Source organism: Phoca vitulina, unplaced genomic scaffold (assembly GCF_004348235.1).
Source record: "Phoca vitulina isolate PV1807 unplaced genomic scaffold, GSC_HSeal_1.0 scaffold50, whole genome shotgun sequence".
NCBI classification, from domain to species: domain Eukaryota; kingdom Metazoa; phylum Chordata; class Mammalia; order Carnivora; family Phocidae; genus Phoca; species Phoca vitulina.
In genome coordinates this window covers 4378034-4519965 of record NW_022589753.1, presented here as the reverse complement: position 1 = coordinate 4519965, position 141932 = coordinate 4378034, and the positions used below count along the sequence as shown (strand labels likewise).

General features: G+C 51.6%; 2 protein-coding genes across 7 annotated transcripts; both read left to right on the top strand.

Annotated features, from left to right (window-relative positions):
- Positions 1–48966: 48966 nt before the first annotated feature.
- STX16 (syntaxin 16) lies at positions 48967–74896 on the top strand. Of its 6 annotated transcripts, none has more exons than XM_032387584.1 (9): positions 48967–49810; positions 57666–57677; positions 64512–64619; positions 64992–65132; positions 66048–66213; positions 67285–67376; positions 67934–68077; positions 69305–69385; positions 71857–74896. In XM_032387584.1, exons 1-9 carry the CDS (start codon positions 49730–49732, stop codon positions 71959–71961), a joined length of 930 nt encoding a protein of 309 aa, XP_032243475.1. In that variant the 5' UTR covers positions 48967–49729; the 3' UTR covers positions 71962–74896. The 6 variants fall into 6 exon arrangements, with proteins under 6 accessions (XP_032243475.1, XP_032243473.1, XP_032243476.1 ...); XM_032387582.1 differs by having other exon boundaries at positions 48967–49861; XM_032387587.1 differs by lacking the exon at positions 48967–49810 and adding an exon at positions 64270–64385.
- A 10729-nt stretch (positions 74897–85625) lies between these two features.
- On the top strand, positions 85626–108726 carry NPEPL1 (aminopeptidase like 1). Its single transcript, XM_032387617.1, has 12 exons — positions 85626–85818; positions 86299–86484; positions 86924–87094; positions 90936–91025; positions 91483–91564; positions 93234–93376; positions 99280–99357; positions 105384–105484; positions 106377–106500; positions 106777–106953; positions 107467–107577; positions 108090–108726. Exons 1-12 carry the CDS (start codon positions 85669–85671, stop codon positions 108246–108248), a joined length of 1572 nt encoding a protein of 523 aa, XP_032243508.1. The 5' UTR covers positions 85626–85668; the 3' UTR covers positions 108249–108726.
- The last annotated feature ends 33206 nt before the right edge of the window (positions 108727–141932 follow it).

The window sequence follows — 141932 nt, the reverse complement described above, 5'->3', positions numbered from 1 at the left end:
CTGGTCATTAGTACTTGGATGTGATTCTTGAGAGGTCCCCAAAATGCCAAAGAGCAACTTTTGAGACTTCCAAGGGGAGGTGGGTAAAGAGCTACTAAAAAAATCACTAGGCAGACAGGGTAGGTTCCTACTCTCTCTCTCTTTTATAGCTGCATAATATTTTATTGGATTGTTTCCAATTTTATGCTATTAAAAAATAATTCAGCAAATAATTACGTACATACACCAGTTTTCAGACACGTTAAGTACTTCTGTAGAATAAGCTTTTAAGATTGGAATTGCTAATTCCCAAACTATATCACAGATTTGTTGTAGGTGTTGTCCCATTCCATTCCATTAGGGGTTGTGCCAAGTTATAGGCCCACCAGCAATGTATAAGAGTGCCGGTTTTCCCCAAGTTTAACCAACATAGTGAATTATCAAACTTTTGGCTTTTTATCCATCTGCCAGGTAAAAATGAGCAGTTCAATGTAGTTTTAATCTGTATTCCTTATGTTATGAATGAGATTATACCTCTTTTTCGTATATTAAGACCAATTTATATTTCCTTTTGGTGAATTACCCATTCATATCCTTTATTTATTTTTATTATTTTTTTATTTGTTGAAATGTGCTTTATATTTTAGGGATATTAGGTCCTTGTGTGCAATGTAAATTTTCAATATCTTTACCAATTTGTCACTTGCCTTTTGATGTTGCTTACAGGCATTTTGGGTTTGATTCTCTGGTTGGTTTTGTTGTATCACACAGCAATTTTGATCATGTGGTTGAACTTAGTCTTTCTTTTATGACTACTGGATGTTGGAATCATCATCGGAGAGATTTTTCTTTGCTTGCTTCTTGGGGGATCTCTTTTAAGGTCAAGTTTATTGAGGTACAATTTACTTAAAGTTCACCCTTTCTGTGCAGAGTTCCATGAATTTTGACAAAGACATACAACCAAGTAACCACGGCCACAAACAAGGTCTAGAACAGCTTTGTAGCCCCGCAAAGTTGCCTTCTGCCTCTTTATATAGTCAAGCTCTCTCCCTAACCCCCAGCCCTGGAAACCACCAAACTGTTTCCTGTCCATATAATTCTACCATAGCCTTTTGAGTCTGGCTTCTCTCACTGAGTAGAATGCATCTGATATTCATCCATGCTATGTGTATATCAATGGTTTGTTCCTCTTTCTGGACAAGTAGTGTTCCACTATAGGGATAGACCACAACTTTGAAGGGGACATTTGGATTGTTTCCAGATTTGGCAATTACAAACAAAGCTGCTATAAACATTCATGTCCACGTGTTTTGTTTTGTTTTGGTTTGGTTTGGTTTTTTGTGAGCATGAGTTTTCATTTTTCTTGGGTAAGCACCTGTGAGCGGGATTGTTGGGTCATCTGATTAATATGTGTTTAACTTCATAAGAAACTGCCCCACTATTTTCCAAAGTGGCTGTACCATTTTGCATTCCCACCTGCCAAAGTGAGAGTTCTGGTTATTCTATATTCTTGTCATCATGTGGTATTGTCAGATTTTAAAATGTTTTCTATTCTAATAGGTGTGTAGATGTATCTCGGTGTGATTTTAATTTGGATTTCTCAAATGACTAACGTTGTTAAGCATCTTTTCATGTGTTTATTGGCTATCCATATATCCTTTGTGAAATACCAGTTCAAATCTTTTGCTCATTTTCTTGAGTTGTTTGTTTTTTTGATTATTGTGTTGTGAGAGTTCATATATTCTGGGTATGTGCTATCAGATATGTGCCTGGCAAGCACATATTCTCCCAGTTGTGGTTTGTTGTATGTATTGCCACATAACAAATTAACCCCAAACTTAGTGATTAAAATGATAAACATTTTTTATCTCACTTAGTCTCTATAGGTCATGGATTCAAAAGCAGCTCAGCTGGGTGGTTCTGGCTTGGGATCTCTCGCGAGGTTTCAGTTAAGATGTGAGCCACGGTGACGTTGTCTGAAGGCTCGACTGGGGCTGGAGATCTGCCTTCAAGATGGAGCACTCACGTGGTGTTGGTGGTCCTAGGGGCCTCTCCAGAGCACTGCCTGAGTGTCCTCACAATGCAGCTCCTGGTGTCCACCTGAGGAACAACCTAAGAGAAGGCAAGATGGAAGGCAGAATGTCTTCTGTGATAGCCTCAGAAGTCACATGTGGTCATTTCCATGAAATTCTATGGAGGTTTACACAGGTCCGCCCTACTCAGTATAGGAGTAGATTATATCAGGGCATGAATGAATAGCAAGAGGCAGGATTCCTGGGAACCATGGTGACCTGCAACCACGTGTGTATTTCCATTCTCTTAGTCGCCTGGGGGATTTGATCCTCCCTTCTGACCTGCAGTTTTCTTACCTGAAAATGGGGATGACAATCCTACTTTGAAAACACTTTTGAAAGCACTTTGTGGACCTGTGCAGACCTTCATCCCGCCTCAGTCCATTCTCCTTGAAGGTTGTCATTCAGCTCCTTGAAGCTAAACGGCAGCTCAGCCCAGGCCCTAGGGCATTCATTCTCCCGTGCATTTTATTTTTCTAAGAGCTACTATGAGCCCAAAGCTGTTCCAGAAGCTAGGTGCTCATGATCCAGCAGTAGACAAAATAAAGGTCCCATCCTCATGGAGCTTCTTAGGTGGGGGGGAAACAAAAACCAACAGGGAATGAAAACTGATCGGCATAGCATCTACGACTCATAGGGTACGGATGCTGTGATGGGCCTGTGTTTCATGTCTTCCTACAACAATCCTAGAACAAAAGAAGGATCAGCTCCACTTTACAGATTTTATGAAGGTTCAGAAAGAGAAAATGACTTGCTCAAGGCCATACATTTAGTCAAGAGGCTTCGAACCCAGTGCTTTCTGGCTCCGAGGACCTGGGGAAGAGATTTAACTCCTAAAACACCTGAAGCAGCTGTGAGAATGTTTGGGAGGGGTTGGGGTGGCTGCTGGACCAAAGGGAAGAGGGCTGGCCCATGAGTTCCAGCAGCGTCCAAGAGAAGCCCCTTGGCAGAGCCCCCCCCCCCCCCATCTCAGCAGAGCCACTGACCCCCAGCACCTGGTCAGTGATGAGCCAAGTTTCATGAGCAATTCCATTCCATGCAAGATAAGACTGCACAGGAGATGCTTAATTAGATTCTTTCTAAACCTCAGGTTTCTTTGAAATGAAGCAGCCAGAGGGCTCTGGGGTGTTGTGCATGTGCATGCTTTCCCCTTTCCCAGAAACAGGGCCCATCTCCAAGGCTCAAATAAAACCACTTGCCCTGTAAAGGCATCTGGGCTGGCTCCCGTGCGCGATCCCCTGGCCCCTCCCCGGCCCTCAGCAGCCTCCCTGCTCTGCGGGGCCATCTGGCCGATGCGGGCAGGAAGCCATCCCGGGGTGGGCAGGGTGGGCCGTTTCCCGCTCGGGAGATGCCAGGTGTCTGAGTCTGAGCCCAGATGGCCCCTGACTACCGGGAAGGCCTGCCTGGGGCCTGAGCTCCGCCCTGGGCTCTGGCCGGCCTCTGGGCCTCCTTGACTCACCCCCCTCGTAGGCACCTCCACGAGCATGCCCTCTCTGAGCCTCAGTGCAAGCTAGTTGTGACCCTGGAGTGTGAGTGTTCTGAGAGCAGGGACCGCACCCACGTTCCTCAGGCTGGAGCCACGAGCATGTACCAGGGACGGTGCACAGCGGTGGATTCCCATTTGGACCCCCCCCCCCCCGTCTGGTTCCCTAAAGCATGAGTCATTTTGAGAGTTAGTATTACTCAGGCACCTGTGTCACCTGGGGAAAGTGTTGCGAGGATGAATGCAGGATGCCCAGTTAAATCTGAGTTTCAGATAAACAACAAGAATCTCTTCACATAAGTATAGCCCATGAACTATTAGGGACATACTTATGCTAAAAAGTTATTCGATGCTCATCGAAGTTCATGTTTAACTGAATGTCCTGCATTTCCTTTGCTAAATCCCCACCTAGGGAAGGTATCAGCCCCTCGGAGACCCAGAGTCAGATTCAGGGTGTGGGGCTGGGCCTAGGAATCTGCACTTGGCTCCCATTTTCTGGACCTCCCCCAGCCGAGAATGAACATGGGAGCAGGCCTTCCCCTCACCTCCTGTGTTAACACAGTGTGCCCCCTGCCCCCCAACACCGCAGGGCTGGCGTGGGACACTCGGGGTGGGCAGCACCGAGGGTCAGCTCCATGTCCCGGCTTAAAGGTCTGGAATGTGGTCAGGGGGGTCCTGGCTTCAAATCCTGGCTTCTCGACTCACTGTGAGGCTTCACACAAGTCAACCTCTCTGGGCTCCAGGTTTTTATGGAGAGATGTCAGGTTCTCAGAAGAACGGAGGTCACACGTGGGAAGTGCTGAGCCCAGCACTGCAACATAACGATGATTGATAATGGAAGCCCAGTAATAATAACAGTCCTCACGAATACATACTGAGCACGCCCCTATGCCTGGCATCGTTACAGGGTCTCTGTTTACATTAGCTCAGAGAATCCTCATCCCAACCCGGTTTGCTGCAAGGCACAGTGTGTGGGGTTGTGCAGTGCACGGCCTGAACATCTGTATAGAGCAGCCTAGAGCTCTGTGCCAATCCCATTTAACAAGTGGAGATCCCAAGGCCCGGAGAGGAGCAATATGCTTGCTCAAGGCTACCGCCCTGGTGAGAGCCACACTGGCTGGCGTGGGAACGGCTCAAAGGCCCCACGGTTCACCGTGGCACTAAATGCCCAGGACCCTGTGGCTGTTAGAATCAGTTGTGCTGCTTCCAAGTCCAGATGTAAGTGAGGACACAGGAGACCACAAGGTATGGAATAAATCCAGGAAAATGACAGTGAGAGTCAGAGGTGGGTCCCATGGACCCAACTGACTGGTCTGACAGCTCTGGCCTGTGGCTGGTGGGGGAGAAAGAGACACCAGCCCAGGAGGGTTCCTCTTATAAGAGAAAGGGAGGCCTGTGTGGCCCCACCGGTAGGTCACCACTAGCCCTGGGTGTGGGGTTTGTGAAGAGAGTGGGCCAGCCAGCCCCCACCACCTGTGTGCTATGAAAGGCTTGAGATGTGTGCACCCCAAACATTCTGTGGCTGGGTGTGATCTGGAAAAATGGCCCGTGGGGGCCCAGAAAGCCCTCATCCGCTCTGTGGACCCATGGAGAGGGGAGATAGGGATGCCATCATCAGTCTGTCCTGGGTTAGAGGGCTGGCTTCTACCCAAAGCAGCTCTGAGACCCTCTCTGATCCTCACTTTACTCCTGTGATGAGTGGAGGTTTAAAACCCACCTCCCAGGGCCGTTGTGGCTCTGGGAATGAAAACAGAATCTGGTAGAGAACTTGGTCTGCTGCAAAGGGCTGGCTGAAGGAGGGATGGTGTTGACATCATCCTTCCTCTGAGATCCCCATGTTTTCCATCTGGCCTTCTCTGGTCCATTCTCCACAATGACCTGGGGATGATTCAAAACCAAGTCACGGCCCCCTAGTACCAGCCTCTTTCGCTTCCTGCTGCCTCAGGGCCTTTGCACGTGCTGTTGCCTCTGCTTACAAGGCGCTCTCTTCCCTGAGCCCACTGACTATGCTTGTCCCCTCTATTTTAATTGCCAATGGCACCCCACTCCTCTCCTTCGTGGAACTTGGAACTGTGGCTCGATGCCCACACCGGAGCAATTACTTAATTCCCTCCCCCCTGGTCCACGAGCTCTGCGAGGACAGGGGTCGTGTTTCCTTTTGCTCATCATGATCTCCAGCACCTCACACCACATGGGTCCCTGGGTAGAAGGTGGCAGAAGGATGAAGGCCCAAGAATCTGGTGCTGAGCCCTACATTTCACCTCTGCTCTCTGGGTCCCTTCCATAACCAACCAAGAGATTTGACGTCTGAGGGAGGAAGCAGAGAAGGCCATTTGCTGCACGGGTCTTGCTAGTTTGTGGTGAAATGTTCTCTGTGGCTTTTCAGAGGCTGGCTGGTGCCAAAATAGACACGGTCCCCATCTCCTGCCTCTCCCTTCCCTGGCTGCCGCAGAGCCCTCTGCCCTGTGGACATGCTGGGGCCCGGCTCTGGTTTCCCTTGGCCCCTGGCTCGGGATGTTCAGGCCACACAGCAATCAGCCTGTTCCCGCCGAGCAAGAGCTGCTGGCTTGCCAGGACGGGCCACCCGTGTGTGCTGGATGCACGGGGACCCGGGGCAGACTCTGCTCGGTGGTGGGAAGGAAAGGGGACTCCCCAGGCCACCACCTGCGTCCCACCACATCCTGCTCTGGACTCCCTTCCCAGGCCCAGAGGACACCAGCACGTACCGCCACTGGGAGGCAGAAGGGGAAGCTACAGGGAAAAAAGCCCCAGATGCTCCCCTCCCCATCTCCCACACTTCCCAGTCCAGCCCCTGCCCCACACTGGTTCAAACAAGGGTTCCCAAGAACAAAAGGTTTAAAGGAAAATCCACAGCTTTGTCATGGCTTTGGTGTGCTCATTTCACATTAAAGCGAAGACCTAAGAGGGCAGATGGGGGCTGGAGGGCAGGAGGAGGGGCATGGGACATGGTGAGCACCAGGCCTGCGTTCCAGCCCAAACCCTAAATTTTGCTCCTGCCTACCTTCATTCTGGGAGTAGCACAATAAAAACGTTTGACCCCACACCAGTTACAATCCTCTCCCACCAGTGGGTTACGGAGCTCCAGTGCCACAACGAGAGGGTGAGGGAAGGGCTCAGGGGGGACCTAGGAGAAAAGGAGGGGCTCAGAGGACAGGGGCTTGTGACCCTTCAGCCAACACATCAAGGGAGAGTTGCTAAGTCTTGGGCCATGCTTTCTGGTGCATTCTGTCATGAATCAAATTGTTCATCCAACTCCTCTGGAGCCCATGGATTGTCCTGTGGGTGTTTCCATCTCCTGGATGGAGTTCTCTGACTCCTGTGCTGACTTCAGCCTTTTGAAGGCCCATTTGACTCTCCAGAGTCCTTCACGACCACAAGCAAACCCAAGGATCCCAATCTGGCCAAGAGTCACATTTGCGCCTTCAAATGAAGAAGCGAACGGGGCGGGGGGGGGGGGGGGGTTAATACCTCAGTCTCCTATACATTTGGTTGCTGTGAGTCCATCCCAAAAGACCAGTAATATTTGGGGCACCCGTGCGAGCTTAATATCTGTGCCTGAAAAGGTAAGGTCCTCCTTTGGGGGCTCTTTTTGGACAGCCAAACCCCCATCCCTATGACTTCAGGGACCAAGCCCTGGGCTTGATTTCAAAGTGAAGTCCATATTTATGTTTGTAACCAACAATAGCTAGCCTTCCCCGAGCTCTGACCACAGAGACAGGATCTCCCAATGGTATCACATAGCACAATTGTTATCCCCATCCCTTGCGAGTTTCAGAGAGGGTAAGTGTCTCACTGGAGGTCGCACAGCTGCAGCTCCAAGAATCAGCCCTCAAGCTCAGGCGGCCCTAAGGAGGCCTCAGGTAGTCCTTAGGCATGCCATTGCCATCCGTCGGCATCCTAAGGCCTGCTGTTCCCCTGGCCGGGCCACCTTCATCTCTTGCCTGCTGTGTCTCAGCGGCTTCCCAGCTGGTCTTGGTCCTTCTGGTTGCATGTCCCCCCAGCAAGCTTACGAGATCCTATCTCCTCGCCCGATGCTCCCTGCACTCGAGCCACGCTGCATTCTCCCTGGTTCCTCTTTGGTGGTGTGAGCTTGCTCATCTTGAAAATGGGATGGGGTAACAACCACACAAACCAAACTGATCCACTGATTCGTTCATCCAACAAATGCCAACTGAGCACCTCTGTGTGCAGACGCTGGGATACAAGGAGCACGTAGCAAAGCCCCGTCCTCTCAGAGCTGACGTCTCTGTGCGAGAGGCAGAAATTAGCCAGTAAACAAACACCCCCGTGATCCATCAACAATGGTGCACCACAGAAAATGTGAGGGGAGGGGACAGAGAGAGACGCACTGGTCAGGGAAGCGTCTCTGCAGCGATGACATTGGAATAGAACGTAAACATAGCTGGGAGAAGAGCATTCCAGGGGCTGGAACAGCAAGTGCAAAGGCCCTGGGGTGCCCAGTGCATTCAAGGAATGGCAAGGGGTTAGGGCAGCTGGAGTAAGAGTAGAGAACCAGAAGGAAGAGAACCGAAATGACATGGTGCGTGACCCACGCAAGATGCAGTCTTGGGCACAGAGCAGACTCTTGCCAACTCTTGGCCTTTAGAATCGGGCACTGTCCCCCTCACCACAGAAGAGCTTTCTGGGGGGACACACCAGCCAGCATCCAGTGAGGGTTTGGCATGACTCCCTCTCTCTCTGTCTGTCCATGCCTTCGCTCACGTGATCGTCCTCCGCGCTTCTGCCCCCGGCCGTGCGTGGCGGGGGGAGGGGGCCATCTGGCGCTTCCTGCCCTCCCTCCCCTCGCCCTGCTCCAGCTGGTGGAAGCCAGGCCACACCTGGCATTTGGGTCACACGTGTGGGCCCAGGGCAGCGGGGTCACTGTCGGATGGCTCTGCAGGACCCGGCTTCCTGTCTGGGAGGCCCCGGGCTGCACAATGCCCCATTGTTCCTCGGCCACTCCAAGGAGCTTCCTCAGGACGTGGAGGCCCAGGCCGGAGGTGCCAGCTATTTTGGGTGCCGGGTGAAGGCCTGGATTTGCTTGCTGGGAGCATTTTTCTCAGGAGAAAGGTCAGTGGGCCCAGCCCGGGAGGTAAATCAGCCCCGTTTGGCTCGGTTTCCCACGGCGTCCCCGACTTCCTCTCTGGAGAAGGGAGGGGGCCTGGCGTCCGCACAGCCAGCCTGGGGCCCAGCGGGTAGCGGCCTTTTCCTCCCTTAGGGGCCACCCTGGGGTCTCGCTCGGGGTCAGGGACTCCTGAGGGTAACTCCCTTCTTGGAAAGGCGCGTGCAAACCACGTCGGCATTGGGTCTCAGGGAGGTGGCGGGGCCCCGGGCGAGCGATCCTGGTGTGTGCTTGTCATCTCTGGGCCACCGCCCCGTGTCTGTGCAGGAATGCGGGTCGCGGGACTGACTGCAGCCTTGTCACCAGCATAGGACAGCTCGGCCGGCCCCTGGCTCCAGCCTACGACCCAGGAGCGGGACTCGCACCTCCGCGAGCCTCAGGCTCCCCGCGAATCGAGCGCGGGGGTCACACTGGCCGCAGAGTGGTCGTGGGACCCGCGGCAGCTCCCCCGGGGCCGGATCTGGCTCCTGGAGGCAGGGCAAAGCCTCTGCTATCTGTGGACAAAGCACAGACTCCTGGAGATACAGTTTATCGGTGGCACTGAAACCTCGTGGGAGGGCAGTTGGGAAACATCATCGAAAGATGCTCCTTAGGGGGATGATAATGGAAGCTTGTAAAATGCCGGATGGGGAGAGGGCAGGGCCCCCCGGCGTGTAGTACGTGCTCAGGAAACGCCAGCTGCTTTATGAAGACTGTTGTTGGCAGCAGCGTGCTAGAAGAACCCTTAGGAGCTTGGGTTTAGGGGCTCTGGTGCTGCCAGGGGGGCGAATCCTGCCTCTGTCACTTCCCAGCTGTGTGACCTTAGGCAAGTTGCTTGACTTTTCTGGGCCTCAGTCTTTGGAGCGCTCTCACATGGTTATTGTTTAGAGTCGATCTGTGTAGCGTATGCAGCTCAGCGTGTGGCGCGTTGTAAGCGCTCGATAAATGTGAGCCGCTGCTATTACTTATTATTGACATTGTTATTATTATAGGCTTAGAGACTTGGGCCAATTGTCCCAAGTGGGGGGCAACCTTAAGAGATGGTGAGTTTCCAGGGGAGCCCTCCAAGGACTCGTTTCTGCTGGGCGTCTGATCTGGTTCTAGGCTCAACCACCAGGGCCCGTCCTTGGCACTGGGCGAGGGAGCGCCTGGAAGCATTAACCCAGCAGCCCACTCTGATGTGAAATAAGGGGAAGCCTTTGCACACTGGTGCACGTCCCTGGTGACCACAGCGATCCGGGAAGCGGCTCTGTTTGAATGCTGGCCTCAGAGCAAGGTGTCCGTGGTGTATGACCAGCGATCACATGCAGGAGCTGGGGTCCCTGTCCCCAGCCTTCTGGCCACACTACCCGTCTGTCCCCCTTTCCCTCTGCACTCTGGCTTGGCTAAGGCAGGGAGGGAGGGGTTTGTACCATTCACGTGACTTCCCAGGCAGAAGGTAAGCCCCTCACCCTCCTGATCTGGACCCTCCAAGTTTGGTGAAGACTTGCTGTCTTAGGACAGAAAGGTCTCCCTAGTCCCCATGTGGTCCAGCCCTGCTGCCTTCCTCTTCCACCTCTCCCACCATCCTGCTCCCTGAGTGGGCTCCAGCACACCCGCCACCTGCCCTTCCTGAATATGCCAAGCCTGTCCTGCCTCAGGGCCTTTGCATATGCTATTCTACTGCCTGGAACCCTCTTCCCATGATGTCTCCCTTCCTAGACCACCAGATCTGAAGTGGGCTCCCCATGCTGCACATTCCTGCTTGACTTCACTTTTTTTTTTTTTATTGCTTTAATTGTGGATAAAAATTCTGGTTTTTTATTTGTATGCCTGTTTCTCATCCTTCTCCCTGTGTGACATGATAAGCTCCCCAGGGGCAGGGGCTTTAGTGTGCCCCTAGCTCCTGGTCCAGGGCCGGGCCCAGGAGATCCTCAGCACCTGCTTGTGGTGGGCAGGAGGCCAAGGTCTCTCACTGCCCTGGTTATTTACTGCAGCTGTCACCCCCACTTGACAGGTGTGGACCCTGAGAGTGTGGACTCCTCATAGATGCCATAGCTCAGGGAAGCTCCCAGGATCCCCACCCAGGACCCAGGGGAAGGGTGGGCTGGAAGGGAGGCCTCAGAGCTGCAAGAATGGGATCCAGGTCCCTGCTTTCCCATTTCTCTTAAAGGAGCATTTTCCTAAAATCTCCCTGTTGCCTTTCCGTAAGTAAGCAGGGCTGTGGAGGGACCCAGAATTCAATTAGGCAGAAAGATCCGGACAAACAGGACAGGTGGCACTCATCAAAGCTGACAATCAGACAAGGCCTAGGAGGGCCCCCGGGCTTTGTCAGCTTACAGCACCTCCGTGGAGACTTCCTTCCTCCTGGGCCCCAAACAGATGGGCTTCTTGGAAGGATGGCCGCCAGCCAGCACTCTCCCCTGCCCGGGAGCCATGGGGGGACACGCATGGGCCACAGAGGTGGCCGTGGGTGCTCCTGCTCATAGGCTTCCAGGTGGGGGTGCCAAGAAGGAAAGTGGGGTCACACCCGTGTTTTCTGGCTGTCTCTGGCCAGCATGGGAATGATGAGCTTGAATTGGGCAGTGACTTAAACATCTCTGGGCCTCAGTTTCCCTATCTTTAAAGGCCAAGGAAGGGCCCAGGGGCCATGCTCCGGCCCAGCTGTGTCTTACCCCCGAGCCTGGGTGGGGTGCTCTCCCAAAGCGTGGAAGCGAGCACGCATCTGGGGCCTCCTGACAACCTTCTCAAACCTTGGGGCGTCCCCGACCCCACCCGTGAGTGCGGCCTGGGTGCCCTCTGGCCTCCCGCCCCCGCGGCAGCTCAGCCGCCGTGCCGACCTTGGGCCATGGCTCCCTTCGGCTTTGCAAGAGCCCCCTAAGCCAAGCACTGTCGTTGGCTCTCATCTCTCAGATGTGGAGACAGAGGCCCAGCCAGTGCAGGAGATGCCCACAGGCTGTCACGGGTAGAAAAGGCAGGAGGCGGATTTGGACCCACGGTGGACCTCGTACTCCCTTGCTTGGACTACCCAGGGGGCTGGAGAGGACCCCTCCCAGCTCTCTCTCCCCTTGCTTTTCCTCCACACTCCAGCCATGCGTGCATCTGTGCTCCCACGAGTCCCCCTCCCCTCCCTTCCCCCTCTCTCCCCTCTAGTAACTAGATAGCTAGACAAATAACACTTTTTGGGGAGCAGCCCCAAGGCTCCCCGAGGGACAGAGGATGCGGGCAGAAGGCGCGCCCTGTGCAGTTCCTGCGCCTGTGGCCCAGACAATGGACAAAGGACAGCACCCTGCAGACGAGCACGGGGTGGGGAGGGGCTGCCACGGAGCTGCACCCCTGCAGGAGGGCCCGGGGTGGGGAGGGGCTGCCACGGAGCCGCACCCCTGCAGGAGGGCCCGGGGCCTGGGGCTCGTTTGCTCTGGCAGCTCGTGGATAGTCCTGCAGAGACACCACGTTCTCCACTTCCTTGGGGAGGGCATCTTGTCTTTTTTAAGTCATTCCGTTGTGTCGATAATGCCTATTCTTTCCATGGGGCCATCTGCCAAGGTAAATGTTTGTGTTGTTCTAAAAACTTACATTATATCACTGTGGGAACCTGCATGGACAGAAACCCTTTCTTCCCCCCTTTTAAGGAGGGCGCTGGGTGGGAGGTGGAGGGGAAAATGCTTTTTTCCACTTTTCTTCTGGTGCTTTCACGTGAGACGCCGTTTGCACGCCGCTGGCTTCCCAAAGCTCCAAATATATTAAGTTGTATTAATTATATTCAGGGCTTCCTTTCTCCTTCCAACCCTCCGAGGATAAGACGGTTGCTGGCCATTTCCTAGAAAAAAAAAAATACAAATACAAAGGAAAAAGGAAAAGAGACAAAGGGAAGGGTAGGTGGGGGTTTCCTGGAGTAGAGACCCCACTGTTCTCAGGAGGAAAGTGAAATATGCAATCAGGAAAGAGAAGGGGGAAAAAAAAGTCTTGGAATGAAATCTGCTGTGTGTTTGTCTGAGCCGTCAGCCTGCAGAAGGGCGAGGGGGTGATTTTAATTGAAGAGGACAAAATTGAATAAGGCCTGGGCCTCAGGACCTGTCCTGTCGTGCAGTGTCCCTCCCCCCGCCCCCCCACTGCCACCTCCCTCCAATCATGCAGCCCGCCACTGACGTCTGGGGCCCCAAATTCGATGCCGTGTTCCTGGGCCCGCTTCAGTGTGGGGTGAGCCAGACGCATGGCCCCAGAGTGCAGGAAATGTGTCCTTGCACGGGTGCCCGGTGCGGTGGGTGTGGGGGGCGCCGCGGCCAGCCCAGCTGTCCTGGGACTCGGGAGCCAGAGCCTGCAATGCCACGGCCACTGGGTTCATTTGGGTTCGTTGAGCAAGAGCAGCAGAGAATGGGCCCTGGGGCTCTGCTCCAGACCACCCAGGCCTCCAGGGAGAACTCCATGCCTTGGCCAAAAGGAACCCTTGCTCCTCCCCTCTCGTCCTTCCGCCATTACCCCCTGTGTGCTGGATGTTGGGAGTCCAGCGGAGACGGGGACGCACAGCTCTTTGTCCTGGAGCTCACAGTCTAGAGGGCACAAGGCCCTCCCAGCTACAGGAAAGTAGGCTGTGCCCTGGGGGACAGAGAACAGGGACACCCACCATCGTCTGGGGGGACGGGGAAGGCCTCCCTGCTGCTCAAGGAGGGACAAGCAGTGGGAGCGGCAGGAGGGGGCTGTGCTTTAGGAGCAGAGCACAAGGAGGCCATGGACCTGCCTGGGAGGGGAGCGAGGAGCCAGAGCTCCTCTGATGGCCAGGCTGACCTGGGAGGGGCCTCGGGGGATCCATCTCTGGTCCCGAAAACCCGCACACGCACTCACACGCACACACGCGCTGGAACATCTGAGCCCATGGGGAGAGGGGCACGACCCTCGCAGCCCCGGCCCGGCAGCCTGCGCACGGAGGCCCCCCCAGGGGCCCCAGGGTCACCGGTGAGGTTGCCCTTCCTTCAAAGGGGCTGGCCCGCCGGCCCCCTCTGCCCCTGTGGCCGCCAGGCAGTCACATTCTGCTCACGCACTCGCCAGTCTGCGCACACTCCTGGGGCTGGCCCCGGCCTCCTCTGGGTGATGTCGTCATGGGCTGCTCACCTCCCACCTGTCTGACCCTGAGAGAAGCAAGGTCACTCCCCAAGTGCTAGGGCAGCCTGTCGTGTGTGCCCCTGTGGCCCTTGGGCACCCTCCACCTGGAGACTCAATGAGAAGTGGACAGGCTCACCTCCTCCTCGAGGCCAAGGGTCACCCTCAAAGCCACCAGGCTCACAAACAGCAGGGGCTTGCTTTTTGTTGGAGGGCAGTTTCCACAACTTGCTGCCATTTCCCAGCTATGCATCTTTGGGCAAATGACTTAACCTTTCTGGGCCTCCGCTTGCTCCCCTGTCAACATGGGGCTAACGGCAGTCCCTGCCTTGTGGGGTCACAGTGGGGGTGTGGAGATTAATATGTGGAAAGTGCCTCCAGCAGTGGCCAGTGGTGTGGGGAAGATCCTTACTCGTCTTTGCAACCCCCTCTGGCCCTGGGTCCCTGTCGTTCAGTGTCCAGATACATGTTGCCCAGCGCCCGGCCCACGTGTGAGCGTGTATGTGTGTTGAAATGGGAGGCAGACACGCCCACCCAAGGTGAGTGTGCACGCCTCAGCTATCACTGTGCCCTCTGGGCGCTGGGTGCACACCTTTTCTCACGGGGACCTCACGACCATCTCCGTATTACGGATGAGGAAACGGAGTGCCTCAGGGCAGGTGCACCGTCCCGGAGCGACCCCCTCCCACCACTGCCACCCCCACCCCGTGGCGTGCTTTCCTGGTCATCACAGACACTGCATACGCGTCCACTGGACTCCAAGAAAGCAGCAGACATGAATCCCTCCCTAGGATGCCCCTGTCTGCAGGATGCAGGCGGTTCCTACACCCCACGGGCCAAAGATACCACCAGGGCTGGGTTCGAGGGCAGTGTTTGCTGGCAGTGCAGGAAATGGTAATCAGGAGCAGTCTGCACGCTCTTCCTCCTCGTAATGCATTTCCTCTGACGAAGAACAGCAAGGCAAGGTGGGCAGAGGGCTCATGGTGGCGCCAAGGCCCAGCTGCGACCCATTTTTAGAGGGGCTGGCATGAAATGATTTCCGTGACCAGTGGGATGAGGGAAGGGGGTGGGCAGAGCGAAACACCCTGCTCAGAGCTGGGGATGCAGTTGGAACCCCCCTCCGTGTGCGCGCGCGCGCACACACACACACACACACACACGTGGCTGGTGCCACTGGGGCCCATGGGCCAGGGCAGGGGGCCCAGGGAATGCTGGTCTTAGAGGCACCAGACTATTTTCCAAAGCAGCTGTACTGTTCTGCATTCCCACCAGCAACATACCGGGACATATCAGGGTTCCAGTTTCTCCACATCCTCACCAACACTGGTTATTGCCTGTCTTTTTGATTCTAGCTGTCCTGGAGGGTTCGATGTGGTACCTCGCTGTGGTTTTGATTTGCATTTATCCACCACTTTTCACTTACTGCCTTTCCTCCTCTACCGAATGAACACAGTGGCCCTCCTCCCCCTGTTCCTTTGGTCTCCTTTCCCTGCCTGAGCTTCACAGAGCCCCTACTGCATGGGACTCCACAGGGTTGAACGGAATGTCCGAGCATAGAAGACCATGGTCTCCTCTTTCCTTGCTCACAGTCAATGGACAGGTCTTGCCTGAGCACCTGCCATGAGCCTGGCCCTGCCTTGGGAGGTCGGGGTGAAGGGGACGGCCAGTGTCCAGGTCTGGGATGGTGCAGCAAGTACTGGGAGAGGCACCATGCTTCCAGGGAGTCCTGTCCTTGAGGAGGCCCTGAAGGGTGAGAAAGGTTTTGTAGAAAGAGAGGGAGGGCTAAGAGACTCCATTTTCCTTCCCTCCTTTGACAACTATTTACTGATCGCCGATCATGTGCTGGGCATTGTGAATGTCAGAGGTGGGGCTGTGACTGCTCTCCAGGCCCCCAGGTAGGTGGGACCTGGTGAAGGCAAGCTTATTTTCACCTTTGCTGGTGAGCAGTCCCTCAATTGCCGGCCAGCTTGTGTCTAGAGCGATTTCATGCAAATCACGGAGATGAGAACAGCTGACATTTGTGACGGAGTGGACACACATAAGCAGCCGCAAGCACCTTTGTAACCATTAAACACAATGGCCCATGCGGTGGGCTTCTAACTGCTCCTGCACGCATGTGGAACGTCCCCTTTCAGGGCCAGCCAGGTCTGTCCAAGCAGCACCAAGCTCTGCGGGATGTTAAGATCTCGAGGCTTTCCATCTTGATAATGTCGGCTTCCCGGACACGGAGAGAGCAGTTCCATTTAGAGAAGCCCCTCCCTTGGTGTTAGGTTTTTATTTGACGGGGCTTCCAGATTCCTTACAACAAATGCTTTTATATGTGTGATTATTGCGTTCTGGGTCTCAATTCTTCAGTGCAGTTTAGGGCCAGAGCATAGAGCTTTGGGGGACAATTCCCTTCCCTGGGAGGCTCGGGGATTGGGGCAAAGCACATCTTCCATCCGAGGTCACCCTCTGGCTTCCTGCCAAGTGCCAGAGCTTTACATAAAGTCTCACTGTAATAACTGCGCAAACATCTCCAGCCATCTGCTTACTGTCTTTCGGGCTTTCACTCGTGATTTATGTGCTCTGGATATTCAGCATACCCTGCTCTGTGAAGACTTTTCCATGAAAAGCAAGTCTGCTTGTTTTGTGTTGGGATATGAGGGGCTCTTTCCTTTTCCTGTTTCCCTGAAACTATAACGGGCGTGTTTCAGAGAATTGTGCCTCAACTGAGTCGGCCAAGAAAACAGTGCTGCCTGTTGGGGTCTGTGAAAACGAGGGCCGCCGTTGGGGTCTTCAGCCACGCATGCGGCTCAGAAGGCCTCGAGAGGAGAAAAGCCCTGGGTTCGGCCCGCTAATTATATTTCAAGATCTGTCCCAGCTTCGGCTGCTTCCACCCTTGGTGGCTGGGGTTTTGCCTGAGCTATTCCTTCCCACGGGCCCTAGTTGGGGTGTCCACCTTGGACTTCAGACAAGCTGCTCCAAATTCAGGCCCCCACAAGGGCCGGAGCCAATGGCCAGGGCAGCCACAGGGCTCACGGGCCCAGGCAGGTGGCCAGGGGCTGTCCCTGTGCAGGGAGGCTGAGCCAGCTTGGCATCCTGCCCCCTCACTTCCTAAACCGGATCGGCCGTTCGATCATGTAAAATACTATTTGTTGTTCAATATTTATTATTGATGCGTGCACTCACTGAGGCTGCGCCAGGCCCCCGCCATGCAGTGGGGAGCAAAGCCCAGCCCGTCCCCTCCACTTCCCCAGTCTGGTGGAGGAAACATGAAAAATAAGAGAACCAGGCTCGTCAACATATAATTACAAATGTGCGACGTGCCATGAAGGAGAAGAAAAGAACGTGATGAGGGATAATAGCGAACGCCTGCCTATTTCAGGCAAGGTGCCTGAGACCGCCAATCTCACCGCGCCCCGAAGGGTGAGGAACAACAAGGACAAAAACAACAAGAATAGTGATAATCAGTAATTTCTTGAGTGCTTAATAGGTAGTGTGGTAAGCGCTGGATCTGTACGGATTTTGTGTGTACTGACTTGTCTGACGTACGGAGCAGTGGCTGAGTGAGTACTATCGTGATCTCACTTCCCTGTGTCTTACGGTGGTGGGTGCATTGGACCAGGAGAGCACTGGGAGCAGGATTAGCGGTTTCTCAGGCAGAGGCCATGCCCTGAGCCGATGCTTGTCAGATGGGTAAAGGAAGCACAATGATGCCAAATCTTCCCCGAGGGCAGAGACCCAGCTTTGGGCCCCTCCTGGCCTATGGGACCCTCCAAAGGAGCCTCAGCTCCAATCCCGTTCATGCCCACACTGCTACCCGGGATGAGGTTAGGGCAGGAGAAGGCTAGCTCGGGGCCAGTCATGGTAGGGCCCCACGCACTCCTGACTTGGTGGTGGAGGCAAGATTCTCAGCTCAGGCCTGGCCCCTCTTCCATCCGGCAGCAGGCAGAGCGGGCCACTCCCAGCATCCCTCAGGCTCCACATTGAAGCTGACACATTTGCAGGGACACCAAGACAGCCGTGCTCCCAAACCACCTGGGATGACAGTGGACAATAGGTGGCCTCCTGCACCTTTCCCTCTGGTCGAGGACAGCGAAGCATGCTGCCCGCAAGCAAATGCGAATGTCTCAAATCCTGGAGCCTAGGCCAGAGGCCCCAGGCCCATCAACCCCGCCCCACAGAGGAATCTTGCCCCAGAGCGGGTGCTCACGGCTCCCTGCCCTGCAGGGCGGGTCGCGTGTGGGCCAGGAGGCGGCCCAGGGGAGGGATGGTTGGGCCGGCAGGTACCATCATGTGCTTGGCTGCCAAGATTAGATAAACGCCGTGGGCCTGGAGGCAGTGAGGATGGGCAGCTGCTGCCTGCATCTGGAACCCCCGTCTGCCTCTCTCAGCGGGAAGGATGCTAGTTTGGGTGTCTGCTTTTTGGATGCTTTCCTCTCCCCCCGGCTCCCCACTCAGTGGATTAAGCAGATTGGAGGAAGCAGGATAATAGCATCTTGGTGACAGCCCGATTTTCTTTCCTTTTGGAAGGGCTCTCACGTCTACTCTCACTGCTAGTTCCCTCTTTCCCCAAGCTCCTCCTCTGCACCTCTCTGCGCCTCCCTTCCCAGCTTCCTTAAGCTTGTCTAAAATGTGAAGGCAGGCCCAAGGTCGTCCATTTCCCTCGGCCAGCCTGGTGATGTGCTGTTCAAACAGTCCTGGCCAGGAAGTCTCTGCAAGGCAGTAAGCACAGAGCTGGGTCCAACGGGCCATCCAGGCGAAACACAGGCACTCCAGGTCCCTGCCCAGGGTGGACTCCCACACCCAGCCCTGTCCACGAAGTCCTGGCTATGGCTCCAGCATTGGTCCCAGGGGCCAGAACTTCAGTCCTGGTGCTCCTGGGGCTCACTACCTCTTTTTTCATTTCACCTCCTGGGACAATGGGGCCAACAGCGCTTATGTGCTTCACCTCAATGCATAGGTGAGCATTCATCTCAATGCTTTCTGAGAAGGCACCAATGGAAAACTTCTTAGAGTTAGAATTATGTTGGCTTTGAGTTGTGGTCAGGGTTGGAGTGCAGTTAGATTTAGGGTCAGGAGTAGAGTTTGGATTAGAATTGGATTGGGTTGGGTTGAGATGAGGTTAAATTTGTGCTGGGTTTAAGACGGACTAAGAGATAGTAGTAAAGTTGAGCTGGGTTAGATTGGATTGGACTGGGCCTAGATTCTGGGGTTGAGGTTGAGTTGGGTTGCATTTAAGGCTGGGGCTAGAGTCGGGGTTGAGGTTGAGTTGGGTTTGAGCTAGGGTTAGATTTGGGGTTGAGATTGAATTGGGTTGGATTGGGTTGGGTTTAGGACTAGGGCTAGATTTGGCATTGAGGTTGTGTTGGTTGGGTTTACAGCTGGGGCTAGAGGTGGGGTTGAGGTTGGTTGGTTGGGTTAGGTGAGTTGGGCTGGGGCTAGAGTTGTGGTTGAGGTTGAGTTGGGTTAGGTTGGGTTGGGTTTAGGGCTAGGGCTAGCTTTGGGGTTGAGGTTGAGTTGGGTTGGGTTGGGTTTAGGGTTGGGGTTAGAGTTGGGATTGCAAGTTGAGTTGGGTTGAATTGTGGTTGGAGTTGGAGTTAGGTTTCCAGTAGGGTTGGGATCAAGGTTAATGTTAGTTCAGGGTTCAGACTGAGTTAGGGTCAGTTTGGGGAAGAAAATACCTATTTTCCCCTTTCCCATCCTCTCTCACTCCTTCCTAGGAATGGAATGGGTTTCCATTCTGGGCATGACTGGGACACTGAGTGACATTCAGAGCCGACCAGAGGACTTCTTCACCTAGCCAAACACTAATTCAAGTGAGTTTGAAGACTGTCGTTATGGGGTGTATTTCCATGGTGTGCAGCCTGGACAGCTACGTGAAGAGGTCACCCAAGGAAGGGGGAACAGGTTACCCAGGCCTAGTTCTTAGGCCAGAGGACCAAGTCAAGCAGAGTGGTACCTCATTGACTCATAAAAGGGAGAAGCATTCAATCTATCCCAAAATCAGTTCTTATTTGGGCAGCCTCAGCCTAGGTCCTTGACCTCCCTCTCCCAGACCATCCTCTCACTCAATTAATCACCAAGACTTGTCAGTTCTCCCCCTCTCCCCGACAGCTCTTAAAAGCATTCTTCTATCTCCCCCTCCACCACTACCAGCCGCCAGAAGCTGCCATCACCTCTTAACCACCCCGAAGCCTCCCAGGAGGGACCCTCATTTCTAGTCTTGCCCTTTCCAAGCACCGCCTTAGCAAGGCTTCTGGAATAAAACACGGGCCCCTCGTGGTCCAGCCTCTACTGACCTCGCCAGCCCTACCCTCCCTCCTCTTAACAAACTGCAGGCACTGCATCCTACTCTCTGACCACAATGACCTCCCTGCGCTCCCCAAATGCCCTCTGCCTCCCACACAGCACACTTGCTCTCCTCTTTGCCAGTCTCATCGCCTACACCTTGCCTCACACCCCCAGGGCCCTGTTGGGAGGGTTCCAGTGGCACAGTGTGACCTGTTCACGCCAACTCCACCTGGATTTCAGGCAGAGAAGCCTAGAGCTAGAGCGGGGCTCTGTCAGCAGCTTCCTGGAGGCCCTGGCTGATTGGGGAGCAGCTCAGGGCACTGTATAGAATCCCGAGCAGACTCCGGCCCTCCAAGGTGCCCACGTACTAATCCCTGGAACCTGTGGAAAGGAGATTTGCAGATGTGATTAGATTATGGACCTTGGGATGGGGAGATTCCTCTGGATTAAAAGGTTGGGTCCAATCTAACGGACCCTTAAAATCAGAGACCATTTCCAGGCTGGAGTCAAACAGAAATGTGACAGCAGAAACAGAGTCAGAGATGCACGTTTGTAGCTTTGAAGGTAGGGAAAGGGGGCCACGAACCAAGGAATGTGGGAAGCTGCTAGAATCTGGAGGAGGCAAGGAAATGGATTGTGCCCCAGAGTCTCCAGAGGAACCTGGCCTGGCAACAGCTGGCTTTCCCCGGTGGGACCCACGTTGGACTTCTGACCTCCAGGACTGTAAGATATTAGATGCGTGTTGTTTTAAGCCGCTAAGTTGGTGGGAGTTTGTTACAGCAGCAACAAGGAACTCCTACGACTGGCTTCAGATTTAACGGAACTGGGTCTGCATCTTGGCTCCGGCACTTAATACTGGTGTGACCCTGGGCGAGTATCTCACACACGGCAGCGTCCTCCTATATAAACGCTGACTACCTTGTAAGGTGGTTCATTCATTCTCGTCCTATTTCTGGGGGTGCTGACGAGGTGCAGGCCCCTTGATGTCCCGTGTCTGACATGAGGAGGAACTCAGTGTATGGTTATGACCGGCATGACCGGCCCCTGGTCTCTGCCATGGTGGGGCCTGCTGGGAAGTCTGCTCCTTTGGTTTTGCTATGGAGGTGGTGGTGGTAGGTGGGGTCTGTGTCCTCGGAGGCTCGGGGAGAAAGACAGAAGTGTCCCCGGGCCATGTGGATGCTCCATTTGCTTGGGCATGGATACACACATGCCAAGAGTCACCTCTCTCCAGGACTGGAAGGCAGCCTTCCCCTGATCAGGAGATGGAGAGGGGTCAGGGGACCCAGATCAGCATGTGGGAATCCAAGATCTGCAAGGACCCCACTCACAGGGGTGGGTTCTTTGCGATCTCAAGGGTTTGTCAACTTGTCTCCCTTCCTCCTCCTCTCCCCTCCTTTCTTCTTCCTTCCCTCTCTCCTCCCCTTCCTTCTCTCTCCTTTCACTGTCTTTCTTCTGTGAGTAGGAATTGTCTAGTGAATGTGTGTGTGAGAGTGTGTGTGTGCTTATGTATGAGTATGAGAGCCTATTTGTGTGTGAGTGAGTGTGTGTGTGTGTGTGTGTGTGTGGTTCTAGTCAGTAAATCTGGCATCTAAACCTGGCCCACTCCTGGGTGGTCCCAGAGATGATCCCCCCAAACTCCTTAGTATCCACGAGGAAGAACAATCCCAATAAACAGGGAGCCCGCTTTGACAAGCCACCTCACGGAACCCAAGCCACCTCCCCGCTGAAGGCCTCTCGTCCTCGTCGGGGTCCTCTTCCTCCCTCCCTCCCTCCCCAGTCCTGGGGAGGCCAGACGGGTAGTGCTCGGGGCAGCGACCCAGGGCTTCCCAGAACCCTGTGGGAAGCCTTGGTCACGCCTTCTGGTTTCACAAGGTGGTCTTGGACTGCTGACGAGACCCACCAGGTTGGAGCCCAAGAAAATGAAGACTGGGTCCCCACGAGGGTCTGACCTCAGTGTAGAGTTTCGTTCTGTTGGCCAGGGCGTGCCATGGTAAACACTCTAAAACTCCGGGGGCTCCCGCCTTGGGCTAGAACTATAAGCCCAGCACTTAAAGCTGCTATGAGAATCACAGCCCTGGACCCCAGCCTCCACACCCCACCCATGGCTCTCACTCCACCTCCTCCAGAAGCCTCCCATGACTGTCTGAGTATGGGGTCTGCATCAGAGACCTTCAGCCCACCTGCTGAGGGACTCATGGTCTCCTTCAATCCTGCTTGCACCTCCTGTTCTCAGGGAACACCACCCCCAACCCACCGCGGTCCAGCAAGTTCAATCCATTCCCGCACGCTTTCTCCCTCGCTCCACAGCTGACTCTAGCCACATCACCTCCTCCAGGAACTTTGCTGACCTCACCGAGGAGGTGCGCATGTGCCTGGAATGGGCTCCTTTGCAGTGCCCACACTCCCCGGCTAGAGGGTGAGTGCCAGCAAGGTGGGTAGGATGTCACCTCGTCCGCTGCCACACCCATCATGGAGCCTCAACACATGTGCACTTGGTTGATGCTCAGTGACATTTGGATAGCTCAGCAAAGAAACGAATGTGCTCATCTGACTTCATAACAGCACTCTTAGTCTCTTAGTAACATACAATTTCATAAATTCCTTCTCAAAAATCAAACCCCCCCGGAGTGGGTTTCATTATGCCCCCCAAAGATATATCCACTCAGATCCTTAGAATGTGACCTTATCTGGCCTAAGAATTTTTGCAGATGTGACTAAGGTGAGGGTCTGGAGATGCGATCCTCCTGGGTGAGGGAGGACCCCGAATCTAATGACATGAGTCCCCATAAGAGACACAGAGGAAGGGACACACAGAGCGGGAGGGCAGCCCTGTGATGATGGTGGCAGGGAGTGGTGCAATGCACCTTACACGGAGGGTCACCCAGGATTGCTGGCAGCTGGGAGAGAGGCCTGGAACAGACCCTTCCCCACAGACCTCAGAGGAACACTGCCCTGCTGACAACACCTTGACTTTGGACTTCTGACCTCTAGAACTGTGGGAGAATTCATTTCCATTGTTTAAAGCCTTCCAGTTGGAGGTCATTTGGCAGCCCTCGGAATCCAATCCTCTTTATGGGATCTAATACCCCACCCCAAGGAACTCCATCAGCTCACTACAGCCCCCCGCCCTCATCCACCTTGCAATCCAGTCCGTCACTGGGGATGCAGCCTGCCCCCGTCTCCCCAGGGCCCCCTCCCTTACCACCCCCTTGCTAGCACCCACCCTCTGTCTGCTTTCCGTGGCCCCTTAGAGAGCAGGCTGTGTGGCCCTGCCGCTAGAGAAGAAGGACACTGTTGCTTCTGATGGTCCAACATCTTTTCCCCTTCTTCTGGTTGTGGCACCTTGGTTTTCCTTTGGGGGGACCTACCCTTCCCCAATTTCCAACCCATGAGGTCTGCATGGAACCCATGACGCATGACCCAGGGCTGGTCAGTCAGAGCATTCCATCCTCTGGCCACAATAGCTCACTTAGAGATGGGCACATGACCCAGTGGGTCAAGGAGATGCAATCATGGGGCTCTGAGTAGAGCTGTAATGAAGGAAGTCTTTCCCTTGGGTTGGCCAATGTGAGAGGCTATAAAACAGGACCCACCAAGAGCCACCATGCAGGTGGTGCATGCCTAGAGCCTTCTAGGAATGACACCAATGTGGAGGAAACCAGAACTCAGAATGGAGCAAGATGCTGATGGCAGCTTTAATGTCCCTGGATTTTGCCATGCCTGAAATCCACCCTATCACTCTAAATATGCACTTTCGTGAGTCAGTGAAGTCCCACCTTTTTCCGTGAGCCACATTGAACTGGGTTTCTTCTCTTGTCAACCAAAAAGAGCATTGTTGATAAAAGATATCCTGCACCTCCTCCTAGAGATGAACAAAAATTAACAAAAATTAGGGGCACAGGAGCGTGTGTTCTTTCCACCCAGCCTCAGTGATCTTAGGGTTCCTCTGGCTACAGGCCACTTCCCCTGTTTTTGAGTCCCTACCGACTCTTCTCCCCCCACTATTTGTAGGAGTAACCAAACCGAGCAGCACTGATGTGGGGGTCATCCCCCTGCCTTCAGTCCTGCCTGCAGAACGAGGCTGTGGTTTTGTTCCTGAGAACCTAAGCCTGCTGTGCCCCACCCCCACCCCACTTAACCAGGAAGCTCTGTAATTGACTTGCTGCCTTGCATGTAATTCACTTGTTTACCAGCCAGCTCTGCTCCCGATCTGGGGCCTGGGGAGGATGGTGGGCATAGACCGGGCACCCAGTAGGTGCTTGCTGGATGCAGGGCTCCATGAATGATCCTTAGCTGCAGGGGCCCAGCCCAGCCCAGCCCAGAGCACCCGCACGTGTCCGGCCTCACTCCAAGTACTTTGCATGGAGCTTAATTAGGGAGGTGGCATTAATAGCATGTCTTATGGACGAGGGCACGAGGGACCGGGCCCTGGAGTAATGCGTCCGCGGTCACAGACAGCAGGGCTGTGCTGGGCTGGGGGCTGATGTCCCTGGTTCCAAAGCCTGCATTCTTAACAGGAAGGAAGTGGGGGGGGAGGGAGAACTGTGGGAAGAAAAAAGGAAAGGAGGAGGGGCGGAGGCTGTGTGCATGTGTGCATGTGTGTGTGTTAGTGTTGCGTGAGTGAGTGTGTATGAGTGTGGGGGGGTGGATACGTTTGTCGTGACTGTGCACAGGTGGATTTGAGTGTGTGCGTGTGCACACTTGGTGTGCGTGGTGGGGGGGGGGCTGCGTCCAGGGCTATCCGCTGGCTCGCCTATTATCAATGTGCGTTTTTAATGCCGGGCTCATCAGTGTGTGGCCGAGCTGACTCACACCACTTGCAGGGTGAGTCACTCGCTGTCTGAGTGCAGACGTGGGGGCCGCACTGTACGAGTCCCGCTGGCCTCCCTTCTCAGTGCCCCCCCCCACCGCCCACACCCACGCCTGCGCTTGCTGATGTGTTGGAAGTGGTACTTCGTGAGGTAGGATGAGAGAGTGACAGGCTCGGAGACGGCGGATGTGCTCCCTGGCCGAGGACAAGCAGATGCGCTGGCCACACGGGCTGCCCAGAGGTCCCGTGGGAGTGTCGTGCCCCGAGCGGCAGTGGGGGAAGCGAGCACACGGCAGCCCTGGGCCAGTGGGAGGGACAGGCAGCAGACAGACAGACACGTAACAAAAGACAGACAGATGGTGAGAGGCGCTGCTCCGCGTTCCTTCCTAGCTGCTGGGACCACTGGAAAGACCGTGCAGCTGTGTTTGGGTCCCGGGCCGCAAACCCCTCCGGTCCGGCCTGGCCTGCCTCACTCTCGTGGCCCCGATGGGGAGGGTGGGGGATGGAGGCCGCTCCGACAGCCCCCGCCCGGCCCTCGGCCCTACCCCCCCCCCCCCCCGGAGGTGTGTACCTGGAGACCGCAGAGGTGAGCGCCGGCTGTCACCCGTGTCCAGACACCCGGGCCGGCAGGGAGAAAGACAGTCAGCCGTCTCCCCAGTGAGCTGGACTTCGGGGGATGGAGGAGTTATTTGTAGCCTTTTAAAACCTTTTATAGATCCATGTGTTACCACTGATGACAGAGGAAGAAATCATGCTATTAGCGGCAAAAGCTTTAAAAAGGTTTGGGTGTTGGATATTTCTGATCGGGACGCTGTGCTGGGGATAAACGCCCGTACCTGTCCTCCTGGGGCTGTGAGCTAGAGCCACAGCGTGGCCGTGGGCCTTCCTGCCCCACACCCTTCCCTTGGCCCGGCGCTGCACCTGGCTGAGGACCTCGGCGATTTTCCCCTCTGCGGCTGGGCCCTGGCCTGCTGAGTGCCCCGCTCAGGGATGGCCCAAGTTCGGGATTAGATACAGGTTTCTTGGGTGAACCTGCAAGATGGTGGAGCTCAAATCCCCGAAGGTTGTTCTGTGTCTCTTGATTGTCTCAAACATCTCCCTTCCACCATCTTGTCCTGGCTCCCCTCCCTCTGGTGTCTTTGCTCTCTCTGTCCCCCCCTTCTTCTCTCTCTTATATTCTTCTCTTCCCCCTTCTACCTCTGCTCTTTTCCTTCCTCTCTCTGCGTTGAATCCAAGGAACTCTATGGACATGACAAGAGTGGACTCTGTGGGTCCCTTGCCTTGATTGCCCTCAGACAGAATTGTGTTCCTTCAGAAGACCTGTTGCATCTGCTGAAGCTGCTTTTCTAGAAGGGTCTGGGGGATACACGTGGACGACTGCATGGTGGTGCCCACCCAAGGTCACGAGACTAATGTGATGCCCAGTTCCACTTACCACACCTAGGTTGGGTGCCAGCTACCTGCCGGGGGCTCACTTTCCTGGGAGGAAGCCAGACTCAGTCCCAGGCGGCCTGGGTATGAGGCAGAGGGTGTCACGGCCAGTGGAAGAGCCCAGGAGAGAAGCCCAGAGCCAGATGGGGAACCAAGATGGCGCTGGTGGAAGTGGCATTGGAATAGGCCAGGACAGGAGAGAGGTGAGGTGCCCAGGGGTGTGGCAGGGCTGTGGGGGAAGAGAGAGGTGATCAGAGGAGACAAAAATGCGAGGTGGGCAAAGACATTTAGACCTGGACTCCCTCTTGGCTCCACAGCTTTCTAGCTATGTGGCCTTGGGCAAGCCCCTTACCTTCTTGGATCCTGTTTTCCAACTACTGAAAGGGGGACTTGGTGCCTCCCTTGCAAGGGAACAACAGGAGACACTTACTGAGTGCCCAGCACATGGGACATGTTGTACTGCTCAGTCCTCGGGGCTAGATGGAAGCCTTCTCCACCATGGTTCCCACGCAGGAGAAGAAGCGCACAGAGGGGCAGTGACTCTGAGCATGGCCGTGGAGCTCGCGTCCCGCTGGGCCTCTGGGCTCCAGAGCCATGCTCTCCACCATGTTTTCCACCTGCCACGTGAAGGGCTGCAGAACAAGGCCACGGGTGTGGACTTTCCCTGGCAGGACAGCGGGAGGGATGGCAGCCCCTAAAAGTTTCTGTACCGGGCAAGGCACCGTCTCATCGCCGCTGCCCAGTGGGGTGAAGGACCTCAGGGCTATAGAGTGGTGGCTATTGTTCCTGGTTCTGGGAACTTGTCTCTCACCAGCCTTGTCTCTGGGGAACATCCGGTCGAGGGTCTCTGGAAGGCTCCCCTCCGTTCACTTCCTTCCAGCATAATGTCCTGACAGCTTTGTGCGCCAGGGGGGCTCACGGAATATTGTTTTCCTGCAGTGGCTCAACCAGCTGACGACATATTTGGTGACAAGCTCTCCACAAGACCTGTCCCTCGGAAAGCCTGTCTCCGAGTGACTGCCAGGGCCTTCAGTGGCGAGGCCGCCTTCCTTGGGGACCATCGGCGTATGGAACTTATTTTTAATTTAATAGAACGACAGGCTCTGCCCTTCCTCCCCCTCCCCCTGCCTCCTGCCACCGCCCCTGGCTGTCCCGTAAACCCGGGGCTGTTGCCACCTCTGGGGCTTTGTTGCGGTGTCCAGCCTGGAAAATCTTGGCCAAACTTTCCCATGCCTCGGGGGCCGCGCCAAGGCCTTGGCTGGACTAGGACAGCCCCACAGACACGCTGACCCTTACCATCTCCCCCTTCTTCACGCCTCTGGCTTCTGGGCAAACAAACCCCAGCCCTCCTCCCCAAGCATGTCAGCTCTCCCCACCCTTGCCAGCGTTCTGAGAAGACAAGCGGTAGCCTGGGCCTTTGGAGGGTTTGGGGGAAAAGCCCGAGGGGACTTGCTCCCTCGGGGACAGGACCTCCCTGGCGGGGCCTCGTGCTGCCCGCATCACCCCCCCTCCGGACTGGCGCTCCGCTGGGATGTCCTCCCCACCGCAAGCCCGAGTTCCAGGCAAGGACGCGGAGGCACGGAGGCTGAGAGGCCGGGCCCAAGCGGAGTGGCACCGTGCGGCCTCGACCCCGGTCCTGGCCCTGCAGCCTCCACGGGGCCGCCTCGTGAGACACGGCTGGGGGACGGGGCGCGCCCACGGCTTCACACCCACAACACAGAGGCGCCTTTGCAGATACGAGCTCTTTCAGGAGGGGCTCAAGTCAGTTAGGTTCGAGGGGTGAGAGAAAAAGAGAGAAGGAGGGAGAGAGAGAGAGAGGCGGGGCATTGTGGCTCATTCAGTGCCCGGCACATTTCTCTCGGGGTCTCTCCCGGCTCCAGAAGCCCCCTCCCCAGCTGTGACGTCTCCAGCCGGCCCCTGCAGATGACAGTCTGTGATTCATGGCCAGCCATCTGCCTTCTCACTGCTGGGGACAGCCCGTGCCCAGAGCGGGGGCCCAGCGGGCCGAGGGGCAGCCGCACCCTGACCCCACGCAGCCCGGGGAGGGCGGCAGGCCTTTCTGGATTGTTCGCAGGTCTGGAAACGCTGCCTGTCTCACCCGAGTCTGCGGATAGCAGCGCCTCCCCATTCCGGGTGGGAGTTTCTAAACGGGCAGATAACCTTGCTCCCAGGGAAACAGCCTGAATGCCATTTATAGATAGCGACACGATTTAATGATATAGAGCCTTGGGCATCCACGAACCAATTTACGGTACTAGCCGTGATGAAATGGCTGTTTCCTTAATAGATACCCAAACTGAACACAATCCAGAGCTCTGAAAGCTTCAAAGAAACTTCTCGGCTCTCGCCTCTTGAAATTTCGGGCAAAATCCAAACACTTGTCAGTCTTATCACAACCATGAAAACGATGTGTTTTTGTAATATTATGTGGGACCCGTTTGCCAGGGGAGAGATGCCCCAGCTGCTTTCGGGGCTCAAAACCGTGTCTTCACCCTCGTTTCCCACAATGCAAGCACCGAATTCCAATGCCTCCTCCAGAGGGGAGATTTCAGATGGGTGGCTCGTCCTGGAGAAGCTTGAACAGCTGGGTGGGGAATAAATATCAAGCTTTCACGGCCTCCCCATTTCCTTGAACTTGCTGGTTTTCTGAAGCCCCCAGTGTGGACAGGCTGTAGCAAGTGGGCAACCGAATGTCAGACCCACTCCTTAAAAATAAGACTCTCCCCCAAACTCCCACCATCATGAGTCCCCCAGACAATGGCCCCACCAGCCCCCTTTGAAAGGGCACAATCATCCCCATGGTGTCTGCTCTGCCCAGCTTGAAAAAAAAAAATGGCTCCCTCCCCTGAGTTCCTAAAACATTTATCATCCCTACGATTCTCCGGGCAATTAATCATGTAATGTCTTGAATATCTTTTCTATTATTGTATTGACCGGCTGTTTAACCCTTATCAGCGGTGAGGTTTTCAATATCTTGTCTTTCTAACTAGATGTGAGCTTCCAGAGGGCTGGGCGGGTGTGCCCCCCTCTCTCGCCCCTGCCCCTAGCCCTAAAGGTGCCTGGTCTTGCCACCATCTGGCTTAGGGGTGTGTCTCCTTGGGAAGAATAAAGTGCTCCGCACAGAGATTCCTTCCTCGAGCCACCGGTATTACCGTTATTATCCATGTTTTTGCCGTTTGGCTTCTCGTGTGTGTATCAAGCGCCTTTCTTGTGTCGCCAGATGCATCAGAAGCCACCTGACAGGGGGGCCCCATGGACTTGCTTGGAGTGTTCTGGAATCCAGGTGGACACTCCAGGCACTCTTCCCTACTGAGGGATGCATTTATCCCCTGGCGAGAACTTGTCTTTCCGCAAAGGCCCTCGCCGTGTCAAGGGCCCTTCAAACCTGGGCAAAGCTGGGTTGTTTTGGTCTCAAGAGCTGTGCGTGACTTTCGAAGAATAGAGGGTCTGTTGGCAGAGATGTGCGTCAACCTCTCCCCCCCCCCCGCCCCCCTGAGACGTCAGGAAGCGCCAGCAGGGGGGAGGTGCCGCAGTGGGGGTCCGCTGGTCTGGGGTCGCTCAGAGAGGCCCTGCGTGCTGGGCACTGGAAGGGACCCCACTGCTCACGGCCAGGTGGGGGGAAGATCTGCATTCCCGGCGCGTGCCAGCACGTCCCCCTGGCCAAGGCAAGAGGGAGATCCAGATAGATTCCAAGGGTTCTATCTATAGAATATAGAAATGTATCTTTATATAGCATATATTATATATGAAATCTATAAATATATTTTAAAAGGTACAACATCCTTGTCATTTTCTGTAAGACAGTTATTACTGGGCCATCTGATTCTGGTACACCCTCACCCAGGTTTTACACTCTTCCTCTGGTTCTTGGGTAGAGAATGTTTGGGGGTGCAGGGGGGACCCCGGGAGCTCAGTGAAGGGGGGCCAAGGTGGAAGAGACGGAGAGAAGCAGGCATATTGCAAAGCCTTTCGTCCAAACTCCCCCTCCCCCGCCCCCGGGGCTCTCTGCCCCCTTCCCCATTCCCTCCACACCCCTTACCCCCAACACCTGTATGGGACTTGCCGTTTGCCTGCTGGTCTCCCCTGCGGGTGAGGGGCTCCATGAAGGCTGAGACCCTGGCTGACTTGTCTCTAACACTGGAAGGCAGGCAGGCAGGCAGGTCATTATGCTTCTTTCCTGGTTCAGTTCTTTGCAGTAATCCCAGCTGTGGGCTTTGTTACAGCAATCCAGGCCTGGAATAAGAAGAGGCTTATCTCCCAGGCTGTATATTATTCCATTCAAATCCTCACATTTTAAACCATGCTTCATTCCTGCCTGGGGTTTATGACTCTCCCGGGGTCCATTCTGCAGCCCACTTCCCAGCAAATCCGGATTCGGGGACAGCTGAGACCAGCCCCAGGCCCCAGAAGGAGAGAGCCCTACATCTCCCCAGAGGGCCCCTGGCCCTGCGGACAATGGATCCTCTGTCAGCTGGTGGTGAACATTACAAGGACCTAAAGACTCTTTCCTGGCCCCGGTGTGCCTTTTAAGAAACAAAACAAGTTAAACACACACACACAGTGAAAACAAAGTACACATTGGTGATGATGATGATGAAATCCAAGGTGACCTTACCTCCATCGGGCCCCTGAAGAAGGCAACGTGGGCTCATTCTGAAGCCATCCCGGAGAACGGGGTACGAGCGACCCCACTGAGAGAGAGCTCCCCTCTGAAAGGTGTGATACCCGGGGGGATGATGAGCACGGGGAGCCCTGGCTGCTGATGCTGCCCTCTCTTCAGGGGCATCTGGATCTACAGGCAGCCCTGGATACTCAGGGATCTCTGCCTATCGCCAGCCGCTGCCTGAATGGCCCCTGGGGTGGACTGAGTGGTGCCCCCCACGCCCCAATTCCACATCCATCCAGAACCTCAGTGGCCTTATTTGAGAATAGCGTCTTTGCGGACATACTTAGTTAAGGATCTTGAGATGAAATTATGCTGGTTTCGGGTGGGTCCTAAATGCAGTGACTGGTGTCCTATAGGAAGAGGAGAGGATGCAGACCCACAGAGGAAGGAGGCCCTTGTGAAGATGGGGCCACAAGCTAAGGAGAGCAGGAGCCCCCAGAGTCTGGAGGAGACCAGGAAGGATCATCCCCTGGCGCCCGCAGAGGGCACGTGGCCCTGTCTGCGCCTCGATTTCAGACGTCTGGCCTCCTGCGCTGGGAGAGAGTAAGCCCCCGTCATCTGACGTGCCCCGTGTACAGCGTGCTGTTACAGCAGCCCCCCGAAACTAGCACAGCCCAAAGGAGTTCGAACTGGGGCCTCGTTGCGAGAAGTGGCAGAAATCTGAGGCCCTGGAGTCTGGCGCTGGGCCCCGCTAGGAGGTGGTAAACGGGAGGGTGGACGGGGCTGTGGAGGGGACTGTTCCAGGCTGCGTGGGGCTGGGAAAAATGGATGGCCTAGAGAACATCCAAATGGCAGGTGAGGGCCCCCAGAACCTTGTCGCGATGTGGGCTGGGCTCCTAGCGTGTTCGCCGTTGCTTCCTACTGGGGACCAGAGGCCAGAGAATGGTGGTGGCCAGCAGCCGACCTTCCTGGGTGGCTCTGGGTGACCCTTCTGACCTCAGCTCCGAGCCCACGAGTGGGACAGTCACCTCGACTCAGGCCAGCTCTCTCCTCCTCCCCCTCTGAGACCCTCTGCTAGAGGGACCGAATGAAGAGTGCCAGGCCCTAAGAGGGTCGTGCAGTCTGGGTTTGAGTCCTGGCTCTCTTGCTTAGCAGCTCTGTAGCCTAGAACAAGTGACTTCACTTCTCTGAGCTTCCTTTCCCCCTCTGTGCAATGATGGCTGAGCTCTCTGAGCCTCAGTTTCCCCCCTGTAAACTGGAGGTGATAGAGTGCACCCCAGTGGGCTGGTGTGAGGTGCCCTCGGACAGCCTGGGCAGGTGCCGGGACACGACCCCGCGCTCGGGGTGCTGGCTGTCCCCGCTGCTACCGCCGCCATGGGTTGGCCACACCCGTGCTTGCTTCCAAAGCTCACCTGGGGAGGGCGGAGCCGCCCACTCCATCCAGGTGGGAGGATACGTGCAGACGCCACCCTCACAGAGGACCGGAGACTTACTGCAGGGGGACATGGGTGCAGCGCGACAGCTCTGGCAGCTTCGGAGTAGCGACCGGGCTCCGTGAAACGTGTCATGTAATTAGCGGCTCCACGGAGAGGCTTTGCCGAAGCCCGTTGTCCCCAGTGCCTTTCGCAAAACCCTCTGCGCTTTACTTCTTCTGCAGTCTTTGGACAAATATCTGTTGAGGATCTACGACATGCCTGCCCCTCAGTGGGGGGCCACAGTGCTGGGCAGGTGGGGCCAGCTGGCATCCAGTGGAAGCAGCAGGGGGCCGAGAGAGAGGCTTATGAGCACACCTGCTGGTAGAGGGCAGCCGGAGGACTTCTCTGAGGAGGAGCCATCCAAGCCGGGATCTGAAGGACGGGAAGGAGCCAGCCATGGGATGAGCTAGGGCAAGAGCATTTCAGGCAGAGGGAACAACAGACACAAGGGCCCTTGAAGAGGAATGTGTCAAGGCCACGGTGGCTGGATAGCTGTGGGCCCCAGTGAGGAGCAGGGATGTGGGCCTGCCATTTCATCAAAGACAAATGCCCTAGGAGAGGTGAGACAGCTAATGCACTGGCACGTCACCTCCTCCGGGAAGTCTTCCAGGGTGGCCTTGGTGGAGGTGAGTGGCCACGCCACAGAAAGCCTAGGCCTCTCGCCATGGCCTCATCTAGCCATCCTTCCCTGTTGCTTTGCCTCTTTGGTTCTTTGTATTATGAGGGGTGGGTTTCTAATCCTCCCAAGATACGCAGACTAGGGCAGCATGATGTCTGCTATCCCAGTGATCCCCAGGATGGATGTGACTCCTCTGGCTGATCAGGCAGGTGACCCCTTACCTCCCAGACCTATGTACTAATAGACCTTCCCGAGGAGGAGCCGCCCGGGGCCCTATGTCAAACAGAATCCTGGAGCTACACGCCCGGTGATTGAGTAGCAATGTCTGCTCGGAGCGTGGGAGGGGAGAGTGGGCGCAGGCATGCCATGTTTTTGCCATCATTCATAACTGAGAACCTCATTCCCCCTCCCCAAAGCCCCATACATTTTCTAGGTCTTAACCCAGTGGCATATACATGATAGATGTTAAAAATATTTGTTATTTGATCGATAGTTATTCAGCAGTCATTTTATAGCCTAGTGACTATGGGCTGGATGAAGGGAAGGGACAAGAGAGTGAAGTGGTAGAAGGATCTGGCTGCCAGAGAGGAGATGGGCAACATGCCGAAGGCAAAGGTCAACCGTCTTGCCAATCTGGGCACAAGGAGTCATTCTTCCAATGCCAACCGAGTGCCTACAAACGGCCGGTGCTGTCCTAGATGCTGGAGTCCCACGGCCCCTGCCCAGGAAGGCACCTTTGCTCTCTCTAATTTCATGAACTTTGTGCAAAGAAACCTGGCTTGCCTCCCCCAGAGGTGCTGGTGTGCACGGCTCCCCCCCCCCCCCCCGCCCCAGTGCAGGGGAAAAGGGGATTCGGGTTCTGTTTGATAAATACTCTTAGAAAAGCAGCCCGCAGCAGGCGGGAGAAAGGCCCTATTTAATGGGCCTTGTCAGGGAGTCCAGAGCTCAAATTCTCTTCTTGAGAAAGGAAAAATACCATATAGTCCCGTACCCGCAGATGCAGAAATGTGGGCGTGATTTATTAGCCTACATGTCAACCTGTGTTTTCGCTCGGTGACTGTGAAATCTTTCCTCTTCTCTGACCAAGACATCAACAGTATGGTCACTGTATACGTTTTTCCACTTTGTCCAGAGCCAAGAACCAGGGAAAAAAATGAAAAATGCAAGTGTATGAAAAGTAAAGGTCAGGCCGTACCTACCAGTTTGGGGAGCGAGGTAGGGCGGCTCTATCAGGCCCCAAGCAGGGCTCTGCGCTTGCAACACGCCAGCTCCTCCCTGTCCCTGCAGCTCGGGCACGCACCCACACTCATGATGCTCTTGGAGGACACGCGGCGTCGGCGGCCTTCTCTGCACCCCGGTCGCCTTTCTGAGCATTCAGAGGAGGTGACACCGGTTCCGAACACCAAGGGAGAGGCGTCCTGGTTGATGGCGCACTCGGGTGGAGGTGAGGGGCCGCCTCCCGCCAGCCTCAGGCCACAGTCTCCCCCAGGTCCCTCACGGGGTCAGCGTGTGTGCTCCAGCCCCAGAGTACCAAGAGTCTCTCTGAGGAGCGTCAAGTCTAGATAGTTACCAGCCACGGGGCCTCCATCCAGAAGCCGGCCGTGAAGAGCAGTGGGTCTGGACCTGGATCGGTGGGGTGTTTGCCCCCCAGGGGACATCTGGCGGTGTCTGGAGACATTTTGGTTGTCCCGGTCCCAGGGGGATTGCCACTGGTATCTCATGGGTGCTGCTAAACTCCCACAAGTGGGCTACCCAGCCCCACGGCGCCGAGGTCGGGAACTGGTCCGGAGAGTCCTCTCCCTTCTCCCTTTGCTGCAGCCGCTCTCCTCTGTCTCTCAGGGCTGCGCCATGGGTCAAGGATGGCCGCACCCCCTCGAGGCAGGAGCAAACAGAGGTTTCGGGTGGGCAGGAAGACTCACCTGAGGGCGTCACCCCCTCCCCATTCTCTTCCCTACTCCGGTCTTGGATGGGTGGCCCGGGACACCTTTACAAATAAGAACGATGAGAGAGAGTGCCAGAAATATTCCTGCGACCTTCTCCACCAGAGAAAAGGGAGTCCAGCCAACTGGAGAGCTGAGGTGGTTGAGAGGCCCAGAAATCAGAAAGAAGGAAATGTTCTTGGTGGTGACTTTCCCCGGCACGGAGAGGCGAAAGCGCCGGCCAGCCCTGTATGGGTGGTCATGTAGCGGGTTCACAGGAATTTTGGGAGAAGGGCCTCAGAATCCTTCCATCCAGGGGGTAGCAAGGGCAGGCGACCGCAGCGATGGGGCACTGAGACCACCCTGACCCTGCTCAGAACCTTCTCTGCGGGTACAGCCCTCTCCACCCTGAAGGGGTCTGAGCCTCCCACCTCGAGAGGGCCCCACACGGAAAGACCCCAGGAGTCCGACGGCCTGATTAGATTCAGCCAAATCCAAGGCCCTGCCCACAGCCTCTTAGGCTCTGCCTCCTCTGGTCCTTTCTGTGTCCCTTCTTGTCCCATTGGCCCCCTCCCTCCCAGCCAAGCTCCTACCCTCCTGCTGGTCCCTCTCCCCATGGCGCTCTTCCAAGACAGTCTCTCTGCTCCCAGGTTACCTCCTCCTGGAGGCCTTCCCTGATCACCCTTCATGGGAGCCTCCCGTCTGCCCTGAGGCCGGGCTCCTGTGCCGAGCTGGCCGTGGCATCCCGGGCAGCCGGCTCTGTGCCTGGCACGTGGTGGTTGCTGTGTCAGCATCTGTTGATGACTGGGTCCCGCTCCTGTTGCTGGGGACCCTGCGAGGTTAGTCCTCGGAGGACTTTCTCACACGGTGCTCTCAGCTGAGCGGGCTTAACTCATATCATCATGCGTGACCTGAGTTGGTCCCCCCCCCAGTTAACACTATGATTGAGGGGCTGTGCGTGGGCTCTGGAGCCAGTCGGACCTGAGTCCCAGCCTGGCTCTGCCCCCCGGTGACCTCAGGTCAGCCACACACGTACCTGCTTCTTCGTCTGTAAGATGGGAGGCGGCAGCCCTGGCTTCCCGGGTGTGGGAGGCGATCCGTTCTGGGTGCTGAGCTTAGCTGTAGCTGCAGCAGCCCCCCGCAGCACACGCACACGCACGCGTGTTCACACGCAGATGCACGTGCACACACGTGCACACACAGACACGCACACACACGTGTGTTCACACACAGACGCACGCGCACACACGCGTGCACACACAGACGCGCGCACACAGACACACGCACGCGTGTTCACACGCAGACGCACGCACACACGTGCACACACAGACACGCACACACACGCGTGTTCACACGCAGATGCACGCGCACACATGCATGCACACACGCACACGCACATGTGTGCACACAGACACGCAGACGCACGCGTGCACACACAGGAAGGAACACGGTTACACAGTTTCTTGACAACTGGCATGTTTTTTCTTCATGAGCCGAGAGGCTGGGAAGCTCCTTTCTCAGCAGGCCCTGTGGGGCCTCCGGATTGTTCCGCCCTCCATGTCCCTCTCATTTTAAAAGATCAAGGAGCTGTGAAAAAGCCTCTCCCTCCACATGGGACACTCAGGCATGGGATTTGCATGAAAAGCATCCCAAAGCGGCCTGTTTAGCCTTCAGACACGGACGGCCCCTCCCTTCCCTTCCCCCTTTCCAAATGTTAAATGTTAAAGATTGTCCATCGGAGCTTCCTTTCCTGGAAACCGAAGAATGACAGGTTCAGTCACTGTTACATCTGCCCAGCATTGCTGTCAGGGGCCCAGAGAGCCCCACAGCAGCCAGGCCCGCCCTCGGGGAGGCCACGCTGCCCCATCATCTCCCCGGGAGGTGGTGCAGGCCTCCAGCAGCCCATCCCCCAACTCAAGAAAAATACCTATCAATGATTCCCCATTCTGGGCTGGCAACGGCTCAGCTTTCAAGGAGCAAGGAAATTATCACGCCCGGGGGCTCTCTCATATCACTCCAGATCCATCTGTTGCCTTGAAAGTTCCTCCAGGACCAGGGCCACTGGCCAAGGCGGATGCATTTGAGAAGAGAGCCCCTCATTTCACACCACGCTGCACCCTAAGCCCACAGACCTGCCACCACTTGCCAGCTCGTGCGGCCTCCCGCCGAACTTCAGGCCCAAGCGCCTTCGGCAGGGATGCGATCCAGCCGCTGAGCCCTGCACGCTGTCCACACAGCCCAGGGCTGCCGGATTGTCTCCCGGGCGGGCCCGCGAGCGTGGGGCCTGGGCCATTCCCTGCGCCTCTGCTGGGGGCCCTGCTTTATTCCCACCTGTGAGGATCGCTTTCGCTCTCAGGAGGTTCATTCATTCATTTGCTATTCATTTATTCTTTCATTCACTCCACAAATATTTACAAAGCCCTCACTCTGCTTGAGCATAATATAGAAATGAATTGGGTATACATAGTCCCCCGGCTCTTTGTGGCTCTGAGAGGGAGATAAGGAAATGCTTGTGTTCAGTCCACGGGGCGCGCTGCTCCTCGCCTGCCCAGCAGCTGCTTGTCCTTCCTCAGGTAGCTGACTGTGATTTTCCTTGGGAAAGCATCCCCCACGTGCCCCAGTCTGCGTGGCTGGGGGAGCTGGCCCACCTCTGGCTCTCTCAGGAGTAGGTGAACGAGGCTGGGCCAAAGGGAGCCTCACTCCCTGGGTGAGAGCAAATAATTGGGTTGTGTGACCAATTCAGGCCAATGAGACTCAGCTTTGGGACCTTTGCTGGGATGGCCAGTGAGTCTGGAAACACTAGTCAAGACCAAAGAATCCATTCATTCTTCCATTAATCCAGGAAGGCTTCCTGAAGGTGGAGCTTTAGGTCTTTAAATGATGGGAGACAAGTGATGCATCCAGCACTCCCACGAGGAGGTCCACCACGTACTGACCCACCCGCCCAATGTTGGAGAGATTGTGAAGGACATTCTACGTACCAGGCGGTTCCAAGAAAAGCTGGATGTGTTCTAAGTGTGTGTGGCTTGGCTAGAGGGTCTGAGTCCTTTTACCAGCATGTAAAGGGCTCCCTGCTTCTGCTTCCTCCTACCTGCGCACCTGCCCCCAGGCCCTGCTCCTGAACTGGATCACGGTCTAATTGAGAAATGGCACCCATCGTCCCAGAGACCCACACGCAGGAGATGTTGGTCTTCATAGAGGACTCGGGGAAGGCACTCATTCTTCTTGGAGGGAATCGAACTGGGTTCAAGGCCAACACCAGCACGGGGCAGCTCTGTGGCCTTGGACAAATGGCCTTGCTTCTCTGGCCTACGTGGGCTCTAGGCATCCATCCAATAATCGTTATTTCTAAGTCAATTAGAGAATCGCTACGGCCAGGAGGCTTGGAACAGGAGCCAGAGGCTGTGGGGCTGACCAGTGACCCCTCGGGACGATGGCTGCCATCTGTCCTGTTGTGAGGGGCTCTCCCTCTGCTGGACCCCCGCCGTCCTGAAAGGGCCGCTCCGCCGCTCCCAAGTCAACTTCCCAACACCATGTCTTCCCTTCAGTTTTTTCCTCCGTTCCAGGCAGAACAGGGTAGGAAATTCTGTCGAATGAAGACAGAAGTGCCTGATGTTGCTAATGACATCCTAGGGAAATGAAGCGTAAAAGCACACGAGTAATTCAGCTTCCACATGATGCTTTTATCAGGGGCCCTGGAAAGAACTCCTTAGCAGGAGGAAGTCTGATTTCATTGGAAAGACGGAATTCTGGTGAGACCCGCAGAGAGTCGGGTCCTCCACGCACCGATCCAGGATGGAGAGGACTGTGGGTCGACCGCAGGCAAAGACCAAGACATGAAGTTCTCCCCCACCCCCGACACACACACACACACACACACACACACACACACCGAGACCCTGTTTCGTCCCCACTTTTCAGAGGAAAAGCTACGTGGGGGCTTTCACGCAGCCAACTTTGAAAGATGCCTTGACTCCAGGATGCTCTTAGAATAAAATCCAAACTCCTGACTTTGGCTTCCAACGCCAACAAGACCTTTGGTTCTGTCTCCCTCCTTTGCTACGTCACTTGTTCTGAGAGGCCCCCCTGTAATATCCCCTGTCTAGAGCGGCCCCTGCCCCCCCTTTTCGTTTTCGCCTGGCACTTCTCAATCTCTGAGCTTGTATTATTTATTTTTGCTTATTTTCTGCTTCCTCGTCCTAGAAAGTGAATGGTGGGAAGGCAAAGCATCACATTGGTGTGTTTATCGTTGTACCCCACATTGGGGACAGCACCTTCCGAATCTTGCAGGAATCTCCTTGTAGCCCGTCCTCACTGTCAACACACAAAGAAGGAAATTCTAGGAAGTGCAATTCAGCATGGCCATGCAGGTGGTCTGAACATCTGCGTGCCCCCCAAATTTGTTTGTTGGAACCCAAACCCCCCAAGGTGATGGTGTTCAGAGGTGGGGCCTTTGGGGGGAGATTAGGTCATGAGGGTGGAGTCCTCACAAATGGGATCCATGCCCTTCCTTAGGAAAGAGACCCCACAGAGCTCCCTGGCTCCATCCCCCAGAACATGAGTGTGCTGGTACCTTGATCTTGGACTTCCAGCCTCCAGAGCTGTGAGAAACAGATTTTTGTCGCTGATAAGCCCCCCAGTCTGTGTATTGTTTTTTAAAAGATTTTATTTATTTATTTGACAGAGAGAGGCACAGCGAGAGAGGGAACACAAGCAGGGGGGGTGGGAGAGGGAGAAGCAGGCTTCCCGCCGAGCAGGGAGCCTGATGCGGGGCTCGATCCCAGGACCCTGAGATCATGACCTGAGCCGAAGGCAGACGCCTAACGACTGAGCCACCCAGGCGCCCCATGTGTATTCTGTTCCAGCAGCACAGCCAGAATGAGACCGCAAGTCCACACATTCGAAAGCCATCCTACAAGGTCCACCTAACCCTGACCGACAGGGTGAGTGAGTGGTTTCCGACCCAAGTGTGAACTCAGCCCAGCACCTCATTCTCTTTGTGGTCCAGCCTTTGCTGACCAGCAGCCTGTTTTGCAAGAGAGCCTTCCTCCCAACCCTCCCCAGGGGTCATCTGGGCTGTCCCCTCTGCCCAGAATGCTGCTCCTTGCCCATCCACCTGGGTGGCCTTCAGCACCCTTTAAGAGTCAAGCTTCAAGCACTGTCTCCTGATGGAGTCATGTCACGCCAAGCCTGAGTGACGCCTTCCGCCGTGTTCTCTTTCCCTTTCCCCTCCCTGGGAATGACCAAAATTCCACATTTATTGTGTCTCTTTCTGGAGGTAATCTAGTCGTTTGCCAACAAAATTTATATATATATGTTTCTCACGTGAAAGATGGCAAACAGTATATTATTTTCTGGATCTTGCAATCTTTTTCTCTTAGCACTCTATCTCAGAGACCTTTCCCAATCACTATAGACTGAACTGCTTTATTCTTTTTAACTGCTCCATGGGATTCCTATGGATGGACCATAATTTATCTAACTGGTCACTTCTTGTTGGAAACTCAGATTGTTTCCACTTTTTTGCTCAGATAAACAACATTGCAGAGAACATCTTTGTTCCTGCCCAGATCCTGCCTCTGCCCCTTCAACAGCCTGCCAGTTCCTACTGCTCTATGAGACCCCCTCCACAAAGCCTGCTTAAATCTTTGCTCAGTTAGGCTGGCTGCCCCTCTTTGCCTTCCAGGCTCCTGGTGCATTCCTCCACGGTAGCACCTGCTAGAAGATATTACGGTCCTTTGAGGCGCGGGTCTGCTTGGTGAAGGAGGCTTCCACTGAGATGATCAATCTCTCCCTTCTCTGAACTGCTGCTGCCTTTAGAGTCACTTTGGCATATTTTTTCAAGCTCCATTGCTCACTAATTGTTTCCCGTCTGTTGGCTTTGTGTCCCCAGCTAGGCTATGAGTTCTTTGAGAGCAGAGTGTCTTACACAGCTCTAACATCTCCCGCAATGCTGGGCTCATTGTGGCTGTTCAATTCTTCCGTATTGGTAAAGCAATTGGTCCCTTCATTGATTGACTCAGGTCTTAATACCAATTGCTGGAAATGGTCCTCAGGGCAACGAGGAGGCGCTGAACATCATGATCACGGTAACCTTTGTAGCAGGAGACACCACTCACGCAGAGGAGTCCGTGGGTGCTTGGCTTCTCTCTAGACCCACCCTACCCTTCCCCAACCCACTTGCATGGGCCTTCTGCACGAGTGACCCCCCGGTTACATCAAGGTGTACCACTCTACGGTCCCCGTGGGCCCGAAAACATCTCTCCTTCGGGAGGTGCGCAGAACACACATCCTGCTTCCCTGGCTCCTCATGAGAAATGGAGCACCCAGAGAGAATCGAATGAGCTTCACCCAGACCCCACGTCCAGTCATATTTCCAGAGATAATTTGACACAAGTCCGACTCAATCAGCCTTTATTTCCATCAAAAAGACATGAAGCAGGCTGCGGATCCCATCAGGGGAGAATAGTGAAGTCACATCTAATAGAGCCAAAGAAAACATTTAACTAGGTCTGCTACTGAACTTTGGAAGGAAAAAAAGAGAAAGAGGGTACCAGGGACATGTGTTTATCACAGACAATCCAACCTTGAGACTCAAATTGATTTAGACTGCCAGCTGAGGATGAGCTGGCCTTTCAAAAGGAGGAGGAGATGTGCCAATTGGAGACACAAAGTTTAGCTGGATTTTTTCCCTCTGTCCTCTTCATCACAACCTTCTCATTAGCCCAAATACTCCTGGAGGCCTTTGGGCTTATGGATGGCTCCCGATTACAGGTAGCAGGCCCTGACGACATCTACCAGCTTGGCCCGGCCTCACCAACCTCACTTCCTGACCCCAGGGCTGTGGTTGTAAAGCAGGATCCATCCATCTTCCTACCACGGTAACTGTGATGCCTCCCGGCCCCCTCTGATCCTGGGGGGCCCACCTCTCTCCCCATGCCCCGTGAGGGATGCTCACATGTCCTTCATTAGGTTAAGCAGGATGATCGAGAGCTTCCCCGGGCAGGCACTGGAGACTCAGAGGTGGATAGCCGAATTCCCCGGCTCATAGAGGCAACAGACGCAAAAACCCAAGACGAGGTGGCGGCATATGCTGCAGGCCATGAACGAACATAGTGCTTTGTGCTCCAGAAGCAAAAGTGACTGATTTCCCTGGGGGGATGGGAAGGCCTCAGCACTGACATCATCATCATGATCTTGAAAGGTGAGTGAGGATTTTCCAGGAGCAGAGGGTGGGAGCGGAGGAACCTATTCAAGGCAGAGGAGAGCACGTGTCAGAGGGCACAAGAAGCACGAGCATGGAGTGGGTGGAGAATGTTCCAGAAGGCATAGGATTTGCAGCAGCTGTGGCTCGAGAGACCACGGGCACTCCAGGCTTTTAGAGGCAAAGTTAAGGAGCTCATTTTCTCCTGTAGGCAGCAGGATGACAAAGCAAGTGTCGGATCAGGAGAGGAACATGAACAGATTGATCTTTTCAAAAGGTGATGGTTTATCCTGCAGCAGCGACCAGCACTGGAAGCATGGAGACCAGGTAGACTGGCTGTTGTTGTGATTTTCCAGGCGGAAGAGACAAGACCAGTGGGGCGGCCCTGGGGATGGGAAGGAGGAAGGGCTGCGGACATCCCCCTACTGTGGTCGGGAACAATATATTGGCTCAGGCAAAGAGGAGCTGGAAAGGCAGATGATGCCAAAGGCTCTGTTTCTGGGGACCGAATGCCAGGTGGTGCCATTGGTACAGTTCTGGAATACAGGAGGAGGAGGAGCACCCCTAGACGGGAAGCTGAGGTTTTTTGTGGGACATCCAGGCAGCTTGGTGCAGCTGCGGCGGAGAGCTCAGAGTGAGAGGTGAGAACAGAGGATGGTATTCGTGGAGCTAGCCCCAGGGCAGGTAGGACCTGAAACCACAGGCAGATGAAGGGGGTAGGACAAGACAAGCAAGGACGAAAGACTGGGGGCAGATCAGCACTTGGGGGCTGGGCGATGGAGAGATTGTGAAGGACAACCAGTCCCGACCGAAGCTCCAGAAGCCAGAGGAGTGAGTTTCAGGATGGGCAGATGGCAGTGTGTAAAGGGCCCAGAGAAAGGATTGAAAACTGGCCCGAGGCAGAAATCTGTTGCATTGGAGCACCCAACATCCCTCTTCTTGGGTCCAACCCACTGATTTCCAAAGAGGCAAACTTGTCGTGCGTTCTGTTTGGGTGGCTCTGAGACTGCCACCCTCACCTTCCTGAGTCCAGAGGCCGTCACATGACCCAAGCCTGACCGATCAGATGATCGCTACTTTCTAGCCTCAGTGTAGGGTTTAGGGTCTAGAGATAAAGGATGTGACTCAAGACAGGTCAACGAGAGTTAATTCTGGAACTTCTGTTGGACTCATTAGGGAAGAGAAGTGTCCTTCCTCTGGGGTTGCTCTGCTGTGAGATGCGAGGGCAGAGCTTCCAGACAGCAATTTGCTACCTCCTGGGGTGAGCTAGCCTGAGCATGAACCAACACAGAGGAAGGAAAGGCTGAGAGAGGGACAGACTGTTGTTGATATCGTGTACCCTCCGGATCTAGCTTTGCTGAGTTGTGGTTTTTTGTTTTTTAGGTTGTTTTTCTTTTCTTTTCTTCTTCTTTTTTTTTTTTTTATGTTATCTGGGCCAATACATTTGCTTTTAAGCTTAAGCCAATCTGATTTGGGTTCTGTCACTTACAACCAAAGGACTCCTGACCCATACGAAGCTACATGGCTAATGAGAGAATGCTGGTTACAAGGGTGGCATTGGGCGAGGACTAGAGTCCAGCTCTGTACTCACACATCACACAGAAAACCACACACAGGTCAGCGGCTACAGCCATGGGAAGAAACGAGATGGATGAGCTCGCTGTGTCTCGCTACCTGTTTCTGTGAAAACACAATGATTTCCTTTATATCTTTCGAGGGTGGAATCATACAGGTCAGCCCTGGCTTGGCACATCTACTTATTGTTCCTGCCAAGGGAGATGCTTAAGATGGGAAGGTTGATTTATTTGACTACACATGTGTCAACATCATCCTGGAAGGAAAAAAAAAAAAAAAAGAGTGCAGAAGATATGCTTTGCTGGCCTGAGCTATTACCAAAGAGGTCTCTTTCTTGGCCTCAAAGACCAAAAGCCATGAGGTTAGATGTTGATTGAGTCTTGGAGTTGACTGAGCATGGGCCCATGGTGGGATGGGCTTAGGGCCCTGGGAGAAGACTGTCCTTTCCCAATGGCATGGGCAAGGTCGGGGGGCTACTTTATATGGGGTGGTCTGAAGCCTGAATCATGAGAAGGAGCCAGTCACATGAAGAGCCTAGTGAGCCGGGACAGCAAGTGCTAAGGTTTGAGGAATAGTAAGAAGGTCAGTGGGGCTGAAGCGCAGCAAGGGATGGGGGAGACAGGGCCACCCACTTAGGGTACTGACCCTTTGGTGTTCTCGGGCACTTCATATATTTAATCTCATCTTTCTATATTCATCCATGTGCCACAAACATTTATTACACGAGATGACAGGTGGCACTAAGTCTTGAAGGAAGCGTTAACCAAGCAGATGTGGGTAAGACTTGAAATCTAGGCACTTAAAAGCTCACCACTTAGGTGGGCCGGTTGGGAAGGGCCTTGAATGCCGAGCCTCCATCCCAGTGGACACTCCATGTGTTGAGAAAGCAGAACAGCTACAAGCAGAACACCAGGAAATGTTGATACGTGAAAAAAAGAAAAATTAATGAAATTCATGGTTCTGGGACAAATCAGATATAGTCTCATAGTATAATCTGATATGGCCAAGTGGTAGCAGGGACCAAAGGCTTAAGAAAAGTGAGGGGAGAAACACTTAAAATGGAGACTATTCCATCAATTAACTTAATTTTTTTTCTGCCAACCATGAAAAGACCATCATTAGTTACTATTAGTGAGGGCCCGGCTTAGAGAGCACCTGTTTTCTGCTGAGTGTCGCTGGTTGGGCCAGAGGGAGCTGTTCCAGGGCCTCAGTCAGGCGGTGACATGATGAAGTTTGCGCTTTGGAAAGGTCACTCCGGCCGCAGCATGGAGGCTGGATAGAAGGGAAGAGAGGATAAGAACCAGTGTGCGGGCGGAGCCGGTGGAGATCGCAAATTCCTTGAAGGCAAGGGTTTTGCTCTGTTTCATCCCTTTCAGCAGCGCCCAGCAAGAGGTGGATACAGCCACCGCCAGGTTGGTAGAAATGCCCATTGAACTGAAGTGTCTGCTATTACAACCTGGTATAATGGAGTCTGCTCCCTCTGCCCGGAGTCATTCCGGCGTCATTCTGCTTGGGAGAGGCGTCGTGGCTGAAGACAGAGCTAGGGAGCTCTCTGAGGCTGGAGACACTCAAGGTCTCTAGGAGCTATTTGGGGAGACAGAACATAAAGCTCCTGTTTCCTAAATCTGGCCAGAATCTGCCTGTGACAGAATCTGTCAGATCTGTACAAATGAGATATTTATCAGGTTTTTGCTGCTCATCTTGATAAAAGAATGACCATCTGTCTTTCAAGAGGCACTAAAAAGGTCAAAGTTAAAAGGTGTCCATTTGACACTGTTTAAACCCCTCTTCCACGTGAGAGTACCATCGTAGACACATCTGGATTCCCAGACCACAGAACAGGAATCTTGAAAATGTGCTTGGGGAGTACCCAGTCCCCGCCATGATGCCCTACTCTTTGGAGCCGCTCCCTTCCAGGGAGAGCAGAGCCTTTGTGTGTCAGCAAGACCCTGCTGTTAACAAACCACGTGCCCATTTGTCCAGCACTTACTGTATGCTGGGCGCGAATAAGGGCTTCGCCGGCCCTGTCTCATCTCAACTTCTTCAGCAGAGGGTGTGAGTCTAGCAACGCTGACCCATATTGTCTAACCACTAACTTGTCAGCACTCGAAAACCTTCTCTTGTCCCTGCCGTCGTCTGGCTTCAGTCGGGAAATTCCATGTTTATGGTTCTCTTCCGCGCTGATTAAGATGACAGGAAGACAATGAAACACTTGTCTCCAAAAGTGACTTCTTGGATCCACTGGCAAAATGTTAGAAAGTGGGTACGAACGAGGCCCAAGAAACAGGACACCCAGGCTCTTTGAGCTTGGGGAGTATTACAGAATCCTATCCCAGGCCAAGAATGAGTCACAATGAAAGCTTTTAAAATATAAAACCATCAACCCAGATTTCAATTCCAAGGAAACACATACTTGGCCATGAGGGAATGCTTTAAAAAAAAAAAATCAGGCTTAAGCCACTTGACAGGAAAATAAAACAGCCAAGGAACATTCAAATATAATGATTTACATCCCCCCCTCCCCCCAGTATGGGCCAGGGCGTACACAGACACCATCTCTGCCAGCGTGCCTGTCCAATCCCGGGCTCTCTGCTTTTCACTTAACACTATTGCACACACACAATGCCATACCTGGGTGCGGCTGGCTTGGAGCTGCTATGCCAATCCCATGGATTCTTCATGATTTCCCTGCTCTTGGGCCCTTGCGTAGCTTAGGGTGGCTGTTTTGGGAATACGAGGATTTTCGTTCCATTATTTATGTGTGCAAGCACTGTTCATTTCTCTCAAAGAAATGGAAGCCTGATTGATTTCCTAAATGTAAGAACGAGATTGTCCCCCCGCAATAAATATTTAAGACTGACCAGGAAGGGCCACCACCATCTGCTGAAAAACAAGCCCAGGAATTACTTTGTTAAAAGCTTTCCTAGCGAAGGGAATGAATGAATAAGCATCCTATATACTATTTGCTCAGCATCTGATGGTTTACAAAGGTTTTTCACCTATCCCACTTGATCTTCACGATAGCCCCAGAGAGGTAGACAGGGCACAGATTACAAGGATTATTAAAACCCTACGTTTTTTATTTAATTATTTATTTTTCTTAACAGATGAGGGCTCTAAAGGCTTAAAGTCACTCGAGGGAGGTCACAGAGTTTGGGGACTAAACCGCGGGTCTCTCATTCATTCATAGGCATATTTAAAAAAACATGTAACCGGAGCCTCTTCCAAGCCAGGTGAGAAGGCAGTGGGTACAAAGATGAATAAAACACGGTCCCTGCTAGGAGGACGATCGCGTTCTACCCCGGGGAGAGGCCCAGTTGAAGTAAACAAGTCCCTGCTTGGCGAGGTGATGAGTGCTCAAGAGAAAGGAACAGAGTGCGGACCACGTTTCTAATCTGATGTTCCTACCGAAAGACCAGACCGGCTCGGTTGTTATTCACAATACGTGTTCTCCGAGGGGGGGTTGGGGGCTTGGCCGAGTGCCTGGCCTGGGGTCACATCACCGGGGGAATGCGGGGACAGCACTCTCCCGCGTTCGGCAAACGTGCGAATATTTCCCGGAGTGAGGCGCGAAGCCCGGGGGTGCACACCCCGGCTCCCCGAATCTCCCCGCACGAGACGAGTCGGGGTCGGTGCCTCCGGAGCGGCCGTCTTCCTCCGGCCGAGGCCGCGGGGTCGGGAAGGGCGGGCTGCGAGGCTGGGTGTCGCCGGAGCGGGAGCCCCTCGCCCGCGCCCCCCGCCGCCCGGCTCTGCAAGCCGCAGCCCCTTCCTCGTCCGAGCGCGCCAGCCCGGCTCTCCGGCGCTCTCGTTCCCTTCGCTTGTATGCATTTTTATATTCCCCCACGGTGTTTTTAACGTTCATTTTTAGCTTCATGACCGCCGCACAGGCACATTCTCCTGTAGAAGAGGATGGAAACGTGTGGGTTGCCGCGGCCCGGGACCCCGCGGGCTCCCCGGCGGGCGGACCGGCGGTCTGGGCCGCGCTGGCTCGGCGCCGCCGCCTGGGGAGCCGGCCCCGGCCGCCGGTTCTCGCTGCCCGCGCCGCGCTCGGCCCGCGGGAACGCTCGGAAGACACACGCGTGTGCAAAGTTTGGTCAACGCAGGAGCACATGCAGGCGTGAGGGCCCGCTCCCGCTCTCGGGGCGACCTCCCGCCGCGGGGACCCCACGCTGAGCCCCGCCGGCACTCCCGCGGGGGCTCCCGGCTCGCTCGGCCCTGCCCGAGATCCCCCCTCCGACCCCGGGGCCCCGAGGAGGCGCGGCCACCCGGCTCCGCGACCCCGGCCCGCTTGGGCCCAGACCGCGCCCGGCTCCGGCCTCGGCCTCGGCCTCGGGGCGCCTGTGGGGCGGCCCCGGGTCAGACGCTCGGCGGGGCTCGGGCCTCGGTCGCCCGGCTGGCCCCTGCTCGCCGCGCTCCGGCTCGGGAGGCTCGAGCCCCGCACGGCCTGGCGGAGCCCCTGCCGGCAGCCTCCCGCCCCGGGGCCTCGGGCGGCGCGTCGGGGTCGCGGACCCCAGCGCGGCCCGGCTTGACCGCGGGAAAGCGGGGCGCGGGGGCCTCGTCGGGGGGTGTCCGTGGGGCGCGGGGCCAGGCCCAGCACGCGGCGCCCGGGCCCACTCGGCAGGAAAAAGTTGTTCGGGAGCAGAGTGGGGGGCTGTGCAAGTTTCGGGGAACTTTTCCACTTGAAATTCTACGACCCTGCAGTGCCCCCTACAGAAAGCGGCAGCCGGGGAGGGCAGGCGCCCCCCACGACCCCGGACTGCCAGCGGCGGCGCGGCCCAGGCGGCCTGCAGCTCGGGCTGGTGCCTTTTCTTTTTTTTTTCCTCGTTGTTTTTCGGATACATCTTTTTTCAGAATTGAAAAAAAAAAAAAAAAAAGCGAGCGCGAGCCGCCGCCTGCAGTGAAGCGTGCTCGGCCTCCAGAGGCAGTCGTCTCCAACTTTTCCTCTCCCGCCCCAACTCCGCGCGCGCCTCAAACTTCGCCTCTGCCGGGGCCCAAATTTGCCTGCCGCTCAACTCCACTCTAATGTGCGCGCCAAGGCCCCTGGCGGCGGTTTGCAGCCGGGGGGCCACGCTTCCGAGGCTCAGGCCTACCCGCTCGTGCGCTTCCCCGCGGCTGGGCCCAGTTTGGGAAGGGGAAAGCGGGCGCCCCGGGAGCACCCCGGGAGAGGGCGGAGCGCTCCCGCGCCCTGGGGCAGGGGGGCAGGGAGCTCCCGCGCCCGGAACGTTGCGAGCAAGCCTTGCGAACGTCGCAGGGGGGCACTCGCGAGGGACGGACAGGAAGAGGGCCAGGGGGGACGCCAGAACCCGGGACCACAGCACGGAAACGGCCCGGGGCTGAGCTGCAGTCAGATCCGGGGATGGAGGGAGCCGGAGAAGAGGAGTGAGGAGGCCGGGGAGGCAGGCCCTGCTGCCCTCCTGGAGGCCGGCAGGCCGCTGTAGCAGTGGAGGACCAGGCCGCCCAGAAAGGGAAGGGGTCAGGAGGTCGGGCCCGGGCCTTTAGCAGGCTCCCCCAAGGCCCAGGAAGGGAGGGCCCGGCGCCCCTGGAGTTGAGGGCCCAGGCCTGTCCCGGGTTGTCCAAAGGAGGCCTGGGCCAGGCCTCTGGTGGGGAAACTGAGTCAGAGGCAGGCCTCAGGGCACGGCCTAGACGCGTGTGAGCCCAGTTAGGGGTAGGGGGCACAGACCCTTGGGGGTCTCAGAGACTAAAGGGGGGTAGGGGGCTTCAGGGCCTCCCAGTCCAGAGCCGGATTGGCGAGTTAGACGCTTGTAGATCCAAGGTTGGATTGGGGTGGGGTCTCTGGGACGTTGGCTAGCTAGGCAAGGATTGGGGGGATTTAAGTGCTTAGAGATCGAAGGCAGGCCTTGAGTAGGGGGAGTCAGACAATTGGAAAGCCTAGGTGGTTATTTGGGGAGGGGTCTCCGCGCTTTGGCGAGGCGCAAAGCTGCAACTGTTTGGCTTGAGGCCTTGTCCAGAGAGGTTTCCGTGCAGGGTGGGCCGCCCGGGCCAGGCCAAGAGAGAGAAAGTGAACAAACCAGGACTATCAGTGGGCGGGGGCCCCTGAGAGGGGGGTCACAAAGGGTGAGACATGGCCACCAGGCGTTTAACCGACGCTTTCTTGTTGTTGCGGAATAATTCCATCCAAAACCGGCAGCTGTTAGCCGAGCAAGTGAGTAGTCACACCACCTCCAGCCCTCTGCATTCACGTAGCATTGCTGCGGTGAGTCTCCCGGCGGCCTCTCCGACACGCGCACCGTGTGCGCTGCGGCTCTGCCTGTCTGTCTGTCTCTGTCTGTCTCTCTGTTTAAAAAAAGAAGTAAGAGTAATAAGACTAAGAGTGAGCGGAAGTGCAAGGTCCCCCGGCTAGGGTCCGGGGACGCCTACAACCCCGGCCGGGGAGAAAACAGTTTTAGGCCCCTGCTCCACCCCTGCCTTGCCCTCCCCTCCTCACTTCCGCAACCCTCCCCCCACCCCACCCCCGCCGCGGTCGTCACCGCACGACTGGCCGCCTCCGATTTACATATGTTTTAACACGAAGATTGGGGGAAATTGGGGCCTTTCTGAAGCCTTTTTGTTTCGTTTTGTTTCAGCCCCCCTCCCCCCACCCCCCACCCCCACACGGGGCCTCACTTTGGTCCTAATGGCCGGGTTGCAGGCTCGCAGAACCCAAATCCTTGCAAATGAACGACACCCTCCCCCAAAATGAGGAAGCCGTGGGTTTTTCTGTGTGTGTGTGTGTGTGTTGTGTTTTGTTTTTGGTTTTGTTGTGTTTTTTTTCCCCACCCGTTTTCTTTTAATGGCCTCACCGCCCTCGGTGTGGCCGCGTTCCCTATGAATAATTGCCTCACTGTTTTTCCTGGGGGCTCGTGTTTGTGAGACTGTAAGGTGCTAGGTCCTTCGTTTTCCATTTCCCACACAGGAAATTAAGCTTTTCCCTCCATTCGAACTTTTCAAAAAAAAAAAAAAAAAACATGGTGTGTATGTGAAAATTAACCTTCAAAATAGCACAGGTTTTTTTATTTAATTAACGTGAACCTTTCTTTAGCCCAGTGGTAGAATCTGTTCTAGGGAGTGCCTGGGAAGATGACTGAGGTGGTTTTGTTTGTTTTTGATGAGGTCTGCTTTCCCTTTCTGAGCTTCAGTTTCTTGCTCTTTCTTGCTCTGATAGATAAGGGGACGGGTATGGATGGTCTATGCAAGGCGATGATTAGCTTTGGAATACCTTAAATTGAAAAGGGAACTTATGAAACTAGTTGGCATGGGGGGGGGGCTCCTTGCTGTAGACAGGCAGGAGACAGGCTTGATGGAGGAGGGAAATAAAGTCACCCCAAAACCAGACTCTCAGGGATTATACTTGAAATATACAGCTTTGGGGATCTCACACTTATTTCACCCCTTACGGACCATATTGCCTTTTAATTTTTTTCCTTTATGACTTTACTGAATGCTTCAGAAAAATCATGTCATGTGTCTTGGTTATTGAAAGAGCGTCCACAAAGACGGTTTTTCCTTTTTGTAAATCACAAGTAGCAAATGTCTTTGGCTGTATTGCTCCTACAGAAAAGCTATTTTAAGCCGTGTGAATAGTTTGAGAAATAAAATCGTGTAAAGTCAGGTCTAAAAGCATAGAAAACAGGGATGGAATGTGTTTAGATTTTTATTTACTTAAGAACTTGAAGGTTTTTTCTGCATTTAACTAAAGAAATGGCATTATACTGAAATAAGTGTAAATGGACATGGGCTAATTCCATTGCTGATTTTGGAAAGAAGGTGCTGAAATAAGCCAAGAATTAGAGAGTAGAAACCGAATGAATAAAACTCCTCAATGGAACTTTAGTTTTTTCAAATAAGATGTGAAAATTGCATATTCCTTACATGGCTTGATTTTATGCTCCTGATGGGGAAAAAAACCCCACAGAACTAAAACTCGCATTAATTTTTCTAAGTTACCGGTTTTAATTTATTGAAGAACGTTGTTTGCTTTTAAATTTTTAATCGTGTAAGGTTCAAAACACCCTGAACCGTTGGGTAACCTGAAACTTTTATTATTATTATTATTAATCATTAAGTCAGACAGATTAAAAACCTGGTGTCTAAGCCGGGCAGCTTTTTAAAAGTGCATCTTTAAGTCAAACAGATTTTTTAAATGGTTTTCTAAGTTAGGCAATTAAAAAATATATGTATAAGCTAAGGCAGATAATTAAATATGGATAGCTGGAGTATACAATTTGGAAAAATAGATATGTCAACAAAAGGTACAGATATGTATAGCAAACTCAGACAATTTCTTGAAAATAGATTTCTGGATCAGACTAAATGTACACATCTAAGTCAGAACATTAAAAATATTTTCTATATATTTTACCATTTAAAATATTACATGCTTAGTCTATTTGAAATCTTTCTCATATTGTAGGCAGTCAGATCATGTAAAATATCCTTGTAGTCAATTCAGAGGATCTAAAAAATAGAATTTGCAATTAAACAAAAATGGTTAGCTTAAGTTAGAATTTAAAAAGAAAACACAGATTCATATTTTTAATTGTGTACATTAAAAAAACACAGGGCATGTCAGATTTTTCTGAAGCGTTTAGGGGCAAAGTATTACCTCTTCAGTTTGCTTACAACTGATTCAACAGAAACTATTCTGCACACACACAAAATCAAACATGGCAAAATGTTAACATGACTAAGTAGAGGGTATAATTCTTTCGACTTTTAGGGAAGTTGGAAAAGTGCTATAAACATTTTGGGGGGAAAGCCATGTCTAACACAATTTTTTAAAACTTTATCAAATAACTTAAGCAGTGTTTTTCACTGCATGTTTAGCTCATAGAAATGTTAACACCTCATTTCTGAATTGCAAATTTCAAAACCATGTAGCAAATCAAAGAAAATCATAGCTGTTAAATTTGAACATGGATTGGGTTTTAGGTGATTTAAGAAATTATTAATTAAACTAATTATAATTAATTTTGTTAATTTTATTAGAGATACCTACTGAGATGTTTAGTAGTAAAATGTTAAAATGCCACTTTTTTGTATCCTTAACCCCCCATGAATGAAATAAATAAGGCAAAATATTACTGATTGTTAAGCCTATTGAGGAATATGTGGGGTGACATACCATTTTACATACTTTTCTGTATGTTTGAAAAATTATAAATAAAAACTTAAAAGATATACAGGTCATTAAAAACGTGAGTAAAATAAAAGGAGACAATTTATAAATATGTAAAACTTAGGTAATTAAAAAGGAAGCAACTAAATGTTAGAGTTTAACTTAATTTAAAAAATCATAACCTGAAATTTCTAGTTCCTAGTTAGAAGAAAAAGCTGCAGATGTTGATTTCAGTGTGTGTTTGTTACCTCACACACAACCCAAATTAAATCAATAAATCACACTGAACTGATAGGTTGGGGGGGTGTTGGGGTTTTTTTTTTTCAAGTTTTAAATCTGAACATTCACATCCTTATTTAAGTAAAAAGCTGTGGAAATCGTCAAGTTGTATGCATGTGTGTATCTCACACACCTCAAAACAAAGTACACCTAAAGCAGTATCATTCAAGAAACTTAAACATGCTTTTTTTTTTTGCATCCTAGTTTGAGGGGAAAAAAAAACCAAGTTGGGTGGTGGTGACGGTGGGCTTCTTGTGTGTACCGACATACATGCATACCAAAACAGGTTTGTGCAGCGTTCAGACAAATATGTCACAGCTAAGCAGGAATTTAAGGAGGATGTACAGCGACAAAACAAAGTCCCCAGGGCCAGCAGAGACCTAAAGGTCCTTGACCCGACATCCCCTCTATGATAACCCCAATGCCTCCCTTCCTTGGCCACATTCTGTGATGGCTGTAGGAAATTCCAGCAGCCGGTCATTCCACCTCTTGTGCTACCAAAAAAAGTCTTTGCCCGTATGAACCCCAACTCTGTACCTCGTATCCTGTGGTCCTAGCTCTGGTTCTGGCCCTCGGGGTCTCTGACACGGGAAGCCTCTTCCTTCTTCTGCATGATAACCCTGCAGCCTTTGCGTTGCCGAGAGCTTTTTCTAGCTCAGCAGTCCCGGCTCAGACAGCCTGGTTAAGTTTCTTGCCTATGAATGAAACCTAGTGTTTCTGCATGCTTTTTCAAGTTTAGCACCCAGAGCTGAACAAAATTCTACTTAATTGTGTTTTTGCTTGTATTGGTACTAGTAAAACTAATTGTTAGAAACAGACTGGGGTTTGATTTTTAGACATGGAGCACAATGCCGTGGTTGCCATTTCTCATTCATTGTGTTTGAGCCTCAGTGTCGCATCCCCATCGCTGTTGTGCCTCAGGGCAGGTGTGAAATAAAGGAAAGAGCGCTGGACTCGAAGTCTGGGAATTTAGGGTTACCTCTTTAGGGTTACGTCGTGCTCTGTGGCTGACCCAGAACGTGTCTGTAGGCAAGCTTTTTAAACCCTTCCGACATCTTTTGCCTTATTTATAAGTTGAGGGGTTTGAGTTAGGTGATTTCTAGGGGCTGTATGGATTCAACAGTGCTTTCTTGAGTTCTGTTTCAATACACGGTGTCTTCTGACCCAGGCACACAGCCCTAGCTCTCATTTGAAAAGGAGGAGTCAACAACATCACTGTGCCCCGTTAGCCCAGTGTCACGCAGAAATCCTGGGAAGCAGCTTCAGTACTTTGCAGAAATAACTTTGACGTTGTTTTGGCCAAGTGCAGGTTTTAAGGCACCACTTCATTCAAGCAGTTACAGGCAGCTTGGCTTTAAGGAGCTGAAATGAATTTACAAAGTAAAATAATCGTTCCAAAAAACGTGTAAAGTCTTAAATGAATGAATGAAAAGTAGTTGTTGAGTTGCTGTTCCGATCTGATTAGGTGCTGTAGGACCTGTGTGATTGCCTTTGATCGGGAATGGATCTAATAGAGGAATTGGAGCTACTTGTTAGGGTTTACCGCCTGATCTATCCTCTGCTTGAAAATAATGCATAATCTATAAATGGAAGCTGGAGTTAATTGGTCTTAGATTAGTTTGAAACTAGCACATTATTTTTAATAAAACATTGTGTGCTTTAGGGGGAAAAAAGATAACTCAGGATTAACTAAGGTTGTAAGAAGTCTAAAGTCCTTCTTCAGTCTTGACTGTAATATTTGCCAAGATTTACCGAGCGCTTCCTGTGTGCCTGGCGCTGGGCTGTGGGCATGTGGGCGCTTTCCATGTGCGGCCTCATTTCATCCTCACAGAGCTGTCACCTAGGTGCTGTTGTTTTTCTCATGATACAGATGAGGGAACTAAGGTTTGCAGGAGTGTCACCCACCTGGCGAGTCAGGGTGCCGGGATGGGGCCTTCGGCGACCCTGGCCCCAGAGCCCTGTGCTAACCCACTGGGCCACAGCAGTGCTTGGCTGCCTTTCCAGGACTCGTGGTGCAGGTCCTGGAAACGGGAACGACCCATTGTTTAAATCTTTTTTTTTTTTTTTTTTCTTTTTCTTACACTAGGCTAGCATCTTCTGTATCTCAGTTTACAACCATACAGAGTCCATTTTTACCAGCATATTGAAGGTTCTAGTCGACACCGAGTCTGTTGGAAAATTAATTCTCTGTCTTTAGAATCCAAGTATGAAATCATTGTATATTTCTCTTTAGATCCATTTGCTTTCCTGCCTCTAAAGATTCCCTTTGAGCAGTGAGGCTTACTTGAGAATAAGGGTACTTTGTTGGATAAAAGTGAAGCAAACTTTTATTTGGGCAGTAACGGAAATAAAGTAAATAGCACTATAGCATAGACCTGTACTTCCAACTCAGTTTGCTCAACTTTCCCAGACTTCCTGAGTAAACACAGATGGGTTTCCACTTACTTTTCAGTTTTATGTAGAAAGTTCTTTAGACTATAAATTACACATGCTGCTTGGAGTTTTCAATATTTGCTTGATTATATGCCATGGGCAGGTCAGAAACCTAGATTTAGACATTATAAAGATTTAGAAGGTGATGATGTGTAGCAGCGTATTTTCATTTGGCTGCATTTTGGTTTTTCCTGATGGTAATTCTAAATGTTTTAATTTGGGTCTTGACAGAATTTTCTGGTAATTTGGTGGCTGGGGGAGTTTTGAAGGCCTTCTATTTTTAAGTAGCAAAATGGGGCGGGGGTGACTCTTTGAAAAGATGACCTTCTGAATTTAATTCCCGATGTGGTATGGTAGTAGCTGCCTATGGCTAGTAATTCCCTGAATTGTTAATAAAATTAAAGATGCTGGTAGGTGGGGTGGAAGGAGGCCTGAACACCTGGCTCTGTCCTCATCTCAGCCATTAAGCTCTGGGACTTTGGGGAAATGGATTTATACATTTTTGAAGCTTAGTTTTCTTATTTGCAACAGAGTCTTATCTAGCCTGTGATTCTGATTTCACCTCTTATCAACTAATAATTGTAGAAACCAAAAGATCAGGGTGTGTGCTTGGTTAATAATCCAGGAGGACAGTCTGTCCTGTAGCAGAGATCCTAACCGAGGTTTGCAGTAATACTTCGTTCAAAGATTCGATGCCAAGGAGCCGCTGCAGAACAGGCAGATGGACAGACTGGGATACCGAAGTTAGGGGTTTGCCCTGTGCCTTGTTTTATTAATAAAAACATTTCAGTGCTTTCTTGATGAAAATGTTAAAGCTTTTAAAAAATACAAACATTTTCTTTTTTTCTTTTTAAAGTAAAAGGTAATTAAATCAGATTTCCATTTGACACTATCTTCTCTATTAAACTCTTCTAGTACTACTATTATGGCAGGGTGTGTATATAAATACAGTTCTCTTTGCTCTCATAGCAAATTGTAGGAGGAGTGAAGAGGACTTTCAGCTTTCTATAATGTCAGCTAATTGAATTTTTACATGGAGGAATATTGCTTGATTACACTTTTTATTACTGTCATTGTTTAATAATATTTTGGCCCTGATAGACCAGTTTCATTTGCACTATTAATTTTTAAATAAGGAAGTTATGTTTTTTAATTTTCTAAATTTACTGCTAAGCATAAAAAAAACCACACAGTTGATTATTGAAATTTACCACTAATTATTTCACTGATCAATACTGCAGAAAAGAAAAAAAGACCTAGTTGTTTAGATTATCCATCATTAGTAAATATCTGTTCAGAAGATAGAGTACCATGTTGATCTGAAAAAGGACCTTTAGTTTTAAATTGAAACTTAATCCTCTGGCTGCCGGTGCTTCTTCCTTCCTACCCCCCTTAAAAAATAAATCTCTCCTTATCTTTTTGTTTTGTTTTGTTTACTTGCTTTTCTAATAGCTTTATAAATAACTGTGTGCTTTCTAGACTGATAATAATATATGGCAAGCAAATGGGAAGAGTTTTTCTTTTCTTTTACCACCTGTGTCTCTCTCCGGGGAAGAATGGTTTCTCGGCTTGCTTATTACCACGGATAAAGCCCTGTCTGCGGGATTGAATTTGTAGAGACCTTACATATGTGGTCACTGAAATATTATCTGAATACAGCCATGGACGATTTTTGTGGGTTGTTCATCTTCTAATTTTGCTGCATTTGTAGGGCTGATTTACATGCTAAAATATGCACTTACTTGACATGGTAAAACTGCATTTTAGCTTTGCTTTCTTATTTTATCTTCCTAAGGGAAATTTAGAATATTGTGTGTGATATTTTATATTTATAAAACAGATTGGCATTATATTTTAGTGAAATTAAAGCAAGTGTATTTTATTTGCTTTATTGTATTTTAATTTTTACAACTATTTATTGTTTCCTATCTCATTCGCCGAAACAACAATCACAGTAAATAAAAAAAAAATATGTATATTGATGTAGCTTTTTTTAAAAAAAGGAACAATCAAAAGGGGGAGATTTTTTAAATGCCTGGGTTAGTGGCTCTTTATTTTTAGTTAACTTTTGAGTTGCTTAAGATCAAAGTGTTTTCTCAACTGACCATACCTTATCTGTCTGTCCCCATCCTTCTTTTCTCTTTGCTATCCCTAACTGGATGGGACTGATGGGAAAAACATAACTCTTCAGGAGCTGGATGAGGTATTGTGTTTTGAATATTTTTGTATGTTAGTTAATAAAATTATGTCTGTTTTTTTCTGAAGTCTTTGGTCATATACAGAATGCTAATAGAGCTTATATATATTTTAGCGTTTATTTTGATTACTTATAATTGTTGTGCTTAACAATTTAATCCTCAGGATTTATTTAATATGCTTTCACACCAGGTAAATTGGTGGTTTAGAGAAGGGTTTAAGGAACTATTATTTACTGCTCTTAGGAAGTGTCTCCACTTTGGCAACAGTAAAGGTTGAGCCTTTTCTTGAACTTCCAAAAAACCGGATTGTCTTTAGGATTATGTGTGTAACTCATGTGGAGTGCAGAAGGACATGATGTCTGGGGAGGGACTGAAGGAAGGAGGGCTCAGACCCCGCGGACCTGCCGAGGAGGCTTCACAGCCCCTGTGTTTGGGGTGAAACCAGTGACCCAACGTGTGTGCTCCCTGAGCTTGGCATTGCAGGGTCCGCTTTCTGCCCCCTTCCCAGCAGCACACTTTTGGCCTTTTCCTGAATTACTAACAGTTCACCTGGAAGATGGAGAGGGTGCTTATTCACAGCACTTTATTCTAGAAGCTCTAATGAAAGGGTCGAGGAAAAAGGAGATTGAACTGTGGCTGTCCATTTTGTGTCTCCATTACTCGTTTCAGCGGTGAAGGGGTAAAAATATTTTTCCTGAGGGTAGACCTTTTAAAAAGAGTAATGGGGGGCGTTGGTTTTGTTTGTTTTAATTTAGAAGTCTGACCAGTGAGCTGGGATTAGGGTGACTGTCTTCAAAACTGGTGGGGCTCCTAACTAGAAGATTAAGATCTACCCGTAAGCTCTAAAATCTTTTTTTAACTGGTTGATAATAGCAACAGACGGGGAACAACCTGAATATCCTTCATCGAGAACCGGTTAAATAAATGAGATAGATAGCATCTTGATTCTCCATCCCTCTTAAAGAGCGCAGCCCGTCCCTGAGGGCCGCAGCCGACTGAGCTCCCAGACCCGTCGCTACGTGCGAAGGAGTCTGGTGCCAGATAGCGTGCACGATGTGATTCCCGCTCTCTCTGTTTCTGATTTTGAGAAGAAGAACTCACACTGACGCTTGTGTATACTTAGAAGATTTCTGAAGAGACACAATGAACAGTTCACAGTGGACACCTTCCAGGAAAAGTCTGGGATGGAGGAGAAACTTCCTTTCTATTGCTTGCCCTTTTCTTAGGTTGGATGTCTATTTTTAAAACACGTGCATGTATTACTTTTGTCATTAAAAAACAATTAGGATTTTAAAAACAGCTACCCTTAAGCGGGTAGCTCACTGAGCCAGGTACTGTGGCCTCCCTGCCAGCACCTGGCCTGGGCCTGGGCCCTGGGCCCAGGAGAAAGAAGAAGTCACTGCAGCGCACACACAGTGACGTGAAGCATCTCTGGGGCGAGGCGGGCAGGATGCCCATGGGTTTGCTGCCCAGACTCGAACGGCATTAAAGCCTGGGGCCTTCAAGAGGAGGCCTTGTAGAATAGATGTTCCCCTTTCCTGAACAGTTTGGAGATGTGGGGCTTGTGGCCCCCAAAAGGAAGTGTGCCACGGGGGACAAATAACAACAGAACAACGTAGGTTGAAGAAGCATTGACCGCTTTACACACGAGGGGCGTATCTAAAGTCATGTTACTTAGGGGTCTGCCCTCTGAGCCGATTTCCAGTCTTTCCTACTTCCACTGTAGGAACTAACAGTTTTCTTCTTAGCTTCTGGGTGTTTAAAGGGGCTCTCCACATTCTGTCACCAGAGACCCTGCTTGGAGAGCCCCTTCGCCACACACAGCTCACATGCTGTTGGAATTCTCCAGACTCCAAGTCCAATCTCCGTTCTGGGTACACATGGCCACCTCGTCCTCTTGAGCACTTCACTTGGTCCTTCATGTCCTTTGTCCAGAACCATTATATCTTTTATGAAGTGTAGCTTCCAGAATTGTATTTTATTTACTCAGCTAATTATAATTGTATATTTATTACTATTAAGTCCCCAGGTGCTGAGTTAGGAGCTGGGGATGTTTGGGAATGGTGTCCAGAGCCTTGCTTCACCAGAGCTGCAGTGGGGCTTTGAATCAGTGCCTTCTGGGGATAGTGAGAGTGACCTCCCAGTTCTGGGCATGAGGTAGATGGAAGCCCACCCCTTTGTAGTTGAGGCCTGAGCAGACTTTCCTGACTGCATCCCTTGGGTCTCCCAGAGTAAAGCCATCTCATCTGGTGGCATCCTGCAGTGGGTCCACATTAGATCGTCATTCTCCTGCTTAAATCAGTTTGGAAATCTGCACCCTGGGGATACCGCTCTTCTTCCTTCTCCAGAAGTACCAAGTGAGGTATCCCTAAGGAGGAAGCCCACCCACCATTTACTCTCTTACCCAGAGAAGATCTGGCCCTCTCCTTTGCTCCCTGCTCTAATCTACTTCCCCTCCAATAACAAAGTCATCTCCCAAGCTGTTGGGTTTTAAAATTCATAATAGGACATAATAAAAAATTACAAGAAGTAAATGTCAAGTTCTCAAACCACATAGCCTGGGCAGGGTGGAGTGATACAGTGGGGACACGGGGGCCACAGGCTGGGCCCACTGGTCACCTGCTGAGAAAGTCTCTATCATGGGGGAGCCGGTGGTGGGGGGAGGAGGCAGAGGCTCAGCGTCCCTATTTGTACAAGGGGGGGCAGTCCCCTCCAAAGACTTGTTGGGGTACAGAGATCAATTCAGTGGAAGGGTAGCACCGACAATGCAGGCCATCATTGCTCCCTACTGATTTTTTTTTTTAAGGAGAAGAAAGGAAAATCAGTGAAACTAGCAGCATTTATATCTGGATGGTATGATTCTCTGAGTTTTTATTTCTATATTTTTTGTACATTTAAAAAAGTGTATATTTTGAACATTTATTGTTTCATAACCAGAAAAAGTAATCACTATTTTAAAAGTACCACAGATTTTTAAAAGCACACAGGAGTGCTGACATCCCTTGATTCTCTTTTATCCATGTGCTTATTCACTCCCTCAAAAATTTGAGATTTCTTAAGCCTAATTGTCTATCAGCAAAGTCCTCGAGCCGTCTGAGCCCCCCGAGTTATGCCTGTGGCCTGACTTCATCATACACACTCCTAGATCGTCTCACCTGGAAGCGAGAGTGGCCAGGCTGTAATTTTCAGCGTCCCTTCTAGACTTTCTAAATGTTCATTGCCACAAACAACCCAGAATTGTCAGTATTGTTTCTTGTTACCAATGCATTATGACTGAACTTAGTTTATTATTTTTTTTGTAGATGTGGGGTGGGGGGTGGGAGGGGAGTGTGCTGACTATGCTAATCTCAGCAGAGGCTTTGCTGTGTCCTTAATCTTACCATACACTACATCAGCCTTCTCGTAAAGGCGGGGTTTTCTAAGAGTAGAGAGGCTCTGTATTTGGGGCAGCCAGATTTATAAGAGTATATGTGTATGCGCGTTCCTTCCATAGATCAAGAACTTGTCCATACTGTCTGGTGCTCTTTAAAGGGACGAATGTCAACATCTAAAGTGGATCAAGGGCAAAAGATAACTTTAGTGAGACTAGTAAGAAGCCTTTTGGGTGTGCTATTTTGAGCTTCTGTTGGAATTTTCCTGTGTTGGCAACCCTAGGTTAGGGTCGCATACCCCCACAGTTCTAGGAGGACAGAACCACAAATCAGAGACAATTCTGAAATTCTTAATTCTCATAAGTACAATTTTTACTAAAAAAATTTTTTAATTTAAAAAATAGGGAAGGTATTTTACTTCGGAAACACAAGTTCATTTAAGAAAAGCTTTAAAGACCAGTATCCTATATTCAGAGAAGGGACTAAGTTGAAATTCAGCAAGGATGAGTAAAGAGAATTAAAAATCTGGCAATTTTTTAAAGCCTGTATTAGCTAGAATGGCAGCTTGAAAACTGATATGTCCTGGGTCTTAAAAAAATAAGAAAACATATTTTCAAATGTGAAGTGAGGTTTCTGAAACTGAAAGGGTGATTGTTTTGCATTTAAAATATATTTTTTAATGTTCATATTTGTTCCTGTTTCAAATAATTGACATTTCTCTTCAATTATGTTTACTCTTCTCAAAAGAACATGGTTTTTTAAATTTTAAAATCATACTGATAAATGATACATTTCATCTGAGTACTGCTGAATTTCTTTTTCATGATGAGCTATGGCTATACTCTGTGTTATAAAGGGGACAAATTTTCCCACATTTCAAGTTGGCAAAACCCTGATACAGTGTGGGAGATGCTAGGGCCAGCTTGGTGTGTTGGCATCTGTCCCCTTCGGGTAAGGATCTCTTCATTAGCAGGCTTCCTTAGAACATTTAAAGAGACTGTGTTTACCCCAGTCTTAATTTATATGCATTTGGGGGGGGAACACAACTCTCTTAAGAAAGAGGTGAATCCACTTCAACTGACTTTTCTCATTGGACAATTTCTTATTTGTTTCAGATAAAGTGATACTAATTACTATCCAGATAAATTTAGATAAATACCATCTCTGTATCTTTTCTAGTTTAATATATTTGTAAAAACAGTACAAAGTAAGAGCATGAGTTTAAAAGCCATAAATAAAACAAATGATTACTCTATTGAAAATGATACAATAATAAAATATAGTGGATTAGATAATAAGCCAGTATCGTGGAAGTAGTGTGGCTCGTGAAGAGGCACCTTAGCAATTTTGGGTTTTGCTTTGTATCAAGAGCTGGAGGTTTAGGTTCAAGTTCTGCTCCAGTGGGCGCACAGCTCTGTGTCCAGCACCTGCTGTGTGTGTGGTTGGTCCCTTGGTCACTGTGCCCTGCACAAGGTTGCGTACTTTTTGGTGACTTTGGAGCAGGAGGTTGAGGAATAAGCAGCTCTGCTTCTCGCTGTCTGTTCCTGCTCTGTCTAGGGTGAGGTCTGACCCTCGTGGCCGCACCCTCGGAGGGTCAGTGAGGGAGGCCACTTTCTGTTGACGCATGTGCGCTCCCTGGGAGCCTGACCTGTGGTCCCGGGTCCCACTGGTGGGGACTGGGGCTGAGGACTCTGTTTCCTGGTGGTGTTTCAATCTGAAGGCTTGTTGTCCTGATTTGTTTTCTTAGCAAATTGCAGTTATATTTCACGGGCCTGCCAAAGTGATGGGCAGCTTATGGAGTAGATGGGGCTTCCGGTGTCAGCCGACCGGGTTTTAATCTGTCCCATCATAGCTTTGTGACCTTGGGCAAGCTACTTAACTTTTCTGAGTTTCAATTTCCTCATTTATAGATTGGAATAATAGTTCCTAGCTCATCTAATTTCTGTGAGGACTAAAACAATAAAAAGAATATAAGATCCCTATTAGGGAACTCTTAAAAACAAACAGCGTGGCCGTGGTTGAGGATTACCGCTTCATGGACTCAGCCCCAGATCGTGCAGGTTGGATGACACACCATTTGTTTACGACCTGAGATGACACTGTGGTCCTGTAGGGTCCACGTGGCAGCAGAATGCTGGTGACTTAATCACGACTCACAGACGCTCTGGGAGCAGTTATGAGGATTCTGGTCCCTTCGGTGTGGTCATTGCACGCGGTGTGATCCGTGAACACACAGAATGCCCCAAGCCCATGGGGGCAAAACTGGGCGAGGGGGGTGGCGGGGGGCAGGGAGCAGATGCAAGACTCCAGTTTGCCTGTGGGAATTTTGCTATAAACTGTTCAGGATTTAGGGCTTATTACTTGAAGAATTTTTTTAATGTAGGTTGTTCCTTATGTTCTGTTTTTTTTTCCCTTTATCTGTGGATTTTTAAATTTTGCCTTGTTCCTTTATTAGGAAAGCAAACAAGTATTTGCTGAATGAATGAAAAAATAAATTTAGATAAATGCAAGGAAGGGGGAAGAAAAGCAATATAAATTCTTCACCCAATTCTGCTGTATGATTTAGAAAATTTACAAAGTATTACCTGCACAAGACTTTTATATACTGTTTTGCATTATTTTTTGATCATCATTTGGGTCTTTGGAAACTGGCAATTATAAATTCTGAGCTCCGGAGGGTACCTCAAGATTCTTTAAACCTGTTCACTGCCTCCAGGCAAGAGAACAGCTTAACCAGGCCAGACCTATGATCGCCCTCCCCATCTTCAAGGCTTTCTGAGGCAGTGTCTTACACAGGGAAAATCAGCGGGAGCTCTCGGTATCATTTCAAAATAAGTGAAAACGTTGCCTGTGGACATTGAGCTGAAGAAAGGAAGCGGCAGTCAGGATTGCATTGAGGTTTTTCAGGATTGCTTTTGCCAAATGGTGGGTAATTTGCTAATCGTTTTAGGCAGTTCTTTCACACATTTTAACACACGGTTAATGATCTTGTGACCAAGATAACTGGATCAGCCCCATTTCCAAAATAAGCTAAATGTGTGTAAGTGAACCTTGCTCCTATTGAACATTTTCTGTGAGTTCCATTTGTAGCCTAGTATTTTTTTTAAACTTGAATCTGATCACATTAACTTTTAAGGTTCATGCCATCTTGTCATACGTAGTACTAGTACTAAGAGGTCTTTCTGTTAAGGATCTTTTGTTGATTTTCTTTATTACATTTCTATAGCCAGATCAAGTCAAATTCATGTTCACAAGTATGTCCAAGAAAATTAAGAACTGGTGCATGAAAAGATAGGAAAACAGTCCCAAATCCTAGCAGTATCAGAGCAAGCTTATGATCAGGCAAGTGCACTTACTCCTACATTTTTTTTTGCCTTCTTAGGGAGCGACATTTAAGAGGGTGTAAGAACATGCTTGTCAAAGTGGAATCTGAGTAATCTGTTTTACTGCCCCTTTATTTCCCTGTAGCTTGCTGATGACCGTATGGCTCTGGTGTCAGGCATTAGCTTAGATCCAGAAGCAGCAGTTGGTGTCACCAAACGGTCACCTCCTAGATGGCTGGATGGAGTGGATGAAGTAAGTCGAATGTTAGTTTCATACTTCTTATTTCTTTAAGTAATTATGATGCCGACATTTGTTAAGATATCTGCCATAAAAACTGATGCATGTCCCTGGAAATCTTTTGCTTTAGGTTTATTCAGTTCACACACCACAAGAAAGGGTGTGTGTGTTAGTGATCTTGGCGTTAGGAGCAACTACCTGGATTATAGAGAGAAGTTGAAATGCTGTATAACGAGGAGTGGTATTCGGATTAAAAGTTGCTCATGCATCAGTGAGCCTACAAGTTGGCTGAAGCCTGAACTCTGTACTCGAGTGTAGCTAATTGTCTAGGAGGCAGACAGATGCCTGGCAGGCATCAGTGGAGTCCTGGTGATTTCATTTGTTTAGATACAGTATGATGTTGGCCGGATTAAACAGAAGATGAAGGAATTAGCCAGCCTTCATGACCAGCATTTAAACAGACCCACCCTGGATGACAGCAGTGAGCAAGAGCATGCCATTGAAATAACCACCCAAGAGATCACTCAGGTGAGGATGGAAATGGGTCCCCAGGTGGGCATGGGCATTTCCCAGCCTTCTCATGACCCTCTCGAAAGCCATAACGTGCTACAGACTCTAAATCAGATCGCACTTCCCAACCCCAAGTTCACAAAGGGACGTGAGGCCGAGCTCCCCCAGGAAGCAGCATGTGTCTTAGTGAATGGGGACTGTTTTCTCTGTTGCTGATAGATACCACCATGGACTGATTTTAAAATGTGTAACTTTTATTGTATACTAGTGCTTATAAATTATTCATATTATTCATGTTAAAAAATGGTCCTCATAATTGGAAAAGATTGGGAGCTGTTGCCCTAGACTTGAGTATATTAGTATCCTCGAGGAACTTAGTATCCTGGAAAAATTCCTTGTAAAATGTTCAATTTGAGTAATTTTTAAATAATAATGACTAGTGTGTGAACTTTAGTGTTTTACATTTTTTTTTTTTGTTTATGTCTCCTGGTTCTGATCACCAGTAGAGGGGCCAGGTGCTGTGGGAAAGCCCTGGGTGTTGGAATGTTCGAATCCTGGATCTTAGCAGGGTAACAACACCGTGGTTCTCTTCGAATCCCTCAGACTCTGGTGTTCTCATCTATAAAATGGGAACAGTAATACTAATACCTGCCCCAAGGTGGTGATAGGGATTAAATGAGACGATCACAACAACAGAGCAACACGTGATGACGGAGCCTAAGAACGTGTGCCCTGCGCCCCGCCTCTGTTCACATCTGGTTCAGTCTTTCTGTGGGTGTAAAGGAGGCCTCTGATGACTTTGATCTGGTCCCCTTGCCCGACGCCCGACTGTGTGCACAGAGCAGTTGATGTCTCTGGGACCCGTGAGTGCGGAGGGGCTAGCACTCGGGGCTCCCTCCCGGCCTGCTGTGAGCCGTGGGCTTGTTCTCCCAGCTCTTCCACAGGTGCCAGCGAGCGGTGCAGGCTCTGCCCAGCCGGGCCCGCAGGGCCTGCTCCGAGCAGGAGGAGCGGCTGCTTCGCAACGTGGTGGCCTCCCTGGCCCAGGCTCTGCAGGAGCTGTCCACCAGCTTCAGGCGCGCACAGTCGGGCTACCTCAAACGTGAGTGTCACCGGGCTGCTTTAAGGGATTTTGAGTCCTCAGAGTTCCAGCACTAGGACCACGGACTACTTTTTGTTTCCATCCTTCTTTTTTGCTGCTAGATCTCCGTTTCCTCCTCTCCCCTCCATCGTTACCCCTTGGGCACATTCGCACATCTTCTAGAGCAGACGGAAGCCCCGCCCCCACGTGAAAGGCTGCCCAGGCCTAGGCCAGGAACGGGCTGTGGGAATAGCTCACAGGCAGCAAAGCACAGCTTACTCTGTGTCCAGCTTAAAGCCCATTTATACAACCTGTGGCTTTCCAGATGCTGGGTCGGGGGGAGCTGCTAACAAGTAGGTGAAATAAGTTGTAATCACAGGAAAGCTTTATATTTACATAACAACTGAAGTATTTGAGTGCCTGAAAACCTTTTCTGGGAGTAGTTGAACCACTGGCTGCTTGCTGGTTGGCCCTAGTGACCCACTCAGCCTACCTTTTCTTCCAGACAGTGGGAAGTCCGGTTTTGGCCACATCCGCATTCGAATTACCTTATAAGCTGGGTTTTCCTTTCTTGCCATTGTAATCAATAATATCCCCACATACTCAAAAAAAAAAAAAAAAAAAAAAAAAGTAGTTCCCCCTCCCTCTGACAACTGGCATATTTGTATTTTAATTTCATTACTTCTAAAATTTGATTAGGACCGTTTGGAATTGTTACTAAAGATGCTTCTAGAGAGAAATATTGATTTTTTAAAAAAATGTTTTGTAACAGCAGTTAGATTAAATATTTCTGCCTCACTTAGAGATTCTCAGATGGTTTTAAGTGTCATTTTGTCACTCACTTGGCAGCAAGTGAATTGTACACATTTATAGTGTGATTTTTGTCTTGAATAACCCCCAGTGCTTGCATATTGTTATCTGTTTATAACCCTTTATTCTCCCCCCACCGCTGTTGGAGATAGGCTTCTTTTAAAGCTGAGAGTATCTCCATTTTGACTGTTGAGTTTTACTCTAGATTTCCCCTTTTTAATGGTGGAACGGTAACCAGGATGGTTTACATATTCGAGTAAAGTGAATTCCTGTCTATGACAGGCATGAAGAATCGGGAGGAAAGAGCCCAGCATTTTTTTGATACATCAGTACTGCTAATGGATGATGGAGACGATAATACTCTTTACGATCGGGTACGTGAGGGGCTGCAAGACTGACTGCTGTGCGTTTGCGCTCCGTTCTGTTCCTTCTCTCCATAGCCCTGTAACTTCTGTGCAATGCCAGTGGGTCAGCGCGGCTTGACTTGTACGTCCATCGAGTAGTTTTTGCAGCAGGTGGAAGAACAGTCATGGGGGCCATACTGTTTCTTCCTTTGTGTAGGCTGCGAGGAGGCCTTGTCATCTGCCTTCCAGAACCTTCGGGAGAGCAGTCTGCACACCGCACGTTGGGAAGAACCCAGAGAAGCGCAGGGTTATTTCCGGTGGTTTTGCTGCCCAGCCCTGTGTAGCTGCAGACGGGGGTTCTCTTTGTGTCCCCTGCTTGGGCCCTAGTGCTTTAGATCCTGCTTGTTTTAGGAATTTGGATCTTTCCTGTGAGGGAAAAATAAGTGCTTATGTGTTGTGTTTATGTGCTTTATAGAAGTATTTTCACAATTCATTCTTTAAATGACATCTGCAATGGTACACCATACCTTTCTGGTGGGGGGAGAAGAGAATCTAACATACAGATCCTGTACTTTTTGTTTTGCTAGGGTTTTACGGATGACCAGCTGGTGCTGGTGGAGCAGAACACACTGATGGTGGAGGAGAGGGAGCGGGAGATTCGCCAGATCGTGCAGTCCATTTCAGACCTGAATGAGATATTTAGGGATTTAGGAGCAATGATTGTGGAGCAGGTGCGTGGTTTACCTTCCTCATCATTGAGTTTCCTGCCGTGACATCTGGCCCTTCTGGAGACTGTTGATTCGGCATTTGTGTCGGGAAACAAAATTTGACCCTACTCCCCCCATGTACGTCTGTATATACGTGTGTGTGCTTATACACTTACATAGATACGTGTGTGCACGTTATATGCGTATACTAATGTCATTCCCTATAAAATTACTGATAACCTTTTATTTTTTTAAGTAAAAAATAAATATCAGTGGAAGGTCTCATATTCTCTGCCCATACTCCAAGGACGCTCGTGGGACCACCCTACTTTGGGGGTCTGGTGGGTTCTGCCCCCACTCAGCAATGATTCTGGCAGTAGATAAGGTTTCCCTTCTAATTTTGGCAGGTTATTGTGTAAGGGCAACTGGAACCACTAGCTTTCAAGTAGAATTAAATTGTTTGTTCACTGTTACAATCTGATTAGGGTATTTTATTATCTTGCCAGCAGGGATTTGGGTCCTGATCCCCCTGCAACCAGCTGCACAATGGAGTGTTGAGGCCATGGAAGATCTAGTTACAGTAATTACTCCTGCGGTTCCCAAGGAACTGCTCTTGCTATCTCCTCTGATACAGCATGTTCCATTAAGAGCCCTGTTCCTCCGCATAGCCTGGTGTTCCCTTCTTTCTGTTTGAACCGACAGATTAAACAATTAAAAACAAAATTCTCCTTGAGGCAAACGTGTAATTTTACATGGTGGATTGGAGCTCACCATCTCTGCTCTGGCCCATGGAAACCCGTGTTGACGTTTACAGACGTGATAGTCAATTTCCAGGCCTAATCATAACTGGGTCTAGCTTAACCAGCGTTCTCTGCTTACTTGAATCCAAGTATTTAAGCAGCACATGGGCACAGAAGTCAGCCCTTCGCCTCTCAGAGCCTATTTCCACTGAACCGTATATTGCTTAAAACCCCAGTAAGTCTGAGTATGGCATATCTTAGAGTGGCTAAATCCAAAAAAGAAACCTCAATTTGTCAGTATTTCTTTCTCATGAGTTAGACTTTATTGTAACTTACACGGCACTCTGCCATTGAGTGCCTCATATTGCTTGATGATGGATTCCAGAGCTTTCCGTGTGTACCTTTCCAGCAGCGGTTAAGTAAAACAGATAATCCTGTGGATAATGATGTCTGCGGTTCCGTGTTCCCAGTTGCGGTCGTTGGTCGTCTGTAACTGTCATTTCTCACCCAGGGTACCGTCCTCGATAGGATTGACTATAATGTCGAGCAGTCCTGTATGAAGACCGAGGACGGCCTGAAGCAGCTTCACAAGGTAACATCGTGTGTTTGAGGAGCTGCTCTCAGATGCCCAGGACTCAGAGGAGGGGCTCTCGGGGGCCAGGCGTGCAGGGGAGTCGTGTCAGTGTGGTCGGCGCCAGCCACGGGGGGCCTTGTCACCCTACTGCAGGGAGTGACTCCAGGGGCGCTTGGCGCTTGGATTTGAAATTGCTGAGAAGTCCCTTCTGTGACAGGAAATTATAAAGGAATTGGGCACTTCTTCCTTTCATAAATTATTTTCATTCTTTGAATCTTCTTGTTGTAGGAAATCAAGGGAATGGGTGTTTGCTAGACGTGTGTTGAACATTCTGTCTACTTGTTGTTGCGCTGACTCAGGTCTCTTGCTGTGACACATTTCTGATGAATTGCTGGTGGAGGATCCTTTTGGAGCAGATAAAAATCTCATTTTCCCTTTTAATTACCGCAGTATATCTGTGTGCTACCTTGAGAAAAGAATGGTTTGTTGAAGTGAGAGTAGCTCTCTTACTCTTCGCTAATAAGGTAGCTATTTCCGGAATATCTTTCGTGATACTTGTTAAAAATAACCGGAAAGCGTCTTAGAAATCTTGTCATCAGTGATGAGAAACATACATATGCTGCCGAGTGGATCTCGCATATAATTGGGTGCATGTTTTCTTTAAAAGGAATGCTAATACTTCGCAAATAAAATAAATTCTATCCATTTCCTTGTAGCTTTGAGACCCTGTGATATTTGTAGCCGTATAATGAGCGTTTTTCCAGTCCACGAATGGACTGCCCTGTCGCTGTTCTGGAGCCAGTTGCTCTCTGTGGCGGGGGCGGCCCCGTCTGACAATGATGTCAGGTTTACAGAAAGGGAGACCTACCGAGGTCTGACCAGGAACCCTTCACTCTCCCTTCTGTGTGCTCGCTGCCGCACAGGGCGTGGATGAGACTCCAACACATGGTGGAAGGAAAAGGCCTGCCTCGGGCAGGCAGAGGGCTTATTGAGCATTTAGATTCATTTTGCTGCCAAGCCTTGTGTATGAAAAGAGTGATAACTAACTTGAGTTTCCCACTCTATAATACCCAGTTCCTGATATGCTGTTGAATTATGCATTGGTTTTGAAGTTTCTTAAATAAAAACTAGCGAAACATGTTTTGTAATAAAGCACAGATAAAGGGCAGAGCTTTCTCTACAGGAGTGTACAAATCTAGTGGGAACTAGAAATTTTGTTTTAGGTTCTACTTTATAAATCATCTTCAGAGGCTTTAAAGTATATCATTTAGTATTGGCTTCCCTGGTGTTCTGGGTTCCTTATTAGAAAAGTAAGCATGCTCCGTCTTATCTCTCAAGTCACCTTGCTGTCAGTGGCGTGGCTGGCCGTTTCCTTGGCAGTCACCTCATCCGAGGAAGATTGAGCCTTGGGAGCGACTTCACACGGGGCGGACTCTCAAGACGGGTTAGCCTGTCTGTCCTGATGTTTCCTCCTGGTTGATGAGTGGCTCCCAGTGGGTGTGTAGGCTCACTTAGGAAAACAGAACTACCAGTCAGAAGGTTGGTGGGGACCACGGAAGTAAAACGGAAGAGATTGGATATTCTTAGACGTTTCCATCAAGCTGTGCCCTTCGTGTCCTTCCCTGTGAAAGCACCGCCTGGGGAAGGATGGGGCGTGCTATCCCTGGACGTGGTGAGCGACACCCTCGAGACTCCCTCCTTGTCCGCTCTCCTGTCTCTGGTCAGTCTCTGGGAACCCAGGTGGGGCATTTTGCGTCTGTGCACAGCAGGGGTGTGACTGAGGGCGTGCCCCCCTCCCCCAGCCCCGCCGGGGCCTCCAGGCTGATGTTTGCAGGTGAGGAGTGCAGCGGGTGCTGAGCTCTGGAAGCTCCTGTCTGTCGGGGCAGCAGAAGCACAGCGAGAGATGATCTCAGGGAGGTTCTTTCTGCACTTGAGACCCGTGGGGCACGCTTTCCCATTCCTGTGTCAGAGGAGGAGTGTGTTCTTGTTCCCAACATCAGGGGAGGCAGAAAATACCACTCCGGGGGGCCGTCAGTTCCCTACACTCTGGCGGGGGTAACCTTAGCCGATGTTTGAGGTCATCGTGAAGGAGGTATGCGTTCATCCGAACAACTGTGTCCAGAAATGGGAGGCTGTCCTTGAAAGAGTGGTTCATCACAGTCAGTGGAAGGAGGAGGAGAAGCAGGTCCACCTGGTGCTGAGGCAGAGGCTCGGACTCCTCCCAGCCTTTGTCTTAGTGGTGGGTCCCGGCCCCGCGCCGCTGTGCGTCCAGGGTAACTAGGTCACGAGGTAGCTCCAGCATCGTGGAGGGCGTCCACTCACGATGATTCAGTTTGCTTGAATTGGTGGAAGGGATTATGATGATGTGATGTGGCCTGTAGCAGAGGGACCGGTCGTGCACGTAGAACTACAAGCCCAGGACTGGAAACAAGCGAGGCTTGGTTTTGGATTTTTGGGAAAATGACGGCCTTTTTCCCCTCTCTCTGTAGGCAGAGCAGTATCAAAAGAAGAATCGGAAGATGCTTGTGATTTTAATATTATTTGTCATCATCATTGTCCTCATTGTTGTCCTCATCGGCGTGAAGTCTCGCTAGGCGTCTGTGGGGCTGCGTGTGCCGCCCGCGTGGACTCCCGGGCGCCAGGGGCTCGGCCGCCGTGCGGGCGCAGCAGAGGCGCGGGCTGTGGACCGAGGACCGCGTGGGGGCAGCGAGCGCTGGCCTGGACTCCTCGTCGCAGTCGTGCTCAAGCAGAGGGAATGGGCTTCTGGTTTCCCTTCATTGTCAAGAATTTAAGGACCTTTGATACCGCTGCAGAATAGAGATTGAGCTGTGTCATCAGTTATAATATCTATTTTTTTTAGAAAGAGAAAATGAGTTGAATGTTTACAGGCACCCCACAAGCTGGTCGATACTGTACATGCATATGCTGTTTTTTTAGCTTCATGTCGGAGCGGCATGTTAAAATAATTTTTGGAAAAAGTTTTTAAAAACCATCTGGTTTTTAAGAAATTTGGTACCAAAAAATTTGTGAGTAGAGGCAAAAATGCCTCTTCATCTTTCTCTGTGTATTTTCCAGTTGAAAACAAACTGAGAAGTCCTTTAAGAATTTATAATCCGTTCCCCATTAACTTAATTTAGCTTTTCCATCACTGTTAATGATCAGAGTAACAAAGTGTGAAAAATAAGAAACCATCATTGATGTTAATTAACACATTTAGATGGGCCAGTTAAAACAGCTTCATAAGTTTAAATTAATTGTAAATGGACTATTCCTCATCTAGAATCTGTGCCCTGCATTTTCTACTGTAAACCAAAAGGGGTTACTAACAAAACCACCTAAACTTAAAAGTTGGTGATTTGAACCGACCTCACATGAAAACATGCAAATGGAAGATGGGCAGTGTCATGAAAGTCACCAGAATCAGCCAGTGTGTCCCTGTACTCGTCCCCAGCCGTCCTTGCTCAATCCATTACTTATATACTAACCACATAATGGCCTGTTCAAACCAGACACCATTTAATGAACTGTGAATTTACACACAGGCCATTCTAAATGGGTCACCCCATTTAGGATTAGTGGATCTCAAATTATTAACCAAACATCACTCCATTTCAAAGTAAAATATTCCACCAGTGGTATGATTTATCGGCTCTTCCACTGCTGCTTAACATGCCCAGAAAGTAGGCATGTTCCCGCAGATTGTGAAAATCTGGATTAGGAAATCCCTCATTTCTGTGAACATGAATCAGATCGCCAAAGCAGGACTTTGCCGTTTACTTACCTATTATCAATATGGTGCTCGAATATATTCCTGGAACTGTAGAATAATGTGGAAAGTGATGGTAACTTTGAAAGCTGAAGTTCATGTTTTATTGGGTCTTGAGACACTAGTATCTTTTTAAGGTCTTTGTATAATTTTCAATGGCTTTTCCATTGTTTTTTACCTCTCCTAAAAAGTTTGAGAAGAGCATGACTTCATTAAATGTGCTATGTTTTATTTGGATCAGTCACATAAAATGTCTCTTTAGAATTGACTTGAAAGTTGTTTCCAGAAACTTAAACTCAAGTCCAGAGGTTCAAGTCGTCCAAACAGATCATGGTCTTAAAACCCACGCCCCAGCCTTCCCTTCCCAAGTCGTTTGTGACTCCAGGCGGCCACTGGTTTCCTTATTACTGATGTGGCTATAGAATGATCTAGAGGTGCCCCTGGTATTTCAGGAAATCGCATGGTATTCCCCGACAAACAATTATTTATTAGGAAAAAAGGTCGGCCAATCCGAATCCACCACCTCCTTGATCACCCCTGAAATGTGGGGCTTCTACATTCTTCGAAGGCGAATAGCTCTAGGCCTTCTCTACTCACAGCAGATTTGAATCCAGTGGCAGAGTCGAGGTGTTCCCCGAGACCAACTGCTCCCAGGAGCTGGGCTGTGGGGGTCCGAGCTCTTCCCTCCCTGACGGTCTACAGTGGCAGAACTGGGTCCCTGGTGAAGCTTTTCAAGTACTCAGTCTTACCCTTGAAGGAAAGTGACCCTTTAAGAAAGGATCACCAAAAAAAAAAAGAAGAAGGGATCACCATTTATTTATATTTATTTTCAGTTAATAGGGGTGATTGGGGTTGGTTTTTGCTCCCCACCCCCTAACCCCGTTTGGGTAAAGTAGTAGATCTAAATAGACGTGAAGGCTCTCGAGCGGTCTGAAGCCGGCGCGGTGCCGGCGGAAGCCCCAGCCGTCTGCTGCCACGACCTTGTCCCACAGCGGGAAGCGGCCCCAGAGCCTGGGCGCCGGCTTGCCCGGCTCCTGCAAACACTGTATTTTTCTTTTGAGCCTTTATCAGGGAAAGATCAGCAGCCTTGGGGGAAGTAAGAGAAGAGTGGTAATGGAGTCCTGGTACCTCAGGGCTCCTTTTCCTGCGGACAGCCATTGCCGTCCCTCTCGGCCAGGCTCTGGGGGCAGTGCTCGCCAGCCCGGTCTCTCCCCTCACCTGGGATGGGAGCAGAGAAGAGGGCCGGCAGGGAAAGCCGCTTCTGGGCATCCCCGGGCTCAGCCACTGGACACCCGCCCCCTTCAGCGTGTCCTCGGCGGGCTCCTTGGATGGGACTGGAGAGCAGAGAAGTCCGTGTTTACCGCCAGGTCGCCAAAGCTCCTGGTCTTTCCCGAGACTGTAACTGAAATCTACTGTCTCTCGTTGTATTAATTTGGGGGTGGGGGCTGCTGGCTCGCCATGGGCGTGAAGCAGTGTAGGACTCTAATTTAACGGATTTACCGCTTTCTCTGCTAATTGAGAGAGCATTATTTATTTGTTTTGACACAAGTGCTTTCAGTGTTTTATCCTAGCTAATGGCTTCTTAAAGGTAATAAAACCCTTCCAACCTAATTGGTCAGATAAGACTTTTTTTCTTGTGTGCTTAAATAAAGCAATTAGTGAAGCGCTTCTATCCAAAATGACTTTTTTTTGTCCTTTTTTAAAACTAATTTACTGTTACTGGAAACTTTTTGTACAATAAAGCAATCATGCGGATTAAAGAACATCCTGCAATCCTAGTATTAATTTTAACGATGGGGCTCACGTTTTCTTCAAATGCATCTGCGTTACGGGAGGGCCTGGTCCATTCTGTGATCGTTTGGGCCAGTGACTATTTGTTTTGTGTCTGAGGCCTTGCCTCAGTGTCTGAAAGTCCATCCATCTGCCTAACGGATGCTCGCAGAGGGACCGATCTGTCTGCTATCCAATATACAAAAGGGAAACTGCCGAAAAGGCAGACAATTATTTTTCTTATGAAAATGTATGCTTCATATACATACCCAGAAGCATTTGGAGATCTTCAAATAAAATTTAGTCTGTGTGCCTTGCTGAGAAGTCCTACTTACAGCCAGGCTCCGGGAGACTTGAATTTCTAAGTGACTTTGGATGTTTCTTATTCTATTACACTGAACACTTCAGGAATAGGCTTTGCCAGCTGAACTCCGAGTCAGGACCGTATTTACACCTTGAATGTGCCCGTGTCCGGTCTCCTCCTCAAAGGCCGGGGTGGGTCCTTGTCACCCAAGCATTACCTTTCACGTCATCCAGGCACGATGGGGTCTGTCTTCGAGTCTCCTTACTGCGTGGGAGCGGGCCTTCCCAGGAGTCCCCTTGGCAAGCCAGGCATCGCGTCCTGTGATGTGCCTGTTGCTCAGGGCGATTGAATTACCTTCGGAGCCTGTGGATGAACCACACAGAGGGAGCGACCTTCCCTTGTTGTGCGCGCTCCTTGTTTTCTGGCTAGGAATTCTGTCTCCCCAGCTTGTTCAAAAGCCCCTGGCTCTGTCCGAGCGTCAAACCCACCCCTCAGAGGATAGACGTTTGCCGCAGGCCTCAAGAACATTCTGACCAGCGATAACCTTGAAGTAACCCTCCACCCTGGACGGGACAGCCGTGTAAGTGGCGATGCGTGTGAAGGGACCGTAGGCTCCGCAGGGGGTGTGTGTGCCTCCTGAGTGGTCAGTCATGGGTCAGGCTTCCAACTGGATGTTTGGTGGCTCCCTTTTGAAATGGCGCTGCAGGTGTTTGCAGGTAGAATCGGACACGTTGCTGTGGAGCAGAGCGCTTCGCAGGCTCGGTCCTGGCCCTCGGGTGCGACGGGCCCGGAGGCACGGGAGCGTGGGCCGCGGCCTGGCTCCTCCTGAAGGCCCGCACTGATGGAGGACGATGGGCTGCATAGAGATTGGCCCTGCTGAATTTAGTGCACCTCCTTTAGGAGCTCTGATCATCACCCAGAATGTGAGCAGCCTGTAATTCTTCCTGGTCTCTCCTCGCCACAGCAAAACGACTCACTGAGCCTGGCGTAATTTGTGGGTAAATTTAGTAGGATGGCATGTTATTCTAACATGCGGGCTTAATTTTGGTTAATTTTGGTCATCAGGCTCCCCTATTCTCGTCAAAACCTGTGGGGACCAGATGGAGAGGTCTGGTAGTGTCTTCACAGGAGGGACGTCTGATCGTCGGGTGCAGGGAGGATAGGTTAGGGCTGCAGGGGGACTACTTCACCCATTAGTTACCGTGAGTTCCCGTTGCCTCCTAGGACTTGGGGTGGCAAACTTGCTTCATTTGATCGTGGCTACAAGTGAAACTTAGCGGTGTGTGTACATAGAAATGTGGGCTTCGGATTGTAGATCTCTGTGTGCGCGTGTTGGCCCTTAGCAGCTCCTCTAATTTTCTCTCTCCAGATTCCTTGACCACCCAGATGCCACCTCTGACCTTGTTGCCGGATGTTTACGTTTTGTTTTGTTTTGCAGTTGAGGGCAGTGGTGGGTATTGGGGTGAACTAATGTGGACGCTGGGTGGGCATGCAGAGAGACTTCCAGCTCATCTGAGAGCGTGCCAGACTTGGGACTCGGAGTTAGCGGGCATCAGCTGGGTGCCCTGTGCACCCCGACTCCACACCACCCTCCAGGTCATCCTACCCGTCTCCGGCCAGGCCTCCTTCCCACACAAAGGGACATTCCACGGAGTCAAATGGCAGAGACTTTTGCACAATTATCTGGTCAGTTGAGGCAAAAGAAAATAATCATTTGTCCAATTGTCCAAATTAGCTCTCTGGACTGTCCTGAATGCTCAGGATAATTGTGTGGGCCTCCACTTCAGCTCCATAATCTGGCGAAAATGGACCATTTACATGAGACTCCATTCAATACGACGTACATTTAAATTAGACTTGGTGAAAGTAGACCACTGGGTTTAGTGTTTTCTGTTTGTCAACTATTATTCTAAAATTGCTTTTAGCTAATCATCCCAATTCTGCCGTTAGTAATCACTATTTCTCCCATTTTATAGATGGAGGCAAAAGGGGCTCTGGTTTGCATCATTTGGTGTCTCTGGGAGGAAGTGCTGAGGGATTCACTGACTCGGGACCCCCTAACAGACCTCCATTTCCATTGCCGCTTGGGCAGAGAGACCATCCCTCCCACCCCCCCCCCTTCCCAGATGGGGAAACTGAGACCCTCTGGAGGGCTTGCCAGGGTCACACGAATAACCCGGGGCTAGAGCTAGAATCTTCAGCTTCCTAATTTCCAGACCAGTACTATTGCTGCTTACGCCATTTTAATTGTTCATTTCTTTCCATAAAATTAAATGACCTTCTTCCAGAAAGATTTAATGGTCAAGATGGGATGTGGTAAAGGCTCCTCAAGGATTTTTTCCTTATTACGAAGATGAGACCAGACTGAGGCCGGGAGAGATTTGCAAACAGCGGCATGTCATTATCCCTAGTTCAGTTTTTCGTGTAATCGGTGTGAAGAGATTGCTGCTGACTAATCCTGCCACCGGACAGAAAGCAAGCACTCTTGGGTGACACGGCGTGGCACGCGGACATGTGTACGGTGGCTGTTTATGGAAGGTGTGTGTGTGTGTGCCCGGAGCGCTTCCCAAGATGGAGAATGTCATTTTAAAGTTGTAAATAATAAAAAATAGGTTGGAGCAAAACTGATTTTACAATTGCCTGAGAATGTAGCACTTCATTTCCACACTATGCAATGGCTAGAAATTGATTTTTTTTTAAATCCAATTAAGCCTCAAGGTTGGTTATCCATTTAAAAGGTCGGCTGAGTTAAACAATGACAGTTACCTTCAGTTCATGCTAATAATTAAATTTACACAGAACTCGAGCACTTCCATCGTGCCTCGCGGAGGTGGACGTCGTGTGTGTATGTGTGTGTGTGTGTGTGTTGCACAGAAATGCGCCACGGAAGTCCCCAGCGGGGCTGCCCGCGCGCCAGCTGACCCAGCCGACCGTGACCCCTGCCCAGGGCAGCCCGCAGCCGGGCAGTGCTCCTTCCCCGCGGGGTCCCACAGCCCGCCCTGGAGAGCCCTGGTCCCCACTCACCTCCCATCCTCCCCACCCTCCAGCCCCGGGAGCCTTGGGAGACGGAAAGTAACCTCATTTAAAGAGAAAAAAGAGGGGGCTCTTGGTGTGTGTGTGTGTGTACCCTTGGCGTACGCACGGAACTCCTCGGTTTCACGTGCTGCTGAGTTTATAACGTGGTGAATAAATCATGTTTTAAAAATAGCCCTTTAAAAAAAAAAAAGTCCTTTATGGTTCGTATTGACTCTATGTTCCCAATGTGTTAAGAAAAAGACTTCAAAATGTCTTTTTATGGTTCTCATAGGTGATGTTTAAGCATTTGAATTTATGAAGATGTTAGGAGAACCGGGAACCCGATTGGAATGCTTTTTATTCTGTTTGGGTTATAATGTCACTCCAGTTTTGTAAATCACTGAGCAGGGATAGTGATCTTATTTCAAATCTAGCATTTTAACCTGCATTGTAATGTAAGGAAGGTCACTCCAATTCAATACTTTCCATCCATAACTATGAACCAGACTGAAAGATGGAACCTTGCAGATTTAGTGGGGGGGGGGGGGATATATATATTGAATTTCCCTCTCAGGGCCCTTAAGAAAATCTAACAATTCCTGCTTAGTGTTTTGTACCCCCACCCTTTCCTCACGCAGCTCAGCTGCCAAAAGCCTCCACAACAGATTTGTGATTCTTTTTTACTTTTTAAAAGATCCGCATTTAGATAATGCAGACAGACGTGTGGCTTTACACGAGGGTGTTCCTGGAGGAAAGAATGTGACCCCGGTTTTTGAAGACCGACTCATTTTTGATGCACTGGAGAAGCAGACTATTTAAGAGGATCCTGTAAGTGAAGGTTTTCCTAAAGAAACTTGATCCATGTAAACATTTACCCCCTCCTTCTGCTTTTCTATACACCTTCACTTCCATAAGCGGAGTTGCCTCAAGGAACGCGGAACCACCTTTGGTGGGTTAGTTACCTCTCTCTCTCTTCCTTCCCTCAGCCACCCCCATCCCAAGGCTCCAGATCTTCCACATTGCCCTTGAAAACTTCTGCAGCTACAGAAGTTATTTTGCTGGTGCTCAGAAGTAAATAAGAATTTCGTCCCCGAGACAGGAGGGTTATTACTGTCCGACAAGGTGGGCTTCCTGGGAAGATAATTTAGGCTGCTAGAACAGCAGGGGACTGCCCAGAGCAACTAGCTCAGCCCCTCATTTTTTTTTTTTTTTTTTAAAGATTTTATTTATTTATTTGAGAGAGAGAATGAAAGAGAGAGAGCACAAGAGCGGGGAGGGTCAGAGGGAGAAGCAGACTCCCCGCTGAGCAGGGAGCCCGATGCGGGACTCGATCCCGGGACTCCAGGATCATGACCTGAGCCGAAGGCAGTCGCTTAACCAACTGAGCCACCCAGGCGCCCATTGAGCCACCCAGGCGCCCGCTCAGCCCCTCATTTTATCGAAAAGTCCTAAAAACCGATGTGGGAAGGAACGCTTTTTGTTGTTAATAAATGGTTCCTCTAGTACATTTTTATTAACACCATTCTCTCATCGTGCCGATATCAGAAGGTAAAAAGCACTGTAGATGAAATCACAGAATGTGCTTTGCAAGCAAAGTGCAAAAGATTATATGCAATATGCTGTTTTTTGTATAGATCCGTGAGTGCGCATAAACGTAGTTTTTAAAAAAGAAACGGGAAAGATAAACCAAAACCTGATAAAAATGGTTACCTCCAGGGATGAGTGGAAAAGGAATGGAAGGGACAGGGGACGCCTTTGAACATTCCTTCCTGCAGTTTCAACTTTTGAGCCACATAAATATACGTATTCAAAAAAAAAAATGTAAAAAAAAAAAAAAAATGAAAACAGCGAGCCCTTTGGTACAAACAGAAACATAGGAATCTAGATAGGTATCAGACGGACAGACCGGACAAAAGCCAAGTAAATGTTGAGTGTATCGGTGGGATCATTCGAAGAACAAGAAGAACGAACGAACTCTGGAACCCGAGGGCATGGGTTTGGGGTCAGGAGTGGAGGCTGTCGGGAGTGCTGTGGGAAAGACCAGCCGAGGATCCACAGAAGGGCGATTGGGAACTCGGGTTCTCACTGTGGGAGAAGGAAGAACCACCGTGGGTTAGGGCACGTGAAGAAGAGCCTGGTAACATGGGCTGCGACTCCGAGGAATCCGTGTGCACTCACGATATTCCTCGAAAAGGATCAGAAACAGCCTGAGCGCACTCCACACGCAGAACTGGATTTCCAGATGGAAATCTAAACAGCCATGCCCCCGACCACAGGGAGACCAGGGCTCCTGTGAGGCCCGGCTGACTCTTGATTTGGGGCAAGGAAGGAGCAGAGTGAGCCTGGGGACCACCTTAATGTTCCAAGGGGGACAGGAGTCCTCAGAGACCGATAGGAACATGTGAGAAAGACACGGGCGCCAGCCTGATGGGGCCCTGGCTGGCCCGAGTGGGGCCAGTGACCACGAAAGAGCCAAACACAGGGACAGGACTGGGGCAAGGCCGGCCCCGGAGCCCGCGGCCACTACCCGCTATGACATGGCCTGTTTTCGGGTTAATCCTCCGCTGCCACCATCGTGAAATTCTCTCTTGAAAACGAGGCTCTGCGCTTTCCTTTTTGCCCCAGACCCCACAGATTATGTGAGCCTGTCCTGGGGCTGAGGGGAGGCAGGGAGGCTCTACTCAGGACTTCAGGTGGTTGAACGGGTGATCCAGGTAGAAAATCACCCTGTTGCAAAAGCAGTATTTGATTCAGGCAGAGGTCATCACTGGCTATGAAACTTTGGGGGAGAGGTCAGGAGACAGAACTCTCTCATGGCCTCCGAGCCTCCATGCATTTTGAAGAGGAGACTGAGCTGAATGCCATTAATTATGAAAAGGGAAACGGCCCTTTGCTGTGAAGAGATCGGGCCAACCCGGCCTGAACCAAATAGCCCACCTTGGCCAGTAACACGAGACACATGGGTTCTGTGGCTCCTGGTGAGGTACGGTGGCAAACACAATGTGTTTAACCCGAATCTAATCATAAGGAAACAATCCAACAAATCCAGACTTCGGGACCTTCTACGCCACACCTCAGTGTCAGGAAGGACAAAGGCAAGGATTGTTCTGGATTCAAGGAGACCAAAGAGAATTGACAACCAAGCGGAATGCCTGGTCCTTATTTAGATTCTGGATTTTTAAAAGGCAATGAAGGACATTTTGGGGACAATCAAACAAATTTCAATGTGGACTGTGTATTCGATAATAGTATTGTTTTGATGTTAATTTTCCATGGGTATGATCAGGATATTCTTGTAATTTTGTGGGCTAGTGTCCTAAGAGATAGATACACACTGAGGTATTTAAGGTTAAAGTGTATGTAACTAACTTTAAAGTGCGGGAAAAAATATATGGACACACACAGAGACACATCTGACCTAGGTAAAGGGCATACGAGTGTTCATTATAGTGGTTTTTCAACGTTTCAATAAGTTAATGCATTTTTCAAAAAAGTTTCTAGAGAAATGTGATTTTCATGGCAACTGGTTCCTTTTCAACCCTTCAGGGAACATTTAGCCCGAATCTTCTGGGTGGCATGCCTGATGCACTTCACAAAGTGTAACCAAGGCACCCCCCGATGCGCAGGCGAGGGAAGGCGCAGACGCCCCCAGCACGGGCCTCGTCCTGGGAGGTCGTGCAGGGTCTCTCCTGCCTCTTCGCTGGGGGCTCACCTCCAGGCCAGCTGCTCTGTGGAGGGAGGTCGTGGAGCTGAGCCTGCCTCGGCCCCCTCAGGGCAGATGCAGCCGCCGATCACCGTCCACCAGGAACGAACCCTACCTCAATCTCACGTTAGTCTTGACGGCGGCCCTTCCACTGGTTTTGTGACCCACAAGGTCAAGTTCAAACTCCGTGGCTCAGCGTACGTCTCATGCACACTTTATGTGTGCACGTGAGCTTGCCACCAGTCCAAATGGACTATGCCCTTTAGTATTATGAGCCCTTGCGTGGACAACTCCCTTGTCAGGGATCAGACTGCCTGGGACACCGGGACTCGTCCTTGGATAGCTTAATCCAAGCTCAGTCTTCTCCCAGGGACTGGCTTGCTGAGTTTTACTGCTGTATTTCCTCCCACGGCCAATGTATCCCCAAAAGCCTGACCTGGACTGGAGCTCTTAGAAACTGATATTCAACAAATATATATTGAATAAAGGAATGAGTGAAAATCCCAGAAAGAAGCGGCAAGTGCTCCAAGGGAATGAGTGTTTCTCACATCAGAATAATGGAATCTGAGAATCTCGAGGCAATCAGTCTAATAAACAGAGAGTAGAGGAGATGTTTCTCCTGGCATGAAATTAATATATAAATACACACTCCATACACCCAGGGCCATCTCACACGATATGATCTCAGAAATGTGTTCGAGAATGTGAACTGTACCAAAAGCTTCCTAATAAGTCCTGGGAACTTCATTCTGATTCCTTCCAGTTTTTAAAACCTTGTTCTTCAACTACTAAGTCTGAATGTCCGGTTGAATTCGGAATGAGTCGCATCTCATCAAAAACAGAAGTTACTTCTTGGGTTGCGTGAAAGATCTGGTAAGTTATTTTAAATTTTCATTTTTTTTTTAAAGAAAATTAAACTGAGGTGGATTTTTCATTGACAGTGAAATATATACTAAGCTGTGGATTAATACCTTCATAAAAATTTATCTAAACAGAGTGCTGCCTGTCTTATTTATGTTGAGGTCTCTAAAGTCTGCAGTGCAGACAGTGCAGTGCAGGGGAAAGTACTTTCCTGGAATATATTTGTATCTGTCACAAGCTACATCTTGAGGAAATTGGCAGGCATTTGAAGTCGAATAACTCCTTAGCGTTCTGTTTAGTTTGGATTTCTTCGACTCGGGAGCGGAGGGGGGAAGGGGGTGCTTAGAACTAAAATCAGGATTATCTGCTTTTAACAAGCATCTAACATTTTCCTTTGCTTTGTGTATCATAAGTGTTCGATAAATGCTTGTTGAACTGAGTCATCTCGTTCATCCTTCCTTGGGGTCGTGGGGGTTATTCGGTCTATTCTTATATATGGAAGAATTCTGAAAGGAAAGAATCTCCAGAATGATCTCTCTACCAACCGTTTCTCTCCCCCCTCCAACTCCCTGTACTCAAAACCGCCAGGCCCGGCTCGCCAAAATGCGTCTTGGATCCTCCCTCAGCAAGCACAAGTCTGTGGAGTGAATCCCCGGTTTGCAGGCCCCCACAGCCCACTCCTTCCCTGTTCTCTGGGGCCCTGGGTTCTTACCCACAGGATGCGGAGCCCCGTAGACACTCTGGGTCTCTGCTCTCCTCCCCGGCTTCTCCCCCTCCCCCCCCCAATGCCTTCCCCTGCCCTGTGGGTCTGGGGAAGTCCTCTTCTCACTGGGTAGGGCAACCCTCCAAGAAGATCCCACGCGGCCTCCCCCCACTGCTGGAGTGCCCTGTGCCTGTCTGCAGCGTATTTGCAAACAGGAGAAAGAGTGATAGATCTTCATACATGCTCTTCGTACCCTTTACAAATGTGTGAAAACATTCAGCTGCTGTAAAAATCTTTTGAGGAAAATAAGATCCAATTAGCGTCGACTTTCATGTTGGGAAAGCTGTGGGTTTTCGAAGGAATTCCTTTCACTCATTCAACGACTGTTTTTTTGGCACCTGTCTGTGCTAGGCCCTGCAGAAGAAAGGGACACGAGCCCTGCCTTCAGAATGCTGAAGCTCTCTGGCCCGGGGGGATGTTGTTGAGCACCTACCCTGCACCAGGGACCGGGGCTCAGAACCGACTACCCTGCACCAGGGACCGGGGCTCAGAACCGACTACCCTGCACCAGGGACCGGGGCTCAGAACCGACAGGGAGACACAGAAGAGTGGCCAGAGAAGACGAAGCTGCCGCTCGTGGGTGGGTTGCAAATCAGGGAGTGGGGGAGACGTGCTAGGAAATCAGTGGCTTTGCAAAAGCCTTGGATGCCGTGCTCGGGAGTTGGCGCTGCTATTTTTTTAAGGCTGAGAATGAAAAAGAAACTCAAAATGAGAAGGGTGGCACATGGAAGTAGCTAGAGGTAACAGAGGGGAGTACCAACAGGCCCTTGAGCAATCAGGATGTGGGCAGGATCTGTATTTTTAAATGAGTCCTGCTGGGGCTTCCTCAACTGGGTCACGGCTCCCTGAACCGGGCATCTGAGTTACGGCAGGAGCCAGGACCCCTGCCAAGGGCACCCCCGCCGTCCACCAGGTGCCCCCTCTGCCCTCACCCAGGGCCCCTCCACCCACCACATGCCCCCAACACCCTCCAGGTGCCCTTCTCGACTAGCCTTCCCTCCTCAGTGGCAGGTGGCTCGGGTGCTCCCCCTCCTCTTCGCTCTTTGTCTCCGCCCCTCTCCCCAGGCAGGCCGGGAGGCTGTAGGGGGCAGCTTGCTCAGACTGCTGCCAGATGACCCTTCCTGCAAAGGGGTGGCCGGGGGCAGGGCCCTCCACCAGTCCAGGCGATGCCTGAGTTTCTAATTGGCCATCCCAGAAGCAGTAACCTGGGTAGAAACCCACATCCTGACACCTGACTCACATCCAGGACAGTGCCTGCAAGATAATGGGGACCCACTCAGTGGCAGGGAACCCATTAAATGAGGAGGAAGGAACTGTGGACACTGCCCAGCATGCCAGGCAGCGGGGCCTCGTCAGGAGCTGGGACGGATCCAGGCATCACCAAGCCCATCCAAACCTGACAGGCGTCTGGGGGGGTGGTGAGGGCACATCCTGCCCATGCAGGGGTCACCCAGGATCACTGCAGGAAGCTGGGCCTGCTTGGGGCTCATGCACACTGTGGTCTGGTGGGAGCCGCTGTGGGGGACTTCGGGTTGGGCCTGGGTCTGCTCAGGACCTGCTGGAGGTCAGGGTCACCAGGGTCTGGGGGGAGCTGGGGGCCAGGGCCCCTTCCAGGAAAGGTTGCCCGGAGAGCTGTTTCCTGACTCTGGAGGCAGGACCCACTTCGGGACCTGCGGGGCTTGGGGCCCGCCCAGGCTTGGAGCCTGCCGGGCCTGGCCGGGGCCTGCCGGGCTTTGGAGCCTGCCCAGGGATTGGGGCCTGCCGGCTTTGGGGCCTGCCCCGGGGATCGGGGCCTGCCCAGGGGTTGGGGCCTACCGGGGCCTGGGGCCGGGCTGCCGCTCGGGGCCTGCCGGCTCGGGCCTGCGGGTGGGGGCGGGGGGAAAGGCCTGCCCCGGGGGGCCCGGGGCCCGCCCGGGGTCAGGGCGGCCCGCTCCGCCCCGCCGGCCCGGCGCCCCCTCGCGCCCCGGGCGGGCCCTGCACGTCTCGCGAGCGGCCCGGAGCGGCGGGGGGAGGCGGGGCCGGGCGGCCGGGCAGGGCCGGGGCGGCGCCGAGGCCGGGCCGGAGCGGAGCCCGAGCGGAGCGGGGCGGCGGCCAGGCGGGGGGCGCGGGCCGGCGGAAGATGGCGAACGTGGGGCTGCAGTTCCAGGCGAGCGCCGGGGACGCGGACCCGCAGAGCCGGCCGCTGCTGCTGCTGGGGCAGCTGCACCACCTGCACCGCGTGCCCTGGAGCCACGTCCGCGGGAAGCTGCAGCCCCGGGTCACCGAGGAGGTGAGCGGGCCGCGCGGCCGCCCGGAGGCCCCGCCCGGCGCCCGCAGGGGCGCGAGGCCAGCCCGGGAGGCGCGGGGGGGGGAGCTTCCCCCCCCGGAACCGCCTCCAGGCGCTGCCTTCGAGGGGCCCCGCGGCCCTGCCGGGGGAGCCGGCCGCCCGCTCCCGGAAGCCCTCCCGGTGGCACCTGGCTGGGGCCCACCCCGGTGCGGTGCGGGGTCGCGGCGTTTGAAGCCCGGCGGGCCCAGCCTGGCCTTTTAAATCCCCACGGCTTAATCCCACAAGGGTGGAACCGTGCCAGCAGACACACACACGCTGAGCTGCAGCGAGAGGCCACACATCTTAATTAGGGACCGTGGGTGCCCCGGGAAGCCGCCGCAGCGCTGGTTTAGCCTCGCAAGCGCCGCCCGCAGGGCCCGGCTGCCGGCATGCGGACTGTTTGATGGCTGGCGTCTGTCTCTTGTCTCTCCCCCTCCCGTCCAGCTCTGGCAGACCGCTCTAAGCACGCTCAACCCCAACCCCACGGACAGCTGCCCCCTGTACCTGAACTATGCCACCGTGGCCGCCCTGCCCTCCCGGGTGAGCCGGCACAACAGCCCCTCGGCCGCCCACTTCGTCACCCGCCTGGTGCGCACCTGCCTGCCGCCCGGGACCCATCGGTGCATTCTGGTGAGTGCCCACGGCCATCCTCGGACTCGTGGGGAGCGGGTGTCCCCGTAGCTCCGCCCCAGTGCGGGCAGGGCACCCGGGCTCGCAGGACCCCCGACGTGGACGTGCCGCCACAGCCCAGGACGTCGTCACCCCGGCTTACAGACAGGGAAACTGAGGTCGAGAGACTAGGCCATTTGCCCCAGATCAGTTTCGGTGGTCGATCTGAGCCTCAGACCCAGATTTCCTGAGCCCACGCCCCTCCACGTCCTACTTTCCCGCCTCGGAGGCAGTCCGCATCTGGTGGCTGATGTTTTCTTTCTCCCAGGGCTGGACGGTGGCTCCCCGAAGGCCCCCGCATGGCGGCTCTGCTGGGCCCCTCTGTCCCGAGTGTAGCTCCTCCCCGGGGTCGCTCCCGCGGGTCTGTCCCCGCTCACGGCTCTGCCTCTCTGTGCTGCAGGTGGTCTGCGAGCGCTCGGACGCCTTCGCCTCTGCCTGCGCCCTGGCCCGGGCCTTCCCGCTCTTCACCCACCGCTCAGGGGCTGCCCGGCGTGCAGACAAGAAGACGGTGACGGTGGAGTTTTTCCTGGTGGGACAAGACAACGGGCCAGTGGAGGTGTCCACTCTGCAAGTGGGTGTCCGGACGTTCGCCCTGGGTCCCCGGGCCCGCACGCGCTGGGGCAGCTGGAAGGGGAGGACGGTGGCAGTGGGATGCAGCAGCAACAGCCCCCGGGGGCCGGAGGCCTTTCCAAACCCGGGCAGCTGGCCCCCTTCCTCGGGGGTGGGGGCTTCCTGGCCAGGACTCAGGCCTCTCGACCGGTATTTCTTGAGCACCTACCCAGCACCAGGCGCTCTCCTGTTTAATCCTGAGAATCCCCTCCCTCTGTGGCGCACTTTTACATATGTTATTTCCTTGGATCATAATCCTTTTGAGGCCAGCAAGGCTGGGAGGGACTCCAGGTTAGGAGTCCTGGTCTGGGCCGACTGGCAGGTTCCATCCCCGTGGCGAGTGTCCCAGACCCCGTGGCCGTGACCTCACCCTCCCCACCCCCACTGAGACCCAGGCTGTCCTTCCTACCCCACCCCTCACTGCTGTCCCAGGCCAGCACCCCTCACCGACTGCCTCCTCCGCCTGGATCCTTTGCTCTAGAAGGAGAGGACATGCTTCTGTCTCTACCATCTTGCAACAGCTCCTTTTTTCCTTCCATTGATTTCCAAACGTTGAAAAAACACGGTCTAATTGTTTTGCCTTTCTTAACTCCCTTTCCCCCTCAGCCTACCCAAATCGAGTTTCCACCCCGCATCCTGACATTGATTTTTTAAGGAGCCTGTCTGCTGGACTTAAATATTGGTCGTCCCATTTGTCATCCCCCCAACCTTGAAGGGTCTGCCCCACTCAGAGCCATGCCTCCTTCCCACGCCCCCTCCCGCCTGCTGCCTCTACATCCCCTTTCCAGAGCATTCCCACATTCCGATCTCACTTCCTCTCATCTGGGTTCTCCGAGCGCCTGTGGGCTCCATCCCACAGACGGGCACCGACGACCACCCCTCCCCTCTAGCGGCAGGGCATTCCTTCTGAGTTCCCGGCCTGAGCAGCACCCTGGACCCCCCACATCCTCCAAGCCCTTCTCCTCCCTCCCCGCTGGCCATGGTGGACTGACTTTCTGTCCTCCTCAGCTTCCCTCTCCAGGTCCTACCTGCTCCGGGTCTGCCCACGTCCCTTTCCACGGGGAGCTGGCTGGCTGACATGGCCTCGCTTGAAGTCGGGCCCTCTGCCCGCTGAGTGCCATCCCACCTGACATGACACATCTCTGCTTAGCTTCTGCGCCCTGCACTGGGGTGGGAGCTTCAGGAGGGCAGGGACCTGGTCTGTGGTCCCAGCAGGGGCCCAACATGTGACGAGGACGGTTGGGTTGGGGGGTCTCCTTGACCCCCACATCCAGTGCATCCTCCTCTGCCCACTGCCACTGTCTTGCGGAGCCCCCCCCCACGCCCCATTGCTCTCCTGGGCCATTGTGGCCGCCTCCTCACTGGTCTTGCTGCCTCCAGATGCCCTCCATCCACTTCCCCTTCCCATGGCTGCTCGTAGCTTGTGTAGACGTGGACTGCCTACTGAGTCCTCTCAACAGCCCTAGGAGGTGGGACCGTTGTCCTTTCCACCGTCGGGCTGAGCAGACTGAGGCTCGGAGATGCTAGGTGACTTACTGGGGCCACACCAGCAAGGGGCAGAGCCAGGTCTTAACCACTGCCGCTGTCTGTCAGCTCTCTTTCCCGTCTGTCTTGGATCGTGAGCACAGAAACCTCAGGCACCCCGGGTGGCCTTTTCCATACTATGGAGACCTCCTCAGCACTGCCCCCCGCAAGTCCTCTTCCCCCCCGGTCCCTGTGGTCTCTCATACCCTCCTCCCCTGTTGTGTTTAATGGAGTGAGGTGTGATTCTCTGCTGGGCTGGAGTACCTTGGACATCTTTGAATTCCCCGAGTCTAGTGTGGAGCCTGGCACACAGTAGGTGCTCATAGAAACACGGGTGGAATGAATGAATGAACGAATGAATGATCGATCCTGGGGCACGATGAGGCACAAGTTCTTCCCCAGGGTCACGAGGCTCTGTGGCGGCGGAGGGGCACTGGGAGCCTCCCCCGGGCTCCCCCGCAGATGCTGTGTGCCCTCTCACCCAGCCAGGCTGCAGCGGGGGCTCTGAGCCCACGGAGGGCTGCTAGGCGAGCGCCCGGCCTTCTTAGAGACGAGTCTTAGGGCGCTGACGCACTTCCCAGACAGCGACCACAGGCTGCGTCAGAGATGAGCAATAGTCTCTGCGACGCCCACAGACAGGGACCCTCGGCCTCCCAGAGGAGAGCCCGCTGTCAGGCGGAGGGGACCACACGGTCACATCTCATATCTGAGCTGTCAAGTCCTGTGTCCCTGCCTTTGAGGCTTGGGGGTTTAATTACCTCCGGGAGGCAGAAGCTCTCCGAGCCATTCAGCAGGGCCTGGAAGGCGGCTGGGTTGGCTCAGTGGACCCAGAGCCTGCCCTCCCTGGCGCCGGGGTGCTGGGCAGGTGATGATAAACTCGATGCTCTCTGCACCCCTACTGCACCTGCACGGCTTTGCTCTTTCAGTATCACCTCTTCCCAGCACACAGGGAAGAGGCGGCCGGCCAGCCCCGTGTCCGAAGCTCGGGGGTGGGGGTGGGCATGGGGGTGGGGCAGGCGGCGCCGTGGGCAGCAGCTAGGCAGAGATGAACGAGAAGGCAAAGACCTTCCAGAATCAGCGCTGAAGCAAAAGTGGGACAGAAGTTCTTTGCAGAAAGTAGGGGTGGGGCCGGGGAGGGCGGCCAGCATGGGGCCTGGGGCGGCTCCTGTGTTTGAGCACGCAGGGGACAGTGTCAGGTCCCTGCTCCCTTCTGGGCTCTGGGCCAACATATGAGCCGCATGAGGCCGGGTCTGTGCGTTCTTCCCTCCGCACTCCATACCCAGAGCCGTGCGGCATCGGATGGCCAGGAACACAAGGGCAGGGAGTCTGTGACACACTCCCATGGGGCTCACGTGAGAAAAACGCCACCCTCACGGCCGGAGCGCCGCAAGGGGGACCAGCGGGCGCTGGGGTGCAGGACAAAGAGAACTTCTCCTCCTTTGGGAGGATCCAGAGAAGCTTCTGGAAGGCACGGCCTTTAAGAAGTGCCACAAAGGATGGCCAGGATCTTGACAAGAGGAGAAGGGAGGGTGTATCAGTCGGCTCCAGTGGCCATAAGAAAATACCGCCGACGGGGTGGCTTCACCAACAGGCCTGTACCTCTCAGGGTTCTGGAGGCCGTCTGAGATGAGGGCAGGGTCTGATGAGGACTCCCTGCCTGGTTTGCGGGTGGTGGCCTTCTGGCCGTGCCCTCCCTCCCTCTTCCTGTAAGGGCGCTAATCCCATCATGGGCCCCATCCTCCTGACCTCACCTAAACCTGACCACTGCAGGGGTAGGGCTTCAACATATGAGTTTAGGGGCGATGCAGACATTCAGCCCCTAGCAAAGGATAACACTTCCCCCAAGAGAGGACATGGGACTGCCAGGCGCCCGAGGCAGGAATGCCCAGCGTGCGTTCAGGGCCGGGCACAGGACCGCCTGCCGCCAGGATGAGGGGAGTAAGCAGCAGATGAGGCCTGGAAGGGGAGGTGGGCCCCACTGACACCAGGTGGGGGTGCCAGGCTGAAGGATTCTCGTGTAACCTGGAGGCGAGGTGCAGAGTCGTGTGGAACTTTCTGTGGACAGCAGGGTGGGTCACAGGCACCGGGAAGACAGCAGTGGCACTGTGAGTCTTGTTTCCCCCTGACCTGCCCCTCGACACCCTGTCAGCAGCCCCGAAACCTCCCCCGGGTGGCATGTGCTACTGATGCCTTTGGTCCCTGGGGCAACGGACAGGGAGGGACAGCCCTTCCTAGCTGGTCCTAGGTCCCCAGTGACAGCCTCTGGTTTCTTTCCCCAGTGCTTAGCAAACGCCACGGAAGGCGTGCGGCTGGCTGCCCGTATCGTGGACACTCCCTGCAACGAGATGAACACAGACACCTTCCTCGAGGTTCGTGGCCCCAGGGAGTCATGCCAGGGTGGGGCCAGGGTGGGCGAGACGTTGATAGACCCCAAGGAAGTCAGAGGATACCCAGGGCTGGAGGGGGACAGTGCCTACAGCCTCGGCACCCTACCTGGGGACGCCTGGGGCTGCCACGGACAGAGTCTTGCTGTCCACCCAGCTGCGAGGGGCCCCCAGGCCTCAGTGGAGGGGGGAGGGAGGACAGAGCCTCCTCCTCAAGGCCTTTCTGCAGGACCGCAGCCATGATCTACTGTAGTTTAGAGGGTGAATCTTCTGTCCTGGATTTAATCGTGCTCCAAGCCGAGAGAGTTGAGGCCCTGGCTTCTGAGCCTGCTCCATTCCGCCACGCGGGCGTCGGTTCATCCCTGGTCCTGAGCCTCGGCCTCGCCTTGACTTAAGCCATCTTCACGTGTCTTTGTGTTGTTTTTTCCATGAACGTGTCCAGGAGATTAAGAAAGTTGGAAAAGATCTGGGGATCACCCCAACGATCATCCGAGATGAGGAGCTAAAGACGAGAGGCTTTGGAGGTGGGTAGGGTTGGGCCTTACGGGCCGTGGCGTCAGGCTGGTCCTGGGTGCTGGGGGTGGCAGGGTGGCTGTGGGTCACGCACTGCGATGCCTCAAGCTTCCCTTGAAAGGAGCCAGCCTTTGTCCAACCCCAAGGCCAGACCTTGGGAAGCGGACCATCTCTGGGGGAGAAAGGAGGCGCTGATTCAGACTCTGGAAGCTGCAGCGTCCAAGTCCTTCCTCAGCCCACTCCCTGTCTGCAAGGGCTGCTGTCCTGGCTGCCTGGGCCAACTCAGCAGGACCTTTCTGCTCCTTGAGCACACAAGCCCACATTCACATCAGGGCCTCATCATTATGGCTCTCTTTCTCTGGAGTCCTTCCCCAAGATACTCTCACAGAGGGGCCATCCTGGGTCGAATCTACCTCCTCAGAGGGCCTTTCCTGATGACCAGACCCATCCTCCCTGGCCCCCAGGCACTGGAGATATGGTGACAAGTATAGGCACTTTCAGTCTGGCTGGGGGAGGGTCACCGCACTCCTTATCTATGGCTGCCAAACAAATTACCCCAGAAGGAAGCAACTGAAGGCAACATATGGTCCTATGGGCGGGGAATCAGGCATGGCTGGGCTGGATCCCGGGCCCAGGGTCCCTGCCACGTGGAGACCAGCATGTTGATTAGGTCAGCAGTCATCTGAAGTCTCAACCGGGGCCGGTGATGTGGTCCCAGCCAGGCTCACTCACGGTGCTGTCACCAGGCCTTGGGGCCTTGCTGGCTGTTCCTTGTCATCCGGGCCTCTCCTTGAGCAGCTCACGAGTAGCAGCTGCTTCCCTCAGAGCAAGGTTTCTGGGCAAGGAAGAGTGAGCAAGCAAGAAGGAGGCAAGGTCTTTTTTTGCAACATAGTCTTGGAAGTGGTATCTCATCACTTCTGCTGTATCCAGAAGCGAGACGCAAGGTTCCAGCCACACTGAGAGGGGATCCCAGAGGCAGGGATCGGAGGGGGCTATCCTAGAGGTGCCTACCACACAACACATAAACCAGCGACAAGTGGAGGCAGAGGCTGCGAAGGTCAGGGAAATCTTCACAGAGGAGATGGCATTTACGGCGGGTTTTGCAGGATATATGGGAGTTTGTCAGGCAGCCATTATTGGCTCTCATTCAGTTCAGTTGCCGGGGGCCTTGAGGCCTGGTCTCTGCCCACAAGAGGCTTTCTTGAGGAGACAGGGCACGTACACCCCAGGGCAAGGCAGTGGTGGGAGCGGGCTCGGAAAGGGTGGTGCGGCGCCGAGTGCACAGAGGGCTCAGGGAGGGGTGAACGAGCGTGGGCTGGAGTGGCCTTGAAGCATTATCCAAAAATCGTTTCATTCTGCAACCCTGTTCATTTCTTTCTGGGAATGATACAGTTTTGTTTTGTTTTTTTCTCAGCGGGTTTTCTTGCCTAACGATACTTTGCACGGAATTCGTTTGCAGTCCCAGAGCATTGGAACTAATTTGCCTTCCCCCATCCCATGCTGGCCAGGGGGCAGGACAGGGGGCAGGGAGCTCGGGCTTGGACTGCACACTCTCCAGGAGAAATATTCACACGCCAGTGGGTATTTCCCGGGGAGAGCTGTTGTTTCTGGGGGGCTGCTGGGAGTTCTCTGCGCAGTTCAACCTGAGCCCAGCTGACCCTCTCCCTGTGCTTTCTGTAGGAATCTATGGTGTCGGCAAGGCTGCCATCCACCCCCCGGCGCTGGCCGTCCTCAGCCACACCCCAGAAGGAGCCACGCAAACCATTGCGTGGGTGGGCAAAGGGATCGTCTATGACACCGGGGGTCTGAGCATCAAAGGGAAGGTGAGGTGCTGGGGCCAGTGCTTGGGCGGGTCCCAGGGTGGGAGGGCTCTCGGGGGCCTCATCAGCTCTCAGAGGCACTGGACGAAGACAGTGAGCAAGGCTTCTGGGACCTTGGCATTGGGGCGTGCCTCTGGGGAGCCAGGTTCGGGAGGAGTCGGCGGGGCTGATTCCTTTTCTGAGGGGGAGACAGTTTCATGTCCACACTCCAGACAGGGGTCTGGAAACAAAAAGTCTGGACAAGATCCAGAGAAAAGCCACAGAAATGATTAAAAGGCTGGAAAACGAGCCCAAGAAGGCAAGGTTCAAGGACTCGGTGGTTCTGTCTGAAGAGAAGGGCGTGGGGTGGTGCCCATGGTCCCCACGACCAACAAGCTTTCCACGGATAGAATGCTTAGTGCGATCTGCATGAGCCCACTCGGAGAACAGGCGCCCCAGTGAAGGCCAGAGGGGTTTGGCCCCACGAGCAAGCCGCCCGCCGGTGTTCCTGTGAGGCCCGGCGGCAGAAGTCTCTCCTATGGGTGGCCTTTAAGTAGGGTCGTCTCAGGAGGCCGGACACCTAAGGGCGCCAGTCGTGGTCGCATCTCTCGGCCACTGAGCTGCCTGCCCTCCTCCACGCCCAGCACGTTCGGGCCTGCTGCGCACTGGGAGCTGAGATGGCCCCAGGAGGAGGAGGAGGGACACATCTTCATCTGCTCATGTCCCACACTTGGGTTGAGCAACCACTGGGCACCGGGCCTGGGCTGGGCTCTATGGTGCCAGGACTCGGAAGGCCTGGGAAGGAGCAGGTGTGTGAAATCTGTGCCCCGGGAGACCAGGAAGAAGAGAGCCAACCTTCCCAGAGAGAAGGCTCTAGAAGAGAGAGCAGACCTCGAGAGCTGGCAGCCAGTGTGGCTCACAGATATGTCCTGTTGGCCCAAGGGCTGGTCTATAATTTGAATTAGTTACCAACATTTAAAAAACAGGAAAAATTCTCGCAGAACACTGGCTATCTGACCTTTTGTAAACTGAGGAGATCCGGCAGTATGGGCCCTCCATCTCCACCTGGAGGCATCCCGCCGGAGCCAAGAAGCACTGCCCCGTGGATGGAGCCGCACGGTCTGGTTCGCCGCGGCTCCGGCGCTTTCTGACCTGAGCCCTGGTGTTGGTCAATGTTTCGGGGGGAGATCGTGCATTACCATTTGCACCACTAGCCAGTCTAGTACATTTGCTACCTAGAGTGGATGGTCTGTTCCTTTTTTTTTGTTTTTAAACATCCCTCCTCCCATAAACATTATTTTCAGGCCTAATCAGGAAATGATCAGAGAATAAAGGTTTAAAAAAAAAAACAAACACCAATAGTGAATTCACCTTTATTGAATTCCATACGTATTATCACGCCAGTAAAAAAATAAAAATAAGTATTATAGGGCTGCCCGACCGGCTCAGTCGGTGGAGCATGCGACTCTTGATCTCGGGGTCGTGAGTTCGAGCCCCATGTGGGGTGCAGAGATGACTTAAAAATAGAATCTTTAAATAAGTAAGTAAATAAATATATAAATATTACAGCACACATAAAACAGCAATAGATCAATACTTTTAAATTACATTAATGTGATTTTTTGGATAGAAAGAATGCCTCCCTATTGTCTGTTGTGGTAAAAGGAGTGTTAGCACTACAGTGTCTGTTTGGAGGCCTTCGCTTCTGCAGATTTGCCAATGACTTTATCAAAATTTTGCACATCTCTACACTTACCAGGGACCGAGATTGGTCAGTCCATCGGCACTCATGGTTGATCCCAAAACACTGTTAATTTGCATTAGGAAGAGTTTCTGTCGCACGAAACAATCTGTACACTGATACCCAGGAAAAGTCTTTCACATAAGGATCACTTGGCAGAGACTGCCCCAAACCCCATTTCCCAAGAAACTCCAGAAATCGCGATACTGTCCGTGTCTGCAGTTCTCTGAAACTGATTCTAGTGGCCTTCACAGGTCCATGGAGTAAAATCGTGTTAAACACAAGCCCAGTGGCTCACATAGACTGAGGGAGGCCGGGAGGCCCAGGATCCCTGTACCCGTGGGTTTGCTCCGAGTCCAGTGTGGAGGCAGGACCGTGGGGAGTGACAGACACCGGCCCCGCCTCGCTGTCCGCTGGAAGGCATGCTGCCGCCTATCCGGCCAGCCCTGTACCTGGCAAAGGATAAGTAGCTAGAATAGGTGGGTTTGAACGTTTTATCTGTATGATTAGAACTCACTTCGACAGATTTTTCGGGAGAACCATTTTCCCACTGATGACAGCAGGACGACGGACTTTGAGTTGATTACTTACTGTTTGCAGACTCTCCACAGCCATTGCGCCCCTCTGGTTGCGTCTGGTACTGGCCAGCCCTCTCTCTCACCCGCCATGCTGGCTGGCTCTTGTCCTGGAGGACAAGGTAGGGTAGGGTAGGAGCGGGTAGAATTCCCAGCTCCTTCCTCCTGGGAGCAGATGTTGGCTTGTTGGAGGGCCAGAGTGAGAAGCAGGGGCTCCCGATAATTAGTCTTTTTACTGGGGGCACCAGACCCAATCCTGCAGGAGTCACCGCTCCATGTCCAAAGACTTCAAAGGCAAATCAGGATCAGTGTGAATGCAGGTCTCAAATGTCTTAGTCTCAGGACCCCTTCCTTTCTTAACAAGTATTGATCCCAAGGGGATTTTTTTTTTTTTTAATCAGAGTGATATTTAACAGATGTAGATATTTACCCTACTAGAAATAAAGACTGGGAAAGATACTTAGTAATTTCTTTTAATATAACAATATAAATCCATTGCATGTTAATGTAAATAATATAATCTTATGAAAATAACTATATTTTCCAAAATGAAAAGACATGAGTGAGAAGAGTGGCATGGTTTACATTTTGCTGATCTCTCTCCTATCTGCCTTGATAGAAGAGGGCTGTGATCATGTATCTGCTTCTGCATTGAGTCTCTTGTGATACGTTGTCTGAGTTGAAATATAAAAAGAAAATCGGGCCTCACTTACTTTGTAGTTGGAAAAGGGAGAAATAGTTTAGTGCCCTTTACAAATAACTAAGGACATTCTTCTTTGCTATTACACCAAAACTCGACAAGTGGGAGTCTCGGAAAGGTGAGGGATTGGTGCGGGATCAGAAACCATGTCAGTGAGTCTTTGCACCCTGTTACTTAATATCTACGGTCTACCTTGAACTGTGAAAGCATGATTTTGTAATATCATGCATGGGTCATCCAGAAGACATCATTCACGGAGTTACACAGACCCTCCAAATTGTGGCCCAACACAGGATGTTTTTAAAAGTCACACTTGGTACCACCATCCGTCTCATTTTAAAAATCGCTGAGTATGGGGCGCCTGGGTGGCTCAGTCATTAAGCGTCTGCCCTCGGCTCAGGTCATGATCCCAGGGTCCTGGGACTGAGCCCTGCATCGGGTTCCCTGCTCCGCGGGAAGCCTGCTTCTCCCTCTCCCACTCCCCCTGCTTGTGTTCCCTCTCTCACTGTGTCTCTCTCTGTCAAATAAATAAAATCTTCAAAAAAAAAAAATCGCTGAGTATTAGAAAGCCGTCACGGAGACAGAAGATACAGGTTTTCCAAAATTGCGATTTTTTTTTTGCTTGAAAGCTCAAATTTTCCCACTGGCACCAACTATGGTCAGCTGTTCCCCTGGACGTGAGAGGTTCGCTTCTGCTGGACACCTGAGTCCGAATAACCCGTCATGTGTCAGTTGTTCTTTGAATTAAAATGGTGTTCTGGAGCACAGAGCCCAGCTGAGCTGAGCCCCGGGAGACCGTCCGTGGCTTCTGCTCTGACCGCCCGGCCTGGGGACAGTGGGGGTGCTCGGTGCACGCACCTTCTGTTCCATCACAGGGAATCTTGCAAACAGCTGTACTCAGCAGTTGAGCTTTTGAAAAATCCATCATTCTACCCCTTCAGCAAGGAGACTCAAGTGGAGTTGGCTGTGCTTTATTTTCCTGGAGGGCGGAGGCGAGTCTGGGAACCGTCCCTGCCGTGGCTGGACGCGCCACCGCTCTGCTGCATTGCACGAGTGTCAACCCCGCGAAACGGGGGTTTCGGAAATCGCCTCTTTCAGAAAAATAGGAGCAACGTGTGGGGAATCTGCAAAGCTCACACAGTCCATTGAGTTACACTTGCAGTTTGGCGTTTGTTCGGTCTGCGGTTGGGAAGCCGCCCCGGTGACAGGGAGACACAATTTCAGTGACCATCTTGAGCTATTCTGCATGGGCCGTTTTGCTGGTGGTTTGATTCCGGATCTGAGGCTCCGTTTTTCCATTTAAACAATCCTGTGCTTTCTCACCGATTAGGTCAAAGAGACAGCTTATTTTCAATAGTGCTAGCTGGGTCATTTTCACTCAATTTAATTGTAAAAGCAGCTCGGTTTATGTCTAAAAATACTTTCCATTAAAACTCGAGGCTTGTGTAATCCGATAAGGGTTCGAAAAAATCACTCCGTCCATTTCAAACCCAAATCCTGCATCTGATGACCTGTTGTTAATTTAAAGTATGAACTTGTCAATTAGAGCTGGGAACCTATAAAATGTAAAAATGTGTAACCACTCTCAACCCGTTTGTAGAAAATCACAGCTCCCTCTGCGGCAGGAGGGAGCCTCCGCCGCTCACGGCCCTCATTAGACGCCGACAGAGCGGGCGGTGGGGTGGGATCAGGGACGTGACGGTGACATTGGGGAAGAGTTCACATGAACCTGAGCGGATTGTTCGAGACAGTGACGTCAAGGAGCAGAGCTGAGGCCGAAAGTGTCGCCGAGGCCAGGCGGTGACCTGGGCAGGGTGGTCTGCTGCAGAAAGGTGGTCTGGGTGGTGGCGGGAGCAAGGGAGGCTGGTGCACAGAGGAAGATGGACGGTCCTGGGGGAGGACGCGGTATGAGGGGGAAGGCACGTGGTGCCTGGTTTTAACCTGCTGCGTGGCCACTGCAAGCCCCCCTGGGACTGGGGTGCAGGGGTGCTGGCTGGGAGGTCAGACCTCAGGGCAGTGTGAAGGAGGGCAGTGTGAAGGGGGGCAGGCCTGACGTAAAGCTCTGGGGCTCTTCCTGGGACCGGGCCTGCAGGAGACGAGTAGAAGTGGGAGGGCTAGCAAAGGGAGCAGGGGGTGTGGGAGGGGGCCGTCATGGGAACCAGATCAAGGCCCCGTCCCTCTGCAGGGTGCAGCCACCCCGGGGCCCTCTGCAGGGTGCACGCCGGCCGGGCACCACGTGCATCACACGCGGGCACAGCCCTCTGCCAGCAAGTGGGGATCAGAGAGCTCCGGAAGCCAGGAGACGCCGCTCCCGTGTGCCCCCCACGTTGAGCGGGAATCATAGGGCCCCCGGGAGCCGGGCTGCTTGCCACTGGTACTGCTGACCCAGCAGAGCAGGTGGCCTCAGGGAGCGGGCTCCTGGGAGAGGTGGGTGCGGGTGAGCAGCTGAGGTGTCGGAGAGCTCAGGGACGGGGGGTTCCTTTGGGGGCCGTCTCAGGGTGAGGGTCTGATTGTACTTGTCGGCTGAGGGCTGAGGAATGGGAACCAGGAAAATGGGAAGGCTGACACCACGGAGGGGAGGAGCAAGGCCACAGCCCACGTGGCAGCTCTGGGCAGCTCCCGGGGTCCCCTTCCCCTCCCACCTCTGGTGCATCAGGAGCCCCCAAAGCTCTGCTCCAGCGGAAAGTGCCCATCACCTTCGCCGTTCTGTCCCATTGCTTCTGGAGACCAGCCACTCGACCAGTGAGAGTTTTGTGGGTTCTGTGTGTGCTCTGGGGACCCGGCAGCGGGTCGCGCAGGTCTGGGGGAGCTGTTCTGGGGCCCTTGCGTGCCGGGCAGGGGTGGGGCACTGTTGATGGCGGGGCCAACATCCACTCACGCTCACTTCGTGCCCCCTCTGTGCCCCCTCCAGACCACCATGCCTGGGATGAAGAGGGACTGTGGGGGTGCCGCGGCTGTGCTGGGGGCCTTCAGAGCTGCCATCAAGCAGGTGAGTGTGGCCCCGCCCTCTGCAGTCCTCAGGATGGAGGGCTCCCCGGTGTGAGCTGCCCCTCCCTCTCCCCCAGGTCCCACACGGTGCTCCTGAGTCCCCACAGCTCCGTGTCTCTCTCCCTCCTCTGCACTGCCATACTGGACACCCCTGGGCTCCCAGAGCTCCCTGCCTTCCGCCGGGGCTGCTCCACCTGAGTGTCACCTCTCCTGGGGTGTCACCTCTCCTGGGGTGTCACCTCTCCTGGGGGTGTCACCTCTCCTGAGTGTCACTTCTCCTGAGTGTCACCTCTCCTGGGGGTGTCACCTCTCCTGGGGGTGTCACCTCTCCTGAGTGTCACCTCTCCTGGGGGTGTCACCTCTCCTGAGTGTCACCTCTCCAGAGGGTGTCACCTCTCCTGGGGGTGTCACCTCTCCTGAGTGTCACTTCTCCTGAGTGTCACCTCTCCTGGGGGTGCAGTTGCTGGGTTGTAGGGCAGCTCTATTTTCAACTTTTTGAGGAACCTCCATACAGGCTGCACCAGCTTGCCTTCCCACCAACAGTGTAGGAGCGTTCTCCTTTCTCCGCATCCTCACCTGTCCGGGGAGAGGACTGTCCGGACCCCGCCCCCCTCCACCTCCAAGGGTGCTGCAGCGGGGTGCTGAGGGCCCCCTATCCCCCACTAAGGGCCACGGCCTAGAGGCTGCACTCCTTTTTTTTTTAATTTCAATTAATTAACATATAATGTATTATTGGTTTCAGAGATAGAGTTCAGTGATGTGTCAGTCTTATATCACACCCAGTGCCTGTTACATCATGTGCCCTCCTTAATGCCCATCACCCAGTTACCCCATCCCCCCCACCCCTCCCCTCCAGCAACTCTCAGTTTGTTTCCTAGAGTTAAGAGTTTCTTATGATTTGTCTCCCTCTCTGACTTCATCTTATTTTATTTTTCCCTCCATTCCCCTATGATCCTCTGTTTTCTTAAATTCCACATAACAGTGAGATCCTATGATAATTGTCTTTCTCTGATTGACTTATTTCGCTTAGCATAATACCCTCTAAGTTCCATCCACGTTGTTACAAATGGCAAGATTTCATTTTTTGATGGCTGAGTAATATTCCATTGGGTGTGTGTGTGTGTGTGTGTGTGTGTGTGTGTGTGTGTATACACCATATCTTTTTATTTTTAAATATTTTATTTATCTATTTGACAGAGAGAGACACAGCGAGAGAGGGAACACAAGCAGGGGGAGTGGGAGAGGGAGAAGCAGGCCCCCCGTGGAGCAGGGAGCCCGATGCGGGGCTCGATCCCAGAACCCTGGGATCATGACCTGAGCCGAAGGCAGACACTTAACGACTGAGTCACCCAGGCACCCCTACACCACATCTTCTTTATCCATTCATCTGTCGATGGACATCTGGGCTCTTTCCATAGTTTGGCTATTGTGGACATTGCTGCTGTGAACATTGGGGTGCAGGTGCCCCTTCGGATCACTACACTTGTATCTTTGGCGTAAATACCAGTACTGCAATTGCTGGATCGTATGGTAGCTCTATTTTCAACTTTTTGGGGAACCTCCATACTGTTTTCCAGAGTGGCTGCACCAGCTTGCATTCCCACCAACAGTGTAGGAGGGTTCCCCTTTCTCTGCATCCCTGCCAACATCTGTCCTTTCCTGACTTGTTAATTTTAGCCATTCTGACTGGTGTGAGGTGGTATCTCATTGTGGTTTTGATTTGGATTTCCCTGATGCCGAGCGATGTTGAGCACTTTTTCATGGGTCTGTTGGCCATTTATATATCTTCCCTACAGAAATGTCTGTTCATGTCTTCTGCCCATTTCTTGATTGGATTCTTTGTTCTTTGGGTGTTGAGCTTGATAAGTTCTTTATAGATTTTGGATACTAGCCCTTTATCTGATAAAACATTTGCAAATATCTTCTTCCATTCTGTCCGTTGTCTTTTGGTTTTGTCGACTGTTTCCTTTGCTGTGCAAAAACTTTTTATCTTGATGAAGTCCCAATCATTCATTTTTGCCCTTGCTTCCCTTGCCTTTGGAGACATGTCTAGCAAGAAGTTGTTGCAGCTGAGATCGAAGAAGTTGCTGCCTGTGTTCTCCTCTAGGATTTTGATGGACTCCTGTCTCACATTTAGATCTTTCATCCATTTTGAGTCTATTTTTGTGTGTGGTGTAAGAGAATGGTCCAGTTTCATTCTTCTGCATGTGGCTGTCCAATTTTCCCAACACCATTTGTTGAAGAGACTGCCTTTTTTCCATTGGACATTCTTTCCTGCTTTGTTGAAGATGAGTTGACCATAGAGTTGAGGGTCCATTTCTGGGTTCTCTATTCTGTTCCATTGATCTATGTGTCTGTTTTTGGGCCAGGACCATACTGTCTTGATGATTACAGCTTTGTAATAGAGCTAGAAGTCCGGAATTGTGATGCCACCAGCTTTGCTTTTCTTTTTCAACATTCCTTTGGCTATTCGGGGTCTTTTCTGGTTCCATGCAAATTTTAGGATTATTTGTTCCAGCTCTGTGAAAAAAGTTGATGGTATTTTGATAGGGATTGTATTGAATGTGTAGACTGCTGTGGGTAGCATAGGTATTTTAACAATATTTGTTCTTCCAATCCATGAGCATGGAATATTTTTCCGTTTCTTTGTGTCTTCCTCAATTTCTTTCATGAGTGTTCAATAGTTTTCAGAGTATAGATCCTTTACCTCTTTGGTTAGGTTTATTCCTAGGTATCTTATGGTTTTGGGTGCAGTTGTAAATGGGATCGACTCCTTAATTTCTCTTTCTTCTGTCTCATTGTTAGTGTATAGAAATGCAACTGATTTCTGTGCATTGATTTTATCTCCTGCCACTTTGCTGAATTCCTGTATGACTTCTAGCAATTTTATGGTGGAATCTTTTGGGTTTTCCACATGGAGTATTATGTCATCTGCCAAGAGTGAGAGTTTGACTTCTTCTTTGCCAGTTTGGATGCCTTTTATTTCTTTTTGTTGTCTGATTGCTGTGGCTAGGACTTCTAGTACTATGTTGAATAGCAGTGGTGAGAGTGGGCATCCCTGCCGTGTTCCTGACCTTAGGGGAAAAGCTCTCAGTTTTTTCCCCCGTTGAGAATGATATTTGCTATGGGCTTTTCATATATGGCTTTTGAGGCATATTCCCTCTATCTGTACACTGTGAAGCGTTTTAATCAAGAAAGGATGCTGTACTTTGTCAAATGCTTTTTCTGCATCTATTGAGAGGATCATATGATTCTTGTTCTTTCTTTTGTTAATGTATTGTATCACATTGATTGATTTGCGGATGTTGAACCAACCTTGCAGCCCAGGGATAAATCCCACTTGGTGGTGGTGAATAATCCTTTTAATGTGCTGTTGGATCCTATTGGCTAGTATTTGGTGAGAATTTTGGCATCCATGTTCATCAGGGATATTGGTCTGTAATTCTCCTTTTTGGTGGGGTTTTTATCTGGTTTTGGGATCAAGGTAATACTGGCCTCATAGAAAGAGTTTGGAAGTTTTCCTTCCATTTCTGTTCTTTGAAACCGCTTCAGAAGAATAGATATTAATTCTTCTTTAAATGTTTGGTAGAATTCCCCTGGGAAGCCATCTGGCCCTGGCTCTTGTTTGTTGGGAGATTTTTGATGACTGCTTCAATTTCCTTGCTGGTTATGGGTCTGTTCAGGTTTTCTATTTCTTCCTGGTTCAGTTTTGGTAGTTTATATGTCTCTAGGAATGCATCCATTTCTTCCAGATTGCCTAATTTGTTGGCACATAGTTGCCCATAATATGTTGTTATAATTGTATGTCTTTGGTGTTGGTTGTGATCTCTCCTCTTTCATTCATGATTTTATTTATTTGGGTCCTTTCTCTAGAGTGTAACTGCCATTTTTGTAGGCCTTGATGTGAGCCACACAATAAATAATGGTGGGGATGCTTAGAACCCACAGAGTAAACTAAGAATCTGCACATCCATAAGTAGGAACCAAGCGTTGAATGAATAAGTAGTAGAGGAGAGGAGCACTGTTTCTCCCGAGAACCTCCCCATGCCCACTGCAGAGGAGGGATGGACACAGCACGTCACTGCAGGGCAGACAGCACTCTAGAAGCGAGCAAGAGCTGCTGGAACCCAAGTGCAGAAATGTCGTGGGAGTAGGATGGCTGGCGTGGCCAGGAGTGACTTAGAGGGACTCTGCCCAGTGAGGTCACTGTGTCCTCGTGGCATCACACCTCTGAGACAAAGTCCCAGGAAGAACATGGCGGGTCTCTGGGCGTCCGGCCGAGCACAGGTGGGGAGTGCAGGCCCCAGGAGACAGCGAGGCGTGAGGTCACCAAAGACGGAGGGCGGATCTCAGGAGTCCCAGATTGAGGAAACTGAGGGGACGGCCAAGTCCGTGTGCCCGGACTAGATCCGATCCCCAAGTCAGTGATGACTCCCCAGTGCAGACCAGTGCACGGGGCATGCCAGGTGTTGCCACTGGAGGGCGTGGGGGTCACAGTCAGGGGTATCCAAGGATTGTTTGTACCATTTTTGCCAAACTTTAAGTTTGAAATTTTTTCAAAATTAGACGTTCTAACAGTTTTTAAAAGGAGAGGATGTGCGATGCGATGTTGGGCTTGCTGGGAGCAGGGAGCACCTGGTGCTGGGGCGGCCGTGACCCTCCAAGCCTCACATACCTAAAACCTCGGCCACCTGCAGCTGCTTTTCAGTCCCCCTGGGGATCCCAAGACCTGTGTGTCTCACCCCTGCACCCCAATACCTGCCACAGGAGCTCAGAACCACCTGCCCAAGGCTCGCAGCACCCTCTAAGCCGGCCTTCCCAAGGGGGACCCCACACCAGAATCAGCAGCACCCCAGACCTTCTGAATCCAAAATCGGGGGGTGGGCATCTGACAGGGTCAGGTTGGGGACCGTGGTCTCTCCTCACCGCCCCGCTGTCCTGCCACAACATAATGCTTGCGCGTGCTCCGCAAACTCCTCTCGCCTCCGGGCCCAGACCCAACATGGCTCTCTCTGGGAAGACGTCAGGGCTCCCCGCCTTCCCTGGCAAGGTCCACCTGCCTCTCTAGCTTCAGAGCCCCTGGGGCCACCCTGTTGTTTCAAGGCCACATGTTGTCACAATTCATTTAATCCCAGCCACTCTTGGAGGGGTCTTCAAGCTGACGGGCTGCCCGGTGTCATGTTCCCCGGGAAGCGAGGGGGGGCTTTCCCGGGCGCTGGGTGTCGGGCCCAGGGGTGTCACCCCTGGCCCAGCCCGTGCTGTGAGCCCGTGTTTACCTTCACTGGGGCCTCTGCACCTGTGGTGGAAGACTCACCTGTTGCAGAGATAAGGCCGCACCTGACAGCTGCGTGTGAGAGCCTGGAGGTGGCGGGAGGGGGCCTGGCGTGCCCCGTACCCAGAGGAGACGTGTCCTGGTTAAGGGCTCGGGTCCCGCAGGGACGGGGTGTGGGACCGCCACTCCCCCCACCACTGCCACCTGGGCAAGGCCGCCTTGGGGTTTTCTTGGGCAGGCTGAGGACCCGTGTGGGGTGGAAACCGCCTCCGCCTGTTTCGTGCACATTTCTCAATGTACCAACGTCGTGTTTGGGCATCAGAAAACTAACTTCACACCTAAATTTCTGTGAGGCAAGTTCTCCCCAACCCCCGTGCACGTGTGTGTGTGACTTGCTTTGTGCAGCTGTGCCGGGCTCAGAGGGTTTGTGCAGTGGGAGATATTGATTGCTGACCACGTTTTGTGGACAGGAGGCAGGGGCTGAGCTGGCAGCCTGGCTCGTGCCCCGGGTAAGTGGTTGAGCCAGGATTAAAGCCGGGAGCCCAGCCCCACTCCCGGGCTCATTTCTGCATTGTTGGGCTCTGATGGAGGAGGCAAGACTCCCCAGATGGGGTGCTGCCAGAACTGCTGGGGAGTCTGCTCTCTGCTCCCTAGGGCTCTTTCTGTTTGTCCACGGGGGTGGGAGACTCTGGCCTGTCCTCCCTCCTCCGTGCACGGCCACCTGTAACAGGAGCCTCTGCCCATGTTCCCTCCAGGGTTTCAAAGACAACCTCCACGCTGTGTTCTGCTTGGCTGAAAACTCTGTGGGTCCCAACGCTACGAGGCCAGACGATATCCACCTGCTGTACTCAGGAAAGTAAGGCTGGCTCCCCTCACTCATTGGCTGCCTTCTGGGCTAGAACTCTTAGGGGGCCCCTCTCCTTCCCAGGGCTAGGCTGGCCAGCCGGGGGGCTGATTTCACCCGGCTCACTCCAGCCAGAGGCATATCCTGTGGGGAGGATGCCCTTTCACAGGGGCCCCTGGGCAGTGGGCTGCTTGCTCCCAGGGGCCCAGGGGGTGTCGGCCGCATCACTGGACAAGCTGTTGGGCTCCCTCAAGGTGCCTGGCATAGGATCCACCCTGCCTTAATGGGATGAGCCCTTCCCAACCTTTAGGCTTAAAGTTCTTTGTGCATCTGAAGCCCTGCCCCCCCCCCCCCCCCCACCGATTCCCTACTTGGGGGCCCTCCCTGCATTTCCCCCTTGAGGTCAGCCCTTGGACTGTTTCTTCTCAGCATAAGGACATGCCTAGAAGTCAGTGGGCAGCAGCTGGAGGAGCAGATGGCCCAGATTCACAATAGGAGAGTCCACTCAGCTCCCCATACAAGGGTGCCTGTCCCCAGGGAGACCCCCAGAGGTGCTTCCCTTTTTGCATTTACCCAGTGCCTGGCATTGGGGGCCAAGGGCTGGCCCAGCGCAGTTTACGCTGCCCACACAACCCTGTTCTCCCATCTTACAGATGAAGAAACCGAGGCACAGGGGCTGGGCGGCTTTCCCTGGCTCCCGGCAGGAGGGCAGTGGGGTGGGATTGACCTGCTGCCCTTTGCTCTGGCCCCTGGCCCTGCACTGCTGCAGGGGATGGGAGGGGCCCCCCGAGACGGTAGCTAGAGGGAAGAGGGCTCTAAATGGAGTCTCCCCAGTTCCAAAGGGACTCGCTCGCAGTGCCCCAGGGAGCACAATCCCTGAGCCGGGGTCTCTGCTGCGCCCCAGGACTGTGGAAATCAACAACACTGACGCGGAGGGCAGGCTGGTGCTGGCGGATGGTGTGTCCTACGCCTGCAAGGACCTGGGTGCCGACATCATCCTGGACGTGGCCACACTGACCGGAGCTCAGGTGGGCCACCTTGACTCTGGGGTGGGGGGTGCTGGTGCGGTCCCCTAATCGTCACGGCCTGGCCGAGGAGCAGGGAGCTCGTCCCTGGCGTCCAGCGTAGTGCAGGTGGCAGAACCCGTGGGCTGGGTCCCAGTGCCCGGACACCTTAGGAAGCGTCCTCCCTGGTGGCGCGCTCACGCTCTCGTTCCTTCCCTCCCTCGCTTCTCGCTGCCCCTCCCCGCTGCTCCATCTTCCGCCTGCGGCTCCGGCCCTCCCTCCGGCCGGCCACCCTCCCAGGGCATTGCCACGGGCAAGTACCACGCCGCCGTGCTCACCAACAGCGCGGAGTGGGAGGCGGCCTGCGTGAAGGCCGGGAGGAGGTGCGGGGACCTGGTGCACCCCCTGGTCTACTGCCCCGAGCTGCACTTCAGCGAGTTCACCTCGGCCGTGGCCGACATGAAGAACTCCGTGGCGGTAGGTATCAGTTGGGTGCCCGCGCGGGGCGGAGGGGCAGGCGGAGCCCTGCCCTCGGGGAGCCCGGGGGACCCCAAGACATGGCAGCGGTGTGGATGAGGGTCCCCCCGCAGCGGGGCCCCAGATCCACGCTCAGGCTGGAAGCGTCCAGAGCGGGGACGTGTCTCTCACTGGTCTCCCCGCCAGCGCATCCACCAGGTCGGGCACCGGGGGTCCCCTCCCTGCTCCGGCGTCCGCTCCTTCTCCAGCCCCACCATCGCCCCGGGGAGAAGGCAGGCCCCTTAACCCACATGCAAGGTCCTCGGGGCCCCTCTCCGCAGTCTCCTGACATGGTCGGACCCTTCTTGTAGCCACCAGGGGAGGCGGTAGCTGAGGCTGGTGTGGTCGAGAGGGCACGGGGGTGCCCACTCAAGTCCAGGGGAAGCAGCCCCAAATGCCCTTAGGTGGAGGCCCTTCCCCATGCCCCCACTGCTGGGAACGGAAAGGTCACCGTGTGCCCTGCTGTCCCCCCAGGACCGGGACAACAGCCCCAGTTCCTGTGCCGGCCTTTTCATCGCCTCACACATCGGCTTTGACTGGCCTGGGGTCTGGGTCCACCTGGACATCGCCGCTCCGGTGCACGCCGTGAGTCCAGGCTCCCCCGTGGCGCTCTCCTCTCCCCGCTGCCCCCGACCCCCCTGCACACCCCGCACACTGGCCGGGCTGCTCCCGCCTCGCATGCATCCACAGCCCCTCTCTGGCTCCAGGCTGAGCTCATCCGAAGCCTTATGGGATGGGGGTCGCACTGCCTGCGGCCTGACCTCCGGCCAGTTGTGCCCCCAGCCTCTGGTCTCCCCGGCCCCAGGCAGAGTGCCTGCTGTGTCTGGCCCTTCTCCAGCCAGCCTGTCCTCAGCTGGAGGCCCAGAGCCCTCAGCTCCCCATTTCCCACCCATGAAGACCTGGGGCTTGGGACCAGAGCGCACAGAACCGTTCCACCACCCTGCCCCCCAGTCAGTCCTGAGTGTGACAGGATAGCAGGAAGGGGGGCCATAGGGCAAGTGGGGGGTGGACCGGGAGCCCCTTCCCGCAGAGATGGGCTTGCTGAGGGGGTCTGGCTCCGCCTGGCAGAGGGTTCCCAGCCTGCTCTTCGCCCACAGGGTGAGCGCGCCACGGGCTTTGGTGTGGCCCTCCTGCTGGCGCTCTTCGGCCGGGCCTCCGAGGACCCTCTGCTGAACCTGGTGTCCCCACTTGGCTGCGACGTGGATGCCCAGGAGGGGGATATGGAGAGGGACTCCAAGAGGCGCAGGCTCGTGTGAGGCCTGCCACTCCCCGGCCCCCCGTGACACAAGGCTCTTTACCTCACTTTGCACTGATTAATTTTAAGCAATCAGAAGATTATACCTTAAGATAGGCTTTGGTTTGTTTTTATTTTTAGTTGTCATGGTGATAGAAACAGCTCCTTCTTCTGTCTTAGAAGACAGCTTAGGGTCTGGAGGATGGCCCGGGGCAGGGGGGAAGCCCTGGGGCTCGCTGCTGTTCCAGTGACCTTCCAGCCTCCCTGCTGGTTTCCGAAGACTCTGCTCCCTCCTGGGGCCTCCGCACGACCTTGAGGCTCCAGGATGCATGGGTGGCCCTGACGCCTTGGCCAGGTGGCCTTTGGGCCTCCTGCCCCTGCTCAGTGCCCGCAGTGGGTGCCCATGGCCTTATCTTTGGCCCCAGGCCCCACACATGGCACCCACATGATAGAGAGCTCAGGCCCCTGCTCCCGCCAGGGCAGTGGCAGCCCCGCCCCCCCCCCCCCCCCCCCCCGTGAAAGGGTGGACGTGACTTGTTTCAGGGACCCAATCTTATGGCCCAAGGGGAGTCTCTGGGCCCTTAGGATTCCCTGGAGGTTGAAGTAAATATGGCTGTATCACAGTACACCTTTGCCTCCGTCTCTTTGTCTCCCACCCTGGTTGAGAAACCCACCCTGAGGCCTGCCCGTGGCTCCGAGGCTCCAGCACTCCCACCTTGAAAACCAGCACCCTGCATCGAGAGGCGGCTTGGCAACCTCGCTTTTGCTGCCGCCGAGAGCGCTGGGGCCTGGGAAGGGACGGGAGTGGGGCCCGGGGACTCCGGGCCGTGGCTGCCGGGCCCAGGCTGGCTTGGTTTTCTGAGGTGTCACAGTGCAGACTCCAACCGGAGGCCCCCGGGGCTTTGTGGGGGCCCCCCACGCTCCTGCTGTCTGCAGGGAAGGCCGGCCTCCCCCCTGAGCACATCACGAGGCGAGTGCCCCATGGAGTCAGGTGTCTCCTCAGCACAAAAGGCCCCCGGGGCACAGCCTCGGTGCTGAAGGACACGGATTCAGCAGACTCACCCTCCCCGGGCCCAAGTGTGGCAGGTGAGCAGGGCGCCTGGGAGCTCAGGTGAGAGAGCAGGCAGGGCCTTTGTCCCGTCTTAGGCTCCATCCCAGTGGGCTGCCTGGGCCCAGAGGAAGCTGTTGGGGATGCGGGCACCAGCTGGCGTGGAGGAAGCCACCCACACGTCCTCTGCTGGGGAGAGAGGGGGAGAACGCAGGTCCCCTGCAGGACGCAGGTCACCGGGCTGTGCCCAGGCCCACTGGCCGCCTCAGCCCTGCTCAAGGGTCCCCAGACTCCCAAGTCCCTTCCCCAGCTCTGGAGAGCAAGGTGACTTTCTGGGCCCGATCCCAAGCAAATATTTATTAAGTGCGTGCTGTGCACGGTGCTAGCTGGGCCCGGAAAAGGCGAGGAGCAGCTCTGAGGCCCCAGCCCTGTCTGGGAAAACCATGGCCCGACACGCTAAGTGACAATAATAGCAGTCACAAGGTGGTGGGTGGGCAGCGGGCTCTGTGAGCTGAGGGGAGGCACCGTGGGGGGCCGGAGGGGCCAGGAGCCTTCACGGTTCATTAGCCTGCTTAATGGCCTTGCAATAGGCAGCCCTCTCCAGCTTCCCTGAGATGCCCTGGAGGAGGCAGAGGTCACTGAGGTGGTCTAGCTCCCTTTCCGGGCACTGTCTGCTCCCCCCCACCAGGGGGCTGCAGGATGCAGGGTCAAGGAGCAGGGGATGAACTGAGTCTCCCTTGTGCAGGCACAAAGGCAGCCTCAGGGCCAGGGACCCAGCTGGGGACCAGCTGCAGGCTCGGGGCCCGGCCTGCGTGCCCGGCGTCGGGGACCGTGGGGGGTGGGGTGGGGGGCGCCAAAGGCCTTGCTTTCCCAAGGGCCAAAGGGCTTTAGGACGGGGTGGCTGCTTCCCCGGGCCGCACCAGAGCCCCAGCAACAGGGTCAGGGGGCGGCCAGTGGTGGGGGGCAGGTGGGCACTGGTGGGTCCACTCGATCATGGTTTCCGGCGAGCAGCCCAAGAAGACGAGCCTGTCGAAGATGGGCCGTCGTAGCTTGCAGCTCGCCCAGCTCGTGGGCCCGAAGGTGTGGGTGCAAAGTCCCAGCAGAGTCCACACCGGGCGGCTGGTCGGACCTGCATGCCGAGGAGGTGCTCGCGGATGAACTCACCTGCATGACCCCTGCCTGCACAGAGAGCCTGCCAGTCCTGGAGCCCCGTCCCGGGAGCAGCCCCACTCCGCCGGGGGGGACAGAGGAGCAAACACTGGCCCTCACAGCCCACGAAACCTCCTGCGGGTGGGCCCGGGGGTCCCCAGCGCCTTTCCGGGGGTGAGGGCCATGGTGACACCTGCCTGGAGCAGAGCCCATGTCGCCCTGTGGGCAGGAACGAAGGACGAGACCCTGGAAATGTCTCTTTTGGGAAAACGGTAGCGGCGGTGGAAAGACCGCCCAGCTTCCGGCTGAGAGCCAGCCAGCTTCCCCGGGGCTTGGCAAGCTGGTGGGAGGACAGCGAGCCCCCACTCTGCTCCCTATCAGAGGACATAGCCCCCGATCTGGTGGTGAGTGCCTGTGTTCCCAGGGCCTCCGGCACGCAGGCCTCGAGCTCCCCCTCCCAGGGCAGTTCTGGGGAGCAGGGCGAGCAGGACCTGAAAGTTCTGCTGAGCCCAGGGCTCTGGGCTGAGAGAGGCCGACAGGACCCCGCCAGGAAGCCCAGGTGAGAGGGAGGATTTCACGCCCCGCTCCCTCCACAGCGGGCTCCTGAAGTCAGTCTCAAGCAGGGAGAAACCGCAGGCCTTCAGCGTGGCCTTGTGAACACACAGAATGTGGGCCTGGGGCTGTGAGGGCCCCATGTGGCCAAGGTCCCCACAGCCCCCCGGTCTCCGCCTGGTGCAGGTGAGGGGTGGCCGATCAAGCAATCGCACCTCCTGTCCGGCCTGGGTCCCAAGAACCTGCCTGACCCCCGAACTCCCACACGCATGTCCAGCTGTCACTTCCCATTTCTGTGCCCCCCAAAATCGGGGGAATGGACTTATTTCAAAGAAGCAATTCAAACTGGATGAAATCATTTCCATTCAGGGAATGCTGACCATTCAGTCGTTTCAGAAACCCCCCCCCCCCCACTGCCCCAGAAGAATTACTCCAGCACTGCTCTGAATGGGGCCTGCAGTCCCCCAGGAAACCTCCAGTGCACCCCCATAGGCAATGCAGTGTCCCCCCAGGCTCAGCACGGCCCGATGCCCCAAGTGCACCCCTTCTTCTTGCCCCGTGCAGGGGCTCCCTCCCCGGCCCCCTCTCTGCAGCCCCTCCTGAGGGCCCCGTGTTTGCAGTCTGCCTAGCCAGGTCAACCTGGTCCCCAGTGCACACTGCACCCTAAAAGCTCTCGGGTGGGCCCCTCCCGAGCACATCTGTGGCCCCAGCAACCCCTCCCCCAGTACACGTTTGTTGAATTCGGATTTGCTGCGTGATTCTCTGCCCAGAACCTCTGTTCAGACTGTGTTCCCTGGTGAATTGGTGTTCAGCATTTTTGTTTATTTGTTTGTTCTTTAACAAAAGGTTGTTTTGGTTTGAGATTCAGCAAACACACATGCACACACGTTGCATTCGGCTTCCTCTCCACTCGGGATTCAGTAAATCAGTTGTTTTCCAGGCTGCTTCTGAGTCCTTGCCTCAAATGAGCCTCCAACAAGATAATGCATTTAAAAGCCCTTGGAAAAGTACCAGGCCCCACGCACATGTGCGGTATTGTCATCCTGCTCGGCCCCGCACCCCACGCCCCGGAGCCAGGCTCAGCTCCGGAGAACGCACAGCCCACGGGTAGGGCTCAGGAGGGGACTGTCCCCTGAAGCCCAGGCCTGCCCTCCCCTCTGACGGCCCCTGGCCCTCTCTTCCCAACTGGGGGGTGGGGGGTAGCGGGACGGGGATGTGAGGGCAGGAGCATCCAGGAAGCCCGTGCTCCCTCAAGAGGTGGAATAGGTCCTTATAGACTTCCCACCGGTGGGCTATTTTCGCTTCGGTTCCCGCTGTGGTCCTGAGGGCTTTGGGGAGGAGTCCAGAGAGCATTCTTCAGGCAGGAAAACAAAATCAAAAACAAAACCCCCAGGCTGGAAAGCTCTGAGGCCCGCTTCACATGCAGCGGTAGCATGACGGGGACACGCGGTGGCCCAGAGCCGAGGCGATGGACTGGGACAGGCTACGCGGGAGACTCCGCCCCCCGCCCATGGTGGACGCGGCCACTAAGTCCCCAGCTACAGACCTCTCCCGAATGCCAACACTGTCCCTTTCCTCCAACAGGTTGGCTGGCTTTCACTGGTGTCCATGAGCAAGCTCGGTCCAGTGGGGTGATGGACAGCTTCCTCGTCCAGTAGTATTTATTAAATGCCACCTGGATGCAACCCCTGAAAAGCTCATCCCTCTTGTGGGAACCCTGCTTCAGCCAAGCTGGTTTCCAGCGGCCTCAAAGGGGGAGACAGTCCTGCGGGAGGCTGGAAGTAGACCGTGCCCCCAGCACCCAAGGGGTTCGGGCTGAGTGAGGCATGGGTGCTGGCAGGACCCCCCAGGCCCACCTCAAATGCTCACTTTCTGGTACCGACCACGAGGGTTTACTAGCAACCCCTGGAAGAGCTAACATTTCCTAAGCAGTCAGCCTAGTACATGGCCAATGATCTTATTCCCATCCCGGGTGTGGGGTGTGGAGGCTACTATGTGCGTCAGGAGGGGGTCCAGACACTCAACCCAGGAGGCCTGTGCCCCGCACCTGATTTCTGCCTCCGGCCCAGCCCACGCCCAGCGCAGGGCCTCCCACACCTGCGCCTCCTTTAGCGGCGAGGGCAGCAGGGGGCAGGCTCCCAGCTGCCGGAAGGCCGGGGGGCCGCGCTCAGCACCGGGGCGGCCTGCGGGGCGGTCAGAGCCTGGCTTCCCACTGCCGGCCTGCCTGTCGACCTGCAGCGGCTCGGATGTGAGGGTTCGTGGTGGCTTGACCGTGGTTCGGCCGCCGAGGGCCCTGGGTAACCGGCAGAACTCAGGCACACACACTGGTCACCAGCTGCCCTGGAAAGCGCCGGGGGTGGGGGGTTCTGAGCACAGCCGGGCCCCAGAGGGCTTTTTTTTTTTTTCCGGAGTTTTTCAGAGACCAGTTAAACGTGGTCCACCGGTAATGGGCCTCAGGTCAGAAGGGCCCGGTGAACACAGTCCTGCCAGCCTGCTGGGCCCCCAAGGAAGGGCCATTTCCTCCTGTGGATACAAGACAGCACTGTCCCATTTCCTCCTGGCTCCAGTAAGAAAAAGTGCTGTAAATAAACAACCCACAGACGGCAGTTTAATAGAGGGACGGGCATAGCAAGGGAGGGGGCTCACTGGGGAAAGCGTTTCTCAGGGAAATGAGATCGGAACTGAGATTGCAAGGATGAGTGAGTATTAAATGATGCAGAACATGGAAGAATAATTTCAGGCAGAGGGAACTGCGTGTGCAAAGGCCCTGGGGTGGGGGAAGCCATGACTCGCTGGAGGAACAGAAAGGAGGACAGTTGGCGGGAAAGGAGAAAGGGGTGTAGATACAGGCGGGGCGTGGGGCTGGAGGAGGCAGGGCTGGAGCACACACAGTCTTGCAGGCCACTGGGGACTCGTTTCTATTCTAAGAGCAGCGGGAGCCACTGAGGAGTTTGGAGCTTACAAGAAACAGGTGGAATTCACACCTTTCAGAGAGCCCTCTGCCTACAGCTCACCAGGGGCCTGCCCCCTGACACACACCCAACACTCAGTTGTAGCTGGGACCAATTCAAGCCCCAGTGAAGGCCCGAGGCTCTAAGGAGGGCCAGTGAGAGCAACCACCCGAAGGGCCTCGATTCCTAGGTGTCTGACCCTAAAAGCCAAGATCCACCTCTGCGGAGACCGACTGCACGTTCCCATCTGCTCTGCGAGGGGAAGGCATGGCTTTGTGGTCCTGTATGCACCCGCTCTGCTGTTTCCTGGTCATGTGACCTCGTGGCCCAGAGCTTCGGCCCCTTCACCAGGAAAAGGGGAACAGGGTACCAGGGTCCACCTCGCAGGAGGTTTTAAGGGTCAAACGGTGTTCGTGGTCACGGAAAAACCCATGGATGGCAAGTGTGAACTCTTGAAGAATATAAAACACAACTGTTGGGAGATAGTGAGAAGCGGTTAGAAATGGAAGGGGTGCAAGCCTTGACATAGGGGAGCGAGCACATGGAGAGATGCACGTTCACATGCCTTCTCGGCGGGGGGGATGCCCCCAGCCCTTAGCGCAGGGTGGCTAGAAGCACCGTTGGGGGGGGCCTCAGGGCTGCAGGGGCAGAGGAGAGTCACGGTGACAGGGGCGAGGGGGTGTCCTTCAGGGCAAGAAGCAAGGTCCCCACATAACATCCCCTTACAGGTGGTCTGACCGCCGTTTCCAGCCGTGATGGCCTGGAGGCCGGGATTCACCCTGCTGCCCTAAAGAAAACCAGACCTACATAGAAAGCAGTGGTTTTCAGATGCTAGAAAACAGGCAGCACGAGAGAGTTCTGTCTGAGAGAAAGCGAGGGAATGCAGCGAGCCCTCCACTGTCCCTGCTGACTGCCCGGAGGGCTCTGCGGGCCACAGTACAGGGAGGAAGTGCCTGCTCGGGACTCAGCGGTCCTCCCGGGTGGAAGGCGGGGAGCTGGAGGTTCAAGACAGAGCACTGCAAAGCAGGGAGCCGGCCGGAGCTCTGCAGAGGCTCTTGGAGTGTCCGCTGGGTTGTGCCCAGCACACTGCCCACGGCTGGGGAGGAAGCGGCCAGGGGAGCGGGGGGTTCGGTGTGTGCTCCCGCATGCAGGGGCACCCCCCTGCTCTCCCACCCCGGCCTCTGAGCCCGCAGGATGTGCACTGGGCGGATGCAGACCTCCCCCGGCCCTGGGGAAACTGAACGGACAGCAAGCAGGAGGTGGTGGTGGGAACATGGCTGGGTACACCGCCTGCTAATACAGAAGGGCGGGGGGTGAGGGGGGACGACAGGGAGAAAGAGAGAGAAAATCAACATCCTCCAGAGCATTTTTAACGGGATCCAGTCTTCTCACATAACAAAAACAAACAAAATGTCCAGGACGAAAATCCACATTACTCAGCATACCAAGAACCAGGAAAATCTGACCAAATCTCCAGGGACAAGGCAATCAAGAGATGACAACCCTGAGATGACCCAGATGTTGGAATTAGCAGACACAGACTCAGCAGCAGCTGTCCTAATTATCCTTCATGAGGTAAAGCTGCACAGCCTTGAAATGAATGGAAAAAATAGAAGTTTTGGCGAAGAAAGACAAACTATAACAAAGAATCACTAAATGCAATGTGGTATCCTGGATGGAATCTTGGAACAAAAAAAGGACATTCGTATAAAAACTGGTGAAAGCTGAAGCAAGTCTGGGGTTTAGTTAATAGTCATGTACCAATGTTGGCATCTTAGTTTTGACAAACGTGGCACGGTCCATGGCCACGTAGGATGCTAGCATTAGGGAAAACTGGGTGAAGGGTATTTGGAAACACTCTGTGTTTTTGCAGCCTTTCTGTAGCTGTAAATATTTATGAAAGAAAAGTTAATTTTAAAAGAATCAAATCAATATTTTCGAACAGGGAAACACTATAGGATATTAAAAAATCTCACTGGATAGGCTAAGAGCTGAATGAAGGTGACAGGAAACTGGAAAAGACATCAACAGATATCGTTTAATCTGAAGAACTGAGAGAAAAAAAATAGGATTTCAAAAATCGAGTGTCTTGGGGACTTGTCGACACCCTCACCATCGAAACCCCTGAAAGGGAAGGAATTAGTGCAGAAAAAAAAGTTAACCACTTTCTGGAGGTATGATTGACCCAGAAAAAGCTATAGATATTTAGTGCATTGAATGATAGATTTATAATCTATAAATTATATTTTAAATTATAAACTATAGATAATTGGTGTGTTTAGAGCTGAATATAGGCCCATGACCCCATTGTCACGATCAATGCCATCCCTCCACCCCGTCACCTCTAAATTTTCCTGACCCCTCTTCTGTGGTAAGAGCACCTAATACAAGATCTATCCTCTTAGCAAGTCGTTTATACAACACGGTATTGTTAATCATAGGCCCTAGGTATTACAGCGGATCTCCAGAATATATTTATTTTGAATGGCCCCAAAATTCTCAGTTTACAGCAAAATCCAAAAGAAAAAAAAAATGTTTTTGAAAGAATAACGGCCAAACCTTCCCAAATATATCAAAAGACATAAATTTCCAGGTTCAGGAGGCTTACAGAACTCCAAACAGGATAAACTCAAAGAAAACCACACCCAGACACATCAAAATCAAATTACTGTAAACCAAAGACAAAGAAAAATATTGAAAGCAGAAGAAAGTTATCCCTTACCTGGAGAGAAATAATGACCAAAGATTTGTCATCAGAAACAGTGGTGGTCGAAAGATGGGGAAACAAAACATCTTTAAAAATGTGCAACCAAAGAACTGTCAACTCAGAATTCTAAGTCCAGCAGTATTTTTCAAGAATGAAGGCAAAAATAAAGACACACTCAGAAGAAAAAACAAGGCATTCATTCATTCACTAGCAGCCCTGCTCTAAAAGAAATATGAAAGTACATTCTCCAGACAAAAGGGAAATGATACAGAATAAAACTTGGAGTATCAGAAATGAAGAAGAACAAGAACAAAGGTAAATATTGGGGCTAATGGACTACTTTTTTTTTCCCTCTTAAGTACTTTAAAATATGTATAACTTTAAAAAGCAAACATGACCCTGGGAGATGTGATGTATACAATACATATGACCACTACAACAGAGACAAGGTGAGGGTCTAACCTGGAGAAGGTCAAGGTGATTCTATGATTATATTTTACATGCAGTGGTAAGACGTCAACTCTAAATAGATTGTGAAATGTTAGGTATGTATACTGTCCCTAAAGCAACAATTAAAAAGTAACACAAAGAGATATAGCCAAAAGCCAATAGACAAAATAAATGGAATACTAAAAATACTTTCAAAAAACATTTTCAAAAGGCAGGAAAGGGAACAGAGAAAAAAATGAGAAAGATAGAAAAATAAAATGTCAAGACCTAGACCTAAATTCAACTATAGCAATAATTGCATTAAATGTGAATGGTCTAAACACAGTGATTAAAAACAGACATTACCACATTGGATTAAAGGGGGAAAAAAAAGACCCAGTTAGATGCTGTCTGTAAGAAATGCACCTTAAATATAATTGTATACAGAGCGGCAAACTGGCCCACAGGCCACGTGCAGCCTATGCCCTCCCTGTCCTAAAGAATGGTTTTCACAAGTCTTAAGGGTTGCAAAGAAGAGGAGGAAGAGAAGACAGAAACCATATGTGGCCACAAAACCTAAAATAGTTATTTACTGGCTCTTCACAGAAAAAGTTTGCTGGCTCCTCATGTTGATGGATTAAAAGTAAAAGGATGGAAAACGATCTGCCAAGTTAATAGTGATCAAAATAAAGCAGAAGTGGCTACATTAATAGCAGACAAAAAGACTTCAAAAAAAACTACCAGGTAGGAACAAGGCTGTCACATCATGATACAGGAATCAATTCACAAAGAAGACATAACAGCCCCAAATACGGATGCCCCTGATGGGAGAGCACCAGACTAGGTGAGACAAAAACTAATTGACCCGAAAGAAGAAATAGACAAATCCACAATTATATTTCTCACTAATCGATAGAATAAGACAGAAAATCAGCAAGGCTAGGGGAGACCCGAGCAAACGTCAGTTTTGTCTAGTTGATATTTATAGACCACTCTAGCCGACAGTAACAGAACACTTTTCCCAAGTGCGAATGGGACATTCATGCAAATAAATCATATTCTGGGCCATTAAAAAATTAACCTTAAAGGAGTTAAAATTACACAGTGTATATTCTCTGACCATAAGGGACTTAAACTGGAAATCAATGAAAGACAGACGTCTGGAACATCCACAAATATTTGGAAATTAAACAACATACCTCTAAATAACCCGTGGATCACGCAGGAAGTATCAAGTAAATAATCTAGGATTCCACGTAGAAACCAGAAAGAGAGCAAGTTAAACCTAAAGAAAGAAGGAGAGAAATAATAGGAGCAGAGATTAGTATAATTAAAAATAGGAAAATAGAGAAAATAAGTGAAACCAAAAGTTATTTGACAAGATCAGTATACTTGATGACTTTCTAGACAAACTGAACAAAATAAAGACACAAATTGTAAATATCAAAAAAAAAATGAAAGATGGGTTATCACTGCGGGCACTACAGATATTAAAAAGATAGTAAGGTGATCTCTCTATGCCATAAATTCAATTTAGATGAAGCGGACAAATTAATTGAAAGACACAAAACACCAAAACTCACTCAAGACGAAAGAGATAACCTGAATATGCCTATATCTGCTAAAGAAATTGAATTTTTAGATTAAAATCTTCTGACAACGAAAACTCTGGGCCCAGCTTATTTCAAAGGCAACTTCTCCCCAACATTTAATGAAGTAATAACACCAATTCTGCTTCAGCTCTTCCAGAAAATGGAAGAGGCTAGAACACTTTCCAACTCATTTTATGGGGCCAGCATTACCTTGATGTCACCACCAAAGATGTTAGAAGGACACTAAAGATCGATATACCTCATGAACATAGACACGAAAATCACCAACAAAATATTAGTGAATCAAAAGAATATATATTGGTAAGTCACATCCAGCAATATATAAAATGGTGATATACATCATTACCAAATGGGGTTTGTGCTGGGAATGCAAGACGGTTGAACGTTAGAAAATAAATCGACGCAATTGACCATATAGACAGATTATAGAAGGAAAGTCCTATTTCAGTAGATGAGGGGAAAAGTACCTGACAAAACTCAACATCCACTTTTGGTAAAAATTCTCTACACAATGAACAGAAGGGTGCTTCCTTAACCCGGGAAAGGGCATCTACAAAAGACAAAACAAAACAAAACTACAGCTAACATCATACTTAATGGTGAAAGACAGAGTTTCCATTGTAGCAGATGAAAGGAATCCTGGAGATGGATTGTGGTGATGGTAGCACGTTAGGAATGTATTTAATGCCCCTGAAACTCTGCCCTTAAAAGTGATTAGATGGTAAGTTTTATATTTGTGTATTTTACCACAAATTAAAAAAAAAATTGGGGAAAAATACATATTATCCCTGGAACAAACATTAAAAACAAAGTATAAGGATGAAAATATTTTAAACAATAACAGGAAGCTAAAATGGGATATTAAAAACTCTTTAAAAACTCTTTAAAAATGTTGTTAACCCAAGAGAAGGCAAAAAGCAGAGAAAGGAGAAAATGACACATTAAAATCAAATTAGCAAAGGGTAGACTTAAACCGACTTTATCAATCATTATATTAAAATACAGATGGACTAAACACTCCAATTAAAATGCAAATCTTGTCCAATTAGATTTAAAAATGCAAGATCCAACTATATTTGGTCTATAAGAAATAGTTAAAGACATGGTGGGTTATAAGTAAAAGGATAGAAAAAAAGAGATTATGCAAACAGCACAATTAAGTTGGTCTGGTCACATTAATATCACACAAGGTAGACTACAAGAAAGATTACCAGAGATAAAAAGGAACATTTCGTAATGATAACGAAAACATTTCACCATCCATCAGGAAAGCGTAACAACCATAAATGCATATGCCCCTGATACCAAAATTTCAATATACATGAAGGAAAACTCAATAGAACCAAAGGGATAGAGAAGTCCACAGTCATAGATGGATTTTTAACGCTTCCTCTCTGAAACTGGTAGTAACACTGGACCCCAAAAATCAACATATTAAAGACTCCAACATTATCAAGCACTTTTCCTAATTGACATCTGTGGAACACCATACCCAGCGACTCTAGAATATACGTTCTTTCATGTAGACATGGAAAGACCTACACAGCAAAGTCTACGCATCAAGATAGACCACATGCGGGGCCAAAAAATGTCTCCATAAATTTCAAAAGATGGAATACTCACAGAGGTGTCTTATTTTTCTATGTGCAACTGAACTAGAAATCAATGAAAAAAGATAGAAAAGCTCCCAAATATTTGGAAATGATGCTACACTGATTTAACTAACACATGGATCAAAGATGAAATCACAAAGGAACATTTTAAATTCTAAACTGAATAGTCATGAAAACTCAGCACGTCAAAACTTGTCAGGTGCGGTTGGAGCAGGGGCTTCGAGGGATCCCTGTTGTTTTCACTGGTATTGGAAGGAGAGGAAGGTTTAAAAATCAGTGATCTCATTTACCTTTCAAGAAGCTAGAAAAAGAAGAGTGAATTATTCCCAAGTAAGAGGATAAAGGAAGTAATAACAATAAAAGCAGAAAGCAGTCCGGTGAAAGCAAGCCGCACATGAGACGGTGGTCCATGGGTGCCTTACTCTGTGCCCCAAGCATCACAGCATCTTTCCCCCGCGGGTCGTGGCACGTAGCACTCCCTGTGGCAACCGGCCCCGCTTGAGTGGCAGGCACCAGTCTCCCTGTTGCTTTCCCATGGTAGTTTTCCCCGCCGTAATCGCTTCCTTGCACACCGGTAGGGAGGAACACTCAGCTAGATTCCAGGGGGACCCTCTCCCAATGCTCGTGTTTTCTCTGTGTTCGGTTTTCTCTCCTGACTCTGACACAGATTCTCACCACCTGGCCTCCCTGAACCCCAAACTCTGCTCAGCTCACGGAGACCAGGACTCTAGTCTGCATTCCCGCTCCCCGAGCTGTGGCCTTGAAACTCTCCAGCCACAAGAAAAAAAAAGAAAGAAATGGCAAACAGATGGTAGATAGAAAAACGTGCACCAAGATCATTTAAGCTCAACCATATCAATTCTCACATTAAATGCAAATAGTCAATGTTTATAGCAGCAATGTCCACAGTAGCCAAACTATGGAAAGAGCCCAGATGTCCATCGACAGATGAATGGATAAAGAAGATGTGATATATATATATATACACGCACACACACACACACACACACACACACACAATGGAATATTACTCAGCCATCAGAAAAATTGAGATCTTGCCATTTGCAACAACGTGGATGGGACTAGAGGGTATTACGCTAAGCGGAATAAGTCAATCAGAGAAAGACAATTATCGTATGATCTCACTCATATGTGGAATTTAAGAAACAAAACAGAGGATCATAGGGGAAGAGAGGAAAAAATAAAACAAGATGAAACCAGAGAGGGAGACAAACCATAAGAGGCTCTTAATCATAGGAAACAAACTGAGGGCTGCTGGAGTGGGGGGGGCGGGTAACTGGGGGATGGACGTTAAGGAGGGCACGTGATGTAATGAGCACTGGGTGTTATATACAACTGATGAATCACAGACCTGTACCTCTAAACCAATAATACATTATATGTTAATAAAAAATAAAATAATAAAATTTAAATTAAAAAAACGCAAATAGTCTGGACACACCAGTTAAAAGACAGAGATTGTAGGGCGCCTGGGTGGCTCAGTTGGTTAAGCGACTGCCTTCGGCTCAGGTCATGATCCTGGAGTCCCTGGATCGAGTCCCGCATCGGGCTCCCTGCTCAGCGGGGGGTCTGCTTCTCCCTCTGACCCTCCCCCCTCTCATGTGCTCTCTCTCATTCTCTCAAATAAATAAATAAAATCTTAAAAAAAAAAAAAAAAAGACAGAGATTGTAGCAGTGGATATAAAAAGAATACCCAGCTCTGTGCTGTCCCCAAGAAACCTACTGCAAGATTGATGAGGAAGAGCGGAAGGATGGAGAAAAACACAGTTCTAGGACTTACCCAAAGGAAGCTGGAGCTTCTCGCTTAAATATGACGACATGGATTTACAAGCGAGGAATATTACAAGGATAAAGAGGACTGTTTATCCAGAGAACCTAATCGTCCTGAATACGTACACACCAAGGAAGAAAACTTCAAAAACGGACAGATTTCAAGGAAAAATAGGCAAATCCAGAGTTAATTGCAGTTTTCAACAGCCTTCTCTTGGTAATCAGTAAAACAGACGGAAAGTCGGTGAAGATCCAGAACACCTGAACGGTACTGTTAGTAACAACAGTACGATACACGTTCTCTTCAAGGGCACGTGGAACATTTGCCCAAATAGATCACACTGTGGACCGTAAAACAACTTTCAATAAATTTAGAAAGATTGAAATTATACAAATAATATTCTCTGACCACAGTGGACTTCAACTAGAAATCAATATCAAAATACCTGGAAAATTGCAAATACTTAAAACTACAGTGTATACTTCTAAATAATCCAAGGGTTAAAGAAGAAATCACAGTAGAAAGGATAAAATATTTGAACTGAATAAAAATTAAAACGACTTAAAATTTGTGGGCTTATATTTATAATTGAATTTAAATAAAAAAAAGAAGAAAACTTCAAACATATATTAGAAAAGTGGGAAAAAACTTGATTGACCAATTAAAAAAAAAAATCTTATCCTAGGGGCGCCTGGGTGGCTCAGTGGTTAAGCCTCTGCCTTCGGCTCAGGTCCTGATCCCAGGGTCCTGGGATCGAGCCCCGCATCAGGCTCCCTGCTCGGCGGGAAGCCTGCTTCTCCCTCTCCCACTCCCCCTGCTTGTGTTCCCTCTCTCACTGTGTCTCTCTCTGTCAAATAAATAAATTAAAAAAAAAAAAAAAACTTGATTGACCTAAACTTCTACCTTAAAAAAAAATTTTTTTTAAGTAAATTAAACCCAAAGTACAAGAGGAAGGCGAAAAACAATATAGAAAAATCAATAAAATCAAAAGCTTATTCTTTGAGAATGTCAGTAAAATTGATAAACTTCTGTTCAGATTGATCGGGGAGAAAAATCAGATATTAACTACCAATGACAGAATTAGAGATCCTATAGAGATGAAAAGGACATCATCAAGTGAATATTAGGAACAACATTCTGTCGGTAAATTCAGTAACTGAGATCAAATGGACACATTCCTTAAAAGACACAAACCACCAAACTCACTCGAGATGAAACGTATAGCCTGAACTGTCCTACAACTGTTAAAAGAAAATGAATTTGAACTTCAAAACCTTCTCACAAAGACAACTGCAGGCCCAAATAGCTTTGCTAGGGAATTCTATTGAACATTTAAGGAAGAAATAATACCAATTCCATGCAAACTCATCCAGAAAATAGAAGAGGAGCACACACTCAAACACATTACAAGAACAGAGAACGACAGAATATCCCTCATAAACATAGATGCAAAAGCCCTCCACAAGATCCTTGCAAATTGAATCCATTCATATATGGATGTAATATCTCATAACGAGGGGAAACTTATCCTGGGAACTCAGCCTGGCTTGATGTTAGAAAATAAATCAACATCATTCATATCCATGGACCACAGACGAAAAGCATATGATCATCTCAACAGGTACTCGAAAGGCCTTGGACAAAATTCAATATCCATTCACAGTAAAAACTCTCAGCAAACTAGGAATTGGAGGGATATTAACCCAATGATGAGCAATTACAGAAATCTTTAGCAAACATCACAATTTACAATAAAAGATGGGATACTTTCTTAAGATTAAAATAGTACTGGATGTTGAAGCTACTGTAATGAGGCAAGGAAAAGAAATAAAAGGCACACAGACTGTAAAGAATGAATAAAACTCTCTCTATTTGCACATGACTTGAGGGGTCTAAGTATCACATTTGAAATCAACGCCAACCCCCCACCCCAAAACCTCCCAATAGTAATAAATGAGTTCAGCAATATTGCAAGATACAATATCGATGTGCAAACATCAATGACATTTGTAACTGCTAACGAAGAACATGAGGAAACCACAACCTAAAACCTAATGCTGGACTTTGGTTTCTAGAGTGGCTGTAAGGGGCTGGGAGTTGCCACTCTGTCCTATAAGCCAGTACAAAGATGGACAAGCTGACCAATCAACAAGTCTTCTCAGATCAGTCAGAGAAGGGAGGTCCCAGGGCAAACTGCAGCCCCCCCAGATTGAAGAGACCAACAGGCAAGTAGGGAGCGTCACAGCTGACTGGAGCAGAAACCCACAACCACGAACCCCTGCGGGAGCCAGCACCCACAGAAGGAAAACCAAACCACGGTTGACAAATTGTGGGAGGCTCAGTGTGGGCAAGTCTTAGAGATAAAAACCCCCAGGGGATCTAGTCACCGGGGGCCCCATGCTTTTGTGGATTTTGCCTTCAGAAGGTCGGCCAGGTCCTCACCGTGGGTATCAGGGAAAAAGTCCCTTATCCTCCTGGCAGGGGTGGGAATCATTTTGAATTAAGACAGAGCATCGTGTTCTTCTAGATAAGGTGTGCCCTCTGAGAAACGATCTAACCAGGGCCTAATGGCTGGTGTTTTACCTGAGAAGGGAAATCCAAACTCCAGCCCACAAGAGCCATCCTGTCCCACCTAAAGAGTGGCGGGGCGGGGGCGGGGGTGGGGGAGGCATGAGAAGCATGTCGGAAGTTCACCAAAGGATGATTCATGGAAAGAAAACTGACAAGCTATATTTCATGAAAATTAAAAATTTCTGCTCTGTGAAAGACACTGCCCAAAGAATGAAAAGATAAGCCACAGGCTGGGAGAAAATATGTGCAAAAGGCATGTCTGATAAAGGAATTGTTCTCTGAAATATACGAGAGACTCCTAAAGCTCAACAATAAGAAAACAAACAACTTGATTTCAAAATGGGCCAAAGACCTTAACCAAAGACACCGCACCCAAGATATATCTATATCTATAATATATCTAGATAGATCTCTATATATCTATGTAGTAATTGTCATATATATATATGGCAAATAAGCAAATGAAGACATGCTCCACAGCATGTCCAGGAAATGCAAATTGAAACACTGAGATACCGAAATCCAGAATACCGAAAATACCTGATGCTGGTGAGGATGTGGAGCCGCAGAAGTGCTCACTCATGGCTGGTGGGAATGCAAAATGGCTCAGCTACTTTGGAAGACAGGTTGGCAGTTCCTTAGAAAAACTAAACGTATTCCTACTATACGCTCCAGCAAACATGCTCCTCAGTATTTACCCAAAGGAGTTGAAGACTTACGTTCACGCAAAACTTGCACGTGGATATTTGTAGCAGCTTTGTTGATAATTACCAAAACTTGGAAACAACCAAGGTGTCCTTCGGCAGGGGAATGGATAAGTAACCTGTTGTGCATCCAAACAATGGGATATTATTCAGGGCCAAAAGAATATGAGCTATCAAGCCATGACGAAGAAATTTAAACGCATATTACTGAGTGAAAGAAGCCAATCTGAAAAGGCTACATCCAACTATATGACATTCTGGAAAAGGCAAAACTATGGAGACAGGAGAAGGATCAAGGGTTGTTGGGGCTTAGGGGCGGGGAGGGATGAGTAGTGGAACACAGAGGATTTGGGGGGCAGTGAAATTACTCTGTATGGTACCAATGATACTAGAATGGTGGATACACTGCATTATACATTGGTCTAAACCCATAGAACATACAACACCGAGGCTGAACCCTACTGTAAGCTTTGGGTTCTGGGTGATAAGGACGTGTCAGTGCAGTTCATCAATTGTGTCAAATGTACTACTCTTGGGGGGAGTAATGAAGGAGGCCATGCTTGTAACTGGGGGACGGGGGGGTGGGGACATATGAGAACTCTCTATACCTTCTGCTCGATTTTGCTGTGCACCTAAAACTGCTCGAGAAAAAAAGTATTTACAATACAGTAGTATTTTACAATTGCTCCAAGGAAAGCCCAATGCTTGGTGGAAACTGGACAAAACCTGTGCGTGATCTGTATGCTGAAAATTATAAAATGCTCAAGAAATAAAGACCTAACTAAATGGAGAAACATACCGTATTTATGGATTGTGAGATTCAATGTAATAAAGATGTCAGCTCACCTCAAACTGATCTATGGGTTTAAAGCAATTCCTATCAAAGTCTACATTTGTTTTATAGACATAAAAAAGCATATTCTAAAATTTACGTAGACACTGGCCCTAGGATAGCTGAAACAACAAAGAAGAGTGAAGTGGGAGGAATTATTTTACCTGATATGAAGGCTTATTCTGTAACCACAGTAATCAAGACAGTGTGGGATCAGTGGAGGGAAAAACACACAGGTGAGTGGAATCAGATGGAGAACATGGAAATAGACCCACACGTATTTCAGTCAGTGCCTGACTGACTTCTGACAAAGGTGAAAAAACAATTTAACAGAGGAAGGGCAGTCTTTCCACAAATAGTGCTGGAGAAGCATTTAGATCTCCATAGACAAAATAATGAACATCGAACTAAATACTATACATAAAGCATTTAGAAAATTACATAAAAGAAAATCTCCGGAATCTAGCGCCAGGCAGAGTTCTTCAAATTGATCCCAAAAGCATGATCTGTAAAAGGAAAAACTGATAAAGTGAACCTCATCAAAATTTTAAAATTTTCCTCTGCAAAAGACTCCATTAAGAGGATAAAAAGACAGGCTACAAACTGTAAGAAAATATCTGCAAACTACATATTCAGCAAACGACTTGTATCTAGAATGCATAAGGAATCCTTGAAATTCTAAGAAACAGGGCAATTATAATATGGGCAGAAGACATGAATGGACATTTCACTGGAAAGGGTATATAGATGGCAAATAAGCACATGAAAAGTTGCTCACCATCATTAGCCATTAGGGAAATGCAAATGAAACACCTAATGAGCTATCACAGTGTATCTATCGGAATGGCTTAAAAAATAGTGATAATATCAAATGCTGGCAAGGATGTAGAGAAACCAGGTCACTCGTACATCAACGGTGGGTATGTGAAGTGGTACAGCCAATCTGGAAAACAACGTGGCAGTTTCTTATGAACCACGATTGCAACATGCCCCAGCACTTGCACCCTTGGGCGTTCATCCAGAGAAATGGAAACTTAATGTTTATGCAAAAACCTGTACAAAAATGTTTGTAGCAGCTTTATTCATAGTAGACAAAAAGGAAATAACCCAGGGACGCCTGGGTGGCTCAGTTGGTTAAGCATCCAACTCTTGATCTCAGCTCAGGTCTTGATCTCAGGGTTGTAAGTTTGAGCCCCACATTTGAGCTCAGCGTGGAGCCTACTTAAAAAATAAAGAAAATAGAAAAAAAGAAAACAACACAGATGGGCTTCACTGGCACCATGGTTAAATAAACTGTGGTATATCCATACCATAAAATACTACTCGGCAGTGAAAAGGAACTAGCTGTTGATACATGCAACAGCTTGGATCGTGAGGGAATTAGCTTGAGTGCGCTTCATCACAATATTAAGAATCTGTTTTTCCAAAGACACTGTTAAGAAAAGGCAAAGGCAAGCCATGGCCTGGGAGAAATATTTGCAAAACACATCATTGACAACAGACTTTTATCCATGACACATAAAGACTTCATATAATTCTTCAATGACATGACAAAAAAATTTTTTAAATGGCCTTAAGATTTGAACACATACTTCGGCGAAGAAGATACATAGACCCCACAAGGAAATTCCAGGCCCCAAGTGCTTTACCGGTGAGTACTGTCAAACACACAAAGGAAAAATAACACAACTTTTACATAGATGCCTTTAGAAAACCAAAAGGAAAATATTTATCAAATTATCTTAGGAAGTCAGCATAATCCTGACACCAGAACCTGACAGAGGCATTGTAAGAAAACTATACACAGATATTCTTCATGAAACAGATGCCAGGATCCCTAACGTAATGTTAGCAAACTGAATTCAGTGACATGTAAAATGATAATACATCATAATTAAGTAGAGTTTTTTCAAGGAATGCAAGGGTAGTATAACATTTAAAATCAACCAATATACGGAGCCTGGGTGGCTCAGTCAGTTAAGCATCTGCCTTTGGCTCAGGTCATGATCCCAGGGTCTTGGGATCGAGTCCCACATCGAGCTCCCTGCTCAGTGGGCAGTCTGCTTCTCCCTCTCGCTCATGATCTCTCTCTCTCTCAAGCTCTCTCTCTCTTTCAAATAAAAAAAAACTTAAATAAAACCAACCAATATAATTCACCATATTAACAAAATAAAACCATATGATCATTTCAAAAGAGCATTTCAAAAGAAAAGGTATCTGACAAAATTCAGTGCTTATTCATGACCAAAACTGTTCCCAAACTTGGACACAAAGAGAAATTTTTCTTTCTTTTAAGATTTTATTTATTTATTTGAGAGAGAGAGAATGCGAGACAGAGAGCTTGAGAGGAAGGAGGGTCAGAGGGAGAAGCAGACTCCCTGCTGAGCAGGGGGCCCAATGCAGGACTCGATCCCAGGACTCCAGGATCATGACCTGAGCCGAAGGTAGTCGCTTAACCAACTGAGCCACCCAGGCGCCCGACAAAGAGAAGTTTTTCAATCTGATAAGGGACATACATCTATGAAAATCTTTGTTAACATCTTAATTATTACTGAAACATTGAAGACTTTTCTCCTAAGATTGGGAACAGGCAAGAATGTCTGCCCTCACCATTGGCTATTCACCATTGTCCTGACATTCCTAGTTGTGTAATAAAGCAAGAAAAATAAAAGTTGTGTAGATTGGAAAGAAAACACAAACCTCACTATGCATATAGATTTTATGACTATGTAAAAAATTTTGAAGAATATATGAAAGTAACCACTAGGACTAATAAGTATTTTTAATAAGGCCATAGGATACAAATATATTATATATATGTATATATATATATATATATATATATATATATATATATACACACACATATAATATCAATAAAATATATCAATTATATTTTTTATTCTAGCAGCAAAGAATTGGAAATGAAATTTTTAAACAATTCCATTTTCTTTTTCTTTTTTTTTTTTTTTTTTTTTTTAAGATTTTATTTATTTATTTGAGACAGAGAGAATGAGAGAGAGAGAGAGCACATGAGAGGGGGGAGGGTCAGAGGGAGGAGCAGGCTCTCCGCCGAGCAGGGAGCCCGATGCGGGACTCGATCCAGGGACTCCAGGATCATGACCTGAGCCGAAGGCAGTCGCTTAACCAACTGAGCCACCCAGGCGCCCATAAACAATTCCATTTTCAATAGCATCAAAAAACATGAGACACTTAAGAATGACTTTAAAGTTGTGCACAACCTGCATATAAAAAAAGTAGAAAACAATGCTAAGAGAAATTAATGGTCTAAGTGGATAAACCACGTGGATGGCTTGGAGGCTCAGTATTGCTAAAGTGCGAGTTCTTTCAAACTGAACGATGGATGTTTATAGTTTCAACAAAATTCCATTCCGAGTATCAGTGAGACATTTTCGTAGAATGCTTCTGACAAATTGTTTCTAAAATTTCAGTGGGAATTCGAAGGACCTAGAATAGCCAAAACAATCTTGAAAATAAACAACCAACCTGGAGAACGCGCACTCTCTGATTTCAAAATGCATCAAAAGCTACCGTAATCAAGATGGTGTGGTATTGATGGAATCACAGAGAAATAGATCGATGGATCATAATGAAGAATCCAGAGAATAGATTTGTATGCATTCAGTCAAGTGATTTTTTACAAAGGTGTCAAGGAAGTGGCACCTTCAATGAGGAAGAAATGTTTTTTTCCGCAAATGGACCGGGAAAAGCAGGAAACATAATAGGAAAAAATAAGCCTTGACCTCCACTTCACATCACACATAAAATTTAATCTGAGGTAGATCAGAGACCTACACACACACGCTAGAACTCTAAAGTTTCTAGCAGAATACGTACAAGAGTATCTTCATGACCTTGAGGCAGGCAGATTTCTTAGAGAGGATCCAAAAAGCACTAACCACCAAAACGAAACATTGGCAAATTGGACTTCTTCACAATTACAAATACCTCTGCTCATCCGAAGTCAACACTGAATATATAAAAAGGCAAGTCATGGATAGGAAGGAAATATTTGCAATACAAATATCTGATAAAGAACTTATATCCAGAATAAAGAAGAATTCCTAAAATTCAACAAGAAACAAAACAAAAGCAGAACAAGACTTGAGTAGACACAAGGAAGACACACAAATGGACCATAAGCCCATATAAGGTCGTTTAGTATCACCAGTCACCAGGCAAACACAAAAGCGCAATGAGATACCACTCACATTGGTCAGAATGGTCAACATCCGAGAGATTGATCATATCTTTCACTGGTGAGGACGTGGAGCAACTGGAACTCTCGTACATTTGCTGGTGGGAGTGCAAGATGGCCCACCCACTTTGGAGACTGTTTCTAAGTTTCTTAAAAAGGTAAACACACAACCAACCTACCACAAACCAACTTCATTCACTCAAGAGAAAAGAGAACATGTGTCCATAAAAATGGGCACAATGGAAATGTCTATTAATACTAAAATAAATTGTTCATACAATGAAATAATGTAAAAAAAGAATAAACGGATTCGTGCAACAATAGGGATGAATCTCGAAAGCAAATGAGCACCTATTGTCTCATGACACATGGATGTGGTCTGTGAGCAGGGAGAATTAGTCTACAGTGATTGAAATTAGAACAATGGTTGTAGTGGGGGTGAACCAGAAGGGCCACGAGGGCACTTTCTGGGACAATAGAAATGTTCTCTGTCTTGCTGGGAGTGGTGGTTGCATGGGCATTTGCATTACTCAAAACTCATTCAATTGTCCGCTTATCTGTGAATCTACTGCATGTAAATTTTGCCTCAGTGAGAGTTTCCACAAATACACGTGCTGTTCAACCTGCAGCTAGCAGCGCCACACCCTCATACGCCCCATTCCATGCTCCAAATTCACTCCTCAGAAAATCTGCAACAAAGCACGAAATAGATCATAGAGCAAGGAGATGATAAAAAGCCCATTAACATATCGCCCACATATTTTGAGGACAAGTAACATATCGTATGTCCCTCAGAAAGTTCATTTTTAAAACATGTTCTTTCTAACCATATAAATAAAAAGAAAACAAATGGTATTCTGTCTCACAAAATGAAACAAAGCAAAACATAGCGACCGATTTTTTTTTTTTTTAAAGCAGGCAACCGTAATCTGTGTTGTTAGAAGTCAGGGCAGTGGGCTCCAGGGTACAGCCAAGGTCTGGGTCTGGGTCTGGGCGTCGGTTACGATGTGGGCTCAGTCTGTGAAAAGACATCAAACTTCACACTTATTTTATATATCTATGTATACATGTATGTATACACACTTTCCTCAATGTTTCTCAACAATACTTTTATAGAATTTAAAACAAAGCAAAGTAATCCTTAAAAGTTAACCATAGTGAAAGGTTGGCAAACAGCAGATAAATTTAAAATAGAAATTGTTTTCTGAAAGAAAGAAGAGAAGGAAAGAGGAGAGAAGAGAGGAGGAGAAATGAAGGAGGGACACCCGGACAGATGGACACAGTGCCTGACCCCTTCACGGCCCCGTTTCAAGGTCAGTGATTATGATTAATGTTGACACGTGGGCTCAGAGCTTCTTTTTTTTTTTTTTTTTTTTAAAGATTTTATTTATTTATTTGAGACAGAGAGAATGAGAGAGAGAGAGCACATGAGAGGGGGGAGGGGCAGAGGGAGAAGCAGACCCCCCGCCGAGCAGGGAGCCCGATGCGGGACTCGATCCCGGGACTCCAGGATCATGACCTGAGCCGAAGGCAGTCGCTTAACCAACTGAGCCACCCAGGCGCCCCTGGGCTCAGAGCTTCTAATGCTTGCTTGTGACATGCCCCACATGCGCCTGGGCAGCCACAACAGGGCTGAGGGTCTGGGTGATGCCAGGTCTCCTCTGACTGGTCCTGAAGGTGCTGTGGTCGACGGGGGGGCATGGGACGCCTGAGCACTGCTGCTCAGTTGGCAGGGCCAATGGCGGGCTGGCGTGACTTGTGATCTGGGCAAGAATGATGTCCTCTGGTCTGTCATTTGCTAGGAACTGCCTGGCAGGCTGGGGAAACTGCCTCAGGACAGGACGCCGCCTCTTTTACTGTCACTTGGGTTCATCTTTGTGCTCTTGTTGCGTTGATGTGACTCCCCTTTCCTGTGCCAAGTCCATTCCACCTGGATAATCGTGGACAATCATAAAGTGTAAATAGCTGGTAAGGATCTAGGAGAAAGAGATGCACAAATGGGAGCTGATGCCTGGAGGCTTCTCCGGGCTTGGCAGACACTCCCGGGAAGGGGGGCATATGGCCGGCTCAGCTGGTCATAGTCTGCCTCCCAGAAGCGGACCAGGAGCTGTTGCCGAGAGCTCATAGAGAAAGAGAATGGTGGGGTACACTTCAGAAAGTGGGCCCGTGCTGGAGCTGGGAGCCGAAGGCCAAGACTGCTGCATTGCGCTCTGTTCTCTCTGGGGGATGTGTGTCAGAACGAGGTACACAACTGGAAGGAGCTGAGATGCCAAGAGGCCAATTGGGAAGAGCGATCTCTTCTTTTCTGAAACCGGCAGGGGGAGAAGAGGGGAAGGGTATAGCTAGGCAAAGGAACAGCAAGAACAAAGGCTCAGAGGCTGTTGTGAGCACTGAATCCACAATCTAGGATCACAGCTGGGGAAGCAAGGGTTTCAGGCTGGGAAGCAGGTGCTGGGCTCCCCAAGCCCCCCTCACCTCCCAGCACAGGCACCTCCCTTCCTCTCCAGCCCACCCCCCACAAGCGTCCATGGTGATGTGGACAGAGGCAGCCAGCGCTGGCCAAGCATACCGCCCACTGTCTTCAACAGGACAATGGCGGCCGGCGGAGCTGGTGGGGGGGGGCGGCAGGAGGAAAACCAAAGCACACATGCTGACGCCCCGACTCTGCATTTCACATCCTTCTCCTGCTGCTGCCTGGGGAGGCAGGGGGCATTTCTGCAGAAGTGGGCCAGGCAGGTGCGGACTCAAGGGAGGGCAGATTGGCACATGACTTAAAAGTAGGAGGACGGCGAGCAATTCGGGGCATGTCTGGCAGCCCAGAGTGCTGGGGGCAGGGAGAGGGGGGCCAAGTCCCAACCCCACCGCTTCCTGACTGGGGGTGGGGGGCACAACGCCATTCTGCTCCTCCAGAAAACGGGAAGAGAAGTGCCACCAGCTCCCTCGGGTGGTTGTGAGCGCCCCGGACGGGATGATGGGGAGGACTCAGCAGGAGGTCTGCCGTTTTGTCCAGGACTCACTACCAACTTGGGCGCCCGCACGAGGGCAGACGGGCCGCAGCGGATGCATTTCATCCGGGGCAGATCTGAGCCACACGGCTGAGATGAAGCCCCTGCAGATGCCCAGGAAAGCTGGTGGTCCCGGCCATCACTGGGCCTTCAGGCCCCACCCGGGACCCAGGAGAGGGGCCTCCGTGCTCAGCTGTCTTGGACATTCAGGTTCCCACATAGCTCACCGGGTTCATCCGAGCTGAGAGGGAAACGGAGGTTTTGCTTTCACGAGTAATTGTTAGTTGGAGGGGAAAGGAAGAAAAAAACATAAAACTGCCTTTTCCCAAATGCTTCGGCCTGCAGATGGCCCCTGGGGACACCTGCGCTCCCTTTGCTTTCCTGAAAAAGGCGAGTTTTTCTTCCCCCTCATCTACCCTTGACAAAGGAGCCGAAGCCGCAGCTGCAGGTGCTAAAACCTCTCCGCTCCCGGGCTGTCTGCTGCTTGGTTGCTGATTTATTATTAAGATAATCCTTAAATCTTCTTCATTGGGCCAATGGACACCATCTGATCCGAGGGGCCCCAGGAAGCTCCTGACGGAACAGGGAGGAAGGAGCCCCCCAGCAAGGTTGCGGCAAATACCTTTTCCCCCCAAGAGCAGTTTAGGGTGAGGCCCCGGGGGTGCCCCCATCAGGGAGGTTCTGTGGTGCCACTGCTCTAAATCCAGGCCCAGGGGCAGCAAGTGCCACCACCTTGTATCCCCCCAACGCTTCTTAGCTGGGACCCGGGGACAGCTCGTTGTGTCCCCAGCCGGCCTGTTTTGTAGGGAGGGAGCCAACGTGCAGCTAGGCCAAGCCAGGGCGGTCCCTGGGGGCATCTCGCGGGGGGAAGTATACGAGGCCTGATAAATATTCCTTGGGCTTATTTACAAACCTGCTTGGGACCCGCACAGACACATCAGCAGCGAGCCTATTGCTCTGCACTCCTTTGGAATTACAAGACGCTTCCTTGGCAGGTGGATCTTTTCTCTTTTCTTCTTCCTGAGGACAGGGAGGAAGGAGGGCCAACAGGCCAGCAGAGATACCTCCCAGGGGCCCCGGGCAGGAGGAAGAGCAGGAAATGGGTGCTGGGGTTGGGGTGGCCTGGAAGGGGCACTTCCCCAGCAAGGGTTTCTGCAGGTGCAGGGCCCGGCCCACCATCATTGTGCCAAACTGGAATGCTTCCGGCACCCTGTCCTCCCTCAAGGGGACCCGGCCACGTCAGGCCGAGTACCTACCAGGGCCAGAAAGATGGCTCAGGAGGAGGGCCGCGCCTTCGCAGCGGACACGTAGCAGAGCGTACCCTCCTGACCCCTGAGCCCTCAGCCCGTCCCTGCCGTTCTCATACCTCTAGCTCTTCACGAGACGTCACCTTCTGAGCCTGGATTCGGGGAGCCCCCACTGCCCTCCAGCGTGAGCTGGGGCATCAGCCTCCCATCCCTGCTGGTCTTGCCCTATTAGTCTCTGCACGTGCCTCCTCCCTTGCCCCTTGAGACCTACTGGGGATCCACTTCTTGCACCCTCTCCTGCTCTTGCGTGCTCTCTTTTTCTTCCGACTTGACGTTGTTCTCAAGGCCTCATTCTAATGTCTCCTGACTCCAGAAAAACCCCTGACCTTTCCTCTCCTGTCCCTAGGCAGAGTAGTCATCCATTGCGCGCCCCAGGACCTTGACTGGCCTCATGGCCCTGGGGCGCTGGACGCTCTCCAGCTTCGACTGTTGGCTTGTTGTTCCCAGACATGTGTCCCGTTTCCTCAGTTCAGTGCTCAGTCCCTTGAGGACCAGACTGCCTTTGACACTTCCCTGAACCTCATGACACAAACAGGACATAGCACCTGAGATCCGAAGCTGGAGGGGACTCTGTCTGCTCCCACAGCCACTGCGCCTTCGCCCTCTGGCCACTGAGCACGGCGGAACAGAGGGTGCTGCCAGTGGTCCGACCTCTTCCACCAGCCCCACGGAATGTCCCCGGTTCTCGGGGTGAGGGCCCAGGCTTTGATGGACTCTGACGGGATGCCAGAAGACCTGGACAAAGAGGAGGTGACAGTTGCAGGGCCCCTAAAGAACAGCTCAGTCCAGGTGCCTCAGAACGCAGCGCAGCCTGATTTGTGTCTGGCTCTCACCTTAATTAATAAGAGCTTTTCTGAGAAACAATAAAAGAACGACATAGCAACTTGGACAGGGTTGGCAAGAGCCATTTCGGTAATGGAGTCAGTGGAATTGCTATTCGAAAGAGAGAGAGATGGAAAGAGAGAGACCACTCTCTGCTATTAAGAAAGCCAATGGCAAAGCTATACTGTCGTTCTCTCGGTTATTAAACACAATTGATGGCCACCCCACCCCCCAACAACAGAGGGGAATTGCAGCTCCACGAACCCAGAGTTCTGGACGGTTGTTCCCAGAAAACTAAAGTGCTGAGCTCAGCAGTCTGGGGAGAGATGCGTGGGCCCAGCACTTGCTGGCTTACCCCAAAGGCCCAGTAGCCAAAGAGGATGATGGCAAAGTTGAGTGCCTCCACCAGGTACATGAGGACATACACATTGCACACCAGGCTGGTTGACAGATGGGAAAGCTGAGGACAACACACAGATTCATTTTCCCAAAACCTGTATTTGCAAAGAACACAGAAGGAAGCTGCTCTGGCATGCAGGGACCAACCTCTGAGCAAATGCTATGCTTCTTTCTCTTAACTCCTTTATTTCCATGAGGACTGGTTGCTCATGGTCAAACCTCATAACTAACCCACCCACAAATTCTCAAGGGTCTCACCCAAATGCAAGTCAGATGCAGATTGGTGTGGTAGAATGGTACCAGATTCTAACTTTTACTGTTTGAAACTAAGCAAGTTGTTCTATTTCCAAGCTAAATGGGGATGATGAGCCCTGGCCTGACTATGCCATGGGGTGGCTGTGAGGATAATATGCTGGATTAAAATTCAAAACAGCACTGGAAATGAGAAAATACAGTGTACATGTGTGATTATCTGCCATATACAGGGAATCCTATGGATGAGCAAGAGGATGGCAGACAGGGAAGCAGGGGGGTGGGTGGATGGATGAGTGGGTGGATGGATGGATGAATGGATGAGTGGATGAGTGGATGGATGGTTGGATAGATGAGTGGGTGGATGGATGGATGGATGGATGGATGGATTGATGAGTTGGTGGAGGGATGGATGAGTGGATGGAGGGATGGATGGTTGGGTAGATGAGTGGGTGGATGGATGGATGGATGGATGGATGGATGGATGAGTGGATGGATGGAGGGATGGATGAGTGGGTGGGTGGATGGATGGAAGGATGGATGGATAGATGGGTAGATGAGTGGATGGAGGGATAGATAGTTGGAGGGATGGATAGTTGGAGGGATGGATGAATGGGTGGATGGATGGATTGGTGGGCAGGTGTAAGGGCAGGGGGGTGGGCCAATGGTTGGGGAGATGGATAGATAGATGGGTGGATGGGAAAAAGGAAGAAAGGGTAATTAGAAATAGAGATGATAGATCAGTGGAAGACAGGAAGCATGGAAAGATGGAAGGAGGGTGGTTGGCCAGATCAAAGATGGTTAGATGATGAATGATTGGACAGACAGGAGGAGACACGTATGAATTGACAAAGGCCTGGACAAAAGCAAGGATGAACACATGGCCTCCTGCAGCCCTACAGAGGGACCAGTGAGACAAAAGGATGGGTGTTTTCAGTAACAGCAGATACAAGCCTAGCACCTGTTTCCCACGTGTGCTCTCCCTTGTGGCCCGGCTCCAGTTCCCAAGACCTGAGGGCCCAGGTCTTCCTCCTGTGGGCACAGGGCTCCATAGTAAGTGTGGACCCCTGCTTTTCAGGCCAGTTCTACCTACAGCCAGGGGTTTGTGGGGAGACTCCCACCTCATTGGCTTCCTCTTAACCTCGGCTCTCCCACTGCTCCTGAGTGAGCTTCCCTAATCACCTTTTAATGACCAGCTTCCTGGCTTTCTCCAGTGGCTTCTAGATCAGCATCCTTCTGCTGAGTTGCTTTTGTCTGAATGGGAACTTCCTGATGAGGCTCCATCTCTTCCTGGATCCTGGGTCTTGGGGAACCCCTGGCAAGACACAATGATACAGGCCTTCCCCCTGACCTTTTCTTTCAGAAGCTATTTTAGCTGGGACCACCCTGCTCTCCACCCCCAGGCTGGGAGAGAGGGAACCGGCACCACATGGCTTCCACCAGCGTCTGGGCTTGGGCCAGGGGCTTGCTCTATTGCTTCCTCTGATCCCAAGGGGTCAGGTCTGGACCCCAGGCTGGAGAGAGGAAAGCTTGGTGGGGTGGGGAATCTGGCAGGGAGGCACGAGCATGGGGTGCAGGGGAAGTCTGTGGTGGCCCTGGGAACAATGACCAACAGACCCTCTCCCAGCCCAGGGACTTGGGGGTCCCAATGGCCCATACTTTTCCAGACTCTGCAGTTGGGTTGAGACTAATGCGTGTTCCTTGTTGGGCCAGACCTTGAAGGGCTGGGGCCCAGGGCAAGCCTGCATCTGCTTCCCGCTGCCTGCCATCCCCTCCAGAAGGTCCGGCGGTGGGCTGACAGTGGCCATGGCAGCTTCCGGGATGAGGGGTCCAGCTTGGCTTGTCTCTGGAGGCGGCCACCACCTGGAGCCCCTCTTCCAGCTTTTCTTCTCTTCCTCCTGCCCTTTTCTGTTCTTTGCAATGAGCCTGGCCAGACAGCTGCTGGTCCCATAGCACCAAGCCCTGAAGGGGTGAGGCAGGCCATGGGGACTTAGCACGGCTTGGAGGCATCACGTGCCTGCTCCCAAAGCCGGCTGGAGGCCAGGAGCATGTAAGGGATGCAGGGGAATCTGCCGAAGGGAGGGAGAAAGGACCAGGAGGAAGTGGACCCTGCCTCCCAGGGGCAAGGGCAGCTCTAAGGCCCTGAGTCCCTTGCTGAGGCCAACCTTGCGAGGCAGAGGGGCCAGTGTGCAGGGCCTCAGGGCTCGGGGGCCACGGATCCCAGCCACCTCTCTGCTCTAGCCACCCACAGAGCAGCGATCAATCAGTCTGATGGGCAGCAGAGGCTCTAACAGTCTCCTAAAAATGTTCATCTGGGGGCTGCTTCAAAACCAGACAGACTCGGGATGTGGCCACAGGAGGGTCCCTGGGAAATGAGCAGGGATCCCACTCCTGGGACCTGACATGGGGCTTCCAGCAGCCTAAGAGCAGCGGTTGAACTGTGTTCCCCACACCCAGAATGGCCCCTGCACAGAGGAGCTGGCCAGGGGGTGCCCGGGAAGAACAGGAAGATGATAAGGCCAGCCAAGAAGGAGGAGGACCCAGCAGCAGGAGGACCCTTCTCTGGGGGGCTTCAGAAAAGGGGGGCACACAGCCTTCTGGGAAATAGGGTGACCTCCAGACCAGCCTCGTTCACGGTCCCTTGCAGCCTTCCATGGGGAGGATGCAGAGGAGAGAGGCAAAGGGGCAAGAAAAAAGTCCCTGGCAGGAAGGCGGCCAAGAGGCCTCCAGGGAAGGACAGGAAGGGGGCTGGGGCAAAAGGCCTCAGCACATGGGCAGGGAGCAGGGGGCTCGGAGGCCCTTGGGGCAGGCAACCCCGGGGTGCAAGGACGGCTCCCAGGGCTGGGCCCTGAGCAAGGGCCACACGAGGTGAGATGCTCGGACTCTTGCAGGCGTATGCCAGGGAACAGGAGGGCCTCCAACTAAATGATTTAAAGCTCCCCTGAAGAGAGAAGACCCTGGAACAGGGAACAGCGCAGCAGCGCGACCAGAGGCCAAACCAGGCACTCAGAGCGCTGTGTCTGTGGCCGTGGCTCTGGGGCCGGGGCGGCTACGGCAGCTCAGGGTTGGGGCTTCCTCATCTGCAGTGCGGGGACCGTCACTCTGACCTTGGCTGGTCCGCCTCGCCCCTTGGTGACCAGCAGACAACGGCCTGTGAAGCAAGGAGCCCCAGGCCGTGGCCCCATGGCCCCTTCTCTGAGGCTGCCGCGCCTTCCTGGGCCGGGCAGGGGGACGGTGGGAGCAGGCCGGGTGACCGCAGCCATCCCCCCTCCAATCCCAATCAGATCTGGCAGGGAGAATAGCTTTTCCCCAGTGATGCCAGCATATCGTTCTGTGGGCCGGGGAAAGAGTCCAAACTGCAAAAACTCTCTGACCACAGCAATGGCCGAACAAAGGCAAGAAGAAAGAGATAAACTGGTGGCAAGCAGCCGGGTGCCAGCGTGCGCGCACCCGTCCCCTGGAACCAGTGAGCGCCCGGGAAAGCACCTGGTGTGTGTGAACGGGCCTCATAAACGTAAGGGATTGCTCTGGTCGCCAGCAGAGGCGAGAGATTAAAAGGAAATAAAAAACCAGAAACCACCGTGAATATACAAGTCGGCCCCATGCCACACTGCTGAAGGCTGGTCAGCCTTCTTTCATTTCTTTGAGCTATTACCCCCTTTCTAATTTCTCCTGACATTTGTTGCCTGCTAAATCAATTTGATGCATGGCAGGCAGATTAAGTCGGTTCTCCCAGCCCGTCCCCTCTCCCAAGCGGGTCTCGGGGTAGTGATTTTAAGAGATTGTCTTTTTATGCTGAAAATGCTCAAAAGTGGCTCTGTTTCTTTTGGCAAGAGGAAAAGATCACCCCAAGTTCCCAACCTTGTAATGCTGCTGGATTATCAAGCATCGCAGGGAGGGAAGCCGTTCTTTATCCCAAACCAGGGAAGGGAAAAGCCGCACGCGCAGTGTCCCGGGATTTCTTGAATGCCTCAGTTTACAAACTTCTAAAACTATAGGTTCTTCAGCCAGGTAAACCGCCTCATGCCAAGGGGGCCCCCTCAGAGGGTGGGGGTGGACAGCCGCCTCCAGCCCCGCTGTGAGCGGGCAGGGGGTGGCCACTGTAGAGCTGCGTGGGGTCCGTGGCACCAGCAGCGGGGGGGCGGGACTGTGGGTGGGGTCGCGCCCTCACCTTACCTGCTGCCTGGGACCCGGTGCGCTGTTGGTCTCCTTGTCTGTAAGATGAGAGAGAGGGTGGGGCTGGATGGTCCCATAAGGCACCTGCCAACGTGACCCTCTCTGTCACTCTTCAAGCAGAAACACACATTTTTGCTGCTCAGTCTGAACAGGGAAGGACAGTCGGCCCCCGAGGAGGACGTATGACCCTAGAAGGTACAGCCGTCTCCGGGCCCAGAAGCCCCGGAAAGGCTCACCGTCCAGACTTTGGCATCTGGGCTTCCCTCGCCACAGAACACTGCTAGGTGCTCGGCCCTCCGCAGCCGGGCCCTGCAGACGGCGGCTGGAGCTTCACGGGTCTCGGGCAGGAGCAGGTGGGTTTCACCCTGAGAACCACCTCGGATTCGGCAGGACTTGGGGCGATGGGGACGCTGCCATGGGGCCCCATGGGGGGTTAGGAGGAGGCCACACGTGCGTCAGAGAGCACTGTCCTCTCCTGGTCTGGAGCTGCTGTCGACACACGTGGAGGCGGGGATGTGGACCCCAGTCGGTGGCCTCGGCCGTGTTGCGGTAGGCCTGCTGTCCCCTCCCTTTACAACCTGGGACAAGGCCTGGATTTCAAGTTTCTTATCAAGATATGGCTCATTTAAATTGAAACCTTACATTATTTATTTTCTAAATAGTATAAATATCTATATAGACATCGCCATTTTATCTTAATAACCCAAATTTATGATAAAGGGGGGCAAGGCAGTAGAAATAGCATACAGAGAATTTCAGAAATATCTGATGCCTTCAGGCTCCTGTCTCTAACATTCCCGCTCCCGAGATCATTCCTGCATTACCCTCAGGGCAAGGGTCCCGCGGGAATATGGTGACGATAGAGCCCGGGACTGACAACCAGTGCTGGTACCAAAATATCTATGGCTATGAGGCTCCAGAGCTTAGAAACAAGCAAGGATCACCTACTCGACTTCCTCGGGGTTACCATTTTGACCGGCTTGAACTAGATGACCCGGCATTGGGTGTGCAAGAAGATGATTCTGGGACCAGGTAGGTCCAGAGTATATTTTAATTCTAACTGAGAAACATGATCTAGATTTCCCAAAGGGATTCAGTCCTTTGAGGTAGATTCAAGCCTTCTAGGCTATGTCTGGATGACTCTAGAATCACTTCAAGTTGAAGAACTCCAGGGTCCTCTCTTCAGAGAATTATAAAATTCTTTCCAAACTCCTGGGTTAGATTATTTTTATTTTTATTTTTATTTTTTTAAAGATTTTATTTATTTATTTGAGAGAGAGAGAGAATGAGAGACAGAGAGCATGAGAGGGAGGAGGGTCAGAGGGAGAAGCAGACTCCCTGCCGAGCAGGGAGCCTGATGCGGGACTCGATCCTGGGACTCCAGGATCATGACCTGAGCTGAAGGCAGTCGCTTAACCAACTGAGCCACCCAGGCACCCAAGTTAGATTATTTTTAATTAAAGACTGGTCCCCAGTATAAATCCTCTGAAGAAGGGGATATTTCTGAAGTTACTTCCCTCTAACATCAGAGGGTTTGGCATTCTTAAGATTCAATCAGTGAGCCC

Excerpts from the sequence above, each read along its gene's own strand:
- STX16 (XM_032387582.1), top strand. The coding sequence starts at position 49,730 with ATGGCCACCAGGCGTTTAACCGACGCTTTCTTGTTGTTGCGGAATAAT. Across the intron at positions 67,377-67,933 it reads ATAATACTCTTTACGATCGG|GGTTTTACGGATGACCAGCT; the intron begins GTACGTGAGGGG and ends TTGTTTTGCTAG. Across the intron at positions 68,078-69,304 it reads GAGCAATGATTGTGGAGCAG|GGTACCGTCCTCGATAGGAT; the intron begins GTGCGTGGTTTA and ends TTTCTCACCCAG.
- NPEPL1 (XM_032387617.1), top strand. The coding sequence starts at position 85,669 with ATGGCGAACGTGGGGCTGCAGTTCCAGGCGAGCGCCGGGGACGCGGAC. Across the intron at positions 106,501-106,776 it reads CCACACTGACCGGAGCTCAG|GGCATTGCCACGGGCAAGTA; the intron begins GTGGGCCACCTT and ends CCACCCTCCCAG. Across the intron at positions 106,954-107,466 it reads ACATGAAGAACTCCGTGGCG|GACCGGGACAACAGCCCCAG; the intron begins GTAGGTATCAGT and ends CTGTCCCCCCAG.